The sequence below is a fragment of the Thermobia domestica genome, chromosome 11, assembly GCF_964235325.1.
Source record: "Thermobia domestica chromosome 11, izTheDome1.hap1.1, whole genome shotgun sequence".
Taxonomy (NCBI): domain Eukaryota; kingdom Metazoa; phylum Arthropoda; class Insecta; order Zygentoma; family Lepismatidae; genus Thermobia; species Thermobia domestica.
In genome coordinates this window covers 80,689,157-80,833,335 of record NC_137464.1, presented here as the reverse complement: position 1 = coordinate 80,833,335, position 144,179 = coordinate 80,689,157, and the positions used below count along the sequence as shown (strand labels likewise).

Genomic DNA, 144,179 nt, shown 5'->3' with positions numbered 1-144,179 from the left:
CCTTTGTGCCAATAATTTTAAAATTAACTCTTGTGCCACTTTTCAACACTTGGCTTTGCAGTAGCTTTCCAAAGAATTAGCAGGAAGTCCAAACTTACACCCTGCAGATAAATACATTTCTCTGGACAGTTTCACTGCTCCAAACTAAGATTTGAAAAGTGTAGTATTTTTAATTTTATTATTATTGGCACAAAGGAGATCAACCATATTTTAAGCTATTTTTGTTTCCATACAGAGAAAAACAATATGTGGCAACATTACAGTAAGAATGTATCATGCATTTCTCAGTATGTTGCAGCACTTCAATAATGGTGCACTATACGTACAATCTAGATCCTGAATATGTCCAATTCATATATTACAACAAGGCAATACGTATGCGATACAGGTAAAATCCGTATATTTCATATGGACAATCTACAAGCTACATACATCCAATCCATACATTACATATGGCCAGCCTGTACGCGACATACGTGTAATCTATATGCCGCATGCAGACAGTCTGTAAGCTGCATATGTGCACTCTGTATGGTGCATACGGATATTCTGTATGCTGTATCGGGACAAGCTGTGTGCGACATAAGGAAAATCTGTATAATACATAGGTACAATACGTACACTGTATCTAGTCGTACGTACGGGGCACAAGTAAAATATAGATGCTGTCTCGGGGTTGAACGCAAGAAACACACGTACAGAACGTATATTGCATACTTCTTAAAATTACGCTCCGTCCTGATAGTCAGTGAGTGTCGTCATTATTAACCCACATGCTACATACGATCCTGACGTCACAAAGCTAGATATTACCTCCGTATATACTTGTTACTGTAGATGACGTCACACGAATGACGTCATTGCACTTATGTAGACAGTACGTATAATACATACTTTTTCAGCTATACGTTTGCTGCAGGATGCTATATACGGTTGTACGTTAAGTCCAGAAACTACAGGAATTACGAATGTAACCTACGTTTTTAAGTATGCCACCTACATTTTTTTTTCTCAGTGCGCGCTGTGTAGAATTTGTGGTGGACAAACACCGTGCTTGTGTGTTTCGTCGGAGTTCTCCCGTTTCCTCCCACATTTTTCATTCCACCATTTCACTCATCTCTCATCATCACCGTCTCCTTTAACCTAACGGCATAAACGTGGGGTGTAAAAATTAAAGATTTCATTTCATTTTTTCTTTAAAATTTTATGAACGAATAGTGGGAATTAAAGATTATACAAGAGAAAAATTGAGATCTATTGTAAGTTTCGGCTCCTTTCAACATTGAAGGAAATGACGGCACAGTTATTTGGATTCAAGGTAGACATAAAATTTGAAACTGAGATTTCACTATATTTCTGTCATCATTTTAATGCGCACTGTAAAGTTCTTAAATTCTAATTAAGTCAGGATTTTGTATCCAAATTGAGTTGCAACATAATAATTGTTAGAAAACCCGAATTGGCAATGCAAATTTAAGATTAGTCGATGCTTTAGATAGTATGGGAAAAAGGTGAAGAGTGTAACCTAAGTGTGTGGCCAAGTAGGTTGCGAGGCGATGTAATAAATTACATGTCTTCTACTTGCCAGAGTCCAACTCAACCGTTTCATTTTGTTTGAAAACAAAACACTTTTATCATGAGTTACATTAGCATACAGTACATGAGTGACAATTTATAGTATGATAGAATATACTATGAGTTTTAATAGATAGAAAAATGCAGACACTCGATAATTATTACGTAGTAAGATTTCAATAGATTCAGTGCTTGATCGTGCCGTGTGTGAAGTTATGAAATAATTATCGCCTTTCCCTTGACCCACTGGTATACACGGGATAAAATGGGTTTCGATCCTACTTTTTTTACATTGGATAAAGTTGGAAACTATGCTTTAGCCCCTACCTTGATCATATCCTGGTTCGGAGGGTAGGTTTCCGAGACGAGACGAGACGTCTCTTGAAATGCCCCGTCTCGTCTCATGTCTCGAAAATGCAAACACAGTTTTTGAAATTGTTTAATATTTTATTAACTCGGAATAAATTATTGCCTTCGAAAGTATACCAGCGTTTATTATTTCAAATGAGACCGTTTATTATTTCAAATCCGTTCTGTATTTTTCTAAAGTAATAAATACTGGAAGTGGTTTCAAGGCTGTTTCTGAGTGAATACTTTCTCCAAAATAATATTAAAAATTATAAAAAGATTTTCGAGACATTCGAGTCGAGAAATACGTTTGTCTCGACACGTCTTGAATTTTACAAAGTGTGTCTCGACTCGAATTCCAGTCGAGATTCGACACATGTCGACTCGTGAGCATTCCTAAATATTTATATTTTAAATGTGCAATACTACCTCGCGAAAAATGACACCGAAGTTAATTTACCAAAGTCTACTTTCTTCTTGTTAGATTAGTGATCGTTGTTTAGGATAGATTATGCAAAGTCAGATATGGTTATGTATGTTTACACTTTCGTTTCTTTCCTTGAAGGGGCGCGTGGCTACGTGATAGAGCGTTTACCTCCGGTGCTTGGTGTTTCTGGTTCGATCCCAGCTCTCGCCGTGTGGACTTTGTGGTGGACAAACACCATGTTGGTGGGTTTTCTCGGGGATCTCCCGTATCCTCCCACTTTCTTCATTCCACCATTTCATTCATTTTTCATAATCACCGTCTCCTTTAGCCTAACCGGCATAAGCGTGGGACGTAAAACTCAAAAGATTTCATTTTTTCTTTCTTTCAAAATGTATTTATATCTATTCCCATTTATTATTAATAATTTATTTCTTGCATTTATTAATAACTATCTGAAGAACCCATTATTCGCATGGTGGCTGTATTTGGAAGTCAACGCCTGTAGTAGTTCAGCGTTGACTTCAGCGAGTGTGAAAACTATGGATTTGACATGTATATCGGTCATTTTGGATTATTTTTACATGTTAGGATATACTCTCCGGTACCCCGACCCGCAACCAAATGGGATGAACTTGGAAATTAATGCAATCGGAGTTTCACCATTTATCACAGAGACCGCCAAAACTATGAATTCGACACTAATATCGGTCATTTTCTATTAGTTTTACATGTCCCTGTAAACGTCTCCTGAAACCCTCTGGTTCGATTTAAAAAAAAAGAACGCTTCATCTTGATCTAGGACCTGGACAAAGGTACCCGAGATCAAAATTTGGTAACTCTCGGTCCTCTCGTCTGGTCTCCAGGCAGCACACAGATACATATAGGGATGCACACGAGACGAGTCGAGACAGGATTTTTCTGACAAAATTCGAGTCGAGACACGGCTCTTCCAATAGTGAAATATATATTTTTCGAGTCGAGACATCACTGTTACAGCACATTTTCGAGACCAGACAGCCACAAATCTTGTCTCGTGAGCATCCCTAGATACATACATACAGACAGACACATAAACACACTTTTTATTTTATTTAAATTAGAAAAAATGAAATCTTTGAGTTTACGTCAAACGGTTATGCAGGTAAGGCTAAAGGAGACGGTGATGATGAGTAATGAATGAAATTGGTGGAATGGAGAAAGTGTGAGGAAACGGGAGGAACTCGAGAAAACCCACGCACACAGTGTTTGTCCACCACAAGGTTCACTTGGGGGGGGCTGGGATAAAACCCGGGACCCCAAGTAGCAGAGGTGAACGCTCTACCACTGAGCCACAGAGACCCCTTATTTATATTAGATTAGGTGTATTTCAAACTGTGTTTCTTCCAGAAATGTTTTTAGAGGGCACTGCCCGCCCGGAGCTCTGAGAGTACCCCCGGAAGAGACCAAAATAATACGTGTATAATATAATAATAAATAGAATAATATCAACAGTGTCCCCCGGAATACGAAATGTGCCCCCCGGGAACAAAGTTTCTGAAAGAAACACTGACTTCAAACACAACAGATAGAACCAACAGCGCCGACTTTCCAAAATGTATGTGGGTGCATATCTATGGCAGGGCGTGTTATATGTTTTCAGGGGAGTCTCGATATTGTTTTTTTTTTTTTTTTGATTGATTTCTTTTCAGTTAAAATCTTTTGTGAACACCGTCATAAAGGGCTGTGCTGTGATAAAGTAAAATATACCGTTAATATAAGGATAAGTTGGGGCAATCCTAGCTCAGTCGGTAACACGGCTGACTTAAACGTAAAGAAACATTTTTAAACCCGTGTTGAAGTTTAATTACTGTAATGCATATTCCCAATATATACAATCGTGATATTTAGTGTATATTTTCAACAACTTACATGATAAAGAATGTGTGCAAGAAGCAGTGATATTATTAACACGTTACTAAAAGAAAATACTACATTCATACAAATTAACATGAAAAAGTCATCATAAAAGAAAATAATTTTAATGTTATTGAAGAAAGAACTTGCAAGGATTTTTTTGTGGACATAAAATATAGTGACTAGCTTAGTGTGTTCCTTGGTTGCCTTTGCACAAACAAACTTGCAACGAACAATTATGCTTTAGAGGTTAGAGATTTTCACTTCCATCTCGATGTTTTAATTGTTTATTTTTTGATAGTGGCAAGTGAGAAATATTTATTTCATTATGTTTCTATAAACCTAAAAATCTTGCCTGCAGCGCTCTGACAAGATTATTTGTGTGATTGGTGGAGCCAGAGAGCACCCACGTAGTCGGCGCGCATGGACAAAACAACTCCTAGCATTTCTTACACAGTACATGGTTGTTTGGCGTAGAACGTTGCTACTATACTAGCGAGTTCCAGCTAGTTAAGCCTTTTATTAACAGCCGGAGGCAGCATTCTGTTATATCGTTGTAGTGAGTCGCGTGTTAAAATACTCCTAGTACCAGCGTTTTCATTCTTCTATTGACCTTGAAGAACAAAACAAATGCCTTTCAAGGAATACAAGTTCCCTTTAATTTCATGAAGTTGATATAGAAATCACCTTCCAACCTATGCTGAGCATAAATGCTGGAAGTCTTTCTAAAACTAGCGGAACGAGCGAGCCATTTATCAAACGGCTAGACTTGAAATTCGACGTCAAGAACAGTGACTCGTCTCGGAACTCGATTCGAGAAAATTATCTTTGATTCGGATCGAAACTCGACTTGAATTCGAGTTGAGTTTTAGCTCGACTCGTGCCCATCCCAAGGCATTAGAAAAATGGCAGCTTATTATCATTCTGCTAAACTTATTATATAATAATAACAATGTTATGTAAAATTAAAAATACAGAATATAGAGAAGCGTAGAATATGCAAACTGATCTGAAAGAACTCCAATATTACACACCATCAACAAACTATTTTCTAGTAGTTCAGTAGGCCTGCTCATCAGAACACCGTATATTCATATTAACCCCTTACTGTATATCGTTAATTATGGTACTCTTGTTTTCAGGGTGGGAATTACCGGAGAGATGAGGGGGACAGACAATGAATGACACGGAGAATCAGTCGTATTAGCAAATGCTAAAACAAATCTTATACTCTTACTCACTTTCACTAACGTGTCTGCTCACTACGGACGCATCGTAAGCATATACATTAACATATAGCCACGAGAGAATATATAGACCGAACTCAGATTTTGAGTACAGTGTCAAAGGTTCATTTCCATAAACTGTAGTCCACTTATGTTCCGCAATAATAGTCCACTTATGTTCTATTAAATCCACTTGTTCTATTTATTGGATATTACAAATATTATGCAAACTTGCAAACTAAAATGAACTATAACAAAAATTAAAACAAGATGGTAATCAATACAAATGTAGAGGATGGATATGACATGCCCAAGTATGATGGAAGAAGCTATTTGTTTACTTCTTGGCCAACCTCTAAGAGCATTTATAGATAAATATTCTACATTGTTAAGCGCAATTAGTACCAGAGGTGGCCATTTTCTACTGGGCTCGCTCGGGCTCGCGCTCACCTGTCTCAACTGGGCTCGCGCTCGCGCTCACTTCTCTCAACTGAGCTCGCACTCACTCGGGCTCGCGCTCGCTAGTCGCAACTGGACTTGCGATCACTAGCGCTCGCGATCACTTCTCCCAACTGGGCTCGTGATCACTCGCGCTCGCACTCACTAATCTTATCTGGGCTCGCACTCACCCGGGCTCGCGCTCATCTCTCTGGACTGGGCATGCACTCACCCGGGCTCGCGCTCACTTGTCTCAACTAGACTCGCATCTCTTCTCCCAACTGGGCTCGCTTTCACTTCTCTCCACTAGGCTTGCACTCACCCGGGCTTGCGCTCACTCGCGCTCGCTCTTAGTTCTCTCAACTGGGCTCTCGCTCACTTGGGCTCACGCTCTCTTCTCTCGACTGCGTTCGCGCCCTGGCTCATTTCTCTCAATTGGGCTCGCGCTCATTCGGGCTCGGGCTCAGTTCCCTCAATTGGGCTTGCGCTCACGTATTTCATTGGAGCTCGTGCTCACTTCTCTGAGTCGGGCTCGCACTGATTTGTTTCATTGAGGCTCGGGCTCAATTATAGAGCCCGAGCCCAGTTGAGCGCAAGAGCAATGCTCGCGAGCTTGTACACCTTAATGGGCTGATTAATGGCATATGCCCCCTCCAATTTCAACCCCTGATGGAGTTGTTACAATTAATCTACTACTACTATTCCTATTCTACTTTTCTACTTTCTTTTCCTATTTCTACTTTTCCTATTTTTGCGGCAGCCCAAACTATTATCTAAATCGATTTTAGTTAAAATAATGTGAGTCACTTTTATATCGATTAATCATTGTTTCTGTTTGCAGAATCTATGTGAATAGAGCTATCATTTAGTTACAAAATAAGATTTTTTCTTATCTCATAGAAATACCTGACACGTTAATACTAAACTTCGTTAAAACAGCTGCTTCAAGAAATTTTGCAGCACAGAAATATCGGAAAACGATTTTGGGGAAAGGGTATCTCCTTTTTTTTCGCTATGGCTGAAAGTATCTGAGATATATTTCATTTTGCTTTAGAAAAACGTATGATAGGTATTAAAGAGGTATTAAAATCTAGACTTTGACTAGCAGTAGTCCTAATTCAGTAGAAAATAGAGCTATTAATGCTATATATGAGTTGTCAGATACAAAAATAAAATAATAAGGATGTTGCAGGGTTTAATGTATTAAACGTGGGCGGACTTTAAGGAACTTGAAATAAAATGCTCCTGATATTTAAATCTGGGCTTTGACTGCTAGTAGGCCTAGTTCCTCAATAGAAAATAGGCTATATGACTAACGTCATATAGGAGTTATCAGACATCAGAATAAAATATTAAGTGTGTTGCAGAGTTCAAGTCTTAAGGCTGTCATCACACTTGCAGACCAATACTCATCAAATGAATCTCTTTCTTATTTACTAAGATCAAAACAACTTATGAACCAAAAAAAGCTTAGTGTTAGTAAATAAGAAAAAGATTTCTTTGAGAGTTCGTCTGCAAGCACGATTGCAGCACTAAGAAGCAAGGCCTAATATATCTGAGTATGATGATTTCGTTTAAGAAAAACAGTCCTGTTAGCAAGCAAATTCTATTATGTAAGTATTCATGCCGAATCATGAAATTATTTTAATGCAGTTGATAAACTGTCAGGCTTATAAGAAAAATTTGGTTCGAAAATTTCCAGGGCCAAAATTAGACTTACTGTCGCCTATGCTTCACACATTAAACTAGCAACATCCCTATTTTATTCTGATATCTGATAACTGCTATATGACATTAGTAGCTCTGCTTTCTACCGAGTTATTTGGTCTATTTGTAATTGTAATCAAAAGCTAGATTTTAATAGCCAGGGCATTTTATTACAAGTTCCTCAAGGTCTGCCCAAGTTTAATACAACGCAACTCCGCAACGTCCTTATTACTTTTTTTATACCTGATGGGTAAGTCATATAAGATAGTAGCTCCATTTTCTGCTTAGGAAGTAACTAACACCTGAATTTCAATATTCGGTGAATTTTATTACAAGTCCCTCAAGGGACCTTATGTTTGCTATCGGTGAGCTTTTGTCCGTCCCTATAATATAAGACTGTCGTGAGCTTATGTCCGGTGAGCTTATGTCCGACACCCACATTACGCATAGATATCTCTTGTTTTTATCTCACACACAGATTCTTAGATTTTGATTTTGATTTATTTATACTTTTGTGAGAAGACAGCTTTAGAAGTAAAATTAGAAGTAGAAATTTAAGGAGACATTACAGGTATTCAACATTCGTGAAATTCCAGACCTTATAATAACAAGAGCTAAACGTTTCCCGAAGGTCTGCTAAACGTTTGTTAAAGGAAGTAACAGGATCTGATATAAGTGACTATAAGTGTTGGTTAAAACCATTTTATAATAAAACAGCTACCTCTGTGGAAGCTAAAAGCAAACCAAAGGGAAAAGGGAGCTTTCTCTGGCCCCTTTATATCGGTTTGAATGTAACACAACAAAATAATAGTACTTGAGAGGGTATTGCAATATAAATGGTCTCATAGGCTCCAGTAATACTTGCAGGAGTTCCGGCCTATCCTACAGGGACGTGCTAATAAAAGCATTAAAAATTAGCGATTTTTGAGAAGTTCTGGTAGTGTATACCTCCAGAGGAATAACTTTTATATAGAGAGAGAAGGAAATGTAGAAAAAATATTTTATAATTTTTAAAATGTACTTTTAATCGGAGGGAGCTTGTAAGAGAAGTAACACGGATAAAAATTAAAAGACTTTTTGTTGCTTCAAACTATAAGAAGAAAACTTTCCTACTATATTAATTGTCGTATACAATAATCAGGGCCGAACTTCAGCGGATTGGACCGATTGCTCCCAGTCGGGTCCCGCGCTAGAGTGTAATCTACTATCCAGTGCCATCTTAGCAGCATATGTGCTGCTGGCAACCCTTAGCTCTTTCGTCAGGTATGTGTTAATCTTCACGGTAATAAGATTTGATAAATCCGCAATGAAAATATTATGTCAAACAACATCAAAATCGAGTTATAACCAGGGGTAAAAATGGATCTGGAAAGGTTGGGGAACGCATGACGTCATGCCGTCCCTTGTGCCTATCTTTGCCCACTATATTTTTTAGGAAGTGGAGGGAAGCCATAGATATTTTTGGAAGCGGGAGATGATGTCCCCCGTGTTTTCCCTCATTTTAACTCTAGTTGTAACAAACGACACGCCATCGTCTCATGGTAGCTTTCGAAAAAAGACTTTAATGAAAGGAGGTGTGTATGTGTGTGTGTGTGTGTGTGTGTGTGTGTGTATGTGTGTGTTGTGTGTGTCTGTGTGTCTTATTTTTTTGGATGTTAAATTGCTATCTTTCTTTTTTAATAGCCCATTGACTTATATGAGGAAGTATTTTTCTTTTAAATAGACGAGATATTAATCATTCAATTTTACTAATTTCTTCTTCTGTCATATTTAAGAGTTCCTTGCTTTAAAAATATTCAATGTAATGTTGTTTTAGTTTTTATTTATACCGGTATATATTAAAATTGTATAATACAGTAGTTAAATTTCGCATAGAATACATTTAAAGATCCCAAGAAGTAGTAGTCAGTAAAATTAGCAGGCTAAAACTCTTTTATTTCAAAAAAATAAAACAATGTTTCCTCATATAAATTAATGGGCTGAATAACCATTATGGTGCAAGTTATCAACATTCTTAAGAGCTACTCTTGTTTATTGGGATTTAAAAAAGCTACAATTAAATAATACATAATTATTTCCCTCGACTTTTCTATGAACGCACAGCCTCATTAGTTGCTAGTAAATAAATTTCCTACTTCTCAAGGTCAAGTAGTTTCCTTACTCTATGATCTCACAAAAAAAAAACTTGGGTCATAGAAGTTGTTACTAAAGCAACAAAAACAAATACCTGCCTCAAACAAATACCATCCTCTCATAAAAACCAAGAAAAAGTCGGTTCTCTATCGAAAGGTGTTTGAAGTCCTCTGAACAATATAATGACAGCTCAGACCTCAAAAATGTGCTTTTTCTTTTTGTAAAGTTGTTTCATTCTTCCTTTACAATTCTGCACATGGAATAAGTTTCCTATTTTTTTTCTGACTCCAAAGCAAATGAGTCCACGTGAGTGTGAAGTGAGCGCGGGCTCGCACTCAATTTAACTCGCGCTCGCTCGGGCTCACGTTCACTTCTCTCAAGTGAGCTTGCACTCACTCGGGCTCGCGATTATTTCCCTCAACTGGCCTCGCGCTCACTTGAGCTCGGGATCACTTCTCCCAACTAGGCTCGCGCTCACTCGAGCTCGCAATCACTTCTCTGAACTGGGCTCGCGCTTATTCGCACTTGCGCTAACTGGGGCTCGCCATCGCTTCTCCCAACTGGGCTCACGATCACTCGGGCTCGCGATCACTTCTCTGAACTGGGCTCGCGCTCATTCGCACTCGCGCTCACTCGGGCTCGCACTCACTTCTCTCGATTGGGTTCGCGCTCACTAATCTCAAGTGGGCTCGCGCTCACTCGGGCTCGCGCTTACTTATTTCATTGGAGCTCGGGCTCACTCGGGCTCGCGCTCAATTATTGAGCCCGAGCCCGCTTGAGCGTGAATGCCGAGCTCACGAGCGTCGGGATCGCGAGTTTGGACACCTATGATTAGTACATTCAATATTCACGAACGACGACGAACTGAAGGGTATGAGGATACCGTTGCAAGTAACAACTGTAGTCATAATATTATAGTTAAATTAAGCAACGGTGAAAATAGTGGGGAAATTAGATTGACATTAGAACAAAATGTGATTGAGGGGGAAAATCCCCCTCATTCCTTCGGTAATTCCCACCCTGAAAACAAGGGTACTATAATTAACGATATACAGTAAGGGGTTAATATGAATAAACGGTGTTCTGATGAGCAGGCCTACTGTACTACTAGAAAATAGTTTGTTGATGGTATGTAATATTGGAGTTCTTTCAGATCAGTTTGCATATCCTACGCTTCTCTATATTCTGTATTTTTAATTTTACATAACAACATTGCTATTATTATATAATTAGTTTAGCAGAATAATAATATACTGCCATTTTTTCTAAAGCCTTGGGATGGGCACGAGTCGAGCTAAAACTCGACTCAAATTCAAGTCGGGTTTCGAGTAGAAAAAAATGAAATCTTTAAGTTTAACGTCCCGCGATTATGCCAGTTAGATTAAAGGAGACGGTGATAATGAGAAATGTGTGAAATGGTGGAATGATGAAAGTGGGAGGAAACGGAAGAACCCCGAGAAAACCCACGAGCACGGTGTTTGTCCACCACAAAGTCCACACGGCGCGAGCTAGGATCCAACCAGGGACCCCAAGCACCGGAGGTGAACGCTCTATCACTGAGCCACCGCGCCCCCCGGGTTTCGAGTCGAATCAAAGGTAATTTTCTCGAATCGAGTTCCGAGACGAGTCACTGTTTCTGACGGCGAGTTTCGAGTCTAGCCGTTTGATAAATGGCTCGCTCGTTCCGCTCGTCTTAGAAAGACTTCCAGCATTTATGTTCAGCATAGGTTGGAAGGTGATTTCTATATCAACATCATGAATTAAAGGGAACTTGTATTCCTTGAAAGGCATTTGTTTTGTTCTTCAAGGTCAATAGAAGAATGAAAACGCTGGTACTAGGAGTATTTTAACACGCGACTCACTACAACGATATAACAGAATGCTGCCTCCGGCTGTTAATAAAAGGCTTAACTAGCTGGAACTAGCTAGTATAGTAGCAACGTTCTACGCCAAACAACCATGTACTGTGTAAGAAATGCTAGGAGTTGTTTTGTCCATGCGTGCCGACTACGTGGGTGTTCCCTGGCTCCACCACTCACACAAATAAACTTGTCAGGGCGCTGCAGGCAAGATTTTCAGGTTCATAGAAACATAATGAAATAAATATTTCTCACTTGCCACTATCAAAAAATAAACAATTAAAACATCGAGATGGAAGTGAAAATTTCTAACCTCTAAAGCATAATTGTTTGTTTCAAGTTTGTTTGTGCAAAGGCAACCAAGGAACACACTAAGTTAGTCACTATATTTTATGTCCACAAAAAAATCCTTGCAAGTTCTTTCTTCAATAACATTAAAATTATTTTCTTTTATGATGACTTTTTCATGTTAATTTGTATGAATGTAGTATTTTCTTTTAGTAACGTGTTAATAATATCACTGCTTCTTGCACACATTCTTTATCATGTAAGTTGTTGAAAATATACACTAAATATCACGATTGTATATGTTGGGAATATGCATTACAGTAATTAAACTTCAACACGGGTTTAAACCTGTTTCTTTACGTTTAAGCCAGCCGTGTTACCGACTGAGCTAGGATTGCCCCAACTTATCCTTATATTACCGGTATATTTTACTTTATCAGAGCACAGCCCTTTATGACAGTGTTCACAAAAGATTTTAACTGAAAAGAAATCAATCAAAAAAAAAAAAAAACAATATCGAGACTCCACAGAAAACATATAACACGCCCCGCCATTGATATGCACCCACATACATTTTGGAAAGTCGGCCCCGTTGGTTCTATCTGTTGTGTTTGAAATCAGTGTTTCTTTCAGAAACTTTGTTCCCGGGGGGCACATTTCGTATTCCGGGGGACACTGTTGATATTTTTCTATTTATTATTATATTTTACACGTATTATTTTGGTCTCTTCCGGGGGTACTCTCAGAGCTCTGGGTGGGCAGTGCCCCCTAAAAACATTTCTGGAAGAAACACAGTAAGGGGTCGCGGTGGCTCAGTGGTAGAGCTTTCACCTCTGCTACTTGAAGTCCCGGGTTCAATCCCAGCCCCCGCCAAGTGCACTTTGTGGTGGACAAACACTGTGTGCGTGGGTTTTCTCGGGGTCCTCCCGTTTCCTCACACTTTCTCTATTCCACCAATTTCATTCATTACTCATCATCACCATCTCCTTTAGCCTAACCTGCATAACCGTTTGACGTAAACTCAAAGATTTCATTTTTTCTAATTTAAATAAAATAAAAAGTGTGTTTATGTGTCTGTCTGTATGTATGTATTTAGTGATGGGCACGAGACAAGATTTGTGGCTGCCTGGTCTCGAAAATGTGATGTAAAAGTGATATCTCGACTCGAAAAATATATATTTCACTATTGGAAGAGCCGTATCTCGACTCGAATTTTGTCAGGAAAATCCTGTCTCGACTCGTCTCGTGTGCATCCCTATATGTATCTGTGTGCTGCCTGGAGACCAGGCGAGTTGACCGAGTTACCAAATTTTGATCTCGGGTACCTTGGTCCAGGTCCCAGATCAAGATGAAGCATTCTTTTTTTTTTTTTTTAATCGAACCAGAGGGTTTCAGGAGACGTTTACAGGGACATATAAAAGTAATAGAAAATGACCGATATTAGTGTCGAATTCATAGTTTTGGCGGTCTCTGAGATCAATGGTGAAACTCCGATTGCATTAACTTCCAAATTCACCCCATTTGGTTGCGGGTGGGGGTACCGGAGGGTATACCCTAACATGTAAACATAATCCAAAATGACCGATATACATGTCAAATCCATAGTTTTCACACTCGCTGAAGTCAACGCTGAACTACTACAGGCGTTGACTTCCAAATACAGCCACCATGCGAATAATGGGTTCTTCAGATAGTTATTAATAAATGCAAGAAATAAATTATTAATAATAAATGGGAATAGATATAAATACATTTTGAAAGAAAGAAAAAATGAAATCTTTGAGTTTTACGTCCCACGATTATGCCGTTTAGGCTAAAGGAGACGGTGATTATGAAAAATGAATGAAATGGTGGAATGAAAAAAGTGGGAAGAAATGGGAGAGCCCCGTGAAAACCCACGAGCACGGTTTTTGTCCACCACAAAGTCCACACGGCGAGAGCTGGGCTCGAACCAGGGACACCAAGCACCGGAGGTAAACGCTCTATCACTGAGCCACCGCACCCCCTTGAAAGAAAGAAACGAAAGTGTAAACATACATAACCATATCTGACTTTGCATAATCTATCCTAAACAACGATCACTAATCTAACAAGAAGAAGGTAGACTTTGGTAAATTAACTTCGGTGTCATTTTTCGGGAGGTAATATTACACATTTAAAATATAAATATTTAGGGATGCCCACGAGTCGACGTGTGTCGAACCTCGACTGGAATTCGAGTCGAGACACACTTTGTAAAATTCGACACGTGTTGAGACAAATGTATTTTTCGACTCGAATGTCTCGAAAATCTTTTTATAATTTTTAATATTATTTTGAAGAAAGTGTTCACTCAGAACAGCCTTGAAACCAATTCCAGTATTTATTACTTAGAAAGATACAGAACGGATTTGAAATAATAAACGGTCTCATTTGAAATAATAAACGCTGGTATACTTTCGAAGGCAATAATTTATTCCGAGTTAATAAAATGTTAAACAATTTCAAAAAACTGTGTTTGCATTTTTGAGACATGAGAGGAGACGGGGCATTTCAAGAGACGTTTCGTCTCGTCTCGGAAACCTACCCTCCGAACCAGGATATGATCAAGGTAGGGACTAAAGCATAGTTTCCAACTTTATCCAAAGTGAATAAAGTAGAATCGAAACCCATTTTATCCCGTGTATACCAGTGGGTCAAGGGAAAGGCGATAATTATTTCATAACTTCACACACGGCACGATCAAGCACTGAATCTATTGAAATCTTACTACGTAATAATTATCGAGTGTCTGCATTTTTCTATCTATTAAAACTCATAGTATATTCTATCATACTATAAATTGTCACTCATGTACTGTATGCTAATGTAACTCATGATAAAAGTGTTTTGTTTTCAAACAAAATGAAACGGTTGAGTTGGACTCTGGCAAGTAGAAGACATGTAATTTATTACATCGCCTCGCAACCTACTTGGCCACACACTTAGGTTACACTCTTCACCTTTTTCCCATGCTATCTAAAGCATCGACTAATCTTAAATTTGCATTGCCAATTCGGGTTTTCTAACAATTATTATGTTGCAACTCAATTTGGATACCAAATTAGAATTTAAGAACTTTACAGTGCGCATTAAAATGATGACAGAAATATAGTGAAATCTCAGTTTCAAATTTTATGTCTACCTTGAATCCAAATAACTGTGCCGTCATTTCCTTCAATGTTGAAACGAGCCGAAACTTGCAATAGATCTCAATTTTTCTCTTGTATAATCTTTAATTTGTTCATAAAATTTAAAAGAAAAAAATCAAATGAAATCTTTCAGTTTTACACCCCACGTTTATTTCGGTTAGGTTAAAGGAGACGGTGATGATGAGAGATGAGTGAAATGGTGGAATGAAAATGTGGGAGGAAAAGGGAGATCCCACAAAACACACAAGCACGGTGTTTGTCCACCACAAATTCTACACAGCGCGAGCTGGGATTGAACATGGAACCCCAAGCACCGGAGGTGAACGCTCTACCACTGAGCCACCGCGCCTCCAAAATTTAAAAGAAATATTAGTTACTAACAAGTAACACTTCCGATGTGTAACACTTCGATTTTGATAAAATTTGGCAGGTAGATATTACACATGAAATAAACTAACACGTGTCTCGTATTTTCTGCAGAAAAACAGTTTTAAGGGGCAAAAGCCCCCACGCAAAATTTTGAAAGTTGACGCCCGAAAGGAAAAGAAATTGAACAGAAGTAAACGAAATTTTACACACATATTGCAGACAAAATTAGGGAATGCCTGCTTCGTATTTTTTTTTTTTTAAACGGTAACGTGGGGCACGGAACCCTCCAAAACTTTCATCGCGAAATATTGAAAATGCTAGTAACAGTATGTCAGATGTGTATAAGGGACTTGAAGAATTGCAACGAAACTTTGTGAAGGAACAATACGCAAAAAATAAAGGAATACGGGTTTTTTATATTCTGCGGAAAAACGGTTTTAGGGGGGTAAAAGCCCCCACCCAAATTCTTTTCAAATTAAGGCCCGAAAGACCAGAAGGAGTTAACCGAAGTCAATGAAATTGTGCACAGATATTGTAGACATAAAATGGGGGAATACTGGTTCTTGATTTTCTTGAAAAAAAGAAAACCGTTTATGTGGGACACAAACCCCTCCAAAACTTTGATCGTGAAATATCAAAAGTGCTAATAACAGTATGTCAGAAGTGCTTGAAGGACATGAAAAATTGAAACAACACATTGTGTAGGGACAGTGTGGAAAAAGTATACGAATACGGGTTTTCTATTTTCTACGGAAGTAAGATTTTAGGGGCAAAAGCTCCCACCCAAAATTTTGAAAATTGAGGCCGAATGGCCAGAGGAAGTTAACTGAAGTGAATAAAATTGTTCATTGATACTGTAGACATAAAATTGGGGAATACAGGTTTCTTATTGTCCTGAAAACAAAAACAGTTTAGATTATACACAAACCCCTCCAAAACTTTGATCGTAAAATATCAAAAGTGCTAATAACAATATGTCACAAGTACTTGAGAAACATGAAGAATTGGAACAAAACATTGTATAGGGACAATACGCAAAGAAACGAATATGTTTTCTTATTCTGCGGAGAAACCGTTTTAAGGGGGCAAATGCCACACCCAATTTTTTTAAATTTGAGGCCGAAATGCAAGGAAAACTGCACCGAATTGAATTACATTGTGCATAGATATTGTAGACGTAAGATGGGATAATTGGGTTTCGTATTATGCTGGAAAAAAGCGGTTGAGTGAGGCACGGACCGTCTAAACCGTTGATTACTAAATATCAAAATTGCAAATAAGCATATGTCAGACGTTCTTAAAGAATATTTCGAATTGCAACGAAACTTCGCATATTCCAAAACAATAAATGAAACGTATTTCACCTTCAGTGGAAAAACACTGTTGGGGCCTAGGCCCCATCTGAAAAAAGTAGATATTTCCGTAATAGCGCAGGAAGGAGTGGATCGAAACAAATGAAATTGTGTGTAGATATTATATACACCCTATGTGAAATAAGCCCTTTAGTGTTTCTCAAGTTTCCCTATCCGTTTTGCTTCAAATTTGGCAGATCAAGAGCAATCTGAAAATAAATCGACACGTATTTTTGTTTATGCGAAAAACATTATAAGGGTTAAAAGTGCCTCCTGAAATTTTATTAAAAACGCTATACTGTTTGGGCTTGTAGTTGATCTGAAACATTTAAAGAAATCGGATGGAGACACGACACATGTGAAACACGAAGGGCCATAGTTTACACACCCAATATCTACATACAATTTTATTCGGTTTGGTCCATACCTCTCGCCCCTCATAGCCTCGGTCCACTCAACAGTTCTTTTCTTTCAGAAAGAATACGAAACACATATTCCCTCATCTTACTTCTACAATACTTGTGCACATTTCATTCATTTCGGTCCATGTCTTCTTGTCTTTCTTGCGTCAACTTTCAAATTTTTGAGTGGGAGCTTTTGCCCCCTAAAACCATTTATCCACAGAAAATAAGAAAACGCGTATTCGTTTATTTTTTGCGTATTGTTCATACAAAATCTTTCGTTCAAATCCTTCATGTCCTTTACATCTGACATACTGTTACTAGGACTCTTGATATTTCATGATCAAAGGTTTGAAGGGGTCCGTGCCCCACCTAACCGTTTCTTACAGGAAAATACGGTACTCGTATTCCCTCAGTTTATATCTGCAATATCTGCAAAATTTAATTCATTTTGGTTCACTTCTTCTTACCTTTCGGGAGTCAAATTTAAAAATTTTGGGGTGGGCTCTTTAGCCCCCTAAAACCGTTTTTCCGCAGAAAATAAAAGCAACAGTATTCGTTTATTTTTGGCGTATTGTCCATACACAAAGTTATCTTACAATTCTTCATGTCCTTTACATACATCTGACATACTGTTACTAGCACTTTCGATATTTCGTGATCAAAGGTTTGGAGAGGTCGGTGCCCCAAACAATCCTTTTTCCACGAATATACTAAACCCGTATTCCTTCGTTTTATGTCTACAATATCTGTGCTCAACTTCATTCACTTTGGTTCATTTCTTTCTGCCTTTCGGGCGTCATCACTCAAAATTTTAGGTAGGGACTTTTGCTCCCGAAAACCGTTTTTTTTTTTTAAATAGAAAGCAGTATATGTTTATTTTTTGCGTATTGTCCATATACAAAGTTTTGTTGCAAGTCTTCATGTGCTTGACACAAATCTGACATACTGTTACTAGCACTTTCGATATTTCGTGATCAAAGGTTTGGAGGGGTCTTTGCCCCACCCAACCCTTTTTTGCAGGAGTATACGAAAGCCGTTTTTTTGTCATTTTACTTCTACAATATCTGTGCACAATTTAATTCACTTTGGTTAACTTGTTTTTGCCTTTCGGGTGTCATCTTTCAAAATTTTATGTTGGGGATCTTGCCTCCTAAAATGTTTTTTCCGCAGAACATAAAAAACCCATGTTCTTTTATTTTTGCGCATTTTCCATACACAAAATTATGTTGCAATTCTCCATATCCTTTACAAACATATGACATACTGTTACTAGGACTTTTGTTATTTTGTGATCAAAGTTTGGAGGGGTTCGTCCCCCACCCAACCCTTTTTTTCAAGGACAATTTAAAACCTTTTTTGTCATTTTACGTCTACAATTTCTGTCAACAATATCGTTTACTTCGGTTCACTTTTTTTTGCCTTTTGGGAGTCAACTTTCCAAATTTTGGGTTGGGGCTTTTCCCCCTAAAACCGTTATTCCGCAGAAAATAAAAAAAAACGTATTCGTTTGATTTTTCGTATTGTCCATACGTAAAGTTTCGCTGCAATTCTTTATGTTCTTTACACACATCTGACATTCTGTTACCAGCACTTTTGAGTTTCGTGATCAAATGTTTGGAGGGGCCCATGCCCCACCCAACCGTTTTTTCATTAAAATACGAAACCCGTATTCCTTCATTTTACGTCTGCAATATCTGTGCACAATTTCACTCATTTCGTTTCAGTTGTTCTTGCCTTTCGGGTGTCAGCTTTGAAAATTTTGGGATTGTCTTTTATATTAAACCTTTACATTATGTATTTTTCTTTTTTATGAAATTCTTCTTCCGGATGGAAAGATGGAAATGGTTTTCTCTGATATCTGTTTCTTGCCATTCATCTTGTTTGAACTGCTTAAGTAAGATCATTTTCTAACTTTTGATGTCATCCAACTCCGTCACAATAATAAAGTTGTCATTTTTAACAATTTCTTTTATTCTCTTATTTGCAGTTTGCCACATTGATATATTTGTAACAAAATTGAGGTTTGGTCCAACGCCTTTGGAATTCGCAACCAACCGAAGCGCCAAAGATTTTGGGTTGCCTGCTATTGCAGGAAAAGGAGAATTGCAGGTGGTAATGCACTTTTGGAGTCGTGTATACATTTCGACGTATTCATTTCTCTCTATACATATATATTTAATAAATGCGCACACATTTAAATTAATAACCCCAACAATAATTTCTGATAAGGTTGCAAACATTGTACAAAAAAAAAAAAACAAATGACTTCCGATATTACACATGAAAAAGAATTGATTTTTTTATCTGATACCGCGCGTCTATAAATGTTAACTTTCATATAGTCAATTGGTGCATGAATCGAAAAAAAAAAACTTTGTGAGGCAGGCACGTAACACAGAACATTCCTAAAGATATAAATAGATAACCAAAATACAATTTCTGGGCCCAGATTAACTACAAGATAAACGAAAACCAAAACAGAAAGGAAAGTGACCAATGAAATTTAAAAAAAAAACTCTAGAGAAGAAGTAGAAGAAGTATAGGTAAAAAGAGAGGAAACAGAACACTACAACTACGAAAGATAAGGGGTCGAATTTACGTATACAACATACTATAACCAAATATTCTCTTTTATGCCAAAAAGGGTTCGGCTTACCAAATAAATAGCCGAAAAAAGATGTCTGCAAAGTTGAGACAAGTCTGTGTCCTCGATGGGATTTTCGGAAAGACGAAGGCTTTAGGGAAATCCCACCACTCACCGTATCCGGTCAACACCCTTGCAGATCCCGGAATCCTCCGGAAGGTTAGAGACGGCGCTAATTTAGAATTTCAAAAGAAAAAAAATCATCCGACCTCTCGGAAACTAAAAGATTCCAGAATAGTAATGAAACTAGAGTAATAGCTAAGATATCCCTAATTAGTGATTTGCCAAAATAAAAAAAAATTAATAAAATTGAATTTTGGATCGGTGATTTCAATTACCAAAACATCACCTATAGCTACCCTGCGCAGGCACGCCACAGTCTGGGATGTCGTTAATTTCCTTCGTCTAATTAAACTAAGAAAAGAAATGAAAATACTTAAAGGGACTAGGGGTCGACATCCGGGTACGCGAAAATAAATTTCAATAACTAATTGTTTTGATTCTGTAACCCTGTCAGAGCTGTCGCCTTCATGAATACTGTAAGCTAGCCCGAGTAGGTAACGTGAAAAAAAAATCTCACGGAGCAGGGTATTCTGTTTTAAAACCGACCGAAAAATACAATTCACTACAGCCCTGTTGTATAACTATTGTCTTTCCATAATTTATTATTCAATATGTCTAGTCAGCGATTGTACGATGCTACCCATACTATCAGATGATATTATAGTTGATCATTACTATAACACATTAAACTACAAAGTATCGCCATAGTCCGACTATGTATCGCCCTCCTGTCCGCGTGATATTCCGGTGCAGGGGTCAGAACCTGAGATGTTTGTAGCTACACGTATCTACTCAATACGTATACGAATATATATCAACACGTGGCGAAGTATGCACTGAGCTACTATATATATAACTATATGGGTGTCCTATCATCTATATTCTTCTACTACAATATTCATATAATTCATATTCATATTCAAATAAATATTCATATATTCATATCATCATCTTTTTCCATTTACTACGACGCTAATGAACAAACTCCATGGCTCTGGATAAGTAGAGTAACAAATAAAACACAGTTCTGACCAGAGCAGAATGAAATATATTAAAAACTATACTTACAATGTGTTACAGTTTCAAGGACCTAACGTCCTCTTCATCAGACACAAACACTGTGCTTTATTTGTTACTACGACGCTATATTTTACAAACACCCTGTCTCCTCTATCTACGCCCAGCCTACATACACATTTCATCATAATACTTTAAAATCTATAGTCACTACAAACATTTCCCATTCCAATCACTGCACGACAACCTCACTCGAACTCAAGACTCTTTCACCACACATACAATACTATGTAATACCTGGTAGCTTTATTAAGAAAGAAAAAAAAATCATACGTATGTTCACTGAAAATAGGATTATCTGCGATAATATTTAATGTTTATGAAATTCTGACAACAATGAAATTATTCTGCAGCCACAAAAAAAGAAATGAACATTTAATATAATTTCAAAGCGAAGAACTAGCATCATATCGCCCGACTTCTGTTAAGAAATTACGTATTGTTTATTTACTTAAATATTTCGATTTCTAGACTAAGTAGAATGTTGTAATTTTCAGAAAACATTAGTTTTGGGTCACTTAACCTAACTGTACATCCATATGGGCTGGGAATTATACTTACTAGGTTTTATTTCGAAAAGAAGGGTCAATTCCATGGAAACTAAATCACTAAGAGCATCGACATAAGAATGACGGTTAGTACTGACTTTTGACACTAGAGGGCTAGCGACGATGTGATCAACCCTTGAACCACTGAATGTGACCTTGTACACGGAATTTTGATACTATGACACTCTCATTTTCTAATATTACTATAGATCGATATGTTGCGTCAAATAATGATGACAAACGCTAACAGTTGATTTCTTAAATTGTAGATATTGAGAATATTGAATTCCAATTTAAATATTAATAATAAATATGTTAATTCTCACAAAGCGTAAAATAACAAATATATCATTGAATGAAATGAACAAAACTTTAACATTCTTCATTCTTTTTAGGTTTCACAAATGTTCGATGGAAGAGAAGTATGGTTAAATCGTCTTAATCTTGGCAATTACTTTGAAATTCTACATAAAGAAGCCCAAGATATACAGCTTTTCCCTCTCAAGAAGGTAAGCTTTCTCTTTGTCTTTTGTTTAATTGTAGGCATTCCTTCTACTCCCATTAAATGTCAAATTTTGGTTTCGATTACAAGGTGTACACTTTTGCGTATGTTTTTAAAATTACATTCTCAACGATCTCAGTGCTATACAAATATATTTTTGTTAAAGGATTGGTAATTTGTCATGCTCCTTCGTAATCAAAGAGCCATCTCGCATGTCTTTCATAAAAGGTGGTCTTAGGTTCGACTTCTGGAATGCATAGAATTCGGATGTTGTCCCACCATCTAAAGCAATTTCGGTCATTGAATTAAGAGTAACGAACTCCACCCTATACAGAATGACACAATGACCAAAGGATGCCAAGGGCTGATCACACCGCAACTAAAATCCTTCTAGTTGGCCATAATACTTCATAGGTTTAAACGCTAGAGAGAAAAAAGTAGTGGTTATAATTCACTTCGCTATATTATTAATTGGTTTTATTGGGGTTTAGCGTCTTTGCCAGCATCGAGGCTATATGAGACGTGGACGTACAACTTAACGTGAGATTCGAACTTCATGAGGACCCACTGGGAATCGAATCCAGGTCTCCTATGCCGACGACGCGTACGCTCACCATACAACCATAAGGGAGCTGTTACATTATTAATATTACTGATTATACGTAGTAGGCCTATAAGAGCTCGCAAAGAATTTCGTCGCTTTTTAAGAAAGACGAAAAAAGAAGAAAGAGCACATAAAATGCAAAAGGTGTTGTATATTTAATTGCTACGATCGAAATGTCGGCTTTTGTATCTGACAATGAGAGGAAATTTCTCGTCAATGAATGAGCCGAGGTCACGCGTACTACGTCACAAACTCTCTATATATACAGAAAACAGACTGGAATGCTCAATTAGTCAAGAGGAAGTGTGTTGTTGAACATTATCGCGTGAAAGTGAAGCTACGAAAAACATCAACAATGAATTTTCGTGCCGGTGATTGAATATATATATATACTGTATAAAGCCGTGCGGCAACCGATCAACGGATCTTCTGGTGAGTTCCTTAGCAATATCGTGAAAGCGGACCCTTGGAAAAGTGCCATTGCAGATGGCTTCCCGCAATCGGTAAGGTGAAAAAGTTGGACTCATGGGTGCAGCATCATGAGTTGATACTGGGCGACAAGGATCCTTATCTGGAGGTGTGCAGTTCTCTGAGTGTACTGAATAACCGGGAAGGTTTCCTGCATCGGAGGATTAATAGGATGAGAAATGGATCTGCTACGACATTCATACAGGTCAGGACTGGTTGGATCAACGTTCAAACTGACTTCTCCACCTGCAGATTTTGTTGCTGGAATGGAGGTCTATGGTAAGAGTGATTCATGTTTTTCTCCATCAAGGCAAGACCATCACTGCGAACTTTACATTGAACTCCATGAAATTCCCCAAATCTTGTCCGCAAGCATCCAGCAATGACTAACATACATATTTTCTTGTTTCAAGAAAACGACCTTCCACCTGTCGCTCGAAGGACGGTGCAGAATCCCCGTGAGTTGCAGTATGAAATCCTTCCTCACCCATCATATTCTACTGACGTTTCTCCTACGACTACCGCCTCTTCGGACATCTTGATCACTTCTTGGCAGAGAACGTCTCTGATCACCGAGTGGTGCAAGTGCAGTTGAGAGCTTCGCATCGCGGACTCCAGACTTATCTCATCATCAATGTGTTGTTATAGCTGAAAACAGTTCTAACTATGTATCATTTCGTCGCCTTTCGAAAGCTCCATGTCAATCACCACCAACCCAATACAAATATATGTATATGCATGTAACTATGTATATGTCTCTCATGATATCTGTCAATAATTAAATATTTATATGGTAACATTTTATTTATATCATCTTCAAAACAGTATAATGGTGTTCTTTTCATATTTGAGTAGTTAAATATAATTTATAACTTTAATATTCGCAAGAATTAACCTTGTTTGAAATTTTTTCGTTGATCGTAAGATAAGTTCTCATGTCTTAATGGATTTAGTTATAAGGAAACAAAAGAAAGGTTATGGATTTTCTAGTTTCAGTTAATATTTAATTTTGCTTTATATTTTTAGTTCTAGTTTTCTTCCACATAACTGTGATGTTAGCTTCCCAGTGGCATAATGGACTGGAAGCGTCGCACTTCAATTTTGCGCCATGTGTGTGCAAGTTGATGACATTATGCCCGTTGATTCTCCCGTTTTCTTCTACTTTCTCACCATCTTTTTTCCGAACTTATTCACTTCTATCAATAACAAAAAAAAAAAAAAAAATCCATTTTCGTTCTGGACCACAAATTCATCTCATGGAAAATATCTTGGCTAACGTATTAAATTAATCATAATCTCAGTATTCAATCAAATGATTGGTGGAACATAATCGTCTACAAGTGTCTTCAAATGGTTGGCGTGAAGCACGGTCGTCTATAAATCTCTTCAGTGTAAGTTGAGTCTTACAACTGGCATCTTCCATTATCTAGTATGTATACTGTAACCTATGTCTTCCTCTAGCATTCTTTCCCTCTACAAGTTAGCCTAGCAACTTTTAATTTAGCCCATCATGGCGTAAGATATGTTCACACCAGATATCTCTACCATTCACAACACTTTTGACAAGAAAGTTCTTTTCTCTCCAATTCTTTTCAGTACTTCTTGGTTTGTTAATGTTACTTTGTCCACCCTAGGAATTTTCAAAGCGCGTCAGTAGCACAAAATTTCAATGTTATGCGTTTCTTATTTGTTCGTCCGAGCGTCCAGGTCTCGCTACCATATAAAAATACACTGTGAACAAAGGTAGTAAGCTAGCACTTGGGAATCCTCGTATCAAAATCACAGGAAATAAGTATATTCCATTTGCTATTGAAGGTGGCTTTACCTTGGTTTATGCTACTAGCAAATCTCCACTAGATCTTCCATCTACTGTTATCTTACAACTAAGATACGTGAAAGCTGACACTTCTCTAACTTCTCTCCACCAACAAAATGTGTTACTTTTGTTTTGTTCTTACTTGCTACCATTACCTTTGTCTTAGAGCGATTGATTTTCATATTATACTCTTTGAGTAATTGATCCATTATATTAAGCTCACCTTCCAACTCTTGCTCGTTTTCAGCTAACTCTTCTTCTTCTAAATCCAAATTGATCATCTGCAACGATAGATTCCACCTTTCTAACGATTCTTCGTAGAACGATTGCCATTAGTATTTTCGATCAATGAATTACTAAGATCAGAGTTCTATATGTTCTCGTTTGATGGCCGATGTGCTTTTTCGTAATGCTACAGTAACACAATTCTTAAAGTGATCCAGAAGTTATTCTTTCTCATACTTCCTTTGCACCAGGTGAAACAGCTCACTATGTATTTGAAAACTACATGTATTCTACAGAACATTATCAGCATTAGGAACAGATTTTTTGATTACTATTTCTATTGAATAAACCGTACAAAACAGAATAAAATCTGTGTACCACTTCAGTCGGAAACAAGCTTTCTTTGTGTAAAGGTAACCAAGAAAGTTCTGTCGCTTTCTCACCCACCACCTTCGAACATCGATATGTTACTGAAGACGTACCTGGAAGATCAAAAATAGTCCCCATCAGCATCGATGACCTTCTGCCAACGTTATGGAAGGCCATGGATTCCATCGTGGTAGAACTTGGTGAGTCGTGAAGCGAAGAATGTATCAAGTGCATTTTGCACCTCTACTAGGGATTTGAACTGGCGTCCTCTAATGTGATTGTCCAAGGAATGGAATAGGTAATAATCGGACGGTGCAATGTCCGGGCAGTATGGTGGATGCAACAGTGTTTCCCATCCAAGATGTAGAATGGAGTCCCGGGTCATCCTAGCCACGTCGGGCTCAGATGGATCCTTCCTCAGACAAGACAGCAAACAAACACAGGTCTCTGCTCGCGTTGTCTTCTGGCCCGGAGTCAAATCATGTGGGACAAATCGACCCAACTTGTAGTGCTTCCCCAGTTGATGGAGGTGTTGCCGAATGGTTTTTCCATTCACACTGAATTGTAGTCCCAATTCCTTACATGTCGGGCCACTGTTCGCCTCAATTTCTGCCTGAAGATCTTCATTTTGTACATATGTTGGTCTTCTGACACGTGGTGCGTCTTCGAGTGTTTCGTCACCGTCCTTAAACTTGTTAAACCACCGCTGCACTGTCCTCGTAGTCATAACACTCCCACAAAAGGTCTGATATATCTTTGGCTCCGCTGCAGCGGCGTTTGACCCCAGTTTGAAGTCGTACAGCATGCACACCCTTATGACGCTCTGTGGAGGTCCCATGTTCACTCTTCCTTACTGAAGTTCATGGTGTAACTGAACTGTCACAACCAGGTAGTATGTTGGATATTCCCACGCTAACAATTGACCTTCGCCTTGTCTCCATTCGCATTCAACTCACGGTGTGAGGGCCAATTGAACACAGACCGATCTTTCTTGGTTACCTTTATATAAAACATTTATTCAGTGCTGAATTTATATATATATATATATATATATATATATATATATATATATATATATATATATATATATATATATATATATATATATATATAGAGAGAGAGAGAGAGAGAGAGAGAGAGAGAGATATCACAGAGAAAATGAAAATTACGCTGAGCTTTTTGTTTTTTCCTATTTTTCCTTGCATATAAAAATGAAATCTTTCAATTTTACGTGCCACGATTATGCTGCCATAGGTTAAAGAAGACAGTGATGAGAAGTGAATGAAATGGTGAAATGAAGAAAGTGGGAGGAAACGGGAGAACCCCGAGAAAACCCACGCATAAGGTGTTTGTTCAACACAAAGTTCACTTAGCGTAAGCGGGGATTGAATCAGGGACCCCACGCACCAGAGTTGAACTTTTGCATGAAAGCCCATGTTTTTACTAATATTACTGAATACTTCGTAGCATACTTTTGTGTACTATGGTAAAAGGCTATAAGTCATGAGTTCAATTTTGTGAAATGTTACAATTGATATCATAATTTCTCATCTTCTTTGCTCTAACAACGTACCTAAAGCAAATAAATAGTTTCATAATACTGAAATACTAGAGCCTCTGACTTTTCAAATAGGTCCCGTCGCTCCTGGATTTACGAAGTCATCTCATGAATAGTCTAAATTCAACATCTCAATTACGTGATTCAGTTTGGTGAAGTTTTAGTTTTAAAGTAAACTAAATGGTTCAAAGTATTATATATTCTTCAAGCACTGAAAAAAATGTTAAAGCAAAAGAGGTATTAGAGAGTGCGAAAGAGATCGAGGAGTGAGAAAGAGAATATAATCTACGTACTTGAATTTTTATTCATATTCATTTCAAAGTTCAACATGCTTAGAGCATCGTTACTTAACTCTTCCAAGAAGAATTAATTGATCTGGCCTATTTCAAACTGCTCTTTGTACTTAAATGTTTGAGTTCTTTGAAAATATCAGTATTTCATTATACAGGGTGTTTCAGATAAAACGTCCAGTGCTTATAAATCCGAAACGGCTGAGAATAAAAAGATGAAACAAAAACTGAGATAGGAAAATGTCATAGGGCGCATCACATGGTGTTGTTGTGGTGACTCCCAGGGTTCTCCTTCAAGGGGGCCCAGGGGCCAACTTCTAATTTTCAAATAGGAACACGTATTGAATCATACCTCATTCAATAGTACTTGAAAAACGAAACAACTTTTGTAGGAAACAATTTTCGATTTGGGCCACCGTTTTTAAATGGCCGCAAAAAGTGGGTCCTATATCAGATAAAACGTCCAGTGGTTATAAATCCGAAACGGCTGAGAATAAAAAGATGAAACAAAAACTGAGATAGGAAAATGTCATAGAGCACATCACATGGTGTTGTTGTGGAGACCCCCAGGGCCCTCCTTCAAGGGGGCCCAGGGGCCAACTTCAAATTTTCAAATGGGAACACGTATTGAATCATACTTCATTCAATAGTACTTGAAAAACGAAGCAACTTTTGTAGGAAACCATTTTCGATTTGGGCCACCGTTTTCAAAATGGCCGCAAAAAGTGGGTTCTGTATCAGATAAAACGTCCATTGCTTATAGGCCTAAATCAGAAACTGCTGATAATAGAGAGATGAAACAAAAACTGAGATAGAAACGATTATAAAGCATATCAAGTGGTGTTGTTGTGGTGACACTCAGGAAACACAGTGAAGGCGGCCTACGTGCCAACTTCAAACTGATACAGGACTTTTTGCGGCCATTTTGAAAACGGTGCCCCAAATCGAAAATTGTTTCCTACAAAAGTTGTTTCGTACTTCAAGGACTATTGAATGAGGTATGACTCAATACATGTTCCCATTTGAAAATTTGAAGTTGGCCCCTGGGCCCCCTTGAAGGAGGGCCCTGTGGGTCACCACGACAACACCATGTGATGGGCCCTATGACATTTTCCTATCTCAGGTTTTGTTTTATCTATTTATTCCCAGCCATTTCGGATTTATAAGCACTGGACGTTTTATCTTATATAGGACCCACTTTTTGCAAGACATTTAAAAACGGTGGCCCAAATCGAAAATTGTTCCCTACAAAAGTTGTTTCGTTTTTCAAGTACTATTGAATGAGGTATGAATCAATACATGTTCCTATTTGAAAATTTGAAGTTGGCCCCTGGGCCCCCTTGAAGGAGGGCCCTGGGGGTCACCACAACAACACCATGTGATGCGCCCTATGACATTTTCCTATCTCAGTTTTTGTTTCATCTTTTTATTCTCAGCCGTTTCGGATTTATAAGCACTGGACGTTTTATCTGAAACACCCTGTATATGTTACTAAATACAGTAGATAATAATCGTAGGAAGCAAGGTCGATTCATTGAAACTACAAAGCCTTAAAAACATCCAGTGATTTACTATTCTAGTATGAAAAGATTAATTCGATAAAAAAAATTAATTTATCTATTCTATAGTGATATTCTAATCATTTGCTGCTCTAAATCTATTTGTAATCAATTTTCAGATCATTCAGGGTACGAAGCGTTGGTTTCAGGGTACGTAGCTTCGATTAAATGGGGTGGTTGGATCAATGGGTGGGTGGGGGTTAGTCTACCATCAATCTTCAGACTGCTTCAAAGGATCAAAGGTGAAGATTGATGGTGGCTGGATTGACAGACAGGGGAACAGGCAGTGGAAGGAGGGCGTTTGGGCCGCTGGGCAGACGGTCGGATGTAGTTACGTCTTTTTTTTAAATCTGCGCTTTACATATTGATCTTTTTTTTTCTTGGGTGGCGTCAGATTGGGTGCATGGGATGTCTTACAGAGGCAATGCCACTAAAGTCTAGAGACATCCCAATTAAGAGGCAGACCGGTATTACTCTGACACACACACATCTACACATAGACATATACACGTATGACACCACTTCCAAACACGCATACACACGTACATGGGTATAAATATATTAAAATACACGCACCCCATCTATATTGCTAACACCCCACATACCCCCCACAAACACACACACATATATATATATACAGGGGCAGACAAAAATCTAAAAACACTTCATACAGGACGTAAGTTTGGCCCTCCACTGTACAACACGTGTTGCGGTTGCCGATCGTTTTTTGTTTTCAATGTGTCACGTGGACCTTCCTCTTCCGTCAGCAGTAACCAGTTCACCTGTGAGTGTCGTGATGTGAAAGTAGTGTGGTAAAATAGGCGACCTGACAGACTTCCAAAGAGGCATGATTGTTGGTGCCCGTCTGGTTGAAGTTCAGTGGCAACAGTGGCGAACATAGTGGGGGTATCGAAAGGCACTGTGTCCAATGTCATGAGGGCATACACAATTTATGGGCAAACGACGTCTGCAAAGCATAATAGTTGTCGAAAGACAATCCTGTCAGATAGGGACCAGAGGGCATTAAAACGGATTGTAGCAGCTAAAAAGAAGACCACTGCATTGAAAATTATGTCTGAACTCAATTCCGGTGTACAGAACCCGGTTTCATCGAAAACAGTGCGACGGGAAGTTCATAAAATGAAAATTCATGGCAGGGCCGCTATCTCCAAATCCCTGATCGCAGCAGTAAATGCGAAGAGGCGTATCCAGTGGTGCAAGGACCACAAGGCGTGGACTCATGAGCAGTGGAAACACGTAATGTGGTCCGATGAATCAACCTTCACCTTGTTTCCAACAACCGCTCGTGTTTACGTATGGAGAACACCGTCGCAAGCCTATGACACAGACTGTCTGCTCCCAACTGTAAAGCATGGGGGTGGTTCTGGTACAGTATGGGCAGTGATATCGTGGGTTTCTGCAGGTCCCATCATAGCCCTGCATGGAATGATGAATGCTAAGGCGTATGAGACCACTTTGGGGGACCAGGTTCTATCCATGGCCCAAATATTGTTCCCTGATGGTGATGGCATCTACCAAGATGATTTGGCACCCTGTCACGCTGCAAAACGGTGAAATCATGGTTTCATGTGGAGCATCACCAGGAGCTATCACACCTCCCCTGGGTCCCACAATCACCAGATCTGAACATTTGAGCTATTGTGGTCTGAGTTAGAAAGGCGTGTTCGGTCTCATTATCCTCTACCAGCATCCCTTAAGGAACTGGAGCATGTTTTGGAGAAACAATGATACAAAATTCCACACACCACGATTCAGGAGCTGTATACGTCCATTCCACGTCGGATCCAAGCTGTTTTGGACGGAAAAGGAGGTCCCACACCATACTAGGTATGATTTTCACACTTTTGCAAACGTTTTAGATTTTTTCTCCAACCCCTGTATATATTACACATTTTGGTGCGGGAGACCCGAGTTCGATACTCGACGAGAGCTTGTGTGATTCGAATTCCATCATAAGCTGTAGATTCGCGTCTGATATAGACTCGCTGCTGAAAGGGATGGTAAACCCCAATAATAATAATAAAAAAAATCCAATACACACATTTACTTGACACTGCTACACCATCATCCATCATGTCAGTCGTAGACAACTATTACTGATAAAAAATAAAAATTCTTAAAAGGTACTTGTTAACTGATTCCTAAGGATATCCAAATAAAGTATCCTGATTTTCTTTTGATGAGTGTACCTTACATCTTCTTGCCAACAATTATCGAATGTAAATATAATTTCAATTCTATCTACAAATAGTTACATTGTCTCCACATTTCTTTTTTCACTCGATTCCTAACATTCCTAAAACTGTACGACACCATTCAATTTACATAACAGAGAGAAATGGCGTAAATTATTCTTCACTTCCACCCACCAAATCCAAAAGCCATGATATATAATCTAACCTATTTTGGCCCTAATTTGAACTTCGAAAACAGTGACAACCGTAACTCCACTCGTCACCACTTTCCCTGTTATTCCTATAATTATTAATTTAGTGTTCATTGTCGATTCTTTTTTTTTTTTTTTATCATATGCTTCATTATACGTATAATTGTTTTCTTTATTCTCCTCTCTCTACAACTTTCACTGCTAAATATTTCTCTACTTGGTGTTGTCTTCTTTCGTTTCACTTCCTTCGAAAATTTCTTTTCCATATGTATTTTCCAGTTCTTTTTATCCTCAAGTTTTAATCATACTTTTGTTTATTTCCACAACTTTTTATCGATTTTATATTCCGATCTTCGTTCATCCCCAATATTCTATTATCTTTTAGCTATTCGTTTCCTTTACTCCTATATTCACCATACTTCAATAGTCTTACTGGAAATAAAATACTGCCGATATGATTAAATGCATAGATATATCTTTGATATTCTCGTACTTCAATATTGTAGATTTATTTTTAAATGTTTACAGCTGCTATGATTTTTTTTTTTTTTTTTTTTTTTTTTTTGCTTTTTAATATATTATCAGTACGCAGTACCGATTTATGCAGGCCCAGTTCGAGCAATGCCTCAATAATTTCAATATCATAATCTTGATTTTATATATTTCTACACATCTACTTGTGTACTACGCATATTGACACACCTTTCATGAACAAACGTACATCTCAAGTTTTTCTTTTTTGTTCTTTTTTTTAATGACCGATACTATGTGAAATATAGATCCATAGCTTAACAAGGAACCGGAACCGCATGATCTTCTACCGAGAGTAGAACCGGAATCTCTCGCACCAAATACACGGAAATATTATTCATACAAAGACACGTTTTTTTCAGTTTTTTTAAGTTTAACGTCCCACGATTATGCATCAAGGCTAAGGGAGATGATGACATGGATGATATAGTGGAATGATTAAAGTGATAGAAAACGGGAACAACCCGAGAAACCCATGCGCACGGTCCACAACAAAGCTTGCTTGGCGGGATTTGGAATTGAACCAGGAACCTCATACGCCAGAGGTGGACACTCTACCACTGAGCCACCGTGGCCTTTTTTTAAAAAACACTTTTATACAAATATACTACACTGACATTTCCAACTACGCGCACTCTAGCTCTTGAGATCGTAAGTAAGAGGGAATACCTAAACCAACCAGAATTGCAACACAATACGCACGCGTTTTGTAGTTACGGAACGCACGCCACTAGCGAAGTGGCATCACCTGTGTGGTGTTGGAATTGTTTATCCTTGGTGCTGCTTTGTATGTGTTCCTGCTCAAAGCATCCAATGATTATGCGATGTATGCCTACAAGGAATGAAGAGAGTGCCTGAAATTTTACCTTTTGTTGAAGGCAACTGTAGCTGAGAGCTTTGTTATTTGGTAAGGATAATTCTTTGAATAAATCACAAGTTTGCAAGTGTTTCCCGATTCAAAAATATACATTTCAACTGAAGATTTGCCACAACTTGAGGTCTTTCTGTGCCTGTATGAGCACCAACGCCCATTTGTAGCTGACTCCTGCCCTATTCTAAAACCTTATAAAATTCGCTGGCAGGTACTCTGTTGTAAATTTGTACAGTGATCTTTTAACTATCGTCATGAATAGTCTGTCGATTTTTTCAGTCTTTCTCATTCCAGGACGACCAAGTAGTCGCAGGTACTGTTGTTAAAAAAAGATTTGTTAAAAAAAAAGTACCTGATTTTTATTCATTGTGTATTCAGGGTAGTCCGCTTGACTGCCACATACTTCTCCCAACGGTCCTCCCATTGTTGAAAGCAGCGTTGGAGCGCCTTTTTCGGGATTACGCGCAGCTAATTCGTCGTATCTTCTCTGGGCTGAAATGTTCCTTTCAGAGACATTTTCAGTTTGGAAAGAAGCCAGAAACTGTATGGAGCCTTGCCAAGCACAAATGTGCTCTGTATGGTCAAGAAAGTCTGTATCAAATGTGAAGAATGGACGGATGCATTATCTGCGAAATGGTCATTGCTTTATCCTCTAAAGCCTATCGTATCTTGGGGATCATTTCCATTTTGCATTCTATAAGCTTGACACAAAATTTAACGAGTAGCATTGTTTAAGTTTTTTAGTCATTTTGTCAAAAACCGAAATTTTGACGTCACTCATCAGTCGGTATATAACGAGGTAACGTACATTGCGCATAATGTTTTACACTGATCTCAAAAGTGTTGTTTGAAATTGTAGAGGGATTTATCACACTGTAGCAGGAATCGCACAATGCTATGCTCGTCAACTTCTTTGACTTCTGATGGAACCAATTGCGTACACACTCGTTGACTTCATCATCCGTTTGAAACCATTGTTTTCGTATTTCTTAAGCTCGCCAGAGATGTGAAAGTCACATGGAAACAGATCTGGAGTATAGTTGGGTCTTCAAGATAAAATTTGGCATTTATTGTTCTATCACTCCTCCTATTTACATCAACTACATCGACTTAATTCACTACTCAGGACAATTCCTACTCTAGCTCTACCTTGTTGATTTGCTCCACTACACAGTAGTTTATATTCGCTTCCTAGGTTCTTCGCTTTATTTCCTTTCCATTTTGCTTTCTGAATAAAGTGCTTCTACTCTTCTTCTTGCCATTAGATCTAAAACTTCCTTTCTATTCCAATCATGGACCACACAGTTAAGATTCCGAGTTGTATCTGGACTAACTTCTTTAACTGAGTTCCCTAATTACTCACTAGCTTTCGCAGAATTCTCACAAAAGGCAAACGGCGCCATTGCGTATTATTTCTGTGAACATTCTAACATATTCCAAGCCAAGAATAAAGTGTACCATAATATTTTAGTTTTGCAATAGTTCTTTTTATTTTTCAGACGAATGCCCATCCTGACACTAATCCTCGCCACTTATCTGGACTTTCGACCGGCACTAAGTTGTGCTGGCTTGCACTCCCAGTGGTTGATTTGAGTACTCTCCATAAATCCTTTCCATTCGACGGTGGTTTCTACCTCATAGACCTTCCGCTATCTAAAAGCGCACAACACCTCCCATTCTTTCGACGCCTCCATTACGCGTTGCTTTCAACATGAAATGGCACGGCTGCTTCTCGATCATCATCGTTTCTCATTCCTTGCTACACTTAACGCCATTTAGCGAGTGAAACGGGAAGATTAGTTTTCGTAACACCAGCAATCACTTGTCTAGTTTATCCGCATACCGTACTTAGAAATAATAGTTTTTCTGCAATATCTTCTGCTTCATTATTTATTAACTGCTTCTTATACATTTGTTTACGCAAAAAGGACAACTGCAGTCTCGGCCGTAGATTTTTCCCAACAAAAACAATTTTAGACAATCTCTTTATTCCTCACACAATAGTCACAGGACACCACGAGTAGGAAGATACACAATGCAGCACTAAGAAGGAACCACTTTACAGAGTGACGCCACTCATAACATTGGCGAGGGAACCAAAAGCTACAATGTCTAGTGACAAATTCCGTAACTACAAAATGTATCGATACTGTGTTGTAATTCTGGTTATTTTTGTGTACCCTCTCCTATTGCTGATTATTATATGAACAATTACACTTCCACGACACATACCTTACCTGTCTCTCCATATGTTATGTATGTTTCTTCATAGCTTATGGCATTTTCATTAGCACCCTAACACTTGGTCTGATGCCTACATTTTCATCTGACCCGATGTCCTATGGCCCAGATGTCTCTCCTGAAGTTTTCGTGCTCCTCTGTCTGTCTTCTCCCTATCTAGCTATTCTTTCAGCCACCCCATTGAAGCTGGTGGTTGAAAAGTCTTAAGTTGGTATAATTTCTGAAAAGAAGAGTCATTAATAGAAGAATATAGTGAAGACTTAAGAGAATGCCCTTCTGCCAAGAAGTTATGCTAGAAGGTATTCAGGATACGTAATTTAATGGCTGCTGAATGAAGCTAAAGAAAATAATTAATATCTGTATTGATTGTGAGATGATGAATAAACGAGAGGGAAAAGGGAAACACCAATGAAGGAAGACTTGTTTCCATCAATAGAATGAGATAGAAGAATAGAAGACAGAAGTTAATGTTGGATATTTATATTTTCTTGTCAAAAACAATAAATATGTGCTTGTGTTTTATGAATAAATGTAAATCTTTGCCTTCAATTTAATGAGTTCCTTTTAACTTTCTCAATACATTTCATATATATATACATACAGAGGCGGATCCAAGTGGGCTATAGGGGCTATAGCAATTTTTAATTTAAGTCCATTTATTTATTTGGGTTATTATTATTATTATTATTATTATTATTATTATTATTATTATTATTATTATTATTATTATTATTATTATTATTATTATTATTATCTTTGAAATGAACAGGAGTTTCAACACTTTTACCTGTACTTTACTGCTTCTTCAAATCTTCTTGAATGTCCCTTTATGAACATTATATTTTGTAATTAATAATTTAAATAGTTAATATCTAAATTTAATTTGAGTAACATTGTAACACAAATTCATTTTAAAAGAGTAAAAGTGACATTTAACAAAACTTGAAGAGAAAAGTAGTAGAATTACATTATTTAAAATATCAGTTGATTTGAAACGAAATAGAGAATAATTCCCCGAATACGAATCCAGTAAACCAATGGGCTAAAGAACAAGGATGACGCAGGAGCTCAAGATGATTAACAACGACCTATTCAGTGGCTTTTACAGGGGATGGAGAATGGAATTTAGCTGAGATCGCGAATGTAACAATAACGCTATTCGTGAATTAATTTCTTGAGAATCCAGAAAGCATATACTATCCATCATCACTACTACTTATGTTCACTGTCTTACCTCCTCAAAGAGAAGAAAAAAGAATATCATTTTTGTGTGTATTAATAACAATATAATCACCCATAGTTGGAAAAATAAATTAAAAATTTAACAGGTTAAAATTAAAAAATATCCTCTGAAAAAAATAATACATTAAATTAAAAGTTAACATAGGAAAAAAGTAACGGTTAATTTCAAAACTAGCTAATTCTATGGCCTATGGAACCAGGAGGTTCAATGCCGCATTCACAGAAGCTCTTAATTGATTTCTGTCATTAGCCAAGTGGATTCAGTTTCTACTTGTATTCCTATTTCTGCGAGATTCATCTTAATATTTTCCTCCCTTCTGCGCCTAGGTCTTCCTAATGATCGTTTCCCGATTAGACTTCCAGTTAAAGCTTTGGAAGCATTCCTACTTTCTTCCATTCTGGCTACAGGACCTACCCGCCTGAGCCTCCTAGACTTGGTGGCCCTTACATTAGACTATTTGGTAAACGATATAAATTAAGCAGTTACTCGTTATGAAGTTTCCGCTATTCCCCATTTCCGTTCCCCTTGGGTCTGAATATTCATTTCAGGATTTTGTTCTCAAATACTTTCAGTCTGCTTTCGTTCCTCGTAGTAAGCGACCACGTTTCTCAACCATACAGAACAACAGGCATAATTATCGTTTTATAATAAGTTTAAAATTCCTCGACAGAATTCTCGACAACAAAAGCTTTTCAACTCAATGATAACACGAACTTCCTGCTTTCAGTCGACATTTAATTTCTTCGTGAATATGGTTTAGGTATGTTAATAATAATCCTAGATACTTGAAAATATCCACTTTATCGAATTTGCCGTATTACCGTACGATACCGACGTACTTACAAATTTAGTTTTCTTTGCATTTCCTTCTAAACCCACGTCCCTGGAATTGTTTAATAAGACCTCTGCATTTTTTTCTATTTTTCTCCTATTATCCCCTATCAAATTTACGTCATCAGCATTAGGGATGCGCACGAGACGAGTCGAGACAGGATTTTCCTGACAAAATTCGAGTCGAGACACGGCTCTTCCAATAGAAAAATATACATTTTTCGAGTCGAGACATCACTTTTACAGCACATTTTCGAGACGAGACAGCCATATATCTTGTCTCGTGCGCATCCCTAATCAGCATACGCCATAACTGATGAATACCATTCAGGTCTAGGTACTACTTCGTAAAAATTGTTTTTTTTATATCCTCCTTATCTTCTGTTGGGGTATGTACCATACATTTAAAACAATAATATCACACATTGACCCTTAAAATTAATAAAAGAAAGTCTATCATTAACACAATCAACCCGCTTAATTGCTGATATTCGTTTGTGAACGAAAAACTCTGTTCTTAATTGGTGATTTTAATTTCATTTCCCGTAAAAGAAAGTAAAATTTCTGAACTTCACTGCTCCATTTCTTTTCCATCTAACTTCCTGGGCTCTTACTAAGTCTAACCTGTATTTTTCTAACTCACTCGTTACGGATTTTAACGAGCATGCCCTATAAAGACTTCTAATATTCCATGTTGCGAATCTCATGTCCATTTTACCTTGATGAGGTCGCTCCGAGGTTTCTGTAAATGTTTCTGAACAAGTATTTTTTTTAATATACAAAATGAAAAAAATGAAATGAAATGTTTTACGTCCCACGATTATGTCGGTTAGGCTAAAGGAGACGGTGATGATGAGAGATCAGTGAAATGGTGGAATGGAGAAAGTGGGAAGAAACGGGAGAACCCCGAGAAAACCCAGGAGCACGGTGTTTGTCCACCACAAACTCCACACGGCGCGAGCTGGGATTGAACCAGGATCCCAAGCACCGGAGGTGAACGCTCTACCACTGAGCCACGCGCCCCCCAATATACAAAATGAGATTGTTAGCCTCACGCCAAACCCCCAAGCCGGAGGACCACCTCTTGTCGCCTGTTCGCGACTGCTTATTCAGTACATCCACAGCTAACCTCTATATCTAGAGGCCTTCTCCTCGATCCGCAACCCGAGGACACGCCATGCCAAAATTTAATTAATTAAAATTAAAAATGGCAATTCTCAATATCATACAACAAGAATTGTTTTAAACTGTAAAAGTTAATGTAGAATTTAATGGATAAAACTATCTATTTGTATATGGGAGAATGAATCGATTGTTTTAGTTTTTAAACAAAACACAATAAAAATAATATAAAAATATCATAAAATTCATAAACATCCTTATGAATTGCTATAGACAATAATAGCTCTTCCTGCTGGTCTAGTGGCCAGTGCGCGCGTCTTTGATGCATGGTGTTCCGGTTTCGATTTCTGATGGGAAAGAATTGCAATTTGAACGAATTACGTTAGTTTGAACTTCATCTGTAGGTCCACGTCTCAGAGATGAAAAGCATCCATGCTAAATTTCAACAACAGATATTGATATAATGTATTAAACATAGTAACAGTGATATTTGTATATAATGTCAGTTTGCGGAGGCTCTGGTGACCCGGTCGCTTGACATTTTCCCCTGAAATCTTGTCCGCCCTCTTAAATATGCTTGCCCTTTATGGCCAGGTTGCTTTCATTCATCTACAAAGAAAATAGAAGTAATTAGACACAGTGGCATAACTAAAGTCTTGGGGACCCCGCCGCAGACAGTGTGGAGTGGGACCCTTCACTACGTCTCACTTTATGATTTGGGGCCCCCTGATGCCTTGGGCTCCCCGCAGTGCGGGGTCTGCGGGGCCCTTAGTTACGCCCCTGATTAGACATGACTTTCCTAACACCTCTCTTAGAACGTTCACTTCTGGTACTACGTCTCTTGTAGCAGCATAAACATGGGACGTAAAATTAAGATTTTCATTCATTTCATTTCATTGGTGATAAATCGCCTCCTTGACTTGGGGGCAAAGGGACTCAGTGGTAGAGTGCTCTGTTCATCTTTGCTATTACGTCTGTCAACGGCATATATGTAAGGCTAAAATTATGAATCTCATTTATTTCATTTCATCAGGAGAAAGCAGGCTTGACTTGAGGATACGGTTGTTCAGTGGTAGAGCGTCCTGCTCGTCTTTGGTGATAACGTCTCTCAAGGGGCATGGGGATTTAGGATTTAGATTTCTGGGCTTTCGTCATGTATGGCCATTTACCCAGTCAAGTTTTGATGGGTGACGTTCCTCGGCGAGCACATTATCCGCGGAAAAGGAAGGAAGAAAGGATTGGGCAAGGGGGAAGCGGCCTGGAACCTATAAGTTAGGTACCACCCCGACATTTACCTGGTGTGAATGAGGAAAATCCAGGAAAAACTCATGATCCAGACACACGGATGATTAAGGCAAATGAATTATAGAAGAATTGATGGAATGAGAAAGTGGAAGGAAAGAGGAGTATCCTGGTAAAAACATGGATACGATGACCGCCAAAACTTACTTGGCTGTGGGGATCGAACCAGGGATACCTATGCATCAGAGATTAGCGCTTTTACCATTGAGCCAGCGCTCTCCCCGATGTTAGATGCAAAATTAAGACATTCATCAGGATAAATCGGCCCTTGACCAGGACCGTGCTGGGTCACTAACGAGGGCGGTGGACAAGTCTACCTAAAAGGCGCCCATACAAACTTGAATATATATATATATTGTGTAACTTAAGTAATGTACTAAACGTCGGGAGATGATTCCTGACACCGGAGATAAAACGAAAAGTATAGAACAACCTGGGTGTAGAAATGCCTCTGAGCTATGGCCACCCGAAAATTTTTTAGAAAATGCAACAGCAGCCATACTCGAGAATAAAATGTCGGATCGAAATTTTGCAAAAGGGAATATCCATTATTTTTAGTCGTAGATTCCATTAGTGTACAATCGGATGTAGTGCAGTGGCGGTGCAAGGGTGACTCTCAAAGAAACGAGTATTCCTTGGAGTATTTTATCAAACAAACGTACGTGTACATGAAACAGCTGTGAAGAATAACAGTTCACAGTCTGATGTTGTCAACCGTTGACCGCATTGCAAAGATGACATTGCCGAAGCAAATTTTTCCGCGTGCGGTCAAACACACCTGAAATTCGGAGGTGAGAACTCGAGCAACAAGTTCTTCGGCTGTCGTGGCTAGTGTTCCATACAAAAGGCGTTTCATTACGCCCCAAACAAGAAATCAAGAGGCGTGAGGTAGGGTGAAAGAAATGGTCATAACACAGGTCAATCTCTCCCAACCCAACTATCTGGGAATATTTCATTTAAGTAGGTCTGCATATACCTGTCAAAATATGCAAGTGCACTGTCATGCTGGAATCACATGTGCTGTCTTATGTTCAAGGGCACATGTAACAATTTTGGGAGAACATTACGTAAAAATAAATTATACATACTCCCACACAGGCAGGCCGGTAAGAAATAAGGTCCTACCACAAAATTATCCACCATACTACACCGCGAGCTCACACTAAATCTCTCTGCTGATCGTTCACTAGAGTTGCATGTGTATTTTTACGCCCTACACATTGCTGCTGCTAGTTTGAGGACGGTCTTTGACCATTCCCAGTACGCTGTGTTCAAATTCAACTGTCCACATGGTGCAATTTCCTCCGCTTTTATGTAGGGGAAATTGAAGAGACCCTATGTCCCGAAGGCGAGTATGGAGGCGTGGAAAAAATACAGGGAAAGTTACTCTCCTATGAGGGCGACGGTTACGATATAAACGCCTTGCCTCTGGGATATTTCCCCTTATCTTTCCATAAATAAGGTGCATATCTGCCAGCCCGTGGACAGGGTAATCTGCCATTGAGCGGGCACATACAGATTAAAAAAAAAAAAAAAATATTAAACACGGTTTATTGTCTACAGTTTTACACGACGTGAATACCTGGACACTACACTCTACCGTCGCACGCAACACTTCCTATCCTGTTAAACAGCAATTCCACACGTAACATCAGAAAATCGGACACTGAATATCACTTACAAGTTGCATCCGATGCTTACTATAACACAGCCACGCTAATTTATGCCATCCACATCAAAACTGCAATACAGCCTTCCGCGAGGCACTTGCAAGTGGCATACAAGGGACGATAATTCCGTTAGTGCTGCTACGTCTAAGCAAAAGTGTCACATTCTCTTTCCTCCGTGTTGGTATTTTATCCACCTCCAAAGTACATAGAGAACGTCGAAAAAATATTTTCCGCCATTTGTTGCATGTGTTTTCTTCTAGGAACAATTTTCTTCTAATACATTGTTCCACCAGTGACAAAATCAAAATACGCATATAAGTGGGCTACACTACAACACTATTTTGGTATATTCACAATATTAATGTAGTTTTTCGTAGGTCAGGATTAAGGGGCGTTTTTCCAACTCCAAGAGAAAGAGAAAGCCCCTCGAAAGTATCCCTGGAAGAAGATTTACCTGACGGATAAATAAGTGTACTGTTCTAGCGCATTTCTTTGTATCATTATGCAACGTGTACAACATCTCGTGTTTCATCCATTTTTGTTGCTTCTGTGCACAGAAGTATCACATTCCACGGAATTACATATTACGAGAAACTTGGACAAAAAGCCGTTCATTATCATCGGTTATCAATAGTCTAGAAGATATAACTGTGATACGTTAAAGAATTCTTTTCGTTTATATTATTCTCTCGAGAGTTTATTCTGTGCGAAAACGAAATAGATCAATCACAATGTGTATATCTCTTTCTTTCGAATTCTAAGTGTTCTAATTTGAACTATGTACTATTACATAGTTCTACTTTTGATTGTTGGAATTTTGTACTTGATTGTTGTTCATTGCCCTCATTCAACGTTTGATAAAATAGTCGACGGAATACTCCAGTTTCTTTGGGAGGCACCCTTGCGTCGTCACTGTACACTAATGGGATCTACGACTAAAAATAATGGGCATTCTCTTTTACCCAACTTCGATCCGATGTTTTATTCTTGAGTTATGGCTGTTCTTACATTTTTCCGACAAATTTTTGTGTAATCAAGGCGCCAAAAGGAGGCATTTTTACACCCAGGTTGGTGTATACTTTTCGTTTTATATCCGTGTCAGGAGTCACCTCCTGAAGTTTATGTTAATTAAGTTAAACCCTGTGTATATATATACGGGCACTATTTTATGTAAAACCCAAAGTTTGTTTAATAACGTAAATAGCTAAACTGTTAAAATTTCTTTACTAGAGAAACATTTTTTAGTTCTTGTAAGATTTTTTTGTCATACAAAATGAAGCTAAATATATACTAATAAATCAATGTAGCTATATTTTAGAAATACAATAGGCACTGATTATTCCAATACTGCTCTAAAACACACAGGAAATATCACATGACAAGGGCGCCTTACGCAAAGGGCGCACTATACCCTTCACGGGTTCTTCACCAACGGTATGTATTCATGGTACAGAACTGTGCCATACAGAAGAATAAATGAAACCGTTTATCTTTGATGTGTTTTCGCAAGGGTGTCTTATGTAAAGAACGCACTGTACTTATCAGGGTTCTTTAATGGGTTCTTGGGTTCTTGGGCGTGAATGGGTTCTTTACCAATAATAACCACAAGAATTTATTATTAAAAAATCCACCTTTATATATAATGCGATGTTTCGGAGGGCGCACGGGGAAACGTCCCGGTGGGCCAGCACGGGCCTGCCCTTGACTAGGAGGTACGGTGGCTCAGCGGTAGATTTCTCACTTCTAGTGTTTCATCTCTTCCTGCCAAGGACGTAAATGTTAGACGCAAACTTAAGAATTGTCTCTCAACTTGATTTCGCTTAATGTGCCTCTACAATCCTGCAGAAAATTCCTAGCTGACATTTTTGGATATGAATGGTTGCTACCTTTTCTAATGTGTTTCTAAATACAGAACTTAGCATCATGCATTCGTCAAACTCTTAGTACGCCACTAAAAAAACGACTGAATAGGGTCGTTCAAGTGAATTCTATGCAACCTGCACCCGAAATCACACGATTCTCAATTAAGAGTGCTAACATTTAGAAGAACCAATGAAGTCACTTGGTTAAATAAACTTCTGATCAATAATGCAGGAGTTTACTCAACCAAAAATCATTTTTATGACTGGGAGCTATTAGATAAAGTCCTAACATATATACTTTGATCCTGAATCAACCGAAATAAATGTGCTAACATTTAAAAGAGTCATTTTAAGGCTTGTTCAGAATACGCCATCGCAAATTTTTCGAAGTACGTCACATACAGCAACTCGAAGCTGACGAGAAAGACGCACCAAAAGACGCACTCAGTCAAATTGTTGAAATTGTCCTAGAGGACTACCTAATTTCATAAACCTGTGTTCACCAAACACTAATCAACTTCTTCTCTCCGAATAATGGAGAAGTATTAACCTGTTGAATTTATTTTGAAATGGATACTAAGGGCCTTATTCAGAGTCGTTCTGACGCGTGATTAGTATCATACTAAAGAATTCGACTAACATATGTTTCCTGCAGCAGTCAGGCCTTTAGTATGACTCTAATCATACGCCAAAACGACTTTGCATAAGGCCGTAAGTTTGTATTGCAGTGGAATCCTCATTCTTCTTGGTTTGGTTAGAACCTAGATATTTCATCTTTCTTCATCACCCATCAACTTCATAATTTTTATATTAATGTGTTACAAAACGATTGTTTATAACAAAAAATATTGAAATTCTTAACTGGAACTTACGTTTGCAGCTCAAGTTGTAGTTAAGAAGAAAAAGAAGAAAGTTACCTGGTAACATTGAACTTACAAATCAGCTGTGATAAGGTTAATTCCATGAAGATCAAGGAAGGTGACAGGCGTGAAAGTCAAAGTTTGTGTTGCCAAAACAGGTTATATTGTCATACGTTGTTTTATGTGAAAAGAAATAAGAAATCAAGAGGTTTCTTTAGAAGGTAGCTCTTTGAGATATATAAGTGATTTGAAAATCAAGTAATAACGTCAATTCTAGTTTAGAACAGTTGTTGTGCCTTGTCACGTCAGCTTCCGAAATGGCCACAAGTTGTAAATGTGAATTAGCTTTGAAAGGCCAACCATGTTCATGTGGTGGTTTCTTCAGCCGTGGTGAACATACTCTAAAAGTGCCAATGTCTATGTTTGCGTTGAATCGCCGACGGTTGTGTGAAAGGCTTCGACAAAATCCACAAGTACCAGGTAATTCTGTCGTCGTTCTGCAAGGTGGAGAGACCCAGAATTTGTACTGCACTGATGTTGAACCTGTATTCATTCAGGAACCTTACTTTCACTGGGCTTTCGGTGTATTAGAGCCAGATAGTTATGGTGTCATAGATGTGTCTACTGGAAGGTCAATGCTGTTTGTGCCACGCCTACCTGCCTCCTATGCAACTTGGATGGGACGTTTGTACACGTTAGATGATTTCCGAAGAGCTTACGAAGTGGATGAAGTACATTATGTGGATGAAATTGCACAAGTGCTGCAAGGATTAAACCCAGATAGTTTGCTTACATTGTCCGGTGTGAATACAGATAGTGGATTGAAAGCACGAGAAGCTGCCTTTGACGGTATCAGCAACTTCAATGTAAACAATCAACTTCTGTTCCCAGAGATAGCAGAATGTCGTGTAATTAAGACCGAATTGGAACTTGAAGTGATGCGATATGTCAACAAAATATCATCCGATGCACATATTGAAGTCATGAAGAAGATACGTCCAAATATGAAGGAATACCAGGGTGAGGCAATTTTTCTGCATTATGCTTATTTTGTAGGTGGATGCCGTCATGTTGCATATACGTGCATATGTGGTAGTGGGGAAAATGGAGCAGTTCTCCATTATGGTCATGCTGGAGCACCTAACGACAAAACAATACGCGATGGAGATATGTGTTTATTTGATATGGGTGCTTCGTATTGTGGGTATGCATCTGATATAACATGTTCATATCCTGTGAATGGCAAATTTACAGAGGATCAGCGCATAATATACAACGCAGTATTGAAAGCAAATAGAGCTGTCTTGGATGCTGTTAAACCAGGGGTATCTTGGGTTGACATGCATAAATTAGCGAACAGAGTGATGTTGGAAGAATTGAAAAAGCATGGTATTGTTAAAGGGGAAATTGAAGATATGATGAAAGTTAATTTGGCCGCTGTCTTCCAGCCGCATGGGTTAGGTCATTTTATGGGTATTGATGTGCATGATGTAGGTGGCTATCTTGAGGGGCACCCGTCTCGCCCTACAGAACCAGGGTTGAGGTCCCTTCGCACAGCTCGTGTGCTGCAGGCAGGGATGGTACTTACAATTGAACCTGGTTGCTATTTCATCGATCACGTGCTTGATCAGGCATTGGCTGATCCACAGTTATCTCAGTTTCTCGTTCCAGAAGCAATTGCGCGATTCCGTGGCTTCGGGGGAGTTAGAATTGAGGATGATATTATAGTCACCAACAATGGAGCAGAGCTTATGACTGTGGTACCACGCACGGTCGATGAGATTGAAGCCGTAATGAGAGAAGGGCAGAAAGAGAAAGTTGTTCTCCCCCAAGATAAAGTAACAAAATAAATCTAACAATATTCCCATAATAATGATAACCGTTATGCATTGGGGCATTCACTATTAATATTTTTATGACAGGTGCTAATTATTATGCTTAATTCATAATACCGTATAATTAAGGTGGTACAGTACAAATAATTGCAAAAATAAGCTATGGGGATATGTATCAGAATATATGAAATCGTATTTTTTTAAATTGTACACAATGATTTTTTTCTATTAATTGTATGTAGCAATATAATTGCATGTAAAGTTGTACAATTATTGGTATGATCTATGAGGATCAAAGATAAAGTATTTTATAATGTTTGATGCGTTGTATAGCAAGACTGTTACCGAATAAATAGAAAAGCTCTAAATATGAAGGTTATTTTCTCAGTAGCTTATTACATAATTATATTTTTAAAAGTTGTTACTGAAACCATTGTCTATCGTTTATTTAGGACAAAGCCAACCAACTTGCCATACGCTGCACTTTTTATGGGGGGGGGGGGTGTCTTGAGTGTTTCATTAATTTCTTATGTTTATTGGTATTAACATAATACAGTTCGAATTATTTGTATTCTTTCCCGACACCAAACAGAGTTCGCAAATAAAAAGGGCTGTTTGTCATGTATTTTTAGCTTGTTAAAGGAGTTCGACATGCCAAGTTCTGCTTAGAATAATAATAATAAAAAGATGAGATCTGTTAAGTCCCACGCTTATGCCAGCTAGGCTAAAGGAGACGGTGATGATCAGAAGTGAGTAAAATGATGAAATGAAGGAAGTGAGAGGAAACGGGAGTACCCCGAGAAAATTATGCACACGATGTTTGTTCACCACAAAGCTCATTTGGCGTGAACTGGGATGGAACCAAGGTCCCCATGCACCAGGGGTGAACGGGAGCACCAATTTTACCTATATGAAAAACTTTTATAACTCAGCAAGTAATAAGTTTATTTCAATGCAGACAAAAAAAAAAAAAAAAAAAAAAAATGCTGGTAACGAAAATTCCATATGCAGTGCGGGAAGTTGAAGGAGACCGTCTGATAATCTATGCCTGTTGCGATCTTACAGTCCCAAGAAGTGATTACTCCTCCAGTACTTTCTAATTTATCTCCATTGGAGTTTTTTTTTTTTTTCTTTCTTTCTTTGGTAATACATAAACGACCATGTTCATAGAACTCCAGTACCGGATTTCGTATTTTTACTTTAAAAAAAAAATTATATATTTAAAAAAAAAACTATGATTTACATTGTATGTTTTTATTAATAGCTTTTTAGATCGACACTCGTTTGTAAACGAGTGAATTACTAACTACTCTCTATGGGCTGTCTATGCTCTGACTTTTGTTACTACTACTACTTGTTTACTGTATTGCGCAACTTGATGATAATAAGGATGATGATGTCACCTTTCCACATTACCATGGACGAGCAGTTACCCGAAGGGGTCAGTCCTCTGTACTAGGTTAGGCCTACACCCGTTCAGAGAACAAGCTCTTCTTGTATATGCTACTTCAGTGCAATATGGAATGGAAGACTCAAATACAAGCCTGGATTCGAACTCGGGCCTTGACTCAATCTTGGTTGTTGACCCTCACGGCTCGTATACATACCTCCGACCTTTGACTTTGATTTGAGAACCCAATCAATTGCCAGGCATGGATACAAAACGCGAGTACTTCAACTTTCCAGATTAAGCAAGCGCTCACAGGAAAAAAAAAAAAAAGTAAGCTCGAAAAATAAAATTAATTATTCAATAAAAATATTGATTTTTGAAGCCGAATGTTGTCTAACATGAAGAAGATTCCAAAAACTGTTTTTCCAAGCACGGTTTCATTCTCATACAACGCAAATATGAGGCTTGTTTACATTCGAAATAACCCTTGCACTAGCTTCCGCTTCCTAACGAGAATATATTGAAACAACAGCAAATCTCTACTTAGCAATACGAATACAGTTCTGCTTGTGAAATGAAAAGTTTCTTCCACTGAATTATTTATTATAAACTCCAAATAATAATAATATGTACAGTAAAGCTACATTATTCAACTACCAAAACAGGTTTATCCAAATAGTTTCATGTACTTCAAATAAAACAGGATTTAATTTTGAATGTCCTCTTTTCGAAATAATTCTGAAATTGTTTACATAGTTTCTTGCCAATAATGTAGAAGGAATTCAAAGCTTATTAAGAATTTAAAATATTAAGTACCTCTGCTCTGCATTGTACAATCTGCGGATCGCATACTACGCTCTCAAAACAGCTCTATACAGTACGGGTTACTTGGCTTATAGAGAATCAGGGTAAATGTCAGGGCTACTTTCGGCCCCTTTCCACATTCTTACGTTTCATTCAACATTATCAAGGGACACAATATTTATTTTATTATATACCTAATCTAACCTACTACTACAAGACCTATTCTAAGTACACATATAAAAATACACATATAAATACTCACACACGAAAATATTACAGGCACTGACCTTCAATGTAAATATTATCCACAAAATTTTAATCTAGATTCCCTGTTCTCAAGCGCTTCTCCCAAAATACATCCTATGACGATATATATGAGCCTCGAGCAAAACAACACGATCAGATAGCACATAAACATGCAACGCAACTGTTTACATTTTTCATATCTGGCAGAGAGAAAATATTTATTCTACTTAATAATTTACTTAGCCTTCTTTCAATAGGAACTAATATGAAGTATTGAGTTCCTCTAACAAATTTTTAGATCAACATTCCGAATAATCCATCACTGTAAACAGTTTTCTTTTAATTCAGGAAAAATGTCATCATAAACAAATGAATACTATATAGCGAAAGCTCATACTGAAGACGGAAGCAGACAAATGACGATCGAACCTCGTTAATTTCTAGCACCCAATTGCATTGTTGTACAAGATTCTGATTTCTTTCTTTACTTTATATTGAAATATCGAAACATCATACCACAAAAATAATGTCAATAGTAATTTTAAGAGCCAATTATTTAAGATATTAATTTGGAAGGTTGTTATTTCTGAAATAAGACTATTTATATCAATGTAGCCAAACTATGATCATCACATTTTGAAGTTACGATACAAATTCCCCCCTAACCCCAAAAGGTATACTTTCGAACTACATGTGGAATATATTATCGAAGGTATCCGAGGGAACTTTAGCTTACTACACCATCATTGCCATTATGATTCTTGCACATACGAAATTTTAGCCAAAGAGTTAGTCAAGGTTATCACTTTTGAAGATTCCGTAAAAAAAAAAAAAAATAAATAAATAAAATAAAAATAAAATCCACATAAACAATCCACTAATTCTTGTAGATTCCACTGACGAGTTTCCGTAGTTCACGAGACACGCATTAATCTGAATGAGACTTACTTGCTGTCCTAGTTGGAATAACTAGGATACTGACACCTCATCACTCCAAGAAAACAGTAATCCAGCCTCCTGGTTACTTCGTTATTACAAGGTAAATAACAAGTCCAACTGAACTGACCCAAAGCCATGTTTTATCTGGATGTAGTCTGCCACACTTTACCTCTCCAAAAGAAACTCCAAGGTTATCATGAACAATAGCGATTGTTCCAACTGTCCACATTAACATGGATCCGCCAAGCCGTGAACCTCGAACACCACGTTCAAACAGATGACAGAACTGTTTTATACAACCCTCACTGACAAATCAGTTTACATTCAAATGTAGACATTCCTCTAACATCTCGAAAGCATAATTTTAGTTATTTTGAGGGTTGAATCACGGATTTAATCGTTTTCTTGAAAGTTTTCCAGGAACCATTCAATACGGGTCCCTCCTAGGATACAGCATCCCGCCATACAAGCGTCTAGAAGCGTCTTACAACAGAACCATGGGTAATTAAAAGCGAATCATAGAATTGTTTTCATGATGACGTAACTGAAAACCAATTAAATCTAAACACCTTTCTTTTATCCCTCTAGAGTCTAATTGATTATTGGATACCTAAATTAGAAAAGAAATATGTTTTCGAAGAACGTAAAATATTAAATATGGCCGAACAAGAAATTTTGAAGATTAAAATAAATTCGGTTATTACCTAGTTCAATCCATTTCCTACTTCCCTCTTAGTAACTTCGAAAATCCTAAGCAAATAAAATAATAATAATAAAAGTACCCTCCTTGAAACGAATTTCCTTACTACAAACTGTATGAAATAATAAACTATTACAAAAAATTCTACAATACCTTTCCTCTACAAACAAAATATTGAAATGACAAATAATAATTAAAAAATGCTAATATGAAGAAATAAAATCAACTGCGTAATCAATATCTATTACATGAGCATATTCTCATGCGCCATGCTTGACATTACTCACTTCTTTTTCTCAGCAGTTGGATTTTTTTTTTTTTTTTTGGAAATATTCCAAATGCTCCATGTATATTCCAGATTGGAACATCCAACTGGGATGTTACATCCTCCTGGTCGAACAGGAGAAATTCTGTAAACTGGAAAATACCAGTTGGAAGAATTTCTTTTCTTCTTTTCCCTCTTCCGCACAAGTCTACAGAAGCTCTGATTTGATGGAACTGCATGTCTTACTTTCGATGACATTAGTCCAGTTACCATCGGTGGTCCACTGGTATACCAATTGCCTGGTATTGACCATCTATTCAGCATTAAATGCCTGTGTCTTTTCACTCGTAATCTTTGACCATGAAGCTTGGAGAATGCATACTGATTCCTAACTTTCCACCTTTTCTTTCGTTTTTCTGAACTCATCACTCTATTCCTTTGACTTCTCCGCTTCACACAAAATTCTGTCATGTGAGATCGAAATCTCTTCCCAGGGCATGCTACGCCACTGAATCGCTTTTGTTTTCTTTTTACTAATGGATTACACCCTTCATAACCTACGTGTTCCTGCCGAGTATCAAGTTCCACATGTGATATACCTATATGACTCACATCGTGTTCGTTGTTTGTCATCATTTGATGTCCCGTCTCATGATTTGTTGAACACCCTGTCTTATCAAAACACCTTACATCACTCTTTTCTATCAACCCTACAGTTTTCTTTATGTTCACACGGGATTTTATTGGTAGGTGGTATCCGCCACTGAAACCACAATATTGCTTCCCTTGGGACATATCAGAGTTTACCTTTTTCGTCTGTTTCACCGAATTGAGGGATCTGAAATGCGGAACTCGTCTCTCACCCTTTCCTCTCTCTCGTAGTAAATCGTTATCTGATGTGTTGCTAATCTGTTTCATTTGTACCGTAAATACCGAATTAAGAGGTACAGAAGAGATGGAACCATCATTTCCCATTTGCGATTCACCATTTGATCCTGTCATTTCAATTTCCTTTTCCAGCCTATTATCCTGCATACACTCTATGTAACAAAATCTGTCCACCTGACTACACGATAGCGAACCTGAATCAACCTCAAATACTGATCTACTACTTAGAATCCGACCTTTAGAACTTACTGATGAACGAAAATACTCCTCACTGTTATCTCTCGTGTCAGTTCCCTTTGACATCATCATTGATATGCAAACTGAAATAGAAATCGTCCCAGGATATTCCGCATCGAAACAAGTCGAAACACAATTCCACTTATCGATCTCCATTCCAGTTTTCATATCCCCAACATTTGCAGGAGTTCGAAAACATTCCTTCACGCTCGGAATTCTTTCAATGTTCGCGCACTCTATATTAGATCGCTCACTGAGTTGATCAACCACACGTTGTGATAGATTATCTACAGGTTGATTCACGAATGCAAACTGTGACCTTTCATGATTGTAATTATCACAGTTTGAATTCGTGTGCTGGCCAAAAATCCGATTGTTGAAATTCAATACACCTAGTCTATCGTTAGTTCCTTTGTAACATACTTCCGTATTATCCTGAAGGACATTTACGCAAACTTGAGACTCGCATGTATCGTCATTTACAATACTATGATTTACATTAGAAATACTAGACATTACAGACATGTTTCCAAATACATCTTGGTTTTTGTCCTTGTCTGGTGGTTCACAAACCACACCTCTGGTATTTAATAAACATTCAACAAGTTTCGCGAAATTTCCATCCTTATCATACTCGCTTACACATCTATCACGCTCATTCTGATTGATGTCCACTGAAAGACACACAGCATTGTCTTTGCACAAGAACCTACATTCCTCACTTCTATTATCATAAACAATTCCAGTTATTGTAACTATATTTACATCTCTTGAACCTTCATTACTGTTAACAACTAAAACATGATCTGGCACTATAGATTGCAGTGCAATATTCTTTTGAATGTTTACTACTACACCATCACCTTTGATAACTCTACGTATGCGCACCATTTTCTTAATCTTCTGCTACACTTTTAGTTCCCAGACTACCATCTCAAATATACTCCACATACAATTACGAATACCCTCGGGATTTTGGCAATTTGTATCACAACTTCCTAATAGGCTGCTTGCTATGAGAACGGTTACGTGCTCATGGAAACCATATCCTAAGGCTGAGTCGCCAATTTTACTTTAAAAAAAAAATTATATATTTAAAAAAAAAACTATGATTTACATTGTATGTTTTTATTAATAGCTTTTTAGATCGACACTCGTTTGTAAACGAGTGAATTACTAACTACTCTCTATGGGCTGTCTATGCTCTGACTTTTGTTACTACTACTACTTGTTTACTGTATTGCGCAACTTGATGATAATAAGGATGATGATGTCACCTTTCCACATTACCATGGACGAGCAGTTACCCGAAGGGGTCAGTCCTCTGTACTAGGTTAGGCCTACACCCGTTCAGAGAACAAGCTCTTCTTGTATATGCTACTTCAGTGCAATATGGAATGGAAGACTCAAATACAAGCCTGGATTCGAACTCGGGCCTTGACTCAATCTTGGTTGTTGACCCTCACGGCTCGTATACATACCTCCGACCTTTGACTTTGATTTGAGAACCCAATCAATTGCCAGGCATGGATACAAAACGCGAGTACTTCAACTTTCCAGATTAAGCAAGCGCTCACAGGAAAAAAAAAAAAAAGTAAGCTCGAAAAATAAAATTAATTATTCAATAAAAATATTGATTTTTGAAGCCGAATGTTGTCTAACATGAAGAAGATTCCAAAAACTGTTTTTCCAAGCACGGTTTCATTCTCATACAACGCAAATATGAGGCTTGTTTACATTCGAAATAACCCTTGCACTAGCTTCCGCTTCCTAACGAGAATATATTGAAACAACAGCAAATCTCTACTTAGCAATACGAATACAGTTCTGCTTGTGAAATGAAAAGTTTCTTCCACTGAATTATTTATTATAAACTCCAAATAATAATAATATGTACAGTAAAGCTACATTATTCAACTACCAAAACAGGTTTATCCAAATAGTTTCATGTACTTCAAATAAAACAGGATTTAATTTTGAATGTCCTCTTTTCGAAATAATTCTGAAATTGTTTACATAGTTTCTTGCCAATAATGTAGAAGGAATTCAAAGCTTATTAAGAATTTAAAATATTAAGTACCTCTGCTCTGCATTGTACAATCTGCGGATCGCATACTACGCTCTCAAAACAGCTCTATACAGTACGGGTTACTTGGCTTATAGAGAATCAGGGTAAATGTCAGGGCTACTTTCGGCCCCTTTCCACATTCTTACGTTTCATTCAACATTATCAAGGGACACAATATTTATTTTATTATATACCTAATCTAACCTACTACTACAAGACCTATTCTAAGTACACATATAAAAATACACATATAAATACTCACACACGAAAATATTACAGGCACTGACCTTCAATGTAAATATTATCCACAAAATTTTAATCTAGATTCCCTGTTCTCAAGCGCTTCTCCCAAAATACATCCTATGACGATATATATGAGCCTCGAGCAAAACAACACGATCAGATAGCACATAAACATGCAACGCAACTGTTTACATTTTTCATATCTGGCAGAGAGAAAATATTTATTCTACTTAATAATTTACTTAGCCTTCTTTCAATAGGAACTAATATGAAGTATTGAGTTCCTCTAACAAATTTTTAGATCAACATTCCGAATAATCCATCACTGTAAACAGTTTTCTTTTAATTCAGGAAAAATGTCATCATAAACAAATGAATACTATATAGCGAAAGCTCATACTGAAGACGGAAGCAGACAAATGACGATCGAACCTCGTTAATTTCTAGCACCCAATTGCATTGTTGTACAAGATTCTGATTTCTTTCTTTACTTTATATTGAAATATCGAAACATCATACCACAAAAATAATGTCAATAGTAATTTTAAGAGCCAATTATTTAAGATATTAATTTGGAAGGTTGTTATTTCTGAAATAAGACTATTTATATCAATGTAGCCAAACTATGATCATCACATTTTGAAGTTACGATACAAATTCCCCCCTAACCCCAAAAGGTATACTTTCGAACTACATGTGGAATATATTATCGAAGGTATCCGAGGGAACTTTAGCTTACTACACCATCATTGCCATTATGATTCTTGCACATACGAAATTTTAGCCAAAGAGTTAGTCAAGGTTATCACTTTTGAAGATTCCGTAAAAAAAAAAAAAAATAAATAAATAAAATAAAAATAAAATCCACATAAACAATCCACTAATTCTTGTAGATTCCACTGACGAGTTTCCGTAGTTCACGAGACACGCATTAATCTGAATGAGACTTACTTGCTGTCCTAGTTGGAATAACTAGGATACTGACACCTCATCACTCCAAGAAAACAGTAATCCAGCCTCCTGGTTACTTCGTTATTACAAGGTAAATAACAAGTCCAACTGAACTGACCCAAAGCCATGTTTTATCTGGATGTAGTCTGCCACACTTTACCTCTCCAAAAGAAACTCCAAGGTTATCATGAACAATAGCGATTGTTCCAACTGTCCACATTAACATGGATCCGCCAAGCCGTGAACCTCGAACACCACGTTCAAACAGATGACAGAACTGTTTTATACAACCCTCACTGACAAATCAGTTTACATTCAAATGTAGACATTCCTCTAACATCTCGAAAGCATAATTTTAGTTATTTTGAGGGTTGAATCACGGATTTAATCGTTTTCTTGAAAGTTTTCCAGGAACCATTCAATACGGGTCCCTCCTAGGATACAGCATCCCGCCATACAAGCGTCTAGAAGCGTCTTACAACAGAACCATGGGTAATTAAAAGCGAATCATAGAATTGTTTTCATGATGACGTAACTGAAAACCAATTAAATCTAAACACCTTTCTTTTATCCCTCTAGAGTCTAATTGATTATTGGATACCTAAATTAGAAAAGAAATATGTTTTCGAAGAACGTAAAATATTAAATATGGCCGAACAAGAAATTTTGAAGATTAAAATAAATTCGGTTATTACCTAGTTCAATCCATTTCCTACTTCCCTCTTAGTAACTTCGAAAATCCTAAGCAAATAAAATAATAATAATAAAAGTACCCTCCTTGAAACGAATTTCCTTACTACAAACTGTATGAAATAATAAACTATTACAAAAAATTCTACAATACCTTTCCTCTACAAACAAAATATTGAAATGACAAATAATAATTAAAAAATGCTAATATGAAGAAATAAAATCAACTGCGTAATCAATATCTATTACATGAGCATATTCTCATGCGCCATGCTTGACATTACTCACTTCTTTTTCTCAGCAGTTGGATTTTTTTTTTTTTTTTTGGAAATATTCCAAATGCTCCATGTATATTCCAGATTGGAACATCCAACTGGGATGTTACAGTATAATTTCGTTGGAGGATGTTGGTGCTTGTGAAACTCCGCAGATACTTGAAAACAAAGCGTGATATAGAATTTCGTTTATACGTTTGTAGTACAACACGTGAAAATTTATTGATCAGCATAAGAACTTTTTTTTAATTAGTTTTTTTTTTTTTTCAAAAATAAGCTAATCGGGAATTAAACTGTGAATTAGCTACTTTTTTAAAAATTAAAAATGCATTGGAGTATGTTTATTACAAGTTCAGTTATAAAGGTTTTATTGGTGCAGGACATTCCCAAAATAATACTGCCATAACTTAAAATGTTATTTATTTATTTTGGCTTACCTGTAAACTTTACATTTTATGTCACACGTACTAAATTATCTTTTCTACAGAAGAAGACAGATCTTGTAATTTTGAATTTTTTGGAGGATATTTATGAACATTATCTTTCTTCAAGAAACATGGAGGTGAGTGTGAAAAGAAAGAAAAAAAAAAATGATCAGGTAATAACGATTTTGCATGTACTGATATTTTAGTAAGAAAGTCAATGAGTCAGCCTGAACCTATACAGGTATTTATTATAAAAATCGCAGCTCAGTACCCATGTGACCATGACACAATCGTATTAAAAACATTGCAAATAATGGCACGTGCAGTAAGTTGATATTACTTTGAAGAACTATGTAAAATAGTAAAACTGTGAAGAATCACTGGTGGCAGCAATATTCCATTTGATCTTAATGAAACAAAGTTCACAGCAACACAAAGATATAAGCATAGTAAATAATTGAATTAAATAAGAGGGTAACACTCTGGTTCTAAGCTGGCAGCCATTTTGTGTGCTCCTCCGCTATACATAACTCAGTCCGATTTACAGTAATGATTTTCCGCAAAGTATGCTGCGTACTTAAGTGTCCAGTTTCACTCAGATTAATTGAAAAACTATTACTTCCCAATATTTGTTCGTTTCACAGATGTCAGTAGGCTTCAGCTACTGGTTTTTAAACAAGATGGTGTAATAATCACATAAATTATTTTTTAAATCGATTTGGCAGGTAAGACGAATAGCTTAATTTCTCGACTACTGTATATGCTGTAAATTATTTGTAAATTTTGCTTAACAAGAAACTGATATTAAGTTTTACACAGTTTTGGTCCCTTGTTCGTTCTTTAATAGTCATTGTTCTGAGCTGATACTCTGTTATTCTGATCGTATTTATTATTAACTAAACTCTTTACCTGCCCGTTTTTCATTTCTTTTGTGCGTCCCTAATTTCATAATTATCCTGTTAGTATATAACTTTACTATTTTAGGACCATGCTTTTTCTTTTAACTTGCAGTTACTCATTTTTGAATTCTGAATTTCATTGAATTACCACTTGTACAGGATAAGGTGCGGAAAACAAAAATTCCTCTGTTTATCACATAATATTTTCCCTATTTTATAATATTGCTCAAAGAATGCACTCGTAGTAGCTGCAATTAGTTAGAAAAAAACATCTCTATGCTTTCAGCACGCATCTCTTTGTTCCCTGTTGATAAAATATTCGTGAATTATCATCTGCAATATAGTTCCAAGGAAAATCATTCTTCTGACAGTGACGAATTGTATATTTACACAGTGCTGTTTTTTCTTACAGTACTAATGAGAAATAGGAACATGCATATTTACAATTCATTAACAGGGAACAGATGTGAGTGCTAAAAAATATTTTAACTTACCTATTTGCAATACACTGTAAGTCTCTTTTGAAATGGCCTGGTAGTTTGGTCCTAGTAAGTCTCACCTAATGTTTACTAAAGTAGTTCTTAAAAGACAGTAGCTAATTTTACGAAAAAGCTTAGATCAAATCACAAGGATTTTTTTTTTCTTTTTTTCATCTTTGTGCAGCACCGAGATTACGAAAGAAAGTGTCTACTATTAATGTGGGCTCCAAACATGACAGGGTTTGAATCCGTTGAAGAAAGATCAATCCGTTCTTCGCCACCACACTATCTCAGCTGTCCAAGTGCAAAAGATTATATCTGGTTGAGAAAATCGCGATTTTCTGTTTAGCTAAAAGAAGCAAACTTACGAATATAATAAGGCTTATACTTATGATAATGTTCCCAATGCTGTAGATACATGTTTCTGCTTTTGTCAAGTAATGAAGAAATTTGCTGATACGGTCTTTTGCCTTTGAACGCCAAGTGAGCTGCAATTCAGGATTGCGTCAGGTAATTCGCATGCGCATAAAATGCATGCTTTGTGCAATTCAATAAATCTTCAATTTTTAGCATGCAAAACGAGAAAAGAAGAAAGGGCACTCAATCAAGATGATTACTGTGGTTTACCATATACGTATTCTCTTTCATTTCTGGTGAGTATTGTGACTTAGAATACATTATCCGTCGCAGGTCTATATTCTGTGCATGTTTTATTACATAGAAACACAAATACTTATAGCCTACAGCTACGAGAAAAAGTACATGCGTGACTTTTTGTCCGTAACTTCGGAAAGAGAAAATCAATTTACAGCACAGTTTTCTTTGATGTAAACACATGCAGTACTTTCTAGGTCAGCACATTTTCCCCAAAGTTACTGAGAAATGAAAACGTATGGGTAATATTCTGTAGAACCAAAATAATTCCAGGAATGGAGACAAAATATTGTCATATGAACTCACTCTACCTCTTGCTCTCTTCCCCACTAATCAAGTAAAGCAGACGATTTCTTGTGTTGCTATGTGAAACTCATGCTTATAAATCACGAAGAAACTATTACTCAAAAAGGCAAGTGATGTCTACTATTAACAAATCACACACATGGGAATACTATACCCCTATGTAACGTTTGAAATCTGAATTCGGCTTTCGAAGAAGTTTTACCTGCTAAGAGATTCCGATAGGCCATGTGAATGTTTCATTCATTGACTGGGGCTAACAGTAGAAATCTTTACAGTGGAAAGCAGGAAGACAGACTCTGTGGAGACGTTTCTCCTTTGAGGTGCGTTAAATCCGATTGTAGTGCAATATGTAGTAATGTGTGTCTGGTACAGTATTCGTAAACGTAACATATTGAACTTGATATATGCCGTAATATTTAACAATGTTTTTAAGAGCTGCTCGTAGACTACAAAGAATTCACATCTTATTGTCATTTCATTTACACTGACTGTAACACGAGCTATGCTACTGAAACAAGCTCATCAACTAAACACACACGTATATCAACATATTAATGGCACTGCACACAATATATTCGAATCACACACTACGAACATAATTTACAGGTTAGTTATTGTGTAGCGCAATAGGCCTTTGTATACCTGGACAGTTAGCTCTCAATATGTGATGGATGGTTCCAGAAATGTGTTCATTGATCTTTCAACGTAAATTAAGTCTTGTTGTAGTGACATAGTACTCATCATTCTTCATTTTTGTGGTGATCGATCTGTTGAAGAGTTGTAAGATTCTTTATAATCCATGTGCGATAACTACAAAGAAGGAACAGGACTTTTAATATAGGAACATATACACACTACAACGTTTATCCAAATCTGCCATAAAGAAATTTTATTAATTCATGATACGGAGAATTAGTTGCACAGGAAGAAAGAAAAGAAAAATCTCCATCTAGACAACGTGGCTTTGAGCGTTAGTCTATCATTTGATGCGACTAGCCTTAAAGTTCCCTTTCTTTTACCACTCACTCACTACAGACACATTAAACTAACAGCAGTACAAATTAACAGACAACATATTGATGTTCATACCTTTACATAATGAAAACTAAAAAATTCGCTCGAAAGTTGAGCTTTTGCCTTTGCGCCGATTTTGTCTGCAGATATTAGCACGTAACTTCTGCATTTAAATAGTCTTCATTTATATAAAGAAGAAACGCCATCACTGTTTACCAGTGATGAGAAAGTGAAAACTAGAAGGCATTTATGTGATCACAAATATTCACGTAATCTGCTACTTCGTTATTTAACACCCTCTTTGTATTTAGTGCATTTAAGAGAATTAAAGATTATAACGAATATCCTTTTAAAAAAGCAGTCTTATTCAGACAATCTTGACTATCCAGCTTTGTCTTGGAAGCACTGTATTCAAACCCATAGATGAAATATTTTAATACTTTGGTTTGTCGTAAAAACCACAAGTTGCTCTAGCTACACGAATCAACATAAATTTCAAAAACGTTTCTACGGAGAAGACAGTACACTGAACCTACTGTCAGCGTTCATTAAAAAAGTATTTTACTTGCATAAAGTAGTTGAATAGTTATGAAAAAGAGTTGTCAAATGAATTTTACAGATACGAACCCGAAGTGGAGAAAAATATATTTGAGGTCTTCGAAATTTTGTATGGTAATGGAAAAGTTAAGCTAGTTGAGTCACTGAAAGTCAGGGACAAAGCCGTCGGAGAAAACGAAGGAGATATTAAAGAGGACTACGTTCATGATATTAACAAATATTTTTTTAAAAAATAAGTAAAAACAATGCTTTTGTAAAATGAACTAAACATGGGGTAAAACTAAAAACATTGGGAACGATTGATTGTAATGGATTATAGCGAACCAGTTCCTTGATATCAAGAAAAACTGTAGCCCCCAGCGTTAGGAAGAGCGCCCACTAATGTCCACGTCTTACTTTTGTTTGTCGATGTTACCTCCTGCACACAGAGGATTTTGTACTTTTTTTTTTTTTTTTTTTTTAACGATTCAGTCAGTTTTTGATTAAATCTTAGGAACAGATATAGTAGATAACCTACACTATAATTATATTAATTAATAAACTCTACTTACAGAATTCTTTTGGCTATACAGTTAGCGTATGTGCCTTGGGCGCGGGAAACCCATGTTCGATTCCCGGCGGGAACTTATGTGGCTCGGGTCCCACGTTAAGCTGTAGGTCCACGTCTCTTACAACTTTGGTGCTGAAGGGACGCTAAACTCCAAACCAATAACTAACTAATAAACCTGGACATTCAAATGACACGCTCAGGAATTCTAATAATCATATATTACTTATCGGTGTACACAATTCCTCAACAACACTTGGGCTTTTGACTCTCCCCTGGAGTGTTAGTCACGAATAATAATAATAAAAAGGAACGGACTTGCCAGGGCATAGCAATGGTGAGTATACCCTGTCAAAACAGAGATCACACATCAAATGCTGGACAAGCAGATAGCGTTATGGTGGACTTAACTTGTGTATTCTTTTGTGCTTACTTTTTAGGGCCGCGGTGGCTCAGTGGTAGAGCGTTCACCTCTGGTGCTTGGGGTCCCGGGTTCGATCCCAGCCCCCGCCAAGTGAACTTTGTGGTGGACAAACACCGTGTGCGTGGGTTTCCTCGGGGTTCTCCCGTTTCCTCCCACTTTCTTCATTCCACCATTTCATTCATAGCTCATCATCACCGTCTCCTTTAGCCTAACCGGCATAACCGTGGGACGTAAAACTTAAAGATTTCATTTCTTTTTTTTTTTTTTTTTTTGTGCTTTCGTGGGAAGTTGCCAATCATATTGGTACTATTATTATTATCGTGCCACTGCTGTGCAAATTTTGTGATTACTGCTTCCCATTCACCACTTGACCGTTCCCTATCTAAATTTAATTTTGTCTTTTAAATAAACAGAAGTGCAAGTATTATTCAGGAATTGCATGAACCTGTAATATAATAAATCCTAGTTACCTGTTTACGATCTTAATGCTCAAACTTGTTAATATGAAGTCACTAGAACACATAGCACAATGTTATCCATGTTGGTGTAATCAACCGTGGCTACGTTGAACCTACATCGGTTCAAATATGTCTTCCGGCGAGTGATAAGAACTACGTAGATTTTTTTTTTCCTTATAGAATTCGGTCCCTGATAAAACCTGTAATACCTGAATAATCAAACTGAATATTTGTAAGATGTTTCGTGTACTAAACGTACGTACTGTACAAAGATTCACAATTTTTGTTGAATATTGAAAGAAAATAGAAGTTGTCTCTCATTACTGATGGTCGTAATTAATGCAATTTGTTTGCACTGTGTTGATACAACTAAATATGTTAAGCTACTCAAGTTACATCCAAAATAACTGACACAGAAATGCAAGAAGGTAAGTAAATTCGTTATTATTACAATGTATTCCGTATGCTCCATTAGTAATTAGATATGCAAAGAACTAAAAGTTAAAAGGTTTCACTGTTATATATTTGATATGCATAACAAAGTAATTCATGTTCTACGATTTTCCGATCAATATGAAATTATCGGTGTTCATGCGATTGTATTTAAAAAAAAAAAATCAACTTCACACAGAGAAGGTTTCCTCAAATATATATTTGATTCAATATTTGCTCTTGTCCTGAGGGTCTAGTGGCTAGCGTGTCTTTAGTGCATGTGGTCCTAGTTGGAGAGCACAAAAATTTAACTTAATAATCAATCATAAATCATCCCTCTCTTTTAGACTAAATGACATAATCGTCCTTTAGGCTAAAGGCACTGTACATTGCCTGTTTTCCCATGTTTTGCTCATGTGCTACAGGTGTTACGTGTAAAGTAAATCGTTTGGAACAGAAACAGGCACTTATCCGGGAAATAACACCTGTTTTTGAATGTAATAATTCTTGTCCTGACATGAAATATGTATGCACTCTACATTGAGTGATCAGTACCTGTGCGACGCGCATGTACATGCAATGTTCAGAAGAAAATGTTGCGGGCTACAGACATGTGCAGATCAGCGAATGTAAGTTCATGTGTAGCACGTGGTATTTAGTGAAAACGTGTCTGCGTATGTAACGGTACCAACACATACACTGTACTCCACTGATATTGTAAACATGTACATTTGCGTTCCAGGCCAGCCGGTATTTTAAATGTTGAACGAAAATTTTCTGCACATTACGTATAATGTGTTCGGTTTTTTACCTTGAATTTCAGCTATGCTGAATTTTAAAAGAAATCTGCTGTGAACATCAGCTGTTTTTTCCCTGTATTGCCGATTGTTCATGCAGGTTCCAGAGAATTGTTCATCTAGCAGGAGTTTGTCGTTTACATGTCTGGTATATGGTATGTTTTTAATACGGAAAATAGGATTTCCAGGTGGTTTGTTTTAGCAGAAAAGGGTTGTATAAACATGAACTGTACTGGTATGTTTAGAAACACTGTGTTGCTGGAAATTCAGTCTTGATTCTTATTCCTTCAGCAAAATTTCGAACTCAAGTTTCATTCAACAGTGTACACATTTTATAATTACCACAAAATGGAAAATAGCTAGTAGGTCTAAAGACCAGGAACAGGTTAAAAAACCGAAAATTGTGCCCTATAGTGTAGATCCCCGCTATAGGGGACCTGTGCATTCAGTGTTAACTAATCGAAAAATGTAGTGTTCGTATCGTCTGAACCGCCTATTTCCAGTTCCCCTTTCACTGCATGTTTGCGATCCCTGTACATTGCATATTCAGTGATCTCGAACAATACTAGAATAGCACTGGTCTTCTTCCTTTTACATGCAATGTTCAGCGGATGATCAGCTGCTGTTGAAGAGAAAACACGTTAAGATCAGTTGCAAAACATGCAGTCCACAGATGTTGCGTTCGGTTATAGGTACAAAACATGTGTTTTCCAGGTACAAACCAGGTGTTCACTTCTTGTTTACCTGTGTTTTTCCGTTTCCAGGGACTGAACACGCAATGTTTTTAAAAAACATGAGCGCACATGATTAGGCGTAAAACAGTGTTCCAATTTCAAGGGTTTTCCAGGCGCATGTTGTACATGCGCATGTATGGTACGTGTTTTTTTTCTGCTTTTTAACTAAAGAAAAATCTTTTAAGTGTATCTTAAAGAGTTGATGTGAGTGCAAGCTTGTTTTTAAAAGTCACTGTTACATCACAAAAAATAAATATAAAGCGGAAGATCAGAGATATAAAACAAGGAGTAATTTTTTAAAAATCTAGCCGAGCTAAACTTACAGATTATTGGCGCAGATATAAAAATAAATCGGTTCCTCATCCTTCAATATAGTAACCAAAGACATAACTGGGGACCACACATCATAGGATACTGAAGTACAGCAGCAACTCTTCACATGTTTTGTGGTGAAGTAAATTCAGGTTATGGTTGGTATCTAAAAATTGTAATAGTGGTTTTTCTACAGACAGGATTTTTACCGTTAATGTGAGTCCACGAATCAACGTAAAACTTCCTTAATAGACACCTATCGATGATGGCACGCACTCGTTGAAACGTATAGGAAGTTAATTATACGGGAGCTTAAGTGTGTTTCAGAGTAATATTTTATTAGAACGTTTTTTCTCAAAAATAGAATATAATGTATCGAAATCCTACCATGCACTCTGGACTTTATCAACTCAGATTACAATGGGACTTCCGGAATAAATTAACAACAAAACAATACAAAACATCACATTTATAGTTTCTATATTACACTAAACGCAACTTATACTGAATTCAGAGTTCATTTATGGATTAATATTTAACATTGTTGCCTTCAGCATTCTAGGTTCAATTTCTGGTGAAAGTTCCGATTCTATGTTGTCTCGATGCTGAAATAAACGTTCAACTTCAAATACGAAAACAAGTTATATTGAGTTCGATTCAGTTATATCTATCATGCTAAAATCACTATTGATTAGATTTGTTTCTTCTATTTTAACATTAGTATTAACAAATTCTACTGGAAAATCACATTTCGAAGAAAGTTCTCTCTCTAACATAACATAGTACATTTCGTCAGAAAATTCCACACTTTTCTTACTGATTGGATCCTCCATTTTCCCAGTTCTGAGATTCGCATGATAATCACTAGGTTCACTTGTAGTTGCCTCTTCGAGTACGCCACCACACGCATTAGTTGTGATATTACAACTTATTTCCGAATCTACCATTTGATCACTACATTTGCACATAATTGGTTCTTTTGCTTCTAATGCAGGACTTACATCCCTATTTGTATCACTGGTATTTTCACTTGTGGCAAAAGTGTTTACTTCTTCACCTACATCTGTCACATTAACATACTCATTTGGTTTCAGAGGAGAGTCTTCTTCTTCAAGGTACCTAGGAATACTAACGCTACAAAAATCACATGAGTAGTTTCTTTTCGTATGCTTTCGAAGGTGAAACATCATTACAGATTGGTAGTTAGTTCTAAACGAACACAAACGGCATTTGATTACCTCTTTAGGGATCTGATTTTGGGTTGAATTTTTGTGCACACTATTTCTTTTCGTATCTTCAGTTGTAGTTTCACTACTGTTCTGCGTGGTTTCAGACACCTTTCTAACATCACTATGTACATTCGTTTCCTCATGGTGGACCTAAAAAGAAATAAAATGTTTAATATTACAACTAATGTATCCAAAAACAGTACACAAACTTATTCATTAAAAGATTCCGCAAAAGTACCCAAAATTACTCAATTTAGGACGTTTCAGCAAAGTGTTATTGTCTTCCTCAGTGCATATCGTTTTAGAAAATTAACGTTGTCTGTGGAACTACATCCCTCTGATTATCTTCATCCGAATATCTTTACTTTCCTTACTTCCAGAAGTCCTCCATAAAATTTCTCTTGTACCTAAATACTCCTTTTAATGAGAACAAACTATGGGAAGCAAAACAAAAAAGGACTTAATTATTACAGCATATGTTCCATATATCCAATTTAAGAGAGAGTATTTAAGCGATCTCTTTTTACAGGATCAAACAATTCGCAGTGAAAAGTAGTAAATTAGTGTCAGAAGCTTGGTGACTGATTACGTAATACATTTCAAAGCACACAAGTTGAACTATTTTCTGGACAGCTTTTTCAGGCCAGCCATTCTGAGAGAGATTTTTCTTCATTCACACCAGGCAAGTGCAAAGATGGTACCTAACGCCCAGGCTACTTCCTTCCCCTCTCACCCGGATAGTGACGTCATCCCTCATTGCTCCCAAAAATAAGTATAAATAAATAAATAAAATTTTCTTCTCAATCTATGTGTGGTAACAATTGGAATGAGAGCACTGATTTTGAATATGCAAATCACGAAATAACAAGGTTCTCTACGTACAGTTCCAATTTTGCCACTTTACTTTACTAAATAAAGCATTTGGTAGAAGGAAAGTGAAACATAAAGATACTATGCTTTTTCAGTCTGTCTTGTTTCACCTAATTATTATTAAGGTGGATCACCTCCCGGAAGTCAATACATAGTTTAGCTCATTCCCTTAACTACTGCGCAATGAAACGTTATATATAAATATTGTACTATAAGATAATGTTATGTTCCAGCTACAACACAAGACATTGATTCATTTGATTGTATCTTTTTGATATCGAAAAAGGTAACAAATAAAAGAAAATATTTGATTCGTTTTACAACGAGTTGAGTTGATTTTGAGTTTAACGTCCCGTTCAGCTGCGAGGCTATATGAGACGTGGACCTACTGATTAACGTGGAATCCGAACCACATGAGCTCCCGCCGGGAATCGAACCCGGGTCTCCCACGCCAAAGGCGCGTATGCTAACCGCTTAGCCACGGAGGGCGTTTTACAATGAGCACACAAGATGGCATTTGCTGTTAGATCTTACTAGAAGTGCTCAATTTTTTGAAATGTTTATTTGAATGTGTAAAGTACTTTAACGATCTTATTACAAAATAGTATATTTATTGTTTGACACTTTTTCCTTTTATGTTTCACATTTTACTTAAATATTAATTTACATTTAAGAAAATAGATTTTGAGAAGAAACTTGCGCAGAACGCCATAATGCATTGTTGCCAAATTTGTACATTAATTCGTGGATTCTAGCCTTGGAGTTCGAGAAGCCGAACTTAGGTGTGAATTGCGGTACAGGTCTAAAACTAATTTCTCTAGTAAGTATCCAAGCAGAATTCCATGATTACTTCCTTTATTATCTGGCACTAGTATATACTCGACACTACCTGGCAACGCTGCACTATTCAAGCAGCGTTTAGCATAGGAACAAGAACACTTAGTGATCACCTTAATCATCTTCATAAGATACCGATTAGTGGTCATGAAGAGGAATATTTAGGTACAAGCGAAATAGTAGACTACTGGAAGTAAGAAAAGTAATGATATCCGGAAGAAGATAATTTACGAGATATAGTTCTCCAGACACGTTAGTTTTTTGAAAGGATACGTGCTGAGGTAGGCAGTAACCTTCTGCCGAAATGTTCACAATTATATAGTTTTGGATGCGTTTCAGGTAAGTACTTTCTAATGAGTATTGAATATGCATCCTATTAAATCAAGTAGTATACAAATGTCATTTGGTACATACAATTCGGGTAAGTTATTCACAGTATTTCATCAAATGCAACAATCTACTATATTTCAATTAAATACTTCGCAATCATCCATAAACTTTCGTTACGATTTAGGTAATTCCTATCTTCCTCCCCCTTCTCTCAAGAAGAGTTTAACGAACTTGAGATTGGCGACTAGCGTTTTACCTAAGAGTCCGCTCCACTCAAATTACTCGATATCATGTCACAAATATCGAAATGGAAACAATGTTGTTACTTTGCAGGGCTGATTAGAACAACCTCTAGCTGCTTGCCTGAGCAAATCGAATCACTAGCTTTCCGCGCACGAGCAAAATTCTGAATAAGCATGCTGTAGACAATTTACGTTTATACAAAATGATATCTCAATGTTTATATATATGGCATTTATTACACACTACTTCAAATAAATTACACATTCTTTTTTTTTTTAAGTTGCACAATGAACTGCTCATATTTTTATCGATTGTATAGAACGTGGTATTTAACAAATTTCCTCACTACGTTGACGGAAGCACTGTTTTTTCTTTCTCTCTGACTATCCTTTATAAAGCTAGGTATTTGTTTATACAATTTTATATATAGCCAGGTAGTTTATTATACAATTTTACACCTATATGCAGAAGATATGATTTTCCATATGCATATGTTCGGGTGATACACTCTAGATAAATTATATTTTCCACGCGTAGATTAGTTCTGAGTAGCCATCTCTTTTAATACGTATTATTATCCAAAGAATACCATGTACAATGAAAGAAAAATCATTGTATTCAGTGATGTAAATAGTTCTTACAGCTTGTACATTTCACTGAATTTGTAATTATCATTATAACATTGTTTTTTGTCCTTGAATATATTGTGAAGTTGGGGCGAGGATCCCAAGAAGCAATCTCGTATTTAATATGAGAATAGAATGTGGCATAGTACAGGGATATAATTAATTGTAGATTCAGTAGTGAGATTAGATTTCGTATCATGAAACTAGCATGGGCCTTTTTTTTTTTTTTTTTTTTTTTTTTTTTTTTTTGATAAGCCTGTCCAGGTTTTCTTACCATAAAAATATATTATTTAGATACATACCTAAACATTTTACTGCATTAGTATATTTACATATTTCATGATTCACTTCACAACTCTTCTTATCTTTCCCAGTTACAACTGATCATCAACAAAAATGAAAGTATTACTCTTTTCTATATTTAGGGATAATTAAGATACAGAAGAAAGAGTATAGGTCCTAAAGCTGACCCTTATCGCGATGTATTAATAAGCATCTTTTCTATTTATCAATATTTGTTCACTGGAGTTTATCTTGCTCAGAACTTTAGTTATGTGGAACATATGAAAAATTTACACGACTTATTTACATATAAACTAATTATTTGCGGAGCAAAACTATATATTTTCATTAAAATTCAACACGTGCTACAGTTTCGCCAACTAACTCTTTGGCTTCATCAGACACTTTGTGATACAGGATAACTGTACACTCGTATATATATACAACAGCTAAGATTTTCTACTTATGGAAAATATCATAGACTTATTTACGACTGCACAAATACGATTTGAACCATTCCAAAGTTGATTCCGTACTACTTCTAATTTGCTAATGAGTATATCATGATCTACACATTCAAAAGCTTTTGAAAGATCAGACTATATGCCTTTACGGTTGAATTTTAAGCAACTGCTGTAATGGATATCTAGATATGTTTTTACATATCAGTAAATGTGGATCTGTCTTTTGTAAAGCGATATTGTGATTTTGAGATTGTCTTGTTCATTAATGAAAACTCAGCAATCGTTTACATACTATTTTATCAGTAAGTTTTGAAAAAGTAGAATGAAATGAAATTAGTTTGGCAATTTTCTACTTCTCTACACTTTTTTGAAAAAGAGCGTGATGATTGGGGATTTCAATGCACCGGGAAAGATTCCTTAAGTACAAGACTCGTTTATTATAATTTTCTTGAAAAAAAGCTGTGTCCTACAGACATTTCATTTTTGGGTCAAAAGATCCAATATATTTCAATCAAAAAGTTTCTTCTACGCCTTATATCTGGAAAAATACATATAGTGTAGCCAAACCCAAACAATCACTTAACTTAGTATGATGTGCTTATTCCATAGAAAATATGAGAACTCGATTTAGGGGCCTTCAAAAATTTTGTAGCCTCTGATTAGCCCCCTGTAGCCCTCTTCAAAAACTAATTATTGGCCAAGATCGCAATCTTTTGATGCATTTTTTTTTGATAATTCCTAAAATTCTTGGCCAAGATCGCAATCTTTTGATCCATTTCTTTGGATCATTCCTAAAATTCTTGTTAATTTACTTATTGCGTCCACTATCTCCAGTGAGGAAGATTAGTGTAAGAAAAAACAAGTTGTTGATACATTAGATGGCTGTAATTTATATGGAGTAGGTATACTACATGTGGCTTTTTCTGTAATGATACAAAAGTGATGATTTAAGTTTTCTGAAACCAACTTCGGGGTAAGTTACCATCTTTCATACATAATTCTGTATTTGTGATTTTTCTACTTCGTAGTTTGTGTCCCATGATTCTCTGAATTTATTATTATTATATATATATATATATATTGCTTATTTATTACTGTAGTAGTTTCTTTCAGCCTTTATTAATGATTTTTAAAAATGTGAAGCTTTTAAATTATTGCCAAATTATGATTAAGGAATGATACATACTTTTTCACCCGAATACAGGTCTTTCGTACCACGAGCTGCCACTAAACTTTCACAAAGAGTAAAAATATTTTTAAAACTCTGGTGCAGAAAAACTACTTACTTGTTTCATCCTATCTTCCTTTTCATTTTGCTGAATGACACCTAATTAAAAGAAGAAATCCATTATTTATAATCAATATATATATGTTTCGGAATTTGAACTTTTAGGAATTTGACAGTATTACGTAGATGCATAGTATTAAAATCTGAACATAAAATATTTCAGTTTTATGAATCTACCATTAGCTTTTCTTTCTTTCTTTCTTTCTTTTTTCTTTTTTAAATAATAATAATTCATGGACTTACTGTAGGTTTGAAATAGTAAAGATCATCTGTACTTATGCAAATCGAACTTAACACGTTCACTTCCACTTTCAACTTCAATAAAGTATTTATTCTTACATTTGAACGTTTCAAGTGATAAAATGAAAGCAAAAAAATACAGAAAGAGAGAAATACATGTAAAAAGTATGAGAAAAATGGGTACCAAAATTTCTTACTAACAACTTCGGTAGCTGCTTTCTCTGTACATTCTCCGTATATGTACTCTGTACATGATATATATATATATATTTAATTGTCTCTGTTTTTATTTCCTCACACTATTTTTGATACTCGAAAATAATTATCAGAGTAAGAGCGAAGATTTCTGATTGAAATTAAAAACTGGAAAGGAAATATTTAGCTTAGAGTACATTATTTTAAAATCCTTCTTACGCAAATATTATGTTCTTCGTTCATTGCAGTTCTATCTCTGAAGTGTAGAAAGTACTAAATAATCCTTTAAAAAATATCTATATTTTTCACAAGAACAAACTAGACGTTGTCAGTATGTAAGTCGAAATGAACTTAGAACTTTAGAAAATGTTTGAATACCTCAGTATGTGTGCCTGCAAAATAATATATTATATTTAAAAGATCATAAATAAGAGATTAATGGCCCCCTATTTTCTATTACCCGTTATTTTTATTCCTAACTACACAATATTTTGATACATGTTGAAATTTGGATTTTTTCCCCCTAAAGGCTCGATGAAATTTCGAAAAAACTTATATCATTATCTAAAATTTCTCTGTATAACCAAATTTAAGCACATATTAAATTGTAACCATATTCGAAAATTAGTAAAGTACTAATATATAACTTCTACACAGTGTGTTGCAATACTAACATCTTTATATTTTATACTCTCGTATACTGCTTTATAACCATTTAGAATAATAAAATTCAAATATTGCTCTAACTTTTATTTATGCACACACACACAATGTACCGATCTTAATGAGATACATGACTACTTGTTATGACTTCGTTCGTAACAGTATGCGACATTATTATCTTCATTATACTGAAGTTTAAATATCATCATTGTCACCAATTTCTAGGCAATAGGACAATGGCTCCCAATCTTATTTTCCTGGCGTCCCCCTTTATAAACCTGATATACCTCACACACCTCCCTCCGTCCTTTCCGCTTGTTTGTCATACGTGCCTTTTGTCTGGCCCTATCCGCGATTGCAGATACAGCATTGAATTTTCAAATCTTGGATAATAATTTACACTGTTGTATCAAAGGATAGAAATAACTGACTCATCACCGCCCAGTCCATACTACTATAAGTAGAAAAATGAAACAGAACCCTTCTCTTGTCACAAAAGCAATGGACAAGGAAGGATTTTTTGAAATATGCATTCTAAGGGCAAGAGATGACTTTTTTTTTTTCAACAATATGTATCTCACAAATCCCTGAAGTTAGGACAATGAAATTCGGGATAAATACTCTACATATATATATATATATATATATATATATATATATATATATATAATGAAACACGTATTTTGGCGTCTCCGAAAATTCCGCTCATACGAGGAAAAGTGGGATAATTTTTATGATAATGAAATTTCCCTTTATTTATTCCGAATGTGAGGATTCGATATGGAGATGAGAAAATCGGTACACAAACTCTAAAATAATAATAATAAAGTGAATACGTATTTCTGTTTTCGAAAATTTCGCTCCTAGATGGGAAAGGAGGAAATTTCTATATTACAATTTCCATTATTTATTCAGAAAATACGAACGCAAGGATTCGCTTAAGCTGGATGTGTAATATTTGGTATTAAAAAAAAAAAAAAAAAAAAAAAAATAAACTAAAATGAAAAATGAAATGAAATATTTTAGTTTAACGTCTCACAATTATACCTTTTAGGCTGAGAGAGACGACGATTAAGGCAAATGAATTATAATGGAAGAATTGGTGGAATGGAAATGTGGGAGGAAACGATAGTATCTCGAGAAAACGCACGGACACGATGTTGTCCACCACAAACTTACTTGACCAGAAATCGAACGAGGACCCCATGCACCAAAGGTACGCGCTCTACTACTAAGCCATCGCGCCCCTCTCAAAATAAGAAAGAAAAAACTTATCTACAAATAAGGAACAATTATTTCAACGTTTTCGAAACTTCCCCTCTTAATGGGGGAAGAAGACAATTTCTATAATACAGAAATTAATTTTTCAGAACATGTCCGATGTGAAAATTCTCCTTAAGTTAGACACTGGAAATTTAGTATATAAACTCTTAACTAAAACTAACTGAGTTCGTGTTTCAGCGTCCGCGAAAATTCTGCTTCTAAAGGGGGAAAAGGCAACAATTTCTATATTATTATTTCCAACAATTTATTCAGAAAACGTTAATTGTAAGGATTCATTTAAGTTAACGGTAAAAAATTCGTGATATAAACTCGTAATTAAAAATAAGGGAAAACATATTTCAGCGTTTCGAAAATTCCGCTCCTTAGAGGCTAAAAGAAGTTCAAGGCTATACTAATGCATCTAGGAACGTGCAATTTGGACAGAAACGTAGGCGTAGCTATCGGGTGTGCTTGTGTACATCCTAATAAAATGGTTTGATTCTTTTGCTACTTGAATTGTCATGCATTTTCAAATGTCTATAATTCTTCAATTCAATGGAATACCATTTTACCTGATTTTCAGGCTCTTAAAACCAATAAAATGGGCACGAGAATACTGTAATAGGAGGGTAAGTAGGCTTTAATTATCTTTATGCACACCCATACGAACAGTTCTGGCTAGGCCTATAGTCATGAAACTACTTTATTACGAGACCAATGAATAAGAGAGGAACTTTTTAAAAATACGTAAATGAGGTTGGAATGCTTTTCCCAGAATAGAGTACCACATGAAACCTTGAACTTAAGGAGATAAAACTCAGTAGATAATCTCTTCATTAAAATTAAGGGAAAGTGTGTCCCAGCGTTTCCTAAATTCCGGTTGTAAGGGGAAGGGTGAGACAGGGGCAATTCCTGCATTTTTAGCGCTATATTGAAATCGACGATGTCTGTTTTTTATGATCGCACCACGGAAAGCACAGCTTACCCGAATTTTGGAACATAGTACCTACCTAAAACTGGGTGTATACCAAGTTCTTTTGATTAACGGCCGTATCGTAACGGGATAGGAGAGCTCAAAATTTATACGAAAAATATAGTACCTTATGAGAGTTTTTATAATTACATTTTCATTTAAACGCATATCTTAACGGGGAAGGAGGTTGAAATATTTTCCAGAAACCTATTCTGGTGCGAGGAAGGGGCATTTCGGCTACAGCTACAGTCTCCTCCTTTTCCTTCTTCTTCTTCCTTTTTAAAACAATTAAAAATTATTATTTGAGCTACAGAATCTACGTGTGCACGGAAACCTTTACATATATACGTGATTACATATGTATTTGTAATCATTCATAACCATATAAATAAAATTCATACCTTTATTATTATTATTCATAAAATTCCTATGCAAATTATCTACTTCTTTCGGAAAATCCACAAAACTTTCTTCTCCTTTGCTGTGAATCTTCTCTACACAATCTACCATACACTGACGTATAACTTTAAGCTCTAGTTCAATAAAGTCCACGTAGTTTAGGAACTGTCCACAGTGATCGCATACAATATCTTCGTCGAGCACAGAGAGTCCAGTGGCTTCTATCAATCTTCTTAGCATATCACACATCTTCGATTTTGTTGTAGCAGTCAAAGAGTTAAGATAGATGAATAACCCTTTCGAGACTTTCTTATTACATACAAAACAAGACAGGGCCGAGGCGCTGTCTTGCTTTACTTCAGCTGCAGGTGAAGACATATCCGAGTATTCTGTATTAGTCTGTAAAGAAAATTGAATACGATTATCATCGTTAACAGTCAACTATATCAACACAGGTAAGTAAAACTGTCAAATTATACATTTATATACAATCATCTCCATTTCTACCTTAAAATGTCTCAAGCACATAAATAAAAGACATGCCAAGAGCGACTGAACTAAAATTCTTGTATATACCAGATAGTTTTTAAAGTATATGTGTGATCATGATCAACACAACAAACCTTACAGTAATTAATTCTAGCTTCCTCTACTGCTAAGGTTCAATCGATATTTTAGCCCTCATAACTGCAAGCAAAAAGTTTATTAGATTATTTCTTTCGTCTTATTTGCATTAGTGACTTATGTGAAGTTAGAAAGATCGCTTCGTCACTACTTTTTATTTCAAGGTCAAATGTCTATGTGTTGGTGCAGAACATACGAACTTCCATTTATTAATATTATGGGAACCAGTAACTGCGTTGCGCATATTCTCAAGAAGGTTTGGTAAAGAGACAATCAATTATTGCCACTTGACTAGCTGATCAGTCATCATCTCTCTGCTTGTTGAGAGCTGAACCTTAGCACCTTATTTTGTGTTCGCTTTCATGAAGAGAGATACAATGCATACTCGACGATTCCTATTTTAAGTGTTGTAACTTTGTTAGTTAGTTAAAAACTCGCCATCTTACTATTCAAAATGATCCAAATTCTGTAACTATTATTGTTAATTACGACGCTCGAGGCAGTTAAGGATTTTTGAGGATTACCTAAAATATTGCTCATACTAGAATAAAAGAGCACGCTTCGTAGGTTTTGTCATGCCTTCGTTGTTATGATAGCAAGTAATCACCGAAATGTCAGGAATTTTAATAATAGAGAGACTATTAAAGATATGGCAGCCTACTGATGTTAATTTGAATAGTTGTTTATACGAGCATTAAAATACTTCGTAGTGGAAGAACGTTAATTGTGAAAGTATGACTTCGTCTCTGTATAGTGTTTTTCTAGAGCCACCAGAAAAAAAATAAAATAAAATAAACGGTACGCGCATTTAATATATCTATCCAATTAGAGAAAGCTAGTAATATTTTGTAAAGAAGTGTAGTATATTATTTTTCTTGTATCATCAATATAATGTAATAATTTGTTGTAACATATGTTTTCGAGCTTGAAATATTATTAGTTAAGTAACTAATTCTCTTATTTATATTTTAAACACTTTTTAGCGATCGAATTAATATCATGCATTACAGTACGCACTTGCTGCTCGATGCAGTAATATGACTGCTCTTTTTATTTAATTCATGGGAAATGAATACAGATACAGTTATTTACAAGAGTCTGCACGTACTCAAACGCATCGCAATCAGACGTTATCCAACTTTCACTTCAATTTGAGAGTTTTTTTTCTTTCTTTCTTTTTAAGTTTAAAATAATATTTTTAGCGTTCTGTTGTGTTTTAAGTTGAAAATTATGACCGCCTGATTTTATTTATTTATTTATTTCGCAGAAGATCGCTCGACTTGTTGCTTCCAAAGTTCAGAATCAAAATAGGCCATTTCTCAGACTGTGATTCAATTCATAATTCTTTATTTACATACATGTTCTTAAACCTAAATACTCGAAAGATTAAAACTGTCCAGCTTATATATCGATGCTTGTAAGTCTAGCATTGGAGAGCATGTGTAAGTTCTTATTTAATCGAAGTTACCCTGAATGAGTTGTCCAAATACTTCCTCACCCCGTGATGGTGTATACGTTGTCATCATAGGCTCCTTTGAAAAGTGACCAACTTATAGATTTTTTTTTTTTTTTTAAGCAAAAATATTAAAGATGATAATACGTATTTCTTATGCAGTAAGCATTTACGTATTAGTTTATCTTTCAAGTGAAACAGTAACGTAGACCTCCTAACATCGATTCGTGCTAACATGGGAAGGCTTAGATTGCACTAACGATCGCGATCCTGTCAGGGTAGCCTGAATGATCTTTCTGTCTAGGCACTCCTCACTGAGTCTCGAAGTCATTGGCGGAGACTTCTAGTGAGCGAAACTTTTGTGTTCCATTATGTGTACCACCAATAAACAACTGATATGTAACGATTCAGGCAAACTGCAATTTTATGCAACGATTAACCGACGACTCGCAGTTCCGCAACATTGCCATGCTCACAGTAATTTAATCACTAAACAAGTGTTAGCTGGCGTCAAGCACCATGTCCTCTACTCTGTTAATTGCTTGAATCGGAAGACGTGTACGAAGTGTTTGTATAACAGAAGAGGTGCGTATATGTGAGAAATAAGTCATGGCAACAATTTTTTTTTCTCACGAAGGGAAGGGAATAACACTAAAAATCGATTATAGACGTCAGTAAGTAAGTGGCATTTACTACCAAGTGGTGCCACCAAATGGTGTATGTGAGCAGAGCTGTGGGTCTGAGCAGGCCCCGAACTTCAGTTGGTGAGCGACAGTGGTCAGGAATGGATCCGCGAAAATTGAAGAACGTTTGTATTTGCCGCGCCAGAAACTCATGGGAATACCACATAGAGATACTGGAAGCATTGGGTGTGAGTGTCCTATCCTATTGAACAGTGGAGAGCTTGATAGAAGCTTCAAACGGGATAGAGTGTTGACTACCGATTTGCCGCGCAGTGGGCGTTCTATGTCGTTGGCAAGGTTGAAGAGCGATGGTGGTGATGATAGGCGCTGCACACTTGCGAAATTAGAAGAGTAAATAAGAATTCCGGCGAAGACAGTGCGCCCCATTTTACGAGAGGACATGAACATGCGGAAAGTTTGTGCAAAGTGAGTGCCACATCAATTAAGTGAGGCATAGAAGTGGACTCGCTACGGAACATGTTGCATCAATCTGGAAGAATTGCAGGAAGAATAGGATGCCATACTGAATCCCATCATTGCCATGGATGAAATATGGGTATGTACACATGAACCAAAACTCAAGCAACAGTCCAGTGAATAGCGGCACCCAAGGTCATCACAAAAACACAAGGTCAATGTCATTCTGACGCATGACTGCAAAGATGTTCTTGTGCGCCATCCAGTGTGTGAGGGGAACACTGTGAATATCCCATTATTACAGGTATTTTTAGTATCAAAGTTAAGCAGTGCAGTACGTACCAAACGGCCAGAACTTTTGAACAATACCATTGTCCTACATGATAAAACGCAACAACTCACACAGCAGTGTCAAGTGTCTTTTACAGCGGTAGGGATGGGAAGTGTCTCCACAGACGCCATACTCACCCGATCTCATCCCCAAAATAAAGAAGCCATTGCGCGGGAAACATTTTGCTAACAAAACGAACATTTTAACAGTATCTGGCTCACGTTAACGAATAACATGCAGGATATGGTATTCAGCGCCTTCCCATCGCTGGCAACGAACCCTCAATGAACCTGGAGATTGTTTCGAAGATTGCTAAACGTCGTGGACAATCCGGGGCGACTCGTGTGTGAGTAGTTTTGTATAACTTTTATTCATGCCATAATAAACCAATGTTGTCCGGAATCCTGTATTCAGCCTTCCTTTGGTGGTAGATTCCATACACTTTCTAACGCTTTCGAGTTATTTCTCATTCCAAATAAAGAAAGACAAAAAACACTTACCACAATTTATTCCTCGTATATATATATATATGAACCTCGTCTGATGAAAATTAAAATTATAAATGGCATTTTTTTTAAACATTAACAATAAAAATGGTTTTGAACTGTGAAAGTTAATGTAAAATAATGAATAAAATTATGAATCGATTATTATGAATAGTTAAGGTTTTTACACAAAGCTGATAATTAATAAAAATAAAATGAAAATGTTATAAAATTACGAAACATTTTTATCAATGCTATAGATCAGCGTTTCCCAACCTTTTTCAACTTGCGGCACACTACGGGTGTAACTTGAATTCTCGCGGCACACACATAAATATTATTATTATTATTATTATTATCATTTGTAAATATAAAACACAATGGTAATTTTTTCTGTGATTACTGATCTCTTTCTCACAGAGAAGAAAGCTCGATCACTGTTTCTCTCCCATGGTAAATCAATATGCTTATTTTTCATTCTAATTTAAAAATAGAAAAGAATTGCAATAAAAATAGGACTCAGTTTTTTTTTTAAATGCACTTTCTTTTTCAAAATTGTATCTAATCTTTCACTAAGAAGGAATATCACTAAATAACGAACGAACAAGCAAATCTCTTGTACTTTAAAGACACAAATGTAGGTAATTTGTATGCATGTTTGCTTTGTCGAAAGGATTTAGCGGTATTTTAAAATTTCAAGTTACGAAATAGTCTGCAAATAATGAAGCAATAATGGTCATAATAGTGATAAATACTGTTTTAACATTAAAAATGTACAGAAAAGTAGCACAGTAGGAAACTTATAATTTATTAACATGGTTAATACACATTACAATTTTCAAATATTATATGAAGGTTATTGTTAAATAATATTAGTAATGTAACAATCTTTCAATAATATCTATTAAAGGTTACAATTGTTTAATAATACAACTTTTTAAAAAATAAATAAGACAAGTTGGTGCAAGCAAAATTAATGTGCAACTTGAGCTTGATGTTCTTTTATGATCTTTTTGAATTGCGGATGGATAGTCGATAAACATGCCCCTATATCTTCCGGTTGTTACACTTAATCGTGTTCATTGCAGAACATCTTGCTTCACTTAAGTAGGATGTAGAAAAGGGAATGAGAATTTTCACAGCCTTTGTAGAAATAGGGCTGCTGGAGAGAAATCCAAAATGTCTTGCTGTGAGTGCTAGAGCTTCGAACCTCGGTCAATCCTCACATCGACCAATTCACTTTCTTCCTGAACATTTAATTCTGGTGACTGTAGAAGAGAATTCGCAAAGGGGTCCCTCATCCAGTCAAATGAAGTCAACTGAAGTGTAGGAAAATACTTCTCAACATGGTACGCAACAAAGACAGTGTGTCTGAAATGACTGTTGAAGAGGTTTCTGTCAATTTTACAGCACTTTGTAAGTTCAAAATGTCACATTTGTTTTGTTTTCTAATTTTGTTCTACCAAAGTGAGAGTTTCTTCCTAAATGAACAAACTTTGAGTTGAGTTGAGTTAATTTTGTCACTTAAAGTTAGTATATTTTCGTTTTCCCCCCTGCATGCTTTTGTTTAGTGTATTCAATGTTTGGAATAAGTCGGCAAGAAACGGTACTTTATTGCAAGAAGAATCATTACTAAGGAAATCGGCATATTCATTTTCTTCTGACAGAAAGAATAGGAGAAGTTGTTCGTTGAGTGTATAAAATCTTTACAACATGCGACCACGAGACAACCACCTTACTTCTGTGTGAATAAGCAACTGACTGTATTCAGAATTCATTGCAGAATATAGACCTGAAAATAGTCTTGTTTCAAGAGGTCTTGGCTTTATGTAATTAACTATTTTTACCACTTGATTTAATACTTTTGCAAGTTCAGGAACAAGTGATTTTGAAACAAATGCTTCTCTACGGAAAAAAACAATATGTAAATATTATCTCCGGATTCTTTTGCTTTACTAATGCCAAAAATCCCTTTACGGAACCTGTCATAGAGGGAGCGCCATCTGTGCCAACACTCAAACAAGATTTCCATGACAAACCTGCTGCATCAAAATAATCACTTACTATATCAAATATAATTTATCCCTCAGTTGTTTGGGAGAGCGCTTTAAAAAATGAAAACGGTATAAATTTGAAAGTTCATTCCACCTCTCTGTAAGGACTTTCAATTGAAGCGTAACGTAGCAGCTAACCGTGAAAATGTGTATGGGGATCTGGCAAATAAAATTCTATTACGAAATACTATATTTTACACAGTAATGTATGTACAATAATATACAACAATTACAGTAATTTTCCATTGTAGAAGTTCATGGTAATATGAAATACAAATATACACTGTTCATGTGTCTTGCAATTTGGTTACTATAGAATTAATAATTTTGTTCCGATTTTCTCGCGGCACACCGGTTGGGAAACGCTGCTATAGATAGAAATAACCCTCCCTGCTGGGCTAGCGCGCACATCTATGGTGCATTGGGTTCCGGCTTCGATTCCTGATGGGAGAGAATTAAACGCATTGCGCATCTTCAATTGTGCATCTACGTCTCGGTGCTAAACTTCAACAACAACAGATATTGATATAATGCAGGCATGCAAATAACCACTCGCCCGGGCGGGTGGTTCGTCGTTGTGGGTGAGTATTTAATATCATACCGAAGGTAAGTAAATGCTTTCTATTGTGGGATGTGGGCTAGTAAAATGTTGTTGCTTATTTGCATCCCTGATATAATGTATTAAAAGATAGTAACAGTGATATGTGTAGGTAATGTCAGTTGGATATTAACGGGATTCTTATAAGCTTCAATAATGGTAATTTCACTGAAATAAAATTCGCGAGAGAAAGTCTCGTGACAATCCAGTGCAGTATAGTCATACCTTACATAGGTAATTAATAGAGCAACCCACATTATGCTTTATTTTTTTTTCCAAATTATGCTTTATTATTAATTTCAATCATTGTTTTACATTAATCGTGTATAATGTATAATATTTACTATACATTAAATATTCTAAATATATTGATCTATTTATTAATATTTTATGCAACCAGTTTCTTTCATATTTAATGAACTTCCTACTTAATGCACTGTAAAGAGATATGCTTTACTCGAGTAAGTTTTTTTTTTAAATCTTTTGTGTGCGCCTTAGAGGTGCACATATACAGAAAGGGAAAGTAAAAGATGCCACTGAAAAGTACAGAAAGCGCCGAAGTTCAAGAGGTACACATAACAATATAGTGTGGAGTTCTTATGTACTATTCATTGTTGGAGGAAAGTTTTCTTCTTCTTTTCCTTTTTTCTTTTCTCCATATCAAAGTCTTACACCGAAAAGATTACAGAAATAAAAATAAGCTTTTCATTGTTGCATTATTATGTTCTCAATGATTTTGCATTGTAAATATTAGTTTTAAAAAAATATTAATACAGTATGTTATACTTGCAGTTAAACAGAATTTTCCAATAATTGTGCTATATATTTTAAATTATGCTTTATTTTCTAAGATTATGCTTTATTATGCTTTTAAAATTAGTTTCTTCTGGACTCTTAAGCAACCACACCCATGTTAAAAGTACCAGCCATATGTATAAATTGCTATTATGCTTTTCATACTTTTGGGTTACCCTAGTAATTAATATTAATGAAAAAGAAATATATATGAATGAAACTATTAGACACAGACAATTAATGTGAGTTACTTTTAACTGTGGTTAGTCAGCATCCATTGAATAGATTTCTTCTAAAACGAACTTTTTGTCTTTCTAAAAAGTGCATTTTTAACTATAGCTCAAAATATAACTCGTCTTTTACCTATATAAAATCTTTACAACAAAGTAACTTTGGGGGGGGGGGGGGATTAATGAGGAAAACCAGAAAGTATATTTGTTTCGAAAAAAAATCCCGTTCTTAAAGAAAAATGCTTGAATAAGACTTATTTCTGTATTTGTAAATGTCTCAGTAGCTTAAGTACCCGCTTCTACTTAATTCAGCCAATTCTAAAAAGCAACTCTTAATTCAATATTTAATTAGAATGGTGTATGGGTACGTACTTACGAACATGTTTAAATTGTACCGAAAAATAATTAATTTAGTTTCTTAAATTTCTTTACATAAAATATCCTTACAATGAAGAACACATTAGACAATCAAAAAAGTTACAAGAGGATATGCCAGGATTGTTGCTTTATTTAAAACAACATACAATACAAAGCATGTTAATGCTGTACGTTAAATAAATTTAAAAAAAAAAAAAAAAATGGGAGATTAAAAAATCATTCTTTATTCAGGTCTCCCAGCAGGACATTGCAAAAATATAGGTTAGTTTGGTTTCTACAATAAAATATTGCGCTCTGAAGCACAGGAAAAAATATGTATTGTAAGAAAAGGCCACCCTTCACCCGCCAACCTTCTAAGACTTTTCCAGTATTCATTGCAGATTTTCTGGGGTACCAACAATTTTGACTACAATACACAAACACAAATTAGTAATACAACTAGAAGTATTATTTCTTTAAGGATACCACCTCTCCATACATTCTGAATTTTCACGTTACTTTTTCTTTTGTTTTTATGATTTTTGTGCAAACAATAGAATTTGAACAAGGCATTGAAAATGGTAAAAACACTAAAAAATGCAGCTTCAATATTGTTGGAATTTAGAACATATTCGCACTACCTCAAAACAAAAAGAAATAACTCTTATTTATAGGATTACCATGGTATTTAACACTTTTTACATGACGTTATTTATATATAATTTTGAATACACGCAAAAATATTAACTATTTGTCTACCTTCCTACTATCCTTCTAGTTCTTTTGTTTACAGATTAACTTTGCTTTCACATTATTTTTCATTACTTCGTATTTCTAATGAAAAAAAGAAGACTGATAACTTATTTCTCTGTAATGAACTATTTCAATCTAATTAAACATTGAATTATTTGATCAACGTATTTCCTTCTGAAATGAATAATGTAACTGGGTCAATCCATACAAAGTGATCGGGAAAAAAGAAAAATTGCCGCTCGACCTTCTCAAAAAAAATTAATTTTTTCATGAATGTTTATCCTATATCAGGGTAATTCAAAACCTCAATTAATTATTTTCTACAACATCCCATGGCGACACAGCGACTGCCGCCATTTTGCATTTTTTCGATTTTAGGCGTTTACGTTGTTTTGAGTATCTCACCATGTATTTGTCCTACCAAATTGAAACTTGCTGGACGTCTCCAACTCGTGCAGAGGTAAAACTTTGATCTCTTAACATTTTTGCCTAAAACCACTTGAAGGGCCTACACTAGCAACGTGTTTGGACATTGGAGACATGTTTGGGAAGAGGAAACAACTGACGTATAGGTCTGAATTTGTGTGTGCATGTGGCAGGTGGTCGTAAGTTAATACACAAAAATTTACAGACTTGTAGCTGCTCCCAAAGGCCTGAAATAAAATCGTAAAGTTGGGGAATTATGCCAATTTAGCATGTTTCACTGTCCATATCTCCAAATGGGCCTGGATAAAAAAAAAAATCTGAAATTTTGGGAATAGTTATTCCTTTAGTATACCATGACACATAACAAAGCGCGTTTTGTGTGTTACATTTCGCAGTCAGTATTTACAACGTGTAAGTGTACTGACTTGAGAACGTAGATCAAACGAAAGGACAACAGTCTCCTACATGAGTTAACAGTTAAAACAAGAATAAACATGATTGAATATCATTGATATAAGCAAGAGCAAGGAGTACTTACGGACTTTTTTTTTTTTTTTTTTTTTTTTGTGTCAAGGATGCATTTTGAGTTTCCTCGCATTCTGCTGATAGCGGCATTCTTCACCAGTGCTGATGTGGGTGTGATAAGACAGTGTTACAACTAGAGGAACGAAACGAGCTTCAGAGCCTTGACTGGATTAACCATTAATCCTACTTTATTTTACTTCACAACAACGAATTTTCAGTTGACTTTGTGAACAAAACACCTCCTAGAGTATGACGTCATTACTTAATACTTTGACCCCCTTCTGCTCAAAAACACAAAACGCGCTTTGTTGTGTGTTATGGTATACTAAAGGACTAACTATTCCCAAAATTTCAGATTTTGTTTTTTTATCCAGGCCCATCGGAGATATTGGGCAGTGAAACATGCTAAATTGGCATAATTCCCCAACTTTACGATTTTGTTTCAGGCCTTTGGGAGCAGCTACAGGTCTGTAAATTTTTGTGTATTAACTTATGACCCCAGGCTACATGCACACACAAATTCAGACCTCTACGTCAGTTGTTTTCTCTTCCCAAACATGTCTCCAATGTCCAAAAATGTTGCTACTATAGGCCCTGATTTCACCCCCTTTAAATGGTTTTAGGCAAAAATGTTAAGCGATCAAAGTTTTACCTCTGCACAAGTTGGAGACGTCCAGCAATTTTCAATTTGGTAGGCCAAATGCAAGCTGAGATATTCAAAACAACGTAAATGCCTAAAATCGAAAATACGCAAAATGGCGGCAGCCGCTGTGTCACCATGGGATGTTGCAGAAAATAATTAATTGTGGTTTTGAAGTAGCCTGATATAGGATAAACATTCATGAAAAATTAGATTTTTTGGAGATGGTCGAGCGGCACATGCTTGATCACTTATAATGGATTGACTCAACTGCATTTCATTCATCATAGCCCTGCAAATTATATATACACTTCTAACAACTGTTATACAACATAAATTTCAGGACACTTCCAGTTCGTAAATAATTTTCAGCATTTTCACCATTTTTCTGCTTTCCATAACTTTTCCAGGACGTTTCCACGACACTCTTTTATTTCCAGGTTTTTCAAGACGCGTGTGGGAACCCTGCATATGTACAGCAATATTGGAAGGCGTTGGAATATGTTGGTGAATACCAACACAGCTCCATGCCTAGCCAATAATGCTGAAGGAAAATGCTAACACAGCTTGCATTGTAAGAAACTAGAGCATGGCAAGGTTCCTCAGCTAAGCTTCATGGGGGAGAATAAGCACATAGGAAACAAAGAAAAAATAGTAGACGTGGAAGGATAGAAAAAAACAAATTAAAAAAATAATAGTGAGGATTAATGACAAGTCTCTTAGCAAAAATAAATGCTACGATACATTTAGTATATTGCTATAGTACTCGCGCCCAGTCGTGAAGCTTCGGCTCTAATAACACATCGGAAAACTTCGGTATAATTCGTGGAGTCGCTGCTTGGGGAAACGTCAAACAACTGAAATTCACCAACAATGTTGCCAAACATATGACATAGTAAATGAGTTATAATATATATATATATATATATATATATATATATATATATATATATATATATATATTATATATATATATATATTCCAGAGGGATAGCAAGTTGTTCTTCCTCTTCATCCTCTTGTCCATCTTCGTCTGTTTCTACGCAAACTTCGCTCTCCATATCACTGTCTTGTAAATTTATAATAATATTTTCCATTGTGCTATCAGCAAACACTTCAGGACGAAAATCTTCTTCTTGTAGTTTTTCCGCGTGACCAACACATGTCTCCCACTGATGTATAGATACACTGTCCAAAGCAATATTTACGAGATTTTCTACATCGTTTAGCCTAAACGTGTTGCTTTTGTCTGCAATCGATCTCTTCACTTGTGCCCATATCATCTCTATTGGATTGTAGTGACAATGATAGGGAGGCAGTCTGATTACAGTGTGCCCAAAACTTGAAGCAATTTCGTCGAATTCGTACATCTTAATGCAAGGTTTGGACATCTGTACAAGTTTCAAAAGCTCAACACGGGTTTGCTTCGGATCGTGTGAAATGTTGTTTTTTGATAGCCATTCAACTGTTATTTTTCTTTGTGTTCGTACTTGGCGATTTATTCAAGATCACTGAGTGGTAACTAGCGTTGTCCATCACAATTGCAGCATTTTTTACTTTCAAGTCACGTAACTTATTAAGAAAGTTTAAAAACCATTCCTTGAAAACAGCCGTGTTCATTTCATGGTGGTAGTCAGCAGAGCTCTGTTTTCTGCGGAAAACTAATTTGCGACCTGGCACAAATCCCCTTTTCCCGGAACCCACATGGCACACTATTGTTCTTTTTTCCTTTCCCACACGCACGTTCAAACCACCTCTTCCGTCTTCGGTTTGCCACACCTTTGAATGAGAGTGGTTTTTGTGTACAAATGTCTCATCAAGGTAAAATATCTCCCGCCCCTCTTGCCTTGCCTTGCAGGTTTTGCGTAAAAATGTTATACGCGAAACTGCAATATCGTTTCTTTTAAGAAGGTACCTTCGACCATCTATTGTGTTCCGGTAATGGAAACCCATTGACTTTAAAATGGAACGTAAGGATGTTGCTTTCCCCTTCAAGTTAATTCCACTCCTCATATCATGAAGAAGTTTATCCACCGTGTGATACTCAGTCTTCTCATAGTAGTGGAATATTCTCCTCCTGAGAACATTTTTATCAAAATCTTTCTAGATCAGTGATAACTGGTCTTCTGTTTATCCGTTTCCTTGGAGAAACGAAGGATGTTTCACCTGTTGAAGCTTGTGCTCCCTTTGCCTCTTCAATTATGCGTTGAACAGAGCTCCTGCTTACACCACAAGCTTTTGCAGTTTTCTCCTGCACTTTGTTTATATTGATAAGAGGAGCTCCTGCTTTGGCTTCTTTTTTAAAAAACTGGAGAACACTATAAATAATAGATATCCGTTGCTTGTGAATCACCTTCTTATTGTTTCTAATATCACTCATATTGCATATCCCAAGAACAGAACACGAACGCAAGGTGAAAGAGGGAATAAACAAATCCAATAACAAGTACGCGTATAAGAGTATACATGTATATCACATATACACAGACGCACACGAAAACACTTAAAAATTATCAATAATAACACTGCACAACAATAACAACTGTAACAATTATTCTAAAACGGTAACAACACGAATAGTAACAACGAACATATAACGCAACAAAACAATTAACAAAACGGAACTTGGCGCCAATCCGACAACACTATACTCTCGGGAGATGTTTTCCGTGTAGCGCGAGAGACGGCACTGACAAAATTTGATGGGTGGGTGTTGACGACCGGAACATACCCTCGCGTTCTATTGGGTGGTGAAATCGGCAGATCTAGGTCAAGCATCACGACTCGGCGCGACTACTATAATATGTAACAATTTAGCCCTTGGCCTGTATTTTTAATAATTCGATCACTGAAAAATATAGGAAATAAAGGACAAGATAAAAATATAGGACATATATACACAAATTTCCAAAATATAGGAAAAAATAGGAAAATAGGACCGCTGGAAGCCCTGTTTATTGATAAATATAAACCGTTTTTAAATCTCGATTTTGGCAACACTGAAAAAATCTGGTTACCTACCTTTCATGTATATTTTAGATCTAGCAATATTGAAGTAACAACAGATACCGCGCTTCCTTTAACTTAGCTCTTTCTTTCGCACTCTGTTCTGCTTGTGTTTTTAACACCCATCTCTCACGTTATATTTATTTAGTGGTATGTATTCCCTTTTCCATTATTTTTCTCTCGTCCATTTTTATTCTTGTAACCTTACCACTGAAGACGGAACTAGTTTGTTGTTCCGATACGTTTGGAGAATATTTAGTTTTCCCACGGCAGGATTTATTGGTAAAAAGCCAATTTTTTGTTAATTTGAATCATCCTCTCACGTGCCTACATAATTTTAATATAAAAGAAATAGTTTAAACACAGTTCTTCAATAACTTGTTTAATTATTTGCCCAAAGAAGATTGAATAAAGTTAAAACAAATAAAAATTTTTGACAGTAATTACAGTCAGATTGTGTGTTCTATCTTCATCATCCGCAGTACTTAGAATCCGATCGGAATATAATTTAATAATCACAAAGAACAGAACATGTAGAATTAAAAAGAGATAAATGATCTACAATATATATCATTAACAAGAATAACAGATAAAATCGATAATTGTACATCGGTAACGATGAACTGGTACGCGATTACACAATTAGTGAACTATTGTGAATACATTTTTAACACTCACTCCCTAAGGACAGATATTTGGGAATAATCATCTCGTATATTTTAAGATGAATTGGTTTTCATCCACTAGCAAGAACAGACTGCGAATTTTACGTTTTTATTTCGTAAGAAGAAATACAAACATGTAAAATTCGAAATCTGTTCCTGTCTCAGGAAACATGGAGGTGAGGGCTAAAAATATAAATAAGTGTTTCTTACCTTTTTTTCTAGAAACAATGTGAAGTTTATTGTAGAAGTGAAGTTTACTGTAGAATAGAAAATGTGTTGTTAAATAATTTGCCTGGAGTAGGGTGAGTATGAGAGTAGTGTTGTAATAGTGCTACTTAAAGTGGAAAATCCAGCTTCACAGATTTTCAACATATCTAAGAAATTGAATATTATATCAATGCTTGTCTATCGAATCATCAAAATTAACAGAAATTGGAAGTATCGTTCACCAATCCAAGAAGGGTTGGTCACACATAGTACTGATAAATTTTCTGGTTAAGGCAGTGACAGCTTGAATCTGGAAAAATCCTGCCAGAAAATAATTAATAATAATGTATGAGGTTAGTGACGGATTAGTATTTTCTTATCCCACAATTTAGGTGTTGGGAAAGCAAAACGCATCCTTCAGCTTTTTGCGGACAATCATCACAAAAAATATTTCATTGATGAAAATATTTTGATCATTGCAAAAGTCATTCAACAGACACTTTTTGTTCTAGAACACCCAAGAATCTAGTGAAAAGGCTCCAAAAATCCTGCCTCTATTACAGCTTCGTTGGGAGTATTTTATGACACTACTGAGCTTCATTTCTGGGGAGAAAAGAAATTAAAACATTTACTATGAACAGTTTTGGAGCCTCACCAGTTATCGAACATCTTAACCAAAAAGCAAAATTAGATCTTGAAGAAAGAAATAACCAGTTGAGAATGCTCCAAAAGCATTCCCAGAACGAACTTAAAAAGAATGAAGAGATAGAGCGAAAAAGATAACTGTGATTTTACCTACATATAAAAGTAAATATTTTATCCGCCCCTTCTTCTGTTTCTCGCAAAAATTCGCAACATATCCTCTCTCTATGATTTACAGTTCCCGAGATATGGCTCCTTAAATCTCCCGAAATTCGAACTTTTTTGGCCAGTTGGGGAAGGTTGGGCAGTTGGCCAGTAGCCGGTTGATCAGTGGCCACCGGTTACTATTTGGTACCAAACGGTTCACCATCCTCTTCGGTATTGATCAACACCAATATGATCTCTCTATAACTTATGGTTCCCGAGATATGGCTCCTTAAATATCTGGAAATTGGCCATTTTTTGGCCAATATCACGAGAACGGTAAGTCATAGAGAGATGATATTGTTGTTGATCAATACCTAAGAAGATGGTAAATATTTTGGTACCAAATAGTTGCCAGTGGCCACTGTCCAACTGGCCACCCATTAATATCGGTATCAAAATGTTTACCATCCTCTTAGGAATTGATCAACACCAATATGATCTCTCTACGACTTACAATTCCAGATATGGCTCCTTAAATTCTGGAAATCGGCCATTTTTTGGCCAATATCTCGGGAACGGTAAGAGTGACGCAAAAAATTTAATTACTTTCTCTGATAGTTTTTGATGCTCTATCGAGTGCAGGGTTCAAAATTGACAAAATCGCAAATAACAGACAGACTGACAGACACACAGACATAGAGAATTCAGTAACGAACTTTTTAAGTTCGTTGAAAATATAGCAGTTTATAAGGCTGGCTGCCCAGAAGTAGCTTTCACTGAATGCTTCCTTGATACAAAAGCTTTTAACTGCAAACAAATAAATCCTGACAATCCTATAGCAATGTAATTTGAATTATTTAAATATGATTACATCTAAACTATTCACGGTAGTATCAATCGTCTTTGCTATTTAACAAGAAGTACAGAACTTCCCATCGGTAGATCAAGAATTTAACATTTCAACTAAATACTTCATTTTTGTACTTCGGAGAAAAAAAAAAAGCACGAGGAAACAAAATTAAGAAATCACAAGACAATTAACTACACATAAAAGTACTTTCTAAATGTTCTACAGTATGTGAATATATCTATTTGTTTCAAATAAGAAACGAGAAATCTATAACACTATGTTTAACTAACTACTGAAGAAAAGTGGATCTGTTGTAGCTACTCATATATCAGGTTATTATTAATGTGAACGCTCTAATCTTCCTGTCTTACTCATAGAAAATATTCATAGAAATATTAAGATTTACTTTACTTCATCAATTCATATAACCGCAGAGCACTCTAGACTTAATGCATATGGCTTCTTTGATATGTTTATTACCATACCCAGTAAGAGATCGAAGAAACAAATAAACCAGTTCTTACATATCTACTTATGGCTGTGATAACAGACCTACAAAAGCTGGAGTGACCAGATGTTTACCACCACTCTTTAGTACTACAATCATAAGCATCGTGTTTTCCTGATGGCCCGGCCCCACAAGAACGTCTGAACTTTCCAATTTCAATGTTTCAAGTGAGTAATTTTCAATTTGTATTTAATATTACAACATAACAAAGAACCTCTTCAATATTATACCATTAAACACGATTCAAGCCAAATAAACACTTTACTGTTCGATTTACAAATAATAATAATAACAGTTATAAGTGAGTTTCGTTTCACAGTGTAAAACTATAATAAGACTTCCAAATTATGCGAATTAAATACTTAAACTTGAAATAGTAAATCTATAACAACTGGTTGCAATAGAGGAATAAGGTTAAAGATATAACCTGTACCTCGGACGCTGAATCCGTATCAAAAAGCCATTACTCGCTATTGTTTTAGCTCTATGGAGCTTAACAGTGAAACTGGAAGTGCTAATTACTGTCTATCACTTCCTGTTGCAATAAAAAATGAAAATGAAATCTTTAAGTTTTACGTCCCACGGTTATGCCGGTTAGGCTAAAGGAGACGGTGATAATGAGAGATGAGTGAAATGGTGGAATGAAGAAAGTGGGAGGAAACGGGAGAACCCCGAGAAAACCCACGAGCACGGTGTTTGTCCACCACAAAGTTCACTTGGTGGGGGCTGGGATCGAACCCGGGACCCCAAGCACCAGAGGTGAACGCTCTACCACTGAGCCACCGCGCCCTCCTCCTGTTGCAATAAGGTGAAACATGTTCTTGCGGTACTTTGTCCATACCAAAAATTTCTTATCGTTATTTATGTCCATTTTATCCATTAAGCGATCAGTATTGTAACCGAAAAATCGCAGATTTTCACCACTTCTGGTTTCAAGAGATAGATAAAAGACGGAACAACTTGGGACTCGGAATCTGTGTCAAAAAACCGCTTCTTGAAATCTCTCACCATTTTTGCTTTATAAAAAAAGTACTGAACCGGAAGTACTAGTAAATTTCAACCATTTTCGGTTTTGGTAATGTTGCAGGTGATGATTATAAATTCTCTTGAGACGCTAAATTAATTGTGAAAAGAGTGCTTATCGCTATCTATTCCCGTTCTTGTTCTATAACAATCAACTTTGAAATCGGGAAGATAGATTTCTTCCGGCTTAAATAGAGGGTTAACAAGGAGACAAACCCTATTCTTGGGAAGCTGATTCAATTGCATAAAAACACTTCTCAATATCTCTTACCGTTTTTTCTTTGTGAAAATCAACATTGAAACCGGAGACACTAGTAAATTTCAACCACTTCCGGTTTCCGTAAAGTGTTGTAGATGATGATGATCTGTTCTCTTGAGACGCTGAATTGACCGCAAAAAACTATTAGTTGCTATCTATTACCGTTTCTGTTCTATGGGGATCAGCGTTGAACTGAAAATAGTTTATTTGTAGCACTTCTGGTTTGAATACAAGGTTAACAGAGGAGGTAGAACCTATTCTTGGGACGCTGAATGAATTGCAGAAAACCAATTCTCGATATCTCTTACTGTTTTTGCTCTCTGGAAATTAATATTGAAACAGGAGGTATAGGTACTAGTAACTTTCAATTACTTTCGGTTTTGGCAGTGTGTTGTGGGTAGTGATCGTTCTCTTGAAACACCGAGTTAATTGTTAAAAACCGCTTGTCGCTATTTCTGTTCTTGTTCTATGACTACAAACCGGAAACGTTGAAACCGGAGATGTTGCTTTTTACCACTTCCGGTTTGAAAACATGGTTAACGAAAGACATTGATTCTATTCTTGGGAAGCTGATTCAATTGAAGAAAAAAAGCTTCTCGATATCTCTTTCCGTTTCGGTATATGGAAATCAATATTGAAAGCGGAGATACTATGTTCACGTTTCCATAGAATGTTGCGATTGTATGTTCTATTGACATGCTGAATCGATTGCAAAAAACAGCTTTTCGCTATATATATTGCCGTTCCTGTTCTACGGGATCAACGTTGAAACCGGAAATGGTTGATTTCTAACACTTCCTGTTTGAATAAAAAGGTTAACGGATGTATAGAACCTATTCTTGAGACGTTGAATAGATTAAAAAAGAAAAACCGCTTCTCGATATATTTTACCGTCTTTGCTCTATGAATATCACCGTTAAACCGGAAATAATTGACTTGTACCATTTTGGTTTGAATAGAGGGTTAACGGAGAGATGGATCTATTCTTGGGATGCTGAATGGATTGAAAAAAAAAGGTTCTCAATATTTCTCACTGTATTTGCTCTATGGAACTCAATATTGAAACCGGAAGTACTAGTAAGTTTTACCACTTCCGGTTTTGGCAGAGTGTTTCAGGTGTTGATGTATATTCTCTTGAGACGCTGAATCGACTGCAAAAAAAAAGCTTGTAGGTATCTATTACTGTTTTTGTTCTATAGGGATCAACACTGAAATAATAAATGGTTTATTTCTACTCCTTTCGGTTTAAATAGAGGGTTAACGGAGAAGATAGAACCTATTCTTGAGATGCTGAATCGATTCCAAAAAATTGCTTCTAAATATACCTTGGCTTTTTTTTTATTCTGATATTTGTCAACAGACACATGGACGGACGGAAGAACATAGCTGTTCATACAAATTCCGACATTTATGTATAGATCGTTTGGAAGTCTAATAATAATAATGCCATTAGAATATACACGTTATTGCTACTTAAGTTTTCGTTCAAATATAATTCAAGGTGACAATTAGACATTTATTGCCCATCACTCCTAAGTTCTCTATTTGACGAATAAGATGAGCTTAATTTCCCATAACGTAAAGTAAACTTTATCAATGAATTCAAATGACACAGACATGGAAAAATATGTGCATAAGAATAGGGGGGAAATCAATCACTGGAGTAACGAAAAATGTATCCTCGAGTTTCAGCTACCGTAGCTTTTCGCAGTTAACTTTTACAGTAAATCTATTATTTTGTGGATATTTTGAGAGTCTGTTTTAAGGTTAGTTTAAAGGGACAAGTTTTGCCGATAGGTGTCACTGCAGTCTTCGTATCTTTCTTATGTATTTTTTACCTTTCAAGAAAATTCACGATTTTTCTTACAAATTTCAGCCTGCAGACTTCAAATTTTTAGAGAAGGAAGTTCATAACCTATCGAAGGCAACAATCCGTGCCGATTTTTTATTTAGAATTTTCTTCATTATTGAAATGACTTGATTGTTGAAATGAATATCCAAACCTTTAACAACATAACTGTTTCAACAATGAAGAAAATTCTAAATAAAAAATCGGCACGGACTGTTGCCTTCGATAGGTTATGAACTTCCTTCTCTAAAAATTTGAAGTCTGTAGGTTCAAATTTGAAAGAGAAATTGTAAATTTTCGTGAAAGGTAAAAAAATGCATGAGAGATAGATACGAAAACTGTAGTGACATCTATTGGCAAAACTTGTCTCTTTACACCATTCTTAAATGAATAGTTTGTAAACATTCTAATTGTACAGTTCTCCCAATATCAATGCTAGTGTTTTACTCCAAGAGTGTACGATTGATTTGTCATTATATTATTATTGTTACTTACCTTACAACTCATTTCTTGTTTTATCCCGAACGCCTTTCTCCATCTGCTAGAACACAATTTTGCAGACATTCTCATGGGTCTTGGTGACTGAATATCCACAACTTCCTCCTTTTCTTCTTTGCTAGCATTAACTGTTACAGTACTAGTCAATATTTTGCGCGGTCTTCCTCGTTTTCTGCGAACCGTTGCTTCAGCTGTGGGTCCAGCAGTCATTTCACTAGTATTTGAAGTATTGGGCGTTTTGTCTTGTTTCGGAGATGAACTACAGGAGAGTTTTCTTTTCCTCGACTTAATTTTAGACGGTGTCTTTGAATACCTGTCCTGTTAGATGAACGAGGAAGAAAACATTTATTGAGCAACTAAATATTTAAGCATTAATGTGAATAAGTAATTTTAAAAGAAATTTTATACTATTATTATTATTAAAAGAAAAATATACTAAATAATTATTACGGATCTATCTACTAATTTGGAAATTAATAACAATCTCTATGTGTCAACTGAGATAAAAAGACTGGTTGATCCACATTTTTGTCAAAACTGAGATAGTGAAACAATATAAAGAATAATATTCAACACCGAATTCCACTGCACAACTAAACACTCCCAGCGAAACATTAGATAACATTAACATAATTTATACCTTTCCAGTCTTCATTAAACTGAAAAAAGCTTTCTTAAAAAAAAAAAAATAAAATAAAATAAATAAATAAATAAAAATCATAATATAAACTGCAGCATTATTTTAAAATTATTGAGTTTATTTTGCTTTCTGTACTTAATTATATGTTGTTTAATATTTTCCTTTATATAAAAACTATCCACTTGTTCTAATATAATATCGGAGTGACAAAGTACTGTCATTTAAATGCATTAGCACAACCTTTTTCACTGGCGTACCAACTAAGCATATTAATTATTAATACCACTGTAAGTCGTACGTACCACCAACAGTGGCTCGCGTATCATAGGGTGAAAAACCCTGCATCAACATACTGTTGCTTTTCAAGGCCTCATTCGTTTACATAAGTGCTGATGTTTCGCCAGTCGGAAAGACAATAGATTAGATCCCTGATTTCACAGTTGCATTGCAGCTTTTCAGCAAAGAGAAAACATTCATACGCACTGCACTACAACTTACTTCAGGGCCACGGTGGCTCAGTGGTAAAGCGTTCACCTCTGGCGCATGGGATTCTTGGTTCGATTCCAGCTCGCGCCAAGTGACCTTTGTGGTGGATAAATACCAGGTGCATGGGTTTTCTCGGGGTTCTCTCGTTTCCTCCCACTTTCTTCATTCCACCATTTCATTCATTTCTCATCATCGCCGTCTTCTGTAGCCTTCCTCCAACGGAGAAAGATGGTTTAAAATTGTGGCCAGTAGTTAAAAAAGAATAAAAATATAGGACATGCTATACAATCCATTAAGGGACCGTCAAAAATTATTTACAGAGTGCATTTTTATTGTGGACCACGGTTACGTTAAAACTCACAATGACACTATACTGTCAAAATTTTTGCAAGATAGATTTAGATTTATTTTCTTTCATTCCCTTCTTCTTCAAGATAATTTTCCATTAAACAAATGGAAATCTTGAACAAGAACTAAGAAAGCATGGTACATTAGAAAACAGAAACCACATCTAAATTGAGAACTCGGGGCATTCAGCAAAAAATGGGGTTATTTAGTAGCAAAGGGAAATTGTTGGCAAGAGGGATTAAATGTTTAAAAAATCCATCTGACAATAGTGCTGATGATAATACAATTATATGGCGAATTGCAACATGCAACCACAATCCACAAAACAACCGGTTTGAAGTAGTCCTAGACATATTATTATTATTATTATTATTATTTTCATAATTGACCTCAATTTTAAACTGTTTTTTCATTTGTCACGAGGAATGACCACCGCTCGGCCGTTGTTTTCAAAGAAGTATTGAAATAACGTTACGGAGTGGTGAATGCGAACTTCTTGTTATTGTTGTTGGATTTCTCTGTTTGTTTTCGTCACGATCGAGGTAAATGTAATGGTTTTAAGCAAGCAGATGTAGATCTCCTGCATTACGAGAAAACTTGGACATTTTCATGGTGGATAATCGGAAACTATCGAAGGCATATAAAACTAACTAACTAACTCCATGGCCTATGGAACCCGGAGGTTCAATGCCGCGTTCACAAAAGCTCTCCACTGACTTCTATCCTTAGCTAATTGCATCCAGTTTCTACTCTGTATTCCAATCTCTGCGAGATTCATCTTAATATTGTCCTCCCATCTGCGCCTAGGTCTTCCTAATGGTCGTTTTCCGATTGGTCTTCCAGTCAAGACTTTGAAAGCGTCTCTACTTTCTTCCATTCTAGCTACATGACCCGCCCATCTAAGCCTCCTAGACTTGACGACACTAACAATGTTGGGTATACCATATAAATTATGTAGTTCCTCGTTATGAAGTTTCCGCCATTCCCCATTCCCGTTCCTCTTGGGTCCGAATATTCGTCTCAGGATCTTGTTCTCAAATACTTTCAGTCTATGTTCTTCCCTCAGAGTAAGCGACCATGTTTCGCAACCATACAGAACAACAGGCATGATTATCGTTTTGTATATTTTAAGTTTCAAATTCCTCGACAGAATTCGCGACGACAAGAGATTTTGAACTGAATAGTAACACGAATTCCCTGCTTTTAGTCGACATTTAATTTCTCCGTGAATATGATTTTCTTCTGTTAATATTGATCCTAGATATTTGAAAGTATCCACTTTATCAAAAGTATTATTTAGTATTTTAACGCATCCATAATTTGCTGTATTCGTCCCGACGCAATTCCATGTATTTAGTTTTCTCTGCATTTACTTCTAAACCCATGTCCCTGCAAGCGTTTAATAAGATCTCTGCATTTCTTTCTATTGTTCTCATATCATCTCCTATTAAATTTACATCATCAGCATATGCCATAACCTGGTGAGTACCGTTCGAAGGCATATACCCTACAAATATAGAAAATAACTTGGAAACCAATTTCAAATTCGAGGCAACCATCCCTCTAGAAAAACTAATAACAAATCGAAGTTGGTAGCAATAATTTGAACTAAACTAGTTAACAATCAACAATAATCCTTTTATTTCGAATAAGTAAAAATGTGAATATGCCTAGTGATCATGAGAGGATATTTGTAGAATTGACAGTAATCGTTTCTTTAGGTCAGAATGGAAATATTCCAAAAATTTATAACGTTCCGATCAGAGATACAACTTTTGTAGAGTGTATTACGTATTTATTAATGAAAGGAAGGAAACAATCGATTTTTTTTTTAACATGCCAGATCCTCTGTAGTGCGAATTCAAGTACACACAAAGAGTGAAAAACTGAATAACTGGACCACGACTCAAACCCGGGATCTTCGGCACATTGTGCCGATGCGTTAACCACTACGCTACCCAATCCGCTTCCCAGAACAATCACTAATAAGGTCTGAGTGGAGAACATCGACTTCAGGAGTAAGACTGTGTGGCTGTTTTGGGAAGTGGACTGGGTAGCGTAGTGGTTAACGCATCAGCACGGTATTCCGAAGATCCCTGGTTCGAGTCCTAGTCCAGTCATTTATTCACACTTTGTATGTTACGTATTCTTTGTATAGAGTGTATTCTTTGAATAAGTTTATAATGAAATCCACTTAACTTGAAAATGAACAGACAAATGTGCGAATGCTAGAAGAGGAAAATATATAGCTCTAACAAAAATTAATAGTGGTACTAACTAGAAATAATCCACATTTCAGTAGGCTTAAAAAGGGGAAAAAAAGTTAGTTAATATTTATGTTTTTCTTTCGGAAATACCTCAAATATGAAAGCAACTATGAAAGTAAGCTGAAGTAACTTTAATCTTTTAAGTACTTATTTAATTAAATCTGTTCCGAATTATTTCATACACTAGTGGAATAACTCGCTGGGCAACCGGACAAATACCCGGGGCGCCCTCTCCTTCACAGCACACTCTCCCCTCCCCCCAAAAAACACTATTACGTAACGGAAAATAATCTGGAATAATACACAAAACAATTCGCGTATTTGTGAATCTTTGTGGGTAATAACTTTTCAAGGCGCACGTAAGTTCGACTAACCTGAATTACAGCTATATTTCCGGCTGTGGTTATACACAGAATATGAGATGCCTAAAGTACCAGACATCTGTAAATGACAGAATACGACCCTTCTCCTACTAAGTGGCGTGGCGCTCTCCCTATATCCGTACCAACATCCTTTTCGTGGTATTCTCCCAGTATCTACCACTGCCCTTTTCATGGAGCCAATCATCCCTAATTCACACGAAGTATTTTAAAATTTTTTTCTCTGATAGTACAGGAGTATTGGGATATAACATTAAACTGCAATCTCGTATTAAATTTCCATAAGCGCTAGTGGCGTTATTATTGAACCAAATAACATATTGATTTCTGAAGTTACCTTTTGTGGTTTGAATATCATGAGTGGCAAATATTATAAATATAAACTATACGCTACAACAAATAAGAAACATTTACATTTAGGAAAGGAATACGAGACCTCACTGGTATACTTCGGGTTATCAATAAAAGATTTATATAAAAAGGAAAACAAAAATATGTGGCATTTATCCACTTAGAAAATGTTTTTGGCCAAGTAAATAGGTTATTTTACTAGAAGTGCTAAATGAGGATGGAATGGAATGATCCGAAAACTCGTAAGAAGCTCATATAAGAACCAACGGGTAAGAGTTAGAATAGAAGAAATAGCAGAGTCCAGAGCTGGGTGAGTTCAACAGTGGTATTACCTTTCCCTAAGATGATTCAATATCTACTTAGAAGAAATAGTTCATACAGTTAAAAAAAAGTTCGTCTTGTTTTGTACATTAACGAAACTAGTAAAGTTCAAAAGATTGTAACAGAATCAGTGTTTGTGCACACTAAAAAGAACACTGAATGTACCCTTTGTGACAAGGAGAATTTGAATTACCACAATGAACTAAAGTAACTGTGACTTATCATTTTTACAATATTCAGTAGAGCTCAACAACTGAATCTTGTGGAAACGTAGAAATGCAACAGTTGCAGTAACTTCTTACATACGAACCCACATGAAGGATGACCGTACACACAATATGATCCTACCTAATTTATTGAATCATATACAGGCAACTAATGAAAGATCTAGTTCCATATATATATATATATATATATATATATATATATATATATATATATATATACAGGGTGTTTCAACACAACACCGACAACGTTTTTGAGGTGATTCCTGATAAGTCAAAGATAAGTCACCAAGATAAGTCAAAAATTATAGACCAACCTGTGTGCACAAATGCTTCCTTTCGGAGCTATAGGCTGCCAAAAACATGAAAAATTGAACTTTGAAGGTCCATAGCTCGAAAACTATGGGACCTACCGTAGTCGGGTCAAGACTTCACTTAGGAACTAATATGTGTCCTATCCAAAAATACCTGTTTCAGAATCCTAAGGTACTCACGCAGCAATTTTTATAGAGGGAGTTTGGCTAAGTGCATATAACTTAAAGTACTCACCAACTACATCCATAAAAATGGTTGGGAAAGTACCGCAGGATTCTAAAGCATAGATATTTGGATAGGACACATACTAATTCCTAAGTGAAGTCTTGACCCGACTACGGTAGGTCCCATAGTTTTGGAGCTTTGGGTCTTTTAAAGTTCAATTTTTCATGTTTTTGGCAGCCTATAACTCCGAAAGGAAGCATTTGTTCACCCAGGTAGGTCTATACTTTTTATCTTATCTTAGTTGAGGAATCACCTCTCAAACGTCGGTGTTGGTTTGAAACACCCTGTATATACAGTATGGCGCTAAATTCGTTGTACAAAAGCAGAGGGGTGATACCTGAGAGCAAAACAAACAAAAAAGTTCTAATAAACATAGAGAGAAAATCGCTTAGTTTACGTGTTATAAGCTGCCGAAAGCGTGGGAAAACAAACTTTAGAGTTAAATATTGCACAAAATACTGAGCGTAGACGTGATGCGGCATGATAACATCAAAGGATCCTAACCTGCTCTATCCAAATTTGCAGTTTTCAGATTTGTGCAATGGCGGCGCAAGGGATTCCCCAAAGGACGTTAGGGATTCACGGACATTTTATGACAAATTAAGTTGACAAGAGTATGTAAAAGACGTCTCACTACCTGGAAATAATACCACGTGGCAGGTCAATACATACACAAGCAGATAAAAGATGGCGGCTATGGTAATAATTACTGTGCGTGGTTGCATACCTCCTTAAACAGTACTACAGTGCCCGAGAATTAACTTGGCAGTGACGTAGACTTCGCTCTTGCTCAAATGCTATCCCACTGGTTAAAGCGACGCTTCGTTCAATTCAACGTCCAATCCCAGGAAAGAGAAAATGCGCGAACACAAATACCAACTTAAAAGCACGCTCCCTTCTCTACAACAGGAAAGCGTAAGGAAATGAACCGAAATGGGAGATTCATTTTTGATAAATATACTTCTCGTCTTTGTATAACGATAACTGGAGTTCGAGGAGACATAAATGCTACATTTTTTGCTATTATATTTATATAACTTTCATGAAGAACATGGTTGTTTTATATTTGAATTTTATATTATAAGTATGTGGAAAATAATTTTAAATGATAGCCATTTATGTTTATTCTGTTCTAACAACACTCAGATTTCAACATGCTAGAAACTTTCGTTCTATTGAAGATAGACACAAACATGCTGTGGACGAAATGGGAAGGGAAGTCCAAAGTTTATTTTAAAGAAACTCCCATGTCTTTACCTATCACGGTTCTTGAGTTAGAGGATGATATGTGAACGTATTTCCTGGTCGCGGAAACAGAACGTGGGGATTAGTGAATGTAGCTTCGAAAAGTATAACATTTACCAATAGGACATAAGAACAGCACTTCCAGGAAAAACACAAACAAATTAAAAAACAAAAGCGAAATGAAATGAACTGAAAAGCGCGTGTTTTCTTCGTGTAGGGCTGTACAGTCTGTGCTGACTGGTGAAAGGTGTCCTTTGTTTTATTCTCGTTCTCGAAATTTTGTGTATAAGAATAGGTGATAGTACCTTAAAGAAAGGCAAGCCATTGCATTATGATGCAGGAGACATTGTTTTTAATGTTTACAACTTTTCTTGCAGCAAACACTAATAAATCTGACAGTGTTCATGAAACCTCCCGAGCAACATGTGTCAGTAAGAGATCCGTGTGGCGAATTGTGAAAGAGAAGGAGTAACGTCTGGACAACCCGTCGTAACATCCTGTAAAGCAAGGCCAAATACACAGAAAAGACAAATAAATTTAGATTCTTTCGATGAAGTAGTAGTTCGTAGAACAATTCACAATCTCTATGCTGAAGGCATTGTCGCCACCTTAAATAAATTATTGTGCGAACTTAAGAAAAGCATTGACTTCAAAGGTTCTGAGTGGCCATTACAACAAATACTGTGCATGTTGGGATTTAGGTTTAAAAAATAAAATTCTATTGGAAATATATTGAAGGAAAGATATTGTCGTTTGACGACATACATAAATATAGGGTCTAATCTTATTTTTTTTCTTTCTTTGTCGTAACAATGCACATATATATGCTAGTATTATTCAAATACATTGTTATCTAAATTCTCTCTACTTCGCTACCAGCATTATTTTAAACTGTAGTTACAACGTGACGTGCGAAGCGTTCAGTGTACCATCTAAGCAGCATTTGTGAATAGCGTAAGTTGGTAGCCTTGAAACTGAGAGCGTTGACGTCACTGCCAAGATAGTTCTCGCCGACTGTAGTAAAGACGTTGTGCAAGATTTCACTGGAAACGTCACGTCGCTACAATGTGAAAATACGTATAACACAAGTCGATAGCTAACAGATAATGAAGAAATTGAGATTACTAATCTGCTCATATTAATGACATCCGAATTCTTTTCATGACGATCTGTTATTGATTGAGAAAAAGAATGTACTCTTAGTCTCATTTGTGTGATGTACTGATCGAAATGAATGTGCTCAAACAGTTATGTTTATTATTATTATTATTATTATTATTATTATTACGCGTTCTTTGTTTGTCTCTTAATAGTAGTACTTGTTCAATTCCTGTAGTATTAAAGGTAGACGCGTTCTCAAAAGTGTTGCGATATCATTAATATGAGCAGGTTAGCAATCGGAATTTCTTTATTTTCTATTGCCTATCGGCTTGTATTGTACATATTTTTTTCATTGTAGCGACGTGACGTTTCCAGTGAAATCTTGCACAACATCTTTACTAGTACTTTTTAAGGAGGTATGCAACCACGCACCGTGATCATTACCTTAGCCGCCATCTTTTATCCGCATGTATGTGTATTGACCTGCCATGTGGTATTATTTCCAGGTAGTGAGGCGTCTTTTACATACTCTTGTCAACTCAATTTACGTCATAAAATGTCCGTGAATCCCTAACGTCCTTTGGGGAATCCCTTGTGCCGCCATTGCACAAATCTGAAAACTGCAAATTTGGATAGAGCAGGTTAGGATCCTTTGATGATATCATGCCGCATCACGTCTACGCTCAGTATTTTGTGCAATATTTAACTCTAAAGTTTGTTTTCCCACGCTTTCGGCAGCTTATAACACGTAAACGAAGCGATTTTCGCCCTATGTTTATTAGAACTTTTTTTTGTTTGTTTTGCTCTCAGGAATCACCTCTCTGCTTTTGTACAACGAATTTAGCGCCATATTATATATATATCACTCCCCGCTGGTCTAGTGTGGTTAGGGTGTGGGCCTTTGGTACACATGGTACTGGATTCGATTCCCTGTGAAAGAGCGCAAGATCATTTACTTTCGTTAATTATCTGTCTCCTTTACCCTAAAAGAGATAATCATGGGACGACGTTAAGCTAAAGAATTTCATTTATTTTTTTTAAGTTTTCCCTTTCTTTAAAAAAAAAAAAAAAAAAAAAAAAAACGTATGCATTTTGTACTAAAAACAAAGGAACAAGAAAAGTAAACTATACTCTTTAGGTTAACCTTACATATTTTAAACGAGAAGTAGCTATACGAATGTTAATTATTTGTACTTTACCTTTCAGCCCATTATAGGATTAACAATTTAAATCTTTTTTTCTTTTCAATATTTACCTTAACGGAAGATAAACTAGCATCGTCTCTGTTTTGTTCATCTTCTACCTTCACTTCACAAAGTATCTGAGAATAAAATACTTCATCCAGTTCCTGCAACATAAAATAGAGTAACTTTTAGTATGTTAGTTTTACGACACCACTTAATACAATTTACAACATATAACCCTTAATTAAATATGTATTAACACTATCTAATTACATAATCGTTTACATTGTATTAGCGCGATTCTATTTAGCACATTTTAATGTAATTTTTCAAGGTATACAACCATCGATATGCTCTTACCAACAAACGTATTTAATATGGTGAGAAGGTTAAGATTTCATTGCAGTCATGTCATGTCCCTAATGTTTCAAGAACGATACCAAACAGAAAGTAAAACATAATACGCAGAATAAACATTTTAATATCTTACACACTAACACACATAGATAATGATATAATGGTAGTAATTAATACATGCGGAGTCCAATAATGACCAAACACGCGAGCACTGCGAGAATTCAATTGCAGAGCAGAAACCATTCTCCAACACCTTCACAAGACTAGCAAAGGATACAAACTGGGACGGTGTGTGTCTACATGAATTGACTGCGCCTCACAAAGCGACATGAGCAAACGCCCGTGTTTTGTTGTTGTCTCGTCAAGGAAAGGATCCGTTTTTGGACAGAGTGCTGATGCTCAATAAGAAGTGGGTTCTTTTATGATACTCTACGAGGCCATTATTGTTGGTTGACCGCTACCGTTTCTCAGTATAACGATCAGTGTTGAACCTGGAAGCCGTACATTTAAGATGAAAATTATTACTGGGACGCCTAATCGATTCCAGGAAACTGCTTTCCGCTATCTCTTACGGTTTGTGCTCTATTGAGATCAATATTGGAACCGAAGGAGGTAGTAAATTTCTACTACTTCTAGTCTTGGTAGAGAGATACATCTGGAGGTAGTACTTTTTCTTCAGATCTGATCCCAAAAAAAATCACTTGTCGCTATCTATTACTGTGTTTACTCTATGACAATCAATACTGAAACCGAATACGACTGTCTTCTATTACTTGTTTTGAATATAGGATTAACAAAGGAGATGAAGCCTATTGTTGGGACGCTAAATTGATTTTAAGAAACCTCTTCTCGTTATCTCTTACTGATTTTGTTCTATAGAATTAATATTGAGACCGGAAGTAGAGTATATTTTTATCACTTCCACTTTTAGTAGAGAGGTGCGGCTGATGACGGTTATCTTTTCTTGAGACCCTGAATCTATTCCAAAAATTCGCTTGTCGCTATCCATTATCGTTTCTGCTCTATCGCGATTAACGCCAAAACAGAAATTATTAATTACCACTTCTTGTTTGAATGTAGGGTTAATGGATGAGATGGAACCTTTTCTAGAGACACTGGATCGATTTAAAAAAAAAAAAATTAAAAAAATGGAAACAGCAATTCTACGCTAATTTAATGCACACCCTTTTTATGCAGAGGTAGTACAATTATGCTATGTATTACAATCGAGTACAAACTAAATTCGTAGATTACCAGCAACTTTATTCATCATTTCTTATGTTACAATATATTGTTGCAATTCTCGGCTTCGCAATATTTATTGTTTGCCTATTATTGCGTACAACGTTTGAATTAGGTAATCACGAAATGGAAGTAAACGGAAAATAACATGGTATGATGCTAATTCAAGAGTAAAGTAATATATAACTGTTCATTTCAAATGCTTATTTTATATAGGTAGTATAATAATAATAATAATAATAATAATAATAATAATAATAATAATAATAATAATAATAATAATAATAATAATAATAATAATAATAAATAATGAGTTATTACGTAACAACAGACCACGTATACTCTCTCTCTCTCTCTCTGTTCTGATAGTTGATACTCAAGTCCATTGTTGTATAAAATAAATTGAATAAATTTACCCCGCCATTGGTGCGCATTACATTTGCCAATGAGCTCTTTATTTTACGACTTTAAGTTTTAAATTTTTCACGTAGATAAGGTAGTTTGAAAGTGTAAACTGAAAACCGTGGAGCGAGTGTTGGTCAATCGGTGAGGTGTTATTTTGCTTCAGGACAACGCGAAGTCACATGTTGCTAGGGTCACTAATGACACCATTATCCGACATGGTTAGGAAATGCTAATGCAATGCTCACTTCTCCAGACTTCGCACTGTCAGATTATCATTTCTTTCAATCGTTAGATTACCATTTGCAGGGACGGCATTCCGACCCCTCCATGAAGGCGATTCACGCACTGGAAAATATCTCTCGAGGATCCATGGTCTGGTCCAGCTTTGGAGATTATTTCTGATTTTCGAAATATGTATTTCTTTACAACATTGTGTCTTCTGTTGTAGGGTCGAAATTTGACATAACTTCTTTGTGAGCGTAATATATTTTTCTTCCTATTGCCTCTCTTTTCTATCTAGTGAAGAATGATTACAAACAACTATTTACATATTCTTCTGCAAAAAACAGATCACCTGTGGCACACAAAACTCATTATTTTGTTTCTGCATCACAGGTGTTATATATATATATATATATATATATATATATATATATATATATATATATATATATATATATATATATATATATTTCTTCAGAAGAATACGTAAATACTTTTGTGTTCACTAATTGGCTAAAAAAATTAAGAGACTTAGTGCCCTCACATGTATCTGTTTTAGTATTTAAGTACGTACGAAGGTTTATTTTTTTAAAAGAATAAAAAAAACTTTAAAAACCCTCAACACAAATTCTGTTGAAGAACACTGCAGGGATACAATCGAAATCATCAACTGAAAATAAATAATATTACAATAAAAATAGTAAAATTAGAAGGTTTATTTAAATACACACTACAACAGATAAAAAACATGCAGGTACATTTGCCAGGTTGAAAATGGAGAGAGTGTAGCAGTAGAAAGAAGAAACAGAATGATACGGATGCATAAGACGGAAGGAGTAATTAATTAATCCTGAAGTAAAACATAAAATTTACAATTATAGGAAATAATAACAATAAGAGCTATATATATACTGCGTGGTCCGGAAGTACGCCCCTAATTGGTGTTTTCTGACGGTTTTAGGTTTTACCCACATTTGTCTGATAACAATGCTTGGCCCTGTCTGGTAAGATTGCTTGGCATTGTCCGACAACATTGCTATCTATGTAGATTTGTTTTCTGCTGTTTTTACCCTCGTGACTCCAGGGTATCTCCGCAATACATCTGCGAGAACTTGGCGCAGAATTGAGCTGTGTTACGACATGGATGGTGATCATACAGATGTTTATCTTTCTTAAGACTCTTAAGACTTGAAGGTAACTGTGTGCAGATAACTAACACTACCATAATTAACACTATACTGTTGAAACTAATGGGGAGGGGTTACGCTCACTTCCGGATCACCCTGTATATTCTCTTGCGTAGTTGTTATATTGAATTGATTAATTGGCATCTTATTATAATCTAATAAGGACATCAGCAACATGGATATTTGTCACCGTCACGATAAGATCAATGGGAGACACATGCTGCAGATTTTTTTAAAAAAAGATATGGAAATTAACACAAGCGTTCATGAAAAGGCTACAGTGTAAATAATAAATACGAAATATATATGTAACTAGAAAATAACAGAATATAGCAACACAAACACACAGCAGGGAAAATTTAAAAAGAAAACATGAGACTCCAATCTTATGAACAAAAGTGAGAATACATCACTAAAGATCTCATTATTCCAAAAAAATCTCACTAAGAATTTTTGGTAGTCGTAAATGATATCTGAATATTCTGGACATTCTACGAGAATCTGCCGAATACTCAGTGGGGCGTAGAGTCTTTACAATAAGATGAAGAGCAAGCTTAACTGCTCTTATTTCAGCAGTGAATATTGAAAATAAACCATGTACACTAAAGTTTAAACTATTCTCCTATGTGACAAAAGAAAGCTAACAGAATTCTTACCTTTCGAACCATCTGTGAAAAACACATTAAAATCGGAGTACTGCCCTAGTAATACTTCAAACTCTTGCTCTAATCGCTGGTTACTTGTGTGTTGTTCGGTGTCTGATGACAATCAAAGGCCGGGAATACGTGGAGTTAACAGCACAGATGGAACAGCACAAACATGTAGTGAACAAAGAGATGACCATACAAATTAAGATTCGACTCTCATAAGCACGAATGTACCATAGACTTGTATCTCAAGGACGTGCTGCATATTGATCATAAATTGGCCATTACGCAACGGAAAATTGCAGGGGTGATCAGAAATACAACTCACATGGGCTGTACAATTTTTCAGGAGAATGTTTACTTCTTCTAAAGGCTAACAAAAGGACTAATACAGAATGCACCAAAGTCAGCCGAATACCCAAATGATGAACAGTGTTGAATTCATCAGAAAGGAACGAGCAGATAAAGAAGCAACACAACCGTTGTTAAGGGGATCTGATACCTCTTCGCTTAGGTTTCTAACTGTCCATTTGATAACATGCAAATTTTAATATGGTAATTTCTAACAAAGTATTACAGGTAATTACTTGAAATTTTTAATACAAATACACAAGACCCATATAAATCCAACCACGGTCTCCAATTTACGTTACATGCGTTAGATTAATTGCAATATATTCTTCAATAAGTTTGGCAACTATGCTGTATATAGTATATGGATAGATCTTTTTGAAGGAATTGAGAGCCATCTGAACCTCTAGCCCTACTAGTCTTCGCGACACGTAGTAGTGATTTATGAGCGCTTCAGGCTAAAAACCAATGTCGCCTCTGTTCCTTTCCTTCTAATTTTCTTTCTTTTTTCCTTTTTTTCAAAAACTTGTTTTGGGCAGCTTTGCCCTTTTGTCGGTTGTCTATAGAAATAGCAGTCATACTCCCTGGAATTGTTGATTCTCGGTTGGAGCAGTCACTTCCTCTCCGTCGTGAACCTTAGTGTTCGACAAACAAAAATCAACTCGAAGACAGTAAATGTAAAAAGACAACAGGAGCAGTAGTTTGTATTAACAAATTGGGTCGAACAAAAATATTGTATATAAATAACGTATTTGTGTTAAATGTACTTTATCATGATAAGAAGTTCTATATTCTTCTCGTATAAGATGCTATAAATGCTCTACTTTGTAATAAAACTAAAAGTAATGTCTTTGAAAGATGGTATTAGACTTGGCAAAAATTGGTTTTGTGGGGTCAATGTAATATTTCATATATACAATATTTTTATTCAATTTTCAGAAATTAGTGTATTGGTAGTATACAAAGTGTACAGTACATGTAATCAGTGTACGAGGCCTGTCTAAAAAGTATCCGACCTTAATTTTTTCCACGCAAAGTAGTGATTCTCAGGCGGCGCCACCGTGCACGGTGGAAGGAGGAACCTTAATGCGCATGCTTGAATTTTTTCACCGCGTTCGCGTGTGCCAGTCGTGAGCTGGTGGTCGCGAAGTGAGGTGCTGTTGGTAGTGTTCGTCGGATTTAGTGTTTCTCGCAAGATGACTGAACGAATTGAGCAAAGATACTGCATCAAATTCTGTCAAAGGCTGGGTGATTCTCAAAGCCAAACAATTCGTAAGATTCAGCAGGTGTTTGGAGAAGATGCGATGGGTGTAACACAAATTAAACAATGGTTCAACCGATTCAAAGATGGCTGCATATCAGTCGAGAGTGAGCAGCGTAGCGGCAGGCCCCAAACTGCTCGGAATGCAGCTGTTGTTGAGCGGGTGCGAAATTTGGTGATGGCAGATCGCCGTTTGACAGTGCGGGAGATTGCAGAAGATGTTGGAGTGAGTAAAGATTCTGCACATGCAATTTTGCGTGACGATTTGAACATGAAACGAGTGTCTGCTAAATTTGTACCCAAGTTGTTGTCTCAGGAACAAAAAGACACCCGTTTTGACGTTGCACAGGACCTTCTGGACACCACCAACACTGGGTATCTGAATACCGTGATAACTGGAGATGAGTCATGGGTGTACGGGTACGACCCAGAAACAAAACAACAATCGTCTCAATGGAAGCATCCCGATTCTCCAAGGCCGAAGAAAACGCGGCAGGTGCGAAGCAAAATCAAGGTGTTGCTGACTGTTTTCTTCGATGCCCGTGGAATTGTGCATCACGAGTACGCACCGGAAGGACAAACAGTGACAAAGGAGTACTATCAAGATGTTCTCAGGCGACTCCGTGACGCAGTCCGGCGCAAAAGACCAGACATGTGGACAGCGAAGAACAGGCACGTCCATCATGACAACGCCCCAGCACATTCATCCCAATTGATCCACACGTTCTTAGCCAAACATGGAATTACAACCGTTCGCCAACCTCCCTACTCTCCAGACCTGGCTCCTTGTGACTTCTGGTTGTTTCCAAAATTGAAGACGCCTCTGAAGGGATCCCGTTTTGAGAGTAGAGAAGACATAATGCGGAACACGACGACGGAGCTGAACAACATTTCAAAAGAAGACTTCCAGCGGTGTTTCCAGCAGTGGAAGGATCGGTGGGCTAAGTGTGTGGAAGCACAAGGGGCCTACTTTGAAGGGGATTAGGGTCCCAAATCTGTCAGGTATTCGCAACTATTTTTCTGGCCAAAGGTCGGATACTTTTTAGACAGCCCTCGTATAATATTAAGATATTTTATTGATAATTGTTTTTTGGATGATTTAACTTCAGGCATATAATCATTCTATTCTTTCTATAATGTAATTAATATAAATGTGTACACAGAGTATAAATGTTGTTTGACAATAGTAAGGTATTTCGTTGGAAAAAAAATGCTTTTTGTAGGATCATTTTAATTTTAGATATAGAGTCATTCTACCTGTTTTCATAAAGTAATTAATATAAATGTATCAACAGTATAAATGTCGTTAGTATTAGAAATGTAGTGAAATATTTCGTTGATAATTGTTTTTTGTAGAATCATTTGAATGTTATCCTTATAGTCATTCAATGGGGTTCCATAGTCTAGTGGTTAGAGCGTTCGACTCCTGATCGCCTGGTTCTAGGTTCGATTCCCTGCTAGAATACTCAAATTATTGGCGTCTGCCCATCGTCGTGAGGCAAGCTGGGTAGCCATGTGATTAAAAGACATGACAGTCTATATAATTAATATAAATATATACACAGTACAAATGTTGTTTGATAGTAGTGAGGTATTTCGTTGATAATTTCTCTTTGTAAGATTATGTTATTTTTATAATGATAGAATGTGTGTATATACTATTTATAGGATGTAGACCTATACATTTCTTTGTATAGACCTTTATAATGTATAATATTTTTATAATCAAGAGCGAAAGTTTAAAAAACCTTAGAATGGGCGAATCTTGCCACAAAAGCGAGATGTACCCGTGGAAAGATTAATAATAATAATAATAATAATAATAATAATAATAATAATAATAATAATAATAATAATAATAATAATAATAATAATAATAATAATAATAATAATAAGGGAAGGAATGAAGACGTACTAAAGGAAGCTAGTGAAGGACGACAGATCATGAAGATAATAGGAAAGAGAAGAAACAGCATGCTTGCCTATCTTATTCGACACTCCGATCGGACCACCGTGTTGATAGAGGAAAAGGCAGAAGAAAAACCAGGAAGTGGAAGACCAAGGATAGAAAAATCTATAAGTTTTACGTCCCACAGTTATGCCTGGTAGGTTAAAGGAGCTAGTGATGTTGAGAAATGAAGGAAATGATGGAATGCAGAAAGTGGAAGGAAACGGGAGAACCCCGAGAAAACCCACACACATGGTGTTTGTCCTCCACAAAGTTCACTTGGTGCGAGCTGAGATCGAACTAAGGACGCCATGCATTAGAGGTGAACGCTCTACCACTGAGCAACCGCGGCCCGACCAAGGATAGATGCAGTTCCGAAGAAGAGACCTTATCAAATTATAAAACAGCTCTCCCAGGAGAGAGAAAAGTTTTTAAATTTCCTTCTTGCGCATTAACCTATGATTGAAGAGAGGAAAATTATTATTATTTTATCGAGAATGTACTGGGTTTCCTCTTAAAAAAATACACACACTATTTCCAACTATAGTTATCCTACTTTTTACAAATTTGTCTAATTCAATATTGGTGTAAATAGTAGTAGTTTTCAAGCTACATATATGAGTTCTTTGACTAACTGAATAGTGCACGCCCCTTCTGGCTCACTCGCCACTATTTAACATTAAATTTCAGATGCCTCGATATATTTGCACAAGTTTATTATTTCTAAAATAAACATTACGTAAAAGGTCTATTCAAGTTGATATCAAGTTTTTCTGACATTTGTATATTACGCATATCTTTTTTAATTTGCATTACTCACATTACCCCAGAGAACGAACAAATTTTAGAGTTCTGGTCTGAACTTCTCTTACAATAATAAGCAAATATACGAGGAACAAATTTACCATTATTGACGATGCGGAGGGGAGGAGATTTTCTGGACTAGGAAGGAATGTGTGAGAGTGCAGAGCAGAGGTCTGCATGGGTCGGAATTTTCAGCCCGGGCCCGGCCCGTGAATTTACAATGTGAGGCCCGACTCGAGTCCGAAATATGTCTTAGCATTTAGGCCCGAGCCCGGACTGAGCTCTGTGATAATCAAATGAGCTCGAAATAAGCCCGAATTACAGAAACTTAATTATTAATGCAAAATTATATTTTTATTTACAGCAATTCGCGGTTTGATTTTGCAGCTGTGTTTTAAAAGTCCTCCAGAAAGAACGGTGCAATTTGTATCGTTTTACACTATATTTACAAAGTTAGGCCCGAAAAAGTCCGAGAAATATATTTGTATATTTTAAAATTCACAGCCCGAACCCAGGGGCGTCATTTAGGGGGGCAGGGAGGGGCATTTGCCCTCCTGAGTTTGAGATTTATATAGATTTTATCAATAGAATAGTAGTAAGTCAGTGAAAAACGCGAAATTTTACATATATCAAGGGGTCTTGCCCCTCCAAGCCAAATCTGAAATGACGCTACTGCCCGAACCCCTCCCGGGCCCCAAGTGATACATGCTTTGTAGGTCCAAGGACGTGCAGACCTCTAGTGCAGAGGCGTTTCAAGTGGTGGGCGACTGTCCACGGCCTTGCATCTTTAGGGACCTCGCAAAGACCAACGAGCCTAAATCGATTTGGCACTCACTTTTGTCGATGCAACAATAGAAACAAGTATGAATTCGGACTTACTTACAGAAAAACAATACATAAGGCTTCAAACTAACTTTTCATCTATTCGTATATATTAGATCGCTAGCGTACGCGACAGACGGCGAGTTTATTTTAAGATTGCAATAATGAATGTGTATAAGTCTTCATCGTTGGGATGAATTGTTTTCGATAAATTTTATTATAATTAGCAATTTTTAAAAAAGGGAGCAGAAAAAGGGGCAGGAAGGACTCGTAAACCTTGCTCGCTTTGCTGTGCAGATGGTAAGGTCAAAATCAATACTGGATAGTGAAAGTGTAAGTGTAAAGGCTAATATGGAACAGAGAAACAAAAGAGAACTTCTTCAGATGGGAATTGGGAGGGGAGGAGAGGAGAGGAGAGTACAATGCTGTGACACTTGAAATGCGTCTTGATCTGTATACTTCAACAAACTTTTCTTATTAGATTACGCAATTTCTAGTTTCTTACTCCGATTATTCAAAGTATTCAAATGTTCTCGGAGGGAGTGACCGCCCCTCCCTTTTATCCGTCCGTGGTGTCATTCGTTTTGCTTTTCGCTACTTCCGAAACAAGTTGTCTTCTTGTGACTGCAGGGGGTGAAAGAAACAAACAAACCGTGAAAGGAAGAAAGAAGTGGTTTTGGGCTCTTCCAGTCCAGACCATTCTAACCACTAAGAAGGGAGAATCACATTAAAAGCAGCTAGAACAGATGGTCAGCCCTCTCTCCTCTGCAGCATACTTTTTATTCTCTGTTGCCAAACTTACTGAAGAATATATTGCAATTAATCTAACGCATGTAACGTAAATTGGAGACCGTGGTTGGATTTATATGGGTCTTGTGTATTTGTATTAAAAATTTCAAGTCATTACCTGTAATACTTTGTTAGAAATTACCATATTAAAATTTACATGTTTTCAAATGGAGAGTTAGAAACCTAAGCGAAGAGGTATCAGATCCCCTTAACCTGGACCAGATTAGACTACGATATCACGCAACAAAACAATACAACCAGCATCCCTTATATTCTATTCGTACTATTTTGTGGTAATAATCTAGGCTTCCTGCCAGGGCGGTCGCGTAGGTTGTAAGCGCCCGAAGCGAGAATTCCCAGGAGCCCCCTTCCCACCAATATGTTATGAAAAGCAACCAGAGTTTATTCCGTACTCCTACCTTTAAATATGGAATGTAAAATAAAAGAAGTTAGTATTGTGTAATTTTTAAAAAATGAATGGCTTTTGTAGTTAAAATATAAAAGTTAATGAAAACAGGTTTTGAATTATTGAAATCGAGTGCTATTCTTGTTTATTTTGAACTTGATATACATCAATATAGTAATAGCATAGAATATACAAATAACGATACAAATATTATATTCTAAGATAAAAGAAAAAAAATCTCGCAGATGCTGGAGAGAGTTCCAGTTGAATAATCCTAGACGATGTTTTACATTACCGGTAATTTTCAAGTTCAAAACTCTGTCGGGAGCCCCTCAAGGATCTAATTAGGTCTCCTGTTGTTTCTTCTTGTTATTAATGATATTCCTCTGTGTTATTAGAACTTTCCAAGTTGTTCTTTTTGCCGACGATCTCACATTATACTCGGAAAGTAAGTTCAATTGATGACTGTGAAACTTCAACAGGATCTACAGAGAGTTCAAATATGGTGTGATGAGAATAAATTAGTCATGAATGTGTCCAAATGTAAATCTTTATCTTTCACGAGGAAAAAAAAATCCAATTAACTTGACCTATACAATAAGTGGCACTTCCTTGTCTACCCCAAATACTAGATCTAGGGGTTATCTAGCAGTTATATTTGATCTAGGAGTTATATTTGATAGCAAATTAACCTTTGCTCAACACGTTGACGCAATAACGAGTAGTGCATATAGAAACTTAGGTTTAATTTATAGGATAGGACAGGATTTCTACAAAGAATCAACATTTATAAGGTTATATTTTTCATATGTGAGGTCAAAATTAGAATACTGTTGTACTGTTTGGACATCAAATGTCACTAAATACTCTGAGGTAATAGAAAATATAAAGTTTAAGTTTTTAAAAATGCTTGCATACAAGAAAACTGGTTTCCATCCGAAGTATGCCCCCTATGAAGACTTAGTAACAATAGGGTAACTTAACTAGTAAGTAACATAGTAGTAACTTAGTAACCAATTTGAAAACTAAAAATTTTAGTTTTGAAAATTAAGAAAAAGAAAATGGGTTTTTGACTTGTTGTTCTTACATAAATTATTAAACGGTAAAATTGATTGTCCAGAATTAGTTTCACAAATATTATTTGGTTACGTGTCCCAACAGGTAAGACTAGAAAAGCAAACACTAAAACACTAATGTAGAAAAGCAAGAACTAACATATTACTTAAGTCTCCTCTGTGGAGATTGTGTGATTTCATGTAGTAGATGTATTTAGTATGTCCGAAAACAAGTTCAAAACATTTGTCAGGCAATAACTTCTGCATAATTAAACGACGTATATTTGTGTATGTATAATAGTGTATGTTAGATAATTATGTACACGACACTATAACTGGGCATTAAGCCTGCTGTGTTGTCCATATGAAATAAATTAATAAATTTTACTTAGCCGTAGCCTGATCATTATTAAAATATCTGAATTAACATTATTCTTTTAAAAAAAATCATTTACCAACATGATCTGAATTCCTTGAATTTTGTTGATTTGTCGTCCCGGCGCCCTCCTGATCGCGGCGCCCGGGGCAATCGCCCCGGTTGCCCCGCCCACGCAATGGCCCTGCTTCCTGCAACAGTTCGTATACATATTTTTCGAAAAAAAAAAAAAAAAACAGTCCAAAGATATATCAGAAAAAGATTAAATCTATCAAGCACGCGAGTACACAGATTTCCCTCTTCGCTATACTTTTCTTTTTCTCTGACTTCTTTCTCTTATCTATGATGAGACGATATGCGAAAGATCATATATTCTAATTTTGTTAAATTGTGTTATCTTACCGTGCACTGTTCCTATTTTCTGGTAAGTACGTTGTTTTCCATATTCATTTCGGATACTTTGTTTCACCTATAGTGTCCATTGACATACCATAACCACAACAGACGTAAATTAAGGTATACTCCATGCGGTCCCACTAGGCTGAACACTTACCTCAAGAGTGAAAATTTGTGGCGATCTGCCGAAGGTCTGAGTGGCGTGGTAATTAGCTCACCGGAACGATAAACCGGATTCGGGTTCGATTTCCGCTCCAGCCCCGCATCTTCACTCTAATCGAATTTATGTATATACTGGATGTGGTACGCGAGCTGAGATCGAGCCAGGGACTCCTACACAGCAGAGGTGAATGCTTTAACACTGAGCCACCGCAGCCATTCATGAAGTTACGTCTTCCCAATCATAAAATTATAAAACAATAGTAGAAACTAAAACAATCTGGCAAGAAAGAGATACTAAAAATAATCCAAGAAGACATTTAGGCTGATTCCTTAAATATTTCAATATAAATGTTGTTTACCCTATTATGTAAATGATCAAGTTGAATTTCTTATTCTACTATTTCTTCTATTTCCATTTCTTAAAAAGTTTCGACAGAGAGAAAAATTGTATCAAGTCATGTATGGTGGAAACACTGTGTTTCTTTTATTAGTACAACAACTGGTATTCATAAATTATATACAAAACACGAGGAAAAGATTAAAATCGTTCTTGCAGCGTCCTTTTCAGCTTCCAATGTACATTTCCTCAGCGCATCTACGTGTTTTTTTTTAATGATAGGTTTATGTTATAAGTGTTCCAAATCTTTAAAATTAATTAGGGATGTACCGATACTACTTTCTTAGGGATGTACTTTTTCACCGATATCGATACTTTTGGACACATATCTTATATATTATCAGGAATTTACAGAATAATGAAATGATCAACACTGTAATAGGGTATATTAGATACAAGGCCAACATTTGACATACAAAGACAAAAAGAAGAATTTCATGTTTCACACAAAAAGTATATTTCCTCTAAATTTAATCCAGCGTTATTCAGATATTTTTTTTTTTCAAATCTTTTTTCCAAAATAATATAAAAGAAAAAGATTGTGAATGTTTGAGACACCATTACAAACGGCATATGAAGTAGTAAAAATATGAAAGAAGTTATTCATTAGGTTTCCTCACATTTTAATCTTTCCAGTTAACTTACTTTTTGCAATTCCTTGAAAGACAGATAAGGTCAGAATTAGAAGCATACATATTTACAGAAACTGAGCCTGATAATCGAGAGTTTTCGGGTTCGAATCCAGAGACCAACCATTCTGACTGAAATTTTGTCAGTTTTCCTCAGTTCTACAGGGTTAAACCTTTAGTTTTATATAAGTCCTGATCTATCTTTCCGTTATACTGTTGCTAGTGTTTACAGTTGTAAATACCCTTCTAATTGTATCCAGAACTTTGATAATGAAAAAATAAAATAAAATAAGGAAGCATTTCATCAATAGTAGCTTTCATTGTGTTAACTTACAGTACCGCTCAAAAGGTTTCGAGCACCCCGGATTAGAGTAATCATCTACTGTGGACTTATTATTTTGACATGAGAACTTTGGCGCGTGAGTCAGAAGAATTCCTGTCTAAAGCGTAAAATTTGGCGACATTTGGACTAGGAACTTAAAGATATTACAATAATATGTTTAATTATAAATCTTAAAATACATACTCAAAAAGACCATTTGTACTAGATTGCATAATATAAACAAAAGTGGGAAGTGTAATATAACATTTTTTAAAGATATAGACACAAGGGATCAATAAAGTGATAGAAATTCAAAAGGAAAACAAGTTTTACATATTTTGTAGTTAGTTGTAACTTTTTGATATTTAACGGTTTTAAAAACCAAAGCATATTTTGAAAAGTATTTATGTTGGTTTCATATGCCCAACTTTTGCTCGTTGGAATAGCAACAACGAGCACTACATATCCGATTCCATTGAACAATTGAGCACACAAGGTAGTATATAGGCCACCACAAGCACTTTTCAAAATATGATATAGGGGGCGCGGTGGCTGTGGTAGAGCGCTTGGGGTCCCTGGTTCGATCCCAGCTCGCACCGTGTGGACTTTGTGGTGGACAAACACCGTGTTCGTGGGTTTTCTTGGGGTTCTCCCGTTTCCTCCCACTTTCTACATTCCACCATTTCATGCATTTCTCATCATCACCGTCTCCTTTAGCCTAACCGGCATAACCGTGGGACGTAAAACTCAAAGATTTCGTTTCATTTTTTTCAAAATATGATACTTTTGGCTCATTGAACATTAACATATTGACAAGGCATAAAGAACTACAAAACATGTAAAATTTGTTTTCCTTTCGAAATTATGTTTCTACAACCAATCTGTATGTATATATCCTTCATGGTGTATATCCTTCTATACCTCACTTCACATACTTTCGTTTAGACTACGCAATATCTGTATCAAATTGTCTTTCTGCGTGTCCATTTTAAAAATCATAATTAGATATATATCTGCCAGTATCTCTCTGATCTCGATCCAACGATCGCCAAATTTTATGTTTTAGACAAGAGTAATTCTGAGACACGGCGGCAAAATTTAATGCCAAAATAATATATCCACAGTAGATGGTAACTCAAATCCGGGGTGCTCGGAAATTTCTTGAGCAATAGTGCAATTTGCTTTCAAATGATAAGTTTCGTAATCGAGAAAGGTTTGGTGTTGTAATTCTGAAGACTATAAAAAGTTGCAGCGGTAGCAGACTCATTGTAATCCGATGAAATAAAATCTTCAGTCTGTTATTATACCTGCATTTAATTGCAACGGTTTTATTATTATTTGTTATTTATTTACTTAACCTTAACAAGAGGGAGTACCAGTGGAGTGGATGCTTAAACTGAGCTCAACCGTTTCTCTCAACTCTTATATACAATGTGAGCATTGAATTCTCAGAGGTCTAATGTGTTTCAACTCAACGAATCTAATTTTCGTTTTACAATAAAAAAATCTTGTTAATCCGGACAGGCGAAACAAACAAAAACAAACAAGAAAGAAAAATGCAGAAGAAGGTTTTAAATGTGGCCAGAAATCAATAATCGCATTCGTCACCTACCTCTGTGACAATTAAAAATACCGTACTGTAAAAATGAAATGAAATCATCTTAAAGAGACGGTGATGAGAATGAATGAAATGGTGGAATGTAAAAAAGTGGAAGAAAACGGCAGAACCTAGAGAAAATCCACGTACACGGTGCTCGTCCACCACAAAGCTTACTTGACGTGAGCTGAGATCGAACCACCAGACATGAACACTCTACCATTGAACCACTGCGACCCATACTGTACTGTGTTTACCTATTGTTAGCAAATACAGTACATGCATATAGACATTAATACATTTGGCAGCATACTATAGGAGAGTAGTAGTACATGTATTTAAGTCTAAAGATTAACGATGTTTCACTGTAATATTATCAGGTACGAAAAGATAATCCACAACACGATATTGTCTGTTCCTCCCGTGCTTTTTGTTTCACAAAATATCAGAAAGAATTTTACCTACCTCCAAAGCTTTCTTTTCTATCCTTAATATTTGGCTGTCATCGACATTGGGAAGCCCTGTACTGTGGTTTGAAGTTACGATATCTTGAGTATGAACGTACTGCAACCCCTAAAAAGCAGTTTAAAATAAATACCAACCATTAGACAGAATAAATTGAACTTACTATATCTAATCATACTGATTTGTTAAAACTAACCTGGAGTTCTCACAAGAACTAAAAGTTCAATACGCTTACCGTTCATATGACATATTTCTAGCATTTTCTAGATTTTCACACAAGAAATAAAATGAGAAGTATAAAAGGTTAACAAATATAGAATGAAAGAACCAAAATGAAGCTTCCATTAGAAGTTGTTACATGACAATATAGACCTTAAATTAGGTGGTATATGCTGCTAAAACGAACGATGTAGTTATGTTATATTGTCATGTAACAGTAATGGTGTTTTTACCTTTCTGCTGCTCATCGATCTTCTACAATAATATTTTATTAAATTATTCAATTTTTTAGAATGAATGTAAACATACTTTAATTTGATTACCATTGCAGTTGCAGCTTACAATTTTAGCTGCGTGCTCTGTAGTCTTCTGTACGGAGCCTTAAGACTTTTTGGCATCCATCGAGAATAGCGCGTGGAAATTTCTTGAATTTGACATTCTATAGAATAATAAGGAAAGAAAGAAAAGAAAGTAAGTTTCAAAAATTTATCAGAAACCTGTGATTTAATGAAACCTAATCCTTGGATTAAAGGATAATTTCCACAACTGATCCTTTAAACAGAACAAATTTAATTTACTCTTTAGATCAGAGAAAATACTTTAATATCGATACGGGATACGATGGCTTGTGATAGAGCGCTCACAAGGAGTACCTGTTGTGGTCGACAACATCGTGACCATGGGTTTTCTTGGGATCCTCCGATTTCCTCACATACTTCTTCCACTAATTCTTTCATAATCTTTCACTTTCATTAATGATCAATAAACTTTAGGATAAAAGACACAACCGTAGGACATAAAATTTAAATATTTCATTCATACTTAAAAAAAGTTTAATAGCGAAAAAATTAATAAATCAGAAAACAAATATTCACTAAGGCCTTTGATTGCACATAGATCTTCTTCTCTCTACTTGCTGGCTTTCCGTATAACCTAAACAAAATTGCCGAGAATCATAATTTGAAATAAGCGCACCAAATCACGAAAAACAAAACAAAACAAAACAAAAAAAAAAAAACGATTTCACTGTACTAATAATTATTTTGTAGGTCACAATTCACAAGCCGGAGACTACAAAGTCCAACTAAGTATGGTAACATATACATATGTAGGACAAAACTAAAAGACTAGGTTTAAAGAACACAGGAGACTATGCGGTTTCAGGCCTGTTGGAGCATTTACCCACCACTAAATATAATATCAGATTTTCAAAATCTTACACAAAATATCTTTTGAGATAAAGAAAAGAGTATATCAATTGTATTTTATTGAAACTAAGAATCCACAAATACAGATAAGGGGCGTTTGAAAAAGGAATGAGATTTTTAGTTAACATTTTTATTTTAAAATAATTATCATGCATTTCTCTCCTTCAACAAGACAATCACAACATTTCTATAACATTACATTTTTTAAATAGCAAAATTTCTTTAGAATGTTTGCATTTCTCTTGGTTTCCTGTTTCTGGAAGCTATATCAGCACTGACAAAGAGAAGAATAAAAACTTAATGACGCTAAATAAATTATGTTCGTATTATATGAGCTATTTGAAAATATTTGTTTGATCACGAGTGTATAATTACTTAATTAGTGAGTTTTGTGTATCAGCTTATCTAAGTTATTTGGATTGTATACATATTATATTACGCAATACAAATTACTGTACACAGATCCCGTATTTAGGAATTTTACCCCCAAGAAAATTTTCCGAGGCCCCTCATTACATGTCCGTCTTTAGTATAGGCCTAAACAATATGACCGACTCTTACATTGAGCTATCGACAGCGGTACGGGGTGTACAGAACTAAATACACGGATTACGTTCGTAGTCAATAGGTAATAGGTGTTCCTTTTAGTGCCAGTATCTCGTAACGGGAAAGCTCAGTCGCGCTGTGGTACCAACACTGTTTTCAGTATAGATCTCCTTTAAATTTCTCTCTCCTGGACAGCCTCTTTTTCCGCATACTGAAAAAAGAATCTCGACTTTTTAAATATGTCTCCCCCGACCAGAGCCTAAATACCAGCTTGATTGTAGATCCTTTTGTGAAGCGCATTCTACTAAAAGGCGAATAACATTTATCCACGTCGGTGTATAGTTTTGAACTGTCGCAGCAAATGCAAACATAGTTCCATGTAGAAATAACGTGATCTAAATCTTTATTAAAGATATGTTTCCTTAATTCTTATAAGAAATCTTGTATACACTATTAATATGGTAATCAAGAAGGTTGCCAGAGTCTGATTCTAATACACACTCCATTGATCAGGATACACACTCCTAGCGTCAGAAACATAAGTGGATTATTTGCATTCGTCTGTTAGGAGCACTTTCTCACGAGTACTGCATACACAGCAGATAAAATAATTTAGTGGCGTTTCATGCGAATAGCAGAAAGATAAAAACACCGTCACATGACGATATAATGTAGTTTATTTTAGCAGCACGTTTTCTACCGAAAAGCCTTTATATGTCTACAGTGATTTCTAATAACTAATATCTGACAAGTCCTTTCTTAATGCAGGTTCTTTCAAATTATCTTTACTTATTTTTTACTTCTCACTTCAGCCTCATGCAGGCTCAAAATCTAAAGATGAACTGTAGTTGTAGGCTGTAAGGTACGCATCTTCAGTGGAAACTGGGTTCGATTCCTTGTGGGAGCTCATGTGGTTCAGATTCCATATTACACTGTAGGTTCACATCTCATATAATTTCGGTGCTGAAAGGTATTTTCAATTTCAATCCAACCAACCAACCAATATAAGCAGTAAGTGTATTGAATCACTACAATCATACCAAAAACAGTTTTTTATTTAGTCTAACCAAAATTTCAGATCACAGAAACGTAGGTTATATGTATAATCATAACGTATAATATAATGAGTACATATAATATGTACTAACAAAAGTACAAAAATGAAAATGAAATGAAATCTTTGAGTTTTACGTCCCACGGTTATGCCGGTTAGGCTAAAGGAGACGGTGATGATGAGTGATGAATGAAATGAAGAAAGTGGGAGGAAACGGGAGAACCCCGAGAAAAACCACGGTGTTTGTCCACCACAAAGTTCACTTGGCGGGGGCTGGGATCGAACCCGGGACCCCAAGCACCAGAGGTGAACGCTCTACCACTGAGCCACCGCGGCCCCTAACAAAAGTACATTTGTAGCATTTCATTTAATCAAGGTTGGCAAAAACTATGTTTTTTATTGAAAAAACCAAAAAACCCGGTTTTTGGTTTAAAACTTTCTTTTTCTTTTGTTAAACCAGGTTTTTCTTGGTTTAAATAATTTGCTCTATGTATTTATATTACATATAGACAGAAACAAGTTTGTTTCGCCTTGCTGTTATTATGCAACAACAGGGTTATGCTGGAAGGGGTCTTATAAGCTTAAAGCGGGATACAAACTGCTTCCCGGCTTACATTCGAGAGAAATTGTCCTCCATTTGAACTCGAAACGGGGACTAATTGGCCACAAATGCAATGAGTCTGCCGACTTACTCACGAAGGACTCCTGATAAAAATACGTTGTACTGATCTTTACATACTTGTTAATATAATTGTCAAGAGTCATTTCAGGACAAAAAGATAACTAGTTGCACAAGTGAAACCACTATACAGAATTACATATAAATCGGGAAACTCCCGCGTTAGCCATTGGGAAAATCTTGTTATTACTTTAAATGCAAAGCAAATCCTGTTATTGCTTTGCATGTAAAATTTTAAGGTCAACATATTATAATCAGTACGCTAAAACTAAGGTATTAAATTCCAAATTTAGCATGTAGATATCATTCAATAAAATTAAAACGAAGTCCAATCCAAGTTAATATTGGAAGCTACGTAGGCAGTAGATAAATTTTGCCAATATCTATCAATATATTTAGGCAACCTTTGCTTCTTTATAAAACAACAAGTATTCAGGCAAGCAAAAATATACCATTTGACTTCGTTTCGTATGTTTAGGCTTCACATCTTTATGTAATACCGAGGTTATCAAGAAGACTTTCGCTTTAAAGTGACATCCAAACCGCTACTTGGTTTACACATGAAAGAAGGGTTGCGGTTCGATCGAGAATTGAACATGGGACACCTTGATTACAAGGTGAAAAGGAGATAAAACTAATGCAGATGGTTTGATATGTGGAAACGTCACCATGAAGTTCACACGATTTAAAGTATTTTTCGTTCTTTTTTCTTTTTGGTTTAAACCATGGTTTAAACCAGCCAACCCTGCATTTAATTATATAAACATTTTAGGAAAGGGGAACAAGATGATTCAAAACAATGCTTTGAAGTGGAATAATCTAAAGTTACGATTCTGAATATTTTTCGATAAATTCTTTAAAAAAAATGAAACAGATCTATTTTATTTTTTAGAACAAACCCACATTAAGTAGAATGTACAGTATAGTACAATACGTTGTATGGTCATTGTATGGTTGTTTAACAAAAGAAATAACGTTTTAATCTTCTATTTGATTCTAAAGAATAAAGTTTTATTCTTCTTATTTTATAAATAATTATCAGATTCCCCATCATTTCGACACCTATGTTGAGCCTCTGGTATCTTTTACCAGCACAAATCTCGCAGAAATCAAAATAAAAATTTTCTACCTACATTTCAGTCTTTGGGTTCTTCTTCCATATATGGAAACACTTCCTTCGAACTGCAAGAAAATATCCAAGCACTAAATTAAACTAACACTGATTGATTATTGGTGCTTAAACTGTTCACTCAACCACATTAAATACATAAAGGTACCGTTCTTGTTACAAGCTTGAGTGTATTTCAACTTACACAATCCAGTTGATCATCTACTTACGTCATCATGTCAGTCCAGTATTAGTTTGGATATTCTTGCAGTGTGAAGTGCATATTATATGAAATGAAATGTTTAATTCTTTTTATAATCACTGTTATCCACGATCACTATTTACAAGGAAAACCAAAACAATAGGGAAGGAGGAATGCAACTAATATGAACGCAACTATAATCCAAAAATTTAACGCAAAAACAGTAACCTTAATTTGAAATAATAAGTAGAAAAGTTGTTCTGTTATAGATTAAAAATAAATAAATGAATTAATTAAATAAATAAATAAATGAATAAATAAATAAATAAAAAGTTAAACGAATAATTTGAGGTGGCAGCTTTGAAAGGCAAAAAGAAAAGTTTTAGCGAGGACAGGATGTAAAAAAGAAAAGAAGAAAATTGAAAATACTTATACTAGCAAACACTATCTTCTTAAAGTTTCACAGTATATAAAATCACAAAAAATATTGTGCTTTTTCGTCTTTCTTGTAGACAGAAGAGCCAAGAGAGTATTGTGCTTATTGATGACTGCTCTTCAAGCGACTTATATTACAATATATATAATGGATTGACTTGGAATATGTTACTAAGAGAGATTTCTTGCCAATAACGACGTTTTAACACACCTACTTATTACTACAGTAATATTTCAAACATATCAAGTACATTCCAGTCTAATGAGGAAATTTAATTACGACTTTTTACTGTAAATTAACAATTTAACTTATTTTTCACGTTTTACCTCTATTCCATAATCATCAGCTGCATCTAGAAATAGTTCTTTCTTAATTCTTCTTTTCCTTTGTTTCAACGGCCTTGAAACATCAAAAATGGTCGGCACTGCATTCGGTTTCAATTTCCTCAGTCCATCTACTCTACGGGACTCAAACTGAGACGCTTCAAAATGAGTCTGTAACAATAACACAGTTTCGATTTTCTTAGTGGTGATAGCTAAACAGAGAATACAAGAATATTAAAAAGCACTAACGTGAAACATTTTTGTTCTATTTGCCTACCTGTAAAATCAATAGTGAATTCTATTGTTCAGTTTCCGTAGATAGAATAATGGAATAAATACATAAATAAAAGGGAAGGGTCACCGCGCTGAACTTTCTCGCCGACTGAGTACAAATCTTACTACTTTGTAATAATAATAATAAAAAAAAAAAAAAAAAAAAAAAAAATCAGTAGTCTATTCAGTCAATGCGAAGATGATAGAACTAAATTAGGGTGACAAGGCGCGGTATTGAGACGAGAACTAAGACTCTGAAAGAGATGGAATCAGCAACTTCCAAGCTTATCAAAGGTTTTATTTCAGAATAAATATACGTACATCAATGTCTCATACGGAAAGGAATTCATTTGAATTGTATTTTATATGCAGCAGAAATCCAGCTCTCAATCGGTGAGCACTCCTCTCCCCATGGTTGACAAAAACTGGAAATAGCACGATCATAAAATATTGCTAGTTTCTAAATGTATCATGCAGATAAAATATGCTCTAAACTATTATTCACACGAAGTTTGTGATTTGTGATTTTTAATTTCTCCAAAAATTTGCCTTTAAGAATCACCATATTGGTGTTAATTAAATTTAATACTGACTGTCCAATGTTTTGCCACATTTTTGTTGATTGTGAAACGCACGGAGAATTATAAACTATACTTCTTCTTTGTTAAAAGACGATAATTGTTAAACAAAGTCTAAAGCTCAATTTTGTAATACTGTAAACCTTCTTGCATTAGTTCATGCAAGAGAAAATTATGATATGACGATGATGACTTTTAGGAAACATATTATGGTTTCTACGTATTGGCTGAGACATAACACTGGTGTTAACAAAAAATTAATTACTTACCAATATATCCTCCCGTGTGAAAACTAAATAATCTCCAGGCGTATCGAAACAACAAGCTAGTTCCATCTTCACTCGTAAGGTAACAAGGATAAAATGGATAAGGGAAATATGATATGGAAACAGGAATTCATACCTGTTATATATTATGTGTATATTACTTTAGGTAAAGTGACAATCCCAACATACCCTCTTCTTGTGGCTATTTTGATTGTCTAATGTGTTCTTTAATTCTGGCGTTAATATTGCTCTTGGTTTGACCTATATATGAAGAATCACATTCACACTGAGCACGAAAAATACGTATTCCATATTTAAAGATTAAATTAGTTCGGCTATTCACTGTGACCCAATGCATCTGATGTGTGAGTGGTTCAAAAAATGTAAAAACTGTTTACTTGTGAATAACTACACATGGATTGAGTGTTCTAGTTTAATGTCCTGTTCTTATATTACATCCCGATAATGGTTTCATTTTCTTCTTTTGTGTAGGTGGCATGACTGAAACAACACGACTGAAATCTGTCAGACAGTGTGCCCGTGAAACCAGTATGAGTTGCACAAGTCAAGTCTCTATGGGGCGAATAGTTTTATTTCCAACAAGATGGGTTCCCACCCCACTACCATCATCTTGTCAGGGTGTTTCTTAATAGAAATTTATCCGAACAATGTATAAGTCAAAGATGGTTTGTCCAATATCCCCTAAGTCTCCCAGACCTCACTCCTCCTGACTTTTACTTATGGAAAACTGTCAACAACGTTGATTATGGACAAAAGTCTCATACTTCATGACCTACGAACAACCATCTAACGTTCCTGTGCAGATATCGAACTTGGCACATTCTAGTCGGTAGTTTGTGTACCAGTCTTGCGGCACTGCCAGTGTATTGATGCTAACTGCCAACACTTTGAACATATAAGCTAATATCAATTCATCATGCACCGCAATGTAATTAACTAGACTTCGGATCGACATGCACTAAAAAATCTCAAAATATGCATTAAAATATGTAGTATAGTGGCAAATTTTCAACAACACAACTCTACTTTGAATTGAGCAAGGTCATTGCATTTGCTAATGTTGTTGATTAGTTTGGAGTTTAGTGTCCCTTTCAGCACCAACGATATATGAGTCGTGTTCCTACACCTTAATGTGGAATCCAAATCACTTGAGCTTTATCCGGAAATCAAGTCCGGGCTTCCAACACCAAAGGTGCGTGTGCTAACCATATAGCTCTATCTGCAAATGTAAGTAGACATATTCCATTTTAATAAGTTACAGTACAAGAACTTAGTGTATATGTAGAAGAAATTAATACAAAGGACTAATATTTTATTTATGTTTAAAAAAAAATGATTTGACTTTAAACTCACGCGCATATCTACTGAGCTTTTGACTTACAATAACTCAGGAAACATTTTTCAATATTTTCTGGTAATATTCCCCCCACCCTTCCCCTGTCACGTAACACATTTTTATACATAGAAAACATTCTTTTTGTCTGACAAGTTGCTGGAGCACAAAGTTTCAATGACGAAATGTCACTTGCTAAGCATTCGGGAAATTCTTGGTTCATTGTTCTTTGAAGCACTTGATTTACATCTGATATAAATTTTGAACCTGAATGTATTTGCAGCAACGGACTCTGTCTTTCGCACAAATGCTTTTCAACTATTCCTTGAAGAATCTTATTGTTACCGATCGGAATGGTTCCAATGCGTTTCAGAGTCCTAAGCCACATTCTTTCAAATGTGTTACTCGTTAGTAGTACTTGGGAGTTTTAGAAGCAAACGTATCCCTCTTAAAATATTAGGAGTAAAAATTGTCCTAAAAAGCACTTTCCTTGAAATTTTGTAATGGTATCTTGGCCCATGGGTACATATCCCACTTTTCCGCAATGACTTTCGACTAATAGAATATCAGAAGCGGACAATAATGTTTCATTATCGGAGAATGAGATGAAGCGACACCTGTAAAACATATATGACAATATGTATAGCTTTGAGGCATTTGGTAAAATGGATAAGCAATCAAGACGCACGTATGTTATGCTAAGTTACATAACTTATACTTACTAGAAACCAATGCAATGCCAGTTTGAACCATCAAAGATGATCAGCCCCGGGCTACATCCATAACTCACAAGTACTAAATGCTGTAAACACACAAGTACTAAAGCCGCTCAAGTGAACTAAGCCGGTACTTCAATACGAAATTTAAAAAGAAGTTTTAATAAACGAAAATTTCTGTTTCTTTTTTTTAAAAAAAAAAAAAAGAAACGATGTTCTATAAAAAAAAACTTCATCCGAAACAAACCGGCTCTTTTGCATCTCTACCATCGACCTTCTAAAGTTTGAGCAAGCAGGTACACGATGGCCGAATGAGTCTCAGAACATATTTGACCTTTGATTTTTAAGAGGTACACGCATTTCGGACCCCAAAATGTGTTCTACACCCTGTCAAAAAAATTAGGAAGGGGTATGTATCTTGACCCTGGGTATCTGTTGTACTTCTTAATACAGTCCTTACAGAATGCATTTCCATCAACTGATAAAGTTTTTCGCCAACAACCCACTGCTTGAAAGGGCATAACTTGGAAGATTTTTCTTTCACGTCACGATCTTACATACGACGTACACACAACAAAACAAGTTCGTCAACTACCTTCATTCATTGAATGAAAATGTTCCTATTGTTGAGATGAGTTATGCCCGCCGACAAACAGATAATAAACTTTGTTTGGACTCAACGTATGATTCAAGCATTCTTTTCTCTTTTCACATGACCACGGAAATTCAAGAACATATTTTAATTAATAAACAATTAGTTCAAACGTATCCAAGTCATCGACTAACTATGAACTCAAAGATATATATATATATATATATATATATATCAAAATAGCGACTTTACCGGATATATATCAAAACAGCGACCAATGTTATGTTCGGAAAAAATGTTCAAATGTCCGAAACTTAGTAATAACAAAATATTAAACAAAAACACTATGTTTCTGTCAACCCTTTTGAGTTATTCACAATTAAACAGTGAACATGCGCGCCGACTACATGGGTGCTCCGGGGCTGCGGCACCCACACAAATAATCTAGTGGGTGCGCCGCACCCACAAGATTTTTACTTTGGTCCCCGTTTCTCTTGCGTTTACGTAAACCGTGTTACCAACTGAGCTAGGGCAACCCCAACCCTTCCTTATAATATTTTACTTTATCACAGCACAGCCCTTTATGACAGTGTTCATAAAATATTTCAACTAAATATAAATCAAATATCGTGACTTCCCTGAAAACGTATAGGCTAACACGTCCCGCCATTTATATGCACCCACATAAATGGTCCTTCTTTGGAAAGTCGGCGCCGTTGACAGTGAATAGACTTTTGGAAATTTCATGACGGCCTTAGGGTGAGGTCTAGAAACTTGACCTATTACCCTTCTCCGCCCATTACATGGTAGTGAAACAGATATTTTTTCCGAAATCCGATGTTGCCAACAAATTCGAACTCCATGACAGCTCTCAGCTAAAATAGGAGGGGGTGAGTAAAAGCTGATCTCCGTTACTTGAGTAAGGAATGGAATGTTTTAAATGTTTTGGCGAAGAAAAAAGTAGCCTGGAAGCTGCGAGTCCTTCGTGTTGCTTTGTTATTTGACACTTCAACAGAATATCTTTCTTCTTCCGTTAAGAAGGAGCGAACCATATGTGCAGGCCAATTGGTCAATGTTTGTTTATCTCCCTGTTCTCTATATAGAAAGAATGAAATAAACAAAGAAGGCAAGAAACACATTTTGGACTGTGCATTTTTTTAAAAGATAAACATGAATGCATCTATTGAAAAAAAAAACGCGAGGAAGATTTTAATCTATATAAAAGTATCTTCAATTCTAGTCGAATAATAATATCTGAAATGCATGATGAAGAAGTAACTTTCTCATTTACATAATAGATAAGGCAACTAGATATCAAAAATTTACAAACAGTGTATTTCAATTATATTTTACATTTTATTAAATTACATTATTTTTAATTATTTTATTACATAATTACACTATATTTTACATCGATTATTTTTATAGAATTCTTCACTAGAGCATAGGCCGTCTAAATTAATTTTCTTTTACTGAGTTTTCCTCATGGCACCGGAAGAACATAGGCATAATATTAAATTTTCTTCTTTCTCTTCGTTATTTGATAGTGTTATGTATAGGCCACGGGGTTTAGATCGAGTTACCCAGGATGACCATGGTTAGTTATTAGCAGAATAACTATTCTCATCTATTATATTATTATTATTGCTGAGAGGTATTTACGTATTTAATAGTGATCTAGGTATAGTTTGAATGAATTTTGACATTATAATGAGAAATGGGGAAAAAATTTGGAAAGGATGCTGACAAATAATAAGTAAAAGGTAGTATCTCACAATTCGTTTGAGAGGAAAACGAAAATCGTGGACAATTCTGTCAAGATTTCTCGTTGCATAATTCTGTAAACTTTCCAATTGTAATGTGAAATTTAGGAAATGTTGTTTTACTATTATAGTTAATTTAATATGCTTTGTTTCGGATTGATTCCCGATCAAACACAGAATTTTCAGTTTTTAATCTACATCTTTAGAAATTGAATTAAGAAAGAGGGAACCCTGGCCTAGAACAACAATAAAGAAAGCAATGTGATAATCACACATGACACAACTTGCCTTCGTTGTAACATTAAATTATTATTTTTATTACCGCTAATCATAAAATTATTTATTAACTGGCTGAAGAACCGCCGTTCACGGGAAGAGTAGATTTATGGAGAATATTTGAAATGTGAATCATATTTGAACCCTTTTTTCGCATTTAGAACAGGTATTTAAATGGAAATTAAATTATAAAAGGTTAGGCGACCCAAGTATTATATTTTCAAAAATTGATTTTAAACTGTTTAACAGCTTTTGACATATTCTATATTTGAACCCTTTGCCCCTAGGATACGCCTTTAATGAAAGTGACATGAAAGAAATCCAACTCCAGTCAACTGTTACCTACATTGCAAAATCCATTTGAAACAATCTATCCGTTTTTCTCATGATGATGACAAATAACATCATTTTGAGTGTGGAGGACAAATACCTCTTAAGATACTCATTATAATGAAAGAGACCTGGAAAGTCCAGTTTGAGCCAAGTGCTAATGTTCCAAAATTCTTTCCAAACGGTTCAGCAGTTTTCTCGTGATGATGAGAATATAGTCTCGATTGTCTTCTTTACAAAATTTTCTTTTTACTTTCGAGTGACGATAGGAAATAAGAAAGTATAGCAATCATGAAAAAAATCTAGATTTAAACGGATTTGTACGTTGGATGATCCCTACATGTCTCAAAACGGAGTTCTGTTCGTCCCAGTGAAAATATGTTCGGTTGCCTAGAGGGCATATCTACGGTTCAGCGTATCGAGACATAATTTTAAACTTAAGGTTTTTACAAGATTCTCTAGCGTCATTTTCGAATCTTCTTAACACCTCTAAAACTACGAGTAGTTTACTGAAAGATGAAAATCAAAATTTGTGATATTCTCAAAAACTACTCTAACGAATTTCTTTTCGTGTTTCATAAATCATTTGGTAGAGCGTTCACCTCCGGTGCTCGGGGTCCCTGGTTCGATCCCAGCTCGCGCCGTGTGGACTTTGTGGTGCACAAACACCGTGCTCGTGGGTTTTCTCGGGTTCTCCCGTTTCCTCCCACTTTCTTCATTCCACCATTTCATGCATTTCTCATCTTCACCGTCTCCTTTAGCGTAACCGGCATAACGTGGGACGTAAAACTTAAAACATCAGTAGCGTAGCCAGGATGTGTGTTTGGGGGGGACAAGTGCTGTTATAGGTACATATAGAGGAATTACAAACAAAAATATATAAACCTAAAATATATAAAAACATTACAAACATCAAAGTACCAAAGTACATTGTCGGACCTTTTTGGGGGGGCTGCCCCCCTTCCCTACGCTGGGCAACATGAGATCAGAAATTTATGAATAATGTATTTTAATTATATTTTGCATTTTATTACATTATATTCAATTACTTTATTACATAATTACATTATACGCGTATTACATCGATTATTTTTATAAAATTCTACACCAAAGCATAGGTCGCCCTAATTAATTTTCTTGCATTATATGCGATGTGGTCGTGTACTTTTTTTTTTTTTTTTTTTTTTACTAGCATTAACACAAAATAGAGCATGTACCTTTCGTTGGCGAGGGGGAGAAAAGAGCAAAGTGGAATCCCAAACCCACGGAAAGGGGGAAAAAGAAAGAGAGGAAAGTGTCCTCTTAAACCCAGATGTGTAAGTCATAAATCAGAGTATAACAGAGACCAAACTATGGCAACGTTGGTGGATACTCATTTACTTACAATGTCACTAGTAAGGGGATACGAGTGTTCGGACATTGCCGAAACCACCCACGGAGAGCTTTCTTGTTTCTGCCACGACTGTAATTTATTTTTGCCATTATGTATTTTCGTATACTTGTAAGCATGTACGAAATAAACCTCTTTGTGAATTAAAATACATTACAATGAAAACACAGAATCTCAAATACGAGTAAGCGTATTGCAAAATCCTTCCATTTGTGTGATAAGTTACCTCACTCAATGTAGGACTAGTAACTCCAATAAAACCGAACTACTGAAGAAAAAAAAAAAAAGTTAGAATCATGCATGCGTCGAGAATGAATTTACCATGGAATTGTTGATCCAATTGCATTTTGTGGACAATTCGTCAAAATGATATTCCACTGCACAAGCGAAAACAAAAGATAATATGCATAACTACACAACGAAAATTTGTTACCCATTATGAGTTGACGTTTCTAAAGTTTGCAGTTACCAATTAAAAACCGAGCATCAACCAGGTAAATGACATTTGGACGCGGCCGTTTGGGCGCAAAACCTTTTATCCAGATAGGTTTACCTATCTATATATGTCATAGTGAATTTTATAACTAAAGCCTGGATGTTTAGGCACTGGAAATTTCGAAACACACAGAAATAATTCTGCAAAAAACTAATAAATAACATCTTTAACACAGCAAACTTTCTGCACGTCATGCACAACTTGTCTCTACCAGTTGAAAAGAAATCGGAAGGAACTGGAGCAGACTCTCGACTAAATCGCGAAATCCGTACTATGTTTAGTTCTAAAAGAATATTTCTTTTTAATAAAATAAAACACGTAATAAATAAATGTAATTTGTGTAAAAAACGCACTTTTTCGTTAATGTTTAGTTATTTTAAAGATGTAACTATATATTTATATTGCACTGTGTATTTGATTTTTTGAGTCAGACATCATAGAATTTATCTTAAAATGTGTACAATACTGTATATATGTTCATTTCTGCATTTTCATTTTCTATAATAAATTATTAAAACGTATGGTACCAGAAAAACAGGATTACTTCCAATAAGGATGTGGAATCTGTAAGACACTTCTCAATGACCATAGTCAAGAACGAACACCACGCCGAAGCAGCTCATCGTGGACTGCAATCAGAGCTTAAAACGGACCATCCGTCGATTTGGTGCTTTTTTGATGCACTTAGGACGACATAAAAAAGCGGGACTTACTGTACGAGGCAATGCTTCAATGAGAAGTGTCGCCCAAGGAAAGAAGAAAATATATTCAGACAGATGAAAGGATTCGCTGTATTGTACAGAATTTTGAAGCTGTTGACACTGTAGAATACTAGCGGGGTTTGGCCCATAATTTCGTCATGAATGATACTGTCATGATGAGTGTAACACAAGACAAAAATAAATTGTTCAATATTCATATTATATTTCACTGTTGTTTTCTTTCCAATTATCTCTGTTGCAAATATAGTAATAAACAGTAATACAATGTTATGAATAGCTATGAAGTTATGAATATCCAAAATACCTATTCCTTTACGTTAGAGATGATATAGAGGTAACTTTACTTAAGTTTATTTTGGGGTATCATAGGATGCCTACAGCAAATTTTATTTCAGTCCAATACAGATTCATGCTTTAAAAAAAAAAAAAAAAAAAAAAAAAAAAAAAAAAAAAAGCGAAAACGATACAAAATGAAGATGGCATTTCAGTAGGAAGAAGAATGATTAGATGTACACGGTTTGCATATAATATGGTGTTTGTTGCAGAATCTGAAGAGAATATCAATATTATGTTAGAAAACTTGAGGAAGTGCTGTAAAGAATATGAGACGAAAATAAATGTTAGAAAGACAAAAGCCACAGTGATTCGAATGAACGAATCAGTGTCAAATATAGAAGTAGAAGTATAGGGAACACAATAGAACAGGTAAGTAGTTTTCGATATGTGGAAAATATTAGTAATGATATGAAGTGCGAACGTGAAACAAAAGCAAGGACAGGAATGGCGAAAGAAGCCTTTACGAGGGAAAAAAATACTACACTGTTGAATCCTGAACAAAGAGTTGAGAAAAAGACTCGAAGTGCTTTGTGTGGAATATAGTGTTGTATGGGTGAGAACACACAAAGATGATTAAAAACAATTGACAGCTTTCGAAATGTGGGTGTGAAGAATGGAAAGAATTAGCTGGATCTAGCGGAAATCGAATGAGAGGGCGTTAGAAATGGTGGCGGGACAAAAGAACAATTTTAGATATTAAGAAAAGGAACAGACACTGGCTGAGAATGAACTGTATTATCAAGGACGTTTCAAAGGGTATGGTGCCAGGAAAGAAAGGAAGGAGACGAAGGAAACTATAATTAATGGACGTTATCAAAACAGAGATTTAGGATTTAAATTTCTGGACTTTCCTCATATATGGCCATTTAGCCCGTCACGTATGGCGGATGACGTCCCTCGGCGAGCACATTATCCGGGGAAGGGGAAGGAAGGAAGAAGTCTGGGAACTATAAGTTTAGGTACTACCCCGGCAGTTGCCTGGTGTGAATGAGGAAAACCTCATTCAGGATGGCTGGCCTGAAAAAGCTTTTTACACATTTTCGACCGAGTACCCTACCGGGAATCAAACCCGGGACCGCTCACACCGAAGGCGAGAACGTTAGTGACTACGCTACGCGGGGCCACTCAAAACAGAGAAATCATACCTGAGGACGAAGAGGTTAGCGGAAGACCGTGGAGCATGGAAGCTTTTCAGTTACAGCAAGTTAGCTGCCAATAAGGGCAGAATACCTATGATGATGACGATAACAACACATTCAGTATTCCGGTTTGAAATTACTAAACTATCTGGAACGAAGACGCGAAGGTACTAAACCAACCAGTTGAAGACACATGCGGAACTTAATTTATTGGTACAAAACTGTTACGTTAAGTAATTACACCAATTCTGAAGGTAAAAGCACAGGAGCTGGAAATACGATTCCATACAGATTAAGAATATGGGATCAAACCTATGACAGTGAAACTCACATTTCTTAGTATCCTCATGCCTAGGGCTCCCAGATTTTCAGACTAGCAAACCGGGACCATCTATGAAAATTTACCGTATATTCATAGTTATGCACTTGCTTTTTGCTGAAATATCAGTTAATTATTTAAACAATAGGTCAACATTCGCTAAAAGTGAGTTATATATTGTAGATTATTTCTATTAGCTGAGTACTTGACTAATAAAAACATTTTTTTAAATTATGGCACGAGTTACATTAACTTATAATTGCTATAGGGGACATAAGTCGGAATAAAAATCTTATCTTGCATCAGAACAACGGTCACAAGTGCAAGGTAAGATTTTGATGTACATTAACTTATGTATTGGAGAAAACCCGGGACATTTGGAGTTTTGAATAATTTTATGAAGGGGAGCGGACATTTTATGCAAGTTAGGGACTTTTCCGGACAACCGGAACATCTGGGAGCTCTACTCATGCCTTCCACTCTTTTCTTCACGCATCCCGACATCCCATTTGTCAACAAGCTACTTTTGCATTTTTGCATATTAATTAACCACACTTCTTAATGCTGCCTATGTTCACAGATGACTAAGACGACTCACTTCTTGTTTACATATTTCAGGAAATCTTATAGGTAATGCTGAAACAGCGTTAAAAATTGTTTCATTACTATGCAATTATAATGCAAGAATGCTTTACAGTGATCACCTTGTACAACTTGGTGTGATTTCCTCCTCCTTTATGCACACCCATCGTCGCTAACGCATCTGTTTTCTAAGAGTGAATCCAGCATAATCTCGTAGACGCTCCACATTCGCCCTGCTCTGAACTGGATGCAAAGCTAGCTAGTAATGACCAGCTAGTGCAGACTAGTTTATGCTTCGGGTATTATTCAGTCTCTCCCCCAAATCACTTGGTAGTGACTCTAGCTCACTTAGTAGTGATTATGGATCTTCATTCGTAATTGTGCTGAGTGCAAATACAGCGTGGACGTATGAGAAAAACTACAGTACATAAAACACAAGCCAACTTGTGCTAGAAGGCCACTAAAAACCACGAATGCTACGCGAGTAAGCGCAGGAACGCAGCAGGGGGCCCGAATGGTAGCGAAGGGGTGCATCCGTAGGGTAGCAGGCGCGTCAGCGATGGTGGGTATACGCATAGACGAGGTCGTTTACAACGGATCACTGTAAGTCACAGTACCGCCTCTATAGCCGTCGATGGATTTGGGGAAGATGGGAGGTACTAAATACCATACCGTGTTTCCTTTCAAGTAATAATTTCAATAGCCTACATGCTTATAGACATGTTATTTATGGCATATAAGTGTGTGGGCATTTTGTTTATGGTTAAGGCTCTTATATTTGCGATATATAAAACCGGAACATAATTTCAAAATTTACGGTATATTTAGTCATGTAATTGTTTCTTGCTGAAATATCAAAATTAATTAAATAATAGATTAACATTGATCAAATTGAGTGACAGAGAGTAGACATTTCTATCAGTTTAATGTCGACAACTACTAAAAGCAGGATTAAAAAAAAAAAAAAAAAAAAAAAAATCACCCAAATGGTGAAGTTCTTAATATGCTGTTATAAAAATGGTAATTTTGCTCATAAAATAAGTAACTCCTACTGAAAGCAGGCCATATTTGATATTAATTCCCACCATCAGTGCTGTACTTCTGCAAAATGGAGGAGAGCTGTATTTCATATTTACAAGATTAGGGTTACTAGTGTGAGGTGAGATCCTACAAGCAATATAGGAAGTTGACACCTGTTGATAATTCTGAGTACTTCTAACAATGTTTCCAGGACACAAAATTTTTTTGTAACATTGTTCTGTATGTTTCATACACGTTTAAACACTACGAACACTATATTAAGACAAAAGTAAACACAACACTTTGCATACATATAGAACGGAAACGCCGATTGCACGGGGAGCACGGAACATGGGAAAAAATTATTAAGTGCTAGGAAAGTACTAATATGAACTCTGACAGCAGTTTCAAAGAAAATTTTCGGTAGGTACATACACTCCGTCGCTTCGTACCTGCAACTTACAGATGCACTCTCGCGCAGGTTTACCAGCTTCGCTGCTTTGAATCGGAATAGATACAATTCTTGATTACAGTGGCAACCTAGCACAAGTTAGGGGTTAAATTCCGATAAGGCACATCGGGCCAAACCTTTGTACTAAATAAGTAGAAAAAACAATGTATTCATAAGCAATTATTCTTATGTTGAAAAGCTGGCGGAATTTCGCGAAATAAATGCCTAGGTTAGTGCGTATTTGTCACAAAATAAATACCCACGTCAGTGGATATTTGCATGAATAATCGCTTTTGTACAAATCCACCGTCGCTTCACGCCTGCTCTCCAGGGATGCATCACGTGCTGATCTACCAGCTTTACCCTGCCGTGATGCGGAATATAAATATAATCCTTGCTGGTAAGGGACAACTTGTAGAGATTGATGAGTGTTTTTAGCATAAATAATCCTCTTTATGGAATGTTAATTTGCACTATCAATCTGCACACAACTTGGGTACGCCACAGGAAAATAAAAATGTAGAATGCCTTAGGGAATAGTTTAAAGCAAGAAAAGCATATATGCGTGATTTTGACTAGAATAATAGTTTTTATGGCACATCAGCTGGCGCACATGTTATCAATCTGTACGCCATATTTGAGCGTGTGCCAGATAAAGTAGACTACAGAATGATCTGACAATCATTTAAAAGAAGAAAAGTAGCATATTATTTGAATTTGACGTCATATTGTAATATTGAACAGCATGGATAATATTAACATATGTTTAGGTGGGTAACCGTGAAATGAGGAATCGGGAACAATTCCCGGAGGGTCGAAGATGGTGTAAATCCGGGACAATTCCAGTCCCTATTTATGGAATAAATTTGCAGGCATATAATTAATCTATATATAATTGATGGGTAGGAGTTACGGAAATAAGGGTGTCAAAGGCGTTAGGAGATAGAAAAGAATCGCAATTTTTATAACAATCTCTGGTAGTAACGCCCTCAACTTTTGTTTGTTCCGTGTAAAGTTATCGACGCGCCTAAAAAATAAAAATTTGTGTAGAAGGTGTGAGGATCCTATTTTTGCAAAGAAATGTGAATTTTGAAATTATATAATTTTGTTTACGTATTCTAAATCAGTACGAACAAGAATTTAATACTAAATAAATATGAGGATTCACGTTATATACTCACTTCACACAAAGCCGAATTCTGTGACGGTTCCCAATTTTTACCACCTCTGCACATTTCTATCCATTTTCGTCTTCTTTCAGGATCACGAGGAAAATGAAAAACTCGAAAGCCTTTTTCTGGTCTATTTGTACAGTTAGGAGCTGCACAACCTGTCATAATTCAATAAAATGTTATACTTGAAAGTAAATTCCTTCTTTGGATAAAAAATGGCGCAGAGTAAGAAAAACAAATGATTACCATACAACGCACTTAACAGTGGCGTATTCGTAAGTTATCATAACGTTTGAGAATGTAAAAGATGTGGGGAGGGGGTGTTCATTTGTCATTAACGCATAAGAAAATTTCACAAAACTTGGGCACAGCAAGTTTTGCAATAGGAAATATATTTATAGAGTTGAATGTAAATGTACTGTAAAAAGAAAAACAGTAGGGAAGACTGGATAAGATGGATCAGAAGGGAAATGTCTCACTACAAAAATTTTTAAAAAGAATAAAAAGAAAGGAAAGAAAAATCAGGTTATGATGAGTGAGTTGTATTACCCCGATACTGTATTTACTCGAATATAAGCCCCTTCAAATATAAGCCCCACCCTAGAATATTGTGTCAGTTTTGAGATTTTATTTAATATGCTCACACAAGCACCCCTACATTGTCACTACAGAAAATTCAGAATTCAGAAAATGATCATTGACTACAATTATTAGCAGTACCTTTTCGGATAGTGCTACCGCTAGTAGGCTATCAGTGTCCGCTTTAAAAATGTTTGCTTGAAAATATCTGCAATGTTATGAACTTAAAATTAAATATCAACTATATATTGTTAAAATTTTCAAATCATTGTTATTGTGTATATTTTATTATAAAGTAAATTAAAGAGTAGATGTCAAATTCTGACATCTATTTATACGTATTTCCACCATTTGCCCTAAAACGTATTACGCGATTTAAAGCACCACCTTAAAAAAGGAGGAGTACTTTTATTCCAAGTGAAATGAAATAAAATGAAATCTTGAAGTTTTACGTCTCATGGTTATGCCATCTAGGCTAAAGGAGACTGTGATGATGATAAATGCATGAAATGGTGGAATGAAGAAAGTGGGAGGTAACGGGAGAACCCCGAAAAACCATTGCACATGGTACTTTTATTCGAATAAATATGGTAACACACTTTCAAAGTTTGGACAAAAGAGTCGTGGTTTTCTCAGGATTATCCCGTTTCCTCCCACTTTCTTCATTCTACCATTTCACTCATTTCTCATCATCACCGTCTCCTTTAGCCTAGCTGGCATAAGCGTGGGACGTAAAACTGAAAGATCTCATTTCATTTACTTTGAAAGTTGTTTACAACCACAATGTTTCATTTCAACATAAATCATACTAAGTATTATCAGAGGTAAAACTGAGGGGTAACGCGGAAGGACGCCGTTATACCGCTTCCAAAAAATATCTATAGCGTCCCCCCCCCCCCACTTTCTAAACAAATTACAATGGGCAAAGAGAGGCATGGAGGACAGGGTGATAAACACGGCTCTTAGGAAGTAATAAATAACTTTGTCGTTAAGATGGGCACGGCACAGAATTCTGATTAAGAAAGAATGTTTTTCGACAATTAAAGGTGTCTTAACTACCGTCAAGTAACAATATGAATTTTCAGCACGTGTAGGACCAATTTAGTAGTGAAAACATTGCAGCCAATTACAAGGTATAAATAACTGCATTGGTTACTAAATACTTGCAACCTGTGAATAGCAAAAAAAATGTAGAAAGGTCGTAAAAGCATAGGATTATTTAGAAGAAATTTTCCGATGGGGTCTTCTGTAATGAAATTAATCCAGTTTCCAGCGCAGGAAGCAGTGGTGGAGCCAAGGGATGGCCTGGGGTTCAGGCCCCCTTGCTCGAATTCTTGCCCCCCCCCACACACACACAGAGTGATACTCCTAGAGGTCGACAAACGATGAGTTGATAGTGGCCACAACTGAAACTACTACCGAAACATCTCTCGACAACAGTTACTAACAGCAGAATACCGCTGTTGCAATAGTCTGCGTTACGGGTAAAAAGCTCCAGGCTCGTTTTTGTTTCTAGGACAGCAAGATCTAATTCATCGAGATCTGTAAGGCGCGTGCATTGACCTCACCACTTGAACGTTCCTTTTAACCTTTGCTCCTTATATGGTTACCTTCTTTGTTTTCGACAAAGAATTAGAAAAAAAGGAAAATTAGTCGGCAATCTCATTAGTTTCGATCTTGAAAGTCATACTAAAATAAAAGATGCTTATTTACAAATAGCTACCACTGCAGTAAAATATTACACTTGTGTTGGACAAAATAAGTCTTTGTACACTAAGTGATTCATTTCCATTAATTGGGGGGCGCGGTGGCTCAGTGGTAGAGCGTTCACCTCCGGTGCTTGGGGTCCCTGGTTCGATCCCAGCTCGCGCCGTGTGGACTTTGTGGTGGACAAACACCGTGCTCGTGGGTTTTCTCGGGGTGCTCCCGTTTCCTCCCACTTTCTTCATTCCACCATTTTCACTCATCTCTCATCATCACCGTCTCCTTTAGCCTAACCGGCACACAGTGGGACGAAATGTCGAAAACGTGGACAAAAGTCTAATTATTGTGCAATTTGGACGAAACTTGGCTTTTTATAGTAACTGGCCGTGCTGATTACGAATGTGATGTCAAAATTGAAAAATTCAAAATGGCGGAACCAATATGGCGGACATCATTTTTGAAAAAATCGTGTAAATAAGACCAATACGTGTAAATATATGTTTCCAGGCATGCTGATTTCGAATTTGGTGTTCAAATTTCAAAATTCGAAATGGCGAATTTGATATGGCCGTAAACATTCAAAAAAGTCAAATAAATAAGTCCAAAATTTATATTTACATGCTTTTGAGCATGCAGATTATGAATCTTATTTTACAATTTGGGAATTCAAAACGGTGGATGCAATATGGCGGTCAAAATTTTAAAAAAAGAATTAATAATCAAGTCCGAAACTTGTGTTTATATGTTGATAATTGAGGTGATGATGAATCGTACAGGGAATGTTCAAAATTCAAAAGGATAAATAGTTGATACAATACGACAAAAATTAGAAAATGAGTTATATATGATATTTTAATTTCGTTTTATCTTGTTTTTATAATTAAAGAATTAAAGATAAAACACAAACAATACCAAATTTGCTTCTTTATAATAAAAAATCACTTTTAAATGTAACATGCTGAATTTTCTTTGAATCAATGTATTCAGCTGGTTGTTATTGGGATTATTCATCAGTTTCAATTCCAAAATCGCTGATGTCCCCACTTGAACCTTCATCTTCGTCGAAATCGCTTTCCTCGTCGCCTGAATCTCCTTCGCGATCTTCCGTAATTGGACTTGAGACTAGAAGAGCTTTGGCTTCTGGTAGTAAGCTTTTTGAGTTTTTCGGACGTTCTTGACGCAGAGATGCAATAAATTGTCATGACATCTCAATTTTCTAAACTTGACTACTTTGGATGGACTGGCTGATAAAACTTCTTTTACTATTTTTGAAGCATCCACGTTCCCAGAAGCTCGAAAACTCATTTGCGCAGATGCTAATTCTTTATCGTAATAATTTGCACGAATATCTTCCGTCCTTCTGCGTTTAGATTTATCTGAAATTTTATCTAATTCTGCTGGTGGTCGTCCAGTTGCTTTACGCTTTTCAGTCGTCTTGGTCACAGAGAAGTCTAGCTTAGCATCCAGCCATGATTCGTTTTTCGTTAAGAAATAATCTTCCCCGCCCTTCGCCTCACAAAATTTAGTCTTTAGTTTGGTACATAACACTTTAATAGTTGACTTCATGGTTTCCGGTATTTTAACAGGATGCCCACTCTTTTCACTTAGAGACTTTTCCAGATTCTCAACTATGACGTGGATGTCGCACTTTAAATGCTGCTTTATTTCCAAAAAGATTTCTTTTCTGGAATACTGCATGGTATTAGTGTCACTAGCAGAAATTGAAAAGAAAATGAAGCTTTCAACATCATATCATAACATACAATCAATAGCATTAGAAAACGGAATAAAATATCGCGTAATTATTTACCAAAAATTTCTACTTCTGTATATCAATTTTGCAATTTACTTCATATTGGGCTCAACATATAGAATTTTCAAATTTTGACATCATATTCGTAATCAGCAAGGTCAATTACCATACAAAACCAAGTTTCGTCCAAATTGAACACTATTAAGAATTTTCCTGCACTTTTAAATATAGATATGAAAAATTGAAATATTGCAGCCGTGTCTCCATCTGTTGTTCATTGACGGAATAGAAGCTAGTAGAAGGAGTTTGTCGTTTTATCTTGAAGTTAATATAGCCTAGCTTAGAAAAAAAAAGGGTAACTGAGCGGAACTCCGTGGAACTTTTAACTTATCTCTTGCTTTCAATTAAATTATATGATTTTTTAAAATTATTTTTCAATATAATTCTTAATTCAAATAACAATGGTTTATACATCATATAACAAGTGACTATGCATTTATAATTCAGTACATATCTTGCTGAACACCCTCCATTTTCAATATTTGGAATCAGTGTTGACTGCAAAATTGTATCCACGTTTGAACATGCACTTTATTGTTCGTGAATATATCCTAACGCAACACTAATAAACGAACTCCACATTTGACCTGCTGCGTCCCTTCAACAAACAACAGCTGACCGATCCCATTGCCGGATTTCAGTAGTGCCAACAATACTCTAGCCAACCCAAAAGATAAAAATCACTAAATCGAACCTTTAATTTTTGGACTTTTGTCCACGTTTTCAACATTTCGTCCCACTGTGCGGCATAACAGTGGGACGTAAAACTTAAAGATTTCATTTCATTTTCATTTCCATTAATTATAGCGACATAGAACAAATGCATAGCATCCATTAAATACTTTGGTATTATTATTATTATCAAAAATCGAGCCGTCTTGTTTAATATTCAGTAGAAGAAGAGAGCAAAAGTTTTTATTATTTTTTGTAATTCACTCTGTCGTTCGTATCCCAATCGTTCGAAAAAATTAAGATACTGAATACTTCCAACACCTACTATTTGCTGATTACTGCTTTCCATTACTGCTGCTTATCTAAACGACTATTTAGGGTGTTAACTACAATAGTCACGTTATTGTAAACAGTCTAAGGCTTTAGCGTCATCTAGTACATAATATCGAAATTAAAAGTTAAAGGTTAATTTGATAACACAGAGAAAATCAGGCGTTATAAGGATTTTATAGGTTTCATAATAGTTTCACACTGATACCAAAAATACAAGTGTTCACTAGACGCTTATTTTATACAGTGTAAAAATAGACATCTTTAGTATTTTTGAGATGTCAAGTTGGCGCCTAAAGTCAATTATGTCTAGAACGTTTTTGAGAACATCTGGGCTTAAACAGAGAACAATGAAAGTATTCAGAAATAACATCAAAGTCTCAGATAAGACACAAGGGTTGGATATTCCCTTGCACATGCAGCGACTCAAAGGTTATAGGTCACCAATTCAGATCTGTTTCTACAAGATGGGAAGAGGGGAGAAAAAGATATGAGAAAACATTCTTTTCCTCTTGCGAGATAAACAGCTAACATTAGATATTCGTCTGGCTGAGTTACTCCACAGAAAGAATAAAAATATAAAGAAAGAAATTAAAGTTAGAGTCACAGAGAGAATAACTTAGTTAATTATCAAAGTGTATTTTTACACTGTGTTTGTGGAGAACTTCGTCATCTCCGTTTTCCTACCAAGGACCATCTCAATCTTCTTTTCGTGTGTGTGCAATACATCAAGAACTCTGATATTGTGCAGAACTCTGATTCCACCAAGTTCACTACTACTACATGCAGGCAGTCACATCTTTATCTCTTCATTGAACTGCCCTTATTTCTCTCTTTAACATTGGTTACATTTTGACCCTGCCAATTTCACGCATACGCCACTGGACTTAGGCGTCATCCAACATTACCTCTGTTATATAACAATCTTATTACTTATCAACTCCTCTGCTGTACACAAGCAACATTCAATAAAACTTATACTACTTCTAATTCGGCGTTCCAGTCATTTATAACGCCTGACAAAAGTTCTCAAATTACTACCTCATCTATATTATAATTATAGATATTATAATATTATAATATTATAATTATATTAATTATATAATTATAATTATAATATTATAATTATAGTCAATATTATAATATTATAATATTCTATCATAAAGTACATTCCGAAGAAGCCGTTCGTCGAAGTCGATTATTACGAACATCTCTCTTGTTATTGTGTTTCTACGTGAACCATTACTGCAGTCGGC

At 36.1% G+C, this 144,179-nt stretch overlaps 2 protein-coding genes across 5 annotated transcripts; one reads left to right on the top strand and one right to left on the bottom strand.

The window, feature by feature from the left end:
* The first annotated feature begins 43,930 nt into the window (after window positions 1-43,930).
* Dip-C (dipeptidase C) lies at window positions 43,931-46,055 on the top strand. Its single transcript, XM_081730683.1, has one exon. It carries the CDS (start codon window positions 44,170-44,172, stop codon window positions 45,700-45,702), a length of 1,533 nt encoding a protein of 510 aa, XP_081586809.1. The 5' UTR covers window positions 43,931-44,169; the 3' UTR covers window positions 45,703-46,055.
* Window positions 46,056-63,739: 17,684 nt separating this feature from the next.
* On the bottom strand, window positions 63,740-138,137 carry LOC145664222 (uncharacterized). Of its 4 annotated transcripts, none has more exons than XM_081730679.1 (8): window positions 137,835-138,137; window positions 124,054-124,221; window positions 118,276-118,383; window positions 102,507-102,599; window positions 93,346-93,666; window positions 73,327-73,723; window positions 69,590-69,630; window positions 63,740-64,801 (listed from the first exon to the last, which is right to left on the bottom strand). In XM_081730679.1, the coding sequence occupies exons 1-8, from the start codon at window positions 137,988-137,990 to the stop codon at window positions 64,064-64,066; spliced, it is 2,022 nt and encodes a 673-aa protein (XP_081586805.1). In that variant the 5' UTR covers window positions 137,991-138,137; the 3' UTR covers window positions 63,740-64,063. The 4 variants fall into 4 exon arrangements, with proteins under 4 accessions (XP_081586805.1, XP_081586807.1, XP_081586806.1 ...); XM_081730681.1 differs by lacking the exon at window positions 137,835-138,137 and adding an exon at window positions 135,305-136,039; XM_081730680.1 differs by lacking the exon at window positions 137,835-138,137 and adding an exon at window positions 125,171-125,388.
* Between the last annotated feature and the right edge of the window lie 6,042 nt (window positions 138,138-144,179).

Excerpts from the sequence above, each read along its gene's own strand:
- Dip-C (XM_081730683.1), top strand. The coding sequence starts at position 44,170 with ATGGCCACAAGTTGTAAATGTGAATTAGCTTTGAAAGGCCAACCATGT.
- LOC145664222 (XM_081730679.1), bottom strand. The coding sequence starts at position 137,990 with ATGACAGGTTGTGCAGCTCCTAACTGTACAAATAGACCAGAAAAAGGC. Across the intron at positions 73,724-93,345 it reads AACAAGAAATGAGTTGTAAG|ACTAATACAGAATACTCGGA; the intron begins GTAAGTAACAAT and ends TTTTCTTTACAG. Across the intron at positions 69,631-73,326 it reads TATGAATAATAATAATAAAG|GTGTCATTCAGCAAAATGAA; the intron begins GTATGAATTTTA and ends TCTTTTAATTAG.